Source organism: Pipistrellus kuhlii, unplaced genomic scaffold (assembly GCF_014108245.1).
Source record: "Pipistrellus kuhlii isolate mPipKuh1 unplaced genomic scaffold, mPipKuh1.p scaffold_m20_p_17, whole genome shotgun sequence".
In the NCBI taxonomy this organism is placed as follows: Eukaryota; Metazoa; Chordata; class Mammalia; order Chiroptera; family Vespertilionidae; genus Pipistrellus; species Pipistrellus kuhlii.
In genome coordinates this window covers 26,027,657-26,167,787 of record NW_023425482.1, presented here as the reverse complement: position 1 = coordinate 26,167,787, position 140,131 = coordinate 26,027,657, and the positions used below count along the sequence as shown (strand labels likewise).

General features: G+C 51.7%; 5 protein-coding genes and 1 non-coding gene across 14 annotated transcripts; 2 read left to right on the top strand and 4 right to left on the bottom strand.

Moving 5' to 3' along the window:
- Positions 1-22,503: 22,503 nt before the first annotated feature.
- Positions 22,504-36,190, bottom strand: CFAP20 (cilia and flagella associated protein 20). The gene is made up of 6 exons (XM_036440487.2): positions 35,848-36,190; positions 25,796-25,875; positions 24,784-24,895; positions 23,918-24,106; positions 23,551-23,661; positions 22,504-22,891 (listed from the first exon to the last, which is right to left on the bottom strand). Exons 1-6 carry the CDS (start codon positions 35,929-35,931, stop codon positions 22,886-22,888), a joined length of 582 nt encoding a protein of 193 aa, XP_036296380.1. The 5' UTR covers positions 35,932-36,190; the 3' UTR covers positions 22,504-22,885.
- Positions 36,191-42,496: 6,306 nt separating this feature from the next.
- On the bottom strand, positions 42,497-77,811 carry CSNK2A2 (casein kinase 2 alpha 2). 9 transcript variants are annotated; one of them, XM_036440477.2, is made up of 13 exons: positions 77,652-77,811; positions 76,898-77,009; positions 66,099-66,200; positions 63,871-63,921; positions 58,035-58,094; positions 53,319-53,321; positions 53,116-53,199; positions 52,018-52,128; positions 51,231-51,332; positions 50,898-50,998; positions 49,983-50,131; positions 48,356-48,449; positions 42,497-42,755 (listed from the first exon to the last, which is right to left on the bottom strand). In XM_036440477.2, the coding sequence occupies exons 1-12, from the start codon at positions 77,753-77,755 to the stop codon at positions 48,373-48,375; spliced, it is 1,056 nt and encodes a 351-aa protein (XP_036296370.1). In that variant the 5' UTR covers positions 77,756-77,811; the 3' UTR covers positions 42,497-42,755; positions 48,356-48,372. The 9 variants fall into 9 exon arrangements, with proteins under 9 accessions (XP_036296370.1, XP_036296376.1, XP_036296372.1 ...); XM_045582831.1 differs by having other exon boundaries at positions 42,718-43,552; XM_036440478.2 differs by lacking the exon at positions 42,497-42,755 and adding an exon at positions 46,697-47,544.
- Positions 54,813-54,958, bottom strand: LOC118721031. Its single transcript, XR_004988603.1, has one exon. It is a non-coding gene; the product is annotated as a small nucleolar RNA SNORA57 (small nucleolar RNA).
- Positions 77,812-95,699: 17,888 nt separating the features above from the next.
- On the top strand, positions 95,700-113,474 carry CCDC113 (coiled-coil domain containing 113). The gene is made up of 9 exons (XM_036441098.2): positions 95,700-95,849; positions 98,107-98,233; positions 99,858-100,019; positions 101,873-102,028; positions 104,032-104,112; positions 105,955-106,110; positions 109,696-109,803; positions 111,863-112,018; positions 113,320-113,474. Exons 1-9 carry the CDS (start codon positions 95,755-95,757, stop codon positions 113,449-113,451), a joined length of 1,173 nt encoding a protein of 390 aa, XP_036296991.1. The 5' UTR covers positions 95,700-95,754; the 3' UTR covers positions 113,452-113,474.
- A 992-nt stretch (positions 113,475-114,466) lies between these two features.
- PRSS54 (serine protease 54) lies at positions 114,467-130,090 on the bottom strand. Its single transcript, XM_036441097.2, has 7 exons — positions 130,040-130,090; positions 121,726-121,866; positions 121,425-121,524; positions 120,759-120,930; positions 118,063-118,321; positions 116,623-116,754; positions 114,467-115,003 (listed from the first exon to the last, which is right to left on the bottom strand). Exons 3-7 carry the CDS (start codon positions 121,483-121,485, stop codon positions 114,479-114,481), a joined length of 1,149 nt encoding a protein of 382 aa, XP_036296990.1. The 5' UTR covers positions 121,486-121,524; positions 121,726-121,866; positions 130,040-130,090; the 3' UTR covers positions 114,467-114,478.
- A 169-nt stretch (positions 130,091-130,259) lies between these two features.
- GINS3 (GINS complex subunit 3) lies at positions 130,260-134,626 on the top strand. The gene is made up of 3 exons (XM_036441000.2): positions 130,260-130,445; positions 131,194-131,427; positions 133,101-134,626. Exons 1-3 carry the CDS (start codon positions 130,260-130,262, stop codon positions 133,329-133,331), a joined length of 651 nt encoding a protein of 216 aa, XP_036296893.1. The 3' UTR covers positions 133,332-134,626.
- The last annotated feature ends 5,505 nt before the right edge of the window (positions 134,627-140,131 follow it).

Sequence of the window (140,131 nt, the reverse complement as noted above, 5' to 3'; positions counted from 1 at the left end):
CTTAAGCCAACGTGAGTTGGTTTTGGTGATTTTAAAACGTTTATCCCAGCTGATGCCCAGGGTACCCAGGTGTGTGTTTAGGTTAACGCATTATTCTTGCCAATCAAGGACTGTTCTCCGGACACAGCCCAATCCCAGGACCACCATCTCTTCAATCCTTGGATGTTCACTAATACTCTGGGGTCCTGACACAAACCCCAGCTGCCTACAGCAATGCAGGACACTCGATCTCCTCCAGAGGCCCGGGAAGCAAGGAGCCAGATGGTGGCAGGAGGGGCCCAGGGCGCCGTTAACTGTCACGTGAGCTTTTGCAGATTGCAAACGGTAACGCATGGGGGCCAACGGGGAAAGCCAATGACTCCAAACGTGCCGGCAATCCCTACCCTCTCTTCTGCTCCACCTTAGCGTGTTATTGTACCTCCCACAGGCTTTCCCTTACGAGTATGTATTCATATATTCTATTTGTTAAACGTGAGTTCATTGCAGCCATGCCTTTTTCATTTAATATAGCATGAGACCTGGATGAGAAACGCGAAGGATCAGAGGCTTTTTCTTTATTTGCTGCCTGAATTAGGATGAGCATGCGTCCCGTTCCCAGGATGGTGAAAGGCGTGACTACTCAATGTATCTTTTTAATATATATATATATATACATATATATACATATATATATATGTATATGTATGTGTATATATATACATATATATATTTTTAATTTATTTCAGAGAGGAAGGGAGAAGGAGGGAGAGAGACAGAAACATCAGTGATGAGAGATAATCGTGGATCGGCTGCCTCCTGCACGCCCCCCACTGGGGATCGAGCCCACCACCCGGGCATGTGCCCTGAGTGGGAATCGAACCATGACCTCCTGGTTCATAAGTCGATACTCAACCCCTGAGCCACGCCGGCCCCCTTTCGTGTCCACATCCTATTGGTGGATTCATGCTGAGATGCTACGGAGGGGCTTCCCCAGCCCATAGCAGGACAATCACAGGAGCTCTCTGTGCACCAGATCTGATACGGTTCACAGTCTAAATCCCGATAAGAACCCCATGGGGCAGGTCTTCTGTTCGCACCCCCCACTGGAGGAGCCCGGGGCTCAGAGAGGTGGAGGAACTTGCTCAAGGTCACACAGCGAATCAGTGAACTCAAGCCCACCCCTTCTCCTGACCCCAAAGCTCATGCTCTTAGCTGTTCTTGTACTCGGTGAACATCTGTGGATGTCAGGGGTCAGGCGAGGATCCAGTCGTGAGCCGTACAGGGACCCTCTCCCTCCTGGGGCTTCTCTGTAAGGGGATGAGCATCCGGACAGAAGGAGCAGCCAGTGCAAAGGTCCTGAGGCTGGGCCAGGTCTGAGGAGCAGAAAGGAGACAGCAGGGTGCCAAAGGGGGTGAGAGGAGAGAGAGAAAGCACGGGCGCAGGCCCAGGCCATCGGGTCCGGAGCTGGATGTGTTCTAAGCCTGACAAGAAACTGTCGGAGCATATTAAGGGGCAGGGGAGAAGGTGGCATGAGCTATGACTTTAAGAATATTTCTCTGGCTGCCCTAACCGGTTTGGCTCAGCGGATAGAGTGTCTGCAGACTGAAGGGTCCCAGGTTCAATTCCGATCAAGGGTATGTACCTTGGTTGTGGGCACATCCCCAATGGGGGGTGTGCAGGAGGCAGCTGATGAATGTTTCTCTGTCATTGATGTTTCCAATTCTCTCTCCCTCTCCCTTCCTCTGTGTAAAAAAAAAAAATCAATAAAATACATTAAAAATATATATTTATCCAGCTACTGCATGGCTTGCTAAGCCACCTTTGCAAATCTCTGTGATTCTGGCCTTCAGAGGGAGCCCTGGGAGGGGCACCGAAGTGGGGTCACCGCCCACAACACACTAAGGCTGTGATCACAGGAGGAATCGCCCTCCAGAAGGCAGCTCCCGCTTCTCCTCCCCCACATGGCGGAGTGCCCGCCCCCCCCCCCCCCCCCACCAGGCCCGAGGTCATCCTTATCGGGGAAAGTCATGCTGCTTGTTGGTTTTACTTGCAAGGCCTTTGGTTGCTGCTGAGTTTAAACTTTCTCCCTTGTCAATTGTTACCTATTGGGGGATTTTTTTATTTTATTTTTTTATGGGAGGGAGGATTGCCGCTCATTGCCTAGTTTTTTCTCTTGGGGTGTCTCATCGTATTGATCGGCTGCCTCCTGCATATCCTCATCTGGGGACCGAGCCTGCAACCCGGGCCTGTGCCCCGAGCGGGAATCGAACCGTGACCTCCTGGTGCATGGGTTGGTGTTCAACCGCTGAGCCACACCGGCCCAGCTGAATTGTCTACTTCCATACGTGCTCCCAAATGGCCCTTCCAGGTCCCAGGAGAGCGTGCCTGACCAGACCGCTGGGCAGCCCTGCAGAGCGTTGGGGACGGGGTGGGACGCTGGGGGGCTGGGAGGGAAGTCTGCATGGGGCTGGGGGGCTGGCTCCTGCGGTGCAACTTCGGGCCCTGGAGCCCGTGTCCTGGCTGATCGGCAGTGGCACCAGGGCACCTGGGGCCGCCTCTGGCTGGGTGCGCGCCCAGGAGCACGTGAGGGGCCCAGGCCCTGCCAGCCTCTGACAGCTCCTGCCAACCGACACCCGCCAGGGGCACCTTCCCCTGCCCTGCTCGGAGGCAGGATAAAAACCTGCCGGGCGTGTTTTCACCAGGCTGAGAGTTTCGGGGCCTCTCTGGGACTGTTTGTGTTTCGGGTCACGCTCCTGGCGGCCCCCACCCCTTCTTCCCTCTGCCAAGGTGACGATGCCGAGGCTGCCAGGCCTCCAAGACGCTGGCCGTGCCTGCCCTGAGCTGCCCAGCGGGAACCTCCTTGTCCTCTTCCAGGCCCTTCGTACCCTCTGTTACATTTCTTTTTCTTTTTCTTTTTTCTATATGTTTTATTGATTTTTTACAGAGAGAGAGTTAGAAACATCGATGAGAGAGAAACATGGACCAGCTGCCTCCTGCACACCTCCCACTGGGGATGTGCCTACAACCAAGGTACATGCCCTTGACCAGAATCGAACCTGGGACCCTTGAGTCCACTGGCCAATGCTCTGTCCACTGAGCCACACTGGTCAGGGCTCTCTGTTACTCTTCATTCCCTCCCGGAGTCCTGTAAAGGGAGGGGGCTGCCTCCCTCCTACGGGGGGGCTGGCAGCTGGCCCAAGCTCACACAGCCAGTCAGAGGCTGGGGTACCGGGAAAACTGACCCCCAGCCCCTGTCCACCCCACACACCCAAACCAAACCTCCAGACAGGGAGTCGGCCTGGCAGCAACCCCCTCCGATCCATTCATTCATTCAACAAAGACTGAAACTCACAGGCATCCATGCGGAGGGCTGGCCCCCTACCAAGCTCTGCCACCGGCTGTTTTGGTAAACAAAGAGGGGCACAGCCACGCCCACCATCTGGCGCTGCGGTGACACCGTGTGTGTGTGTGTGTGTGTGTGTGTGTGTGTGTGTGTGTGTGTTTCCAGGGCAGAGTTCGCTCCTGGCAGAGGCCACTGGCCCACGCCTGACACATCTACCAATGGCCCTTCGCAGGGATCGTCTGCCCAGCCGTGTTATGACTTCCTTTTGCCCTTTCGTGAAGCTCTTCCTTATAGGAAAAAAAATTAGATGTACATTATATAGCTTATATTTTATTTAATATAATGTATGCAAGGTAATTATAATCATATAACCTAAATATGTAATATAAAATATAAGTATCTATCATATTTAATACAATACAGATTATATATGACTAGGTGGGGGTGAGGCCAGATTCCCTCTGCCCAGCCTGCACCCTCTCCAATCTGGGACGCCTCAGAGGATGTCCAACTGCTGGTTTAAGCCCCATCCTACCCTCAGGGATCAGGCCTAAACGGGCAGCCGACATCCCACTTGAAATACGGGAATACTGGCTCCTAACCACTCACGTGCCTGCCTGCCTTTTCACGCCTAACCACTTTGCCTGCCTGCCTGATTGCCCCTAACTGCTCTCCCCTGTTGGCCTGATTGCCCCTAACTGCACTCCCCTGCCGGCCTGATCACTCGTAACTGTTCTCACCTGCCAGCTGATCGCCCTTAACCGCCTTTGCCTCACCCCTCCACCGTGACTTTGTGAGGAAGGACATCCAGAAGATGTCCAGTCTATCCGGTCTGATTAGCATATTACCCTTTTATGAGTATAGATTTTATTTTGTGACTGTTGGTATAAAGACAAGTACACCAGGTAATCCGGGCTGGGTTGTATTCTGTCTTGTTTTTTGTTTTTTCCTGCTGTTTTTAATTAATTCAAATATTCCCACGAGCCATAGGACTACTGTGGGCCCACGCACTGCCCCTCCCCCAAGGCTGGTGGAGAAGTGCTCACGTGGGGCCCACACGGCCGAGAGGAGCGCCCCCCGGAGGAGACTCTGTGCTCAGCCCTCACTCCCCGTGGACCTCACCCAGACAGTCCTGGGGCAGGGAGAGGCTTAATGGCTCTGAAGGGAACCGCCCTGGGCTCAGACAAAGTGACTGCACACATTTCCTAGGATGAAGATGTTTATTCCCTTTCAAATTCCTTTATTTCGTATTTTTCAGACTTTTCATTGGCTTTTGTTTTTGGAATAAATAATAGATGCACTGCCCGGCCCGGCGTGGCTCAGTGGTTGAGTGTCGACCTATGAACCAGGAGGTCACGGTTTGATTTCCGGTCGGGGCATATGCCTGGGTTGCAGGCTCGATCCCCAGTGTGGGGCGTGCAGGAGGCAGCCAATCGATGATTTTTCTCTCATCAATGATGTTTCTATCTCTCTCTCCCTCTCCCTTCCTCTCTGAAATCAATTTTAAAAAATTTTAAGAGAAAAAAAATAAGAGATGCACATGGCTTAAGAACATGTTGAATGCCCCAAATGATTTGTAAAGGGATATAACCCTCCCTCCCATCTCTGCACCCCGCCACCCACACTGGTCTGAGTCCCTGCAAGCAGAGATATGCAAACGTGGTTTACCACATTCCTACAAGGAATATGAATATGTTCTTGTGCACAAATGCATCTTCTCTCTGTCGGATGGCTCTTGCAGGGGTCCTCAAACTTCTTAAAGTGGGGGCCAGATCACGGTCCCTCAGAGAGCTGGAGGGCCGGACTATATGAACTACTAATTCCTACTGTAACATCTCGGCTGCGCTCACGGCCCAAAAAACCTGGCGGGCTGGATCAGGCTCCTCTGCGGGCCGCATGTGGCCCGCGGGCCGTAGTTTGAAGACGCCTGCTTTAGGATCCCGTTGAATGAAGAGAACACAATTATGGCGCCTGCAATATTTCCAGCGCCCTTCCATTGCAACCGTGGAGTAGAGACTGCTCTCTCATTACCTGGTGCTTTCCGATTCCTTTATTTGAAACAAGGATGTGCTATTTACGGAAGACACGATAGCCTGAGACGACCTCAGCGAATTCTAATTTGGGACGTTTATGGCCGACACCCAACAGAACTGGCCGGAGTGGGATGGGAAGGAGGCAGACATATAACACCGATTTAGTAATTTTTCCCGGGGATATGACTTCACAATTGCAAGTGTTACATAAACGGTAAACAAATCCTTCCAAAGGTCACTTGACAAAGCAGGGCTCTCCGACTAAGAACATCTATCTATTCCCCAGGCGCCGTTAGGAGAATGGAAAGGAGGCTGCCGAGCGGGAGAAGGCCGTGCCATCTGGTGTCCAACAGGAGACTTGTCTCCATCCTATAAAAGGAGCGCCTACGGAACAATAAGAAAAGAAGCAGCTGAAACTGGTGTGGCTCAGTGGATAGAGCGTCGGCCTGCTGACTGAAGGGTCCCAGGTTCGGTTCTGGTCAAGGACACGTACCTTGGTTGCAGGCTCCTCCCCAGCCTGGGCCCAGGCTCTGGTTGGTGTGTGTGCAGAAGGCAACCGATCCAGCGGTTCTTTACCATCCCACCTCTGTAAGTGAGGAATACAGCAGAGAACAAAATACAACAGGCAGGCAGACAAAAACCCGTCTTTAGGGAGCTTCCAGGCGAATGGGGGAGAAGACAATAAAAATCAGTAAGTCAGTAAACGGCACATGACGTGCCTGAGAGTAAGTACCAGAGAGAAAGACCAAGCAGAAAAGGAGGGAGGGTTAGGGGATCTGGAGTGGGGTGTGTGCGTGTGCGTGCGTGTGTGTGTGTGTGTGTGTGTGTGTGTGTGTGTGTGTACATGCACATTTTTAAAGAGTGTGGCCAGAGAAAGCTTTTCTGAGGAGGTAACACTTGAGCAAAGGTCTGAAGGAGATTAAGAAGCATAGCAGAGCCCTAGCCGGTTTGGCTCAGTGGATAGAACTTTGGCCTGTGGACTGAATAGTCCCAGGTTCAAATCTGGCCTAGGGCACATGCCCAAGTTGTAGGCTTGATCCCCAATAAGGGGCGAACAGGAAGCAGCCGATCAATGATTCTCTTTCACCCTTGATGTTTCTATCTCTCTTTCCCCCCCTCCCTTCCTCTCTGAAATCAATAAAGAAATATACTTAATAATAATAATAACAACAACAATAAAAAGTGTAAGTCTAGTCCAGCTGGCATGACTCAGTGGTGGAGCATCCACCTATGAACCAGGAGGTCACGGTTCGATTCCCAGTCAGGGCACAGGCCCTGGTTGCCGGCTGGGACATACAGGAGGCAGCCAATCAGTGATCCTCTCTCATCATTGATGTCTCCATCTCTCTCTCTCCCTCACCTTCCCTCTCTCTGAAGTCCATATTAAAGAAAACACACCTATTAAAGAGGTGTAGTAGATTCAATGGTGGACCACAAGAGATATGTCCCCATCCCCATCCTCAGAACTTGTGAGTGGAACCTTCCTTATTTGGAAAAAGCGTTTTCGCAGAAATTCTGTTGTTCAGCAACCAAAGTTGTGGTGACTTGCTCCGGCAGCCCCAGGAAACTAATACAGGAAGTAAAACCCTGTGGAAATCGGGGGAGAATGTCCCAGGAAGAGAGAAGCTCAAGGTCAAAGGCTCTGAAGCAGAGATCTCACTTGGTTTCTGCCGTGGCGGCTGGAGCCAATGGGAGGAGGAGGAGGGAGTAGCGGGAGAGAGGTCAGAGGTCTAAGGCCGTGGTTGGCAAACTGCAGCTCGTGAGCCACATGTGGCTCTTTGGCCCCTTGAGTGTGGCTCTTCCACAAAATACCACAGCCTGGGCAAGTGTACTTGGAAGAAGTGGCATTAGAAGAAGTTTAAGGTTTGTTTTTGTTTGTTTGTTTGTTTTTTGTTTTGTTTTGTTTTTTAATATATTTTATTGATTTTTTTAGAGAGAGGAAGGGAGAGGAATAGAAAGCCAGAAACATCGATGAGAGAGAGACATCCATCAGCTGCCTCCTGAACACCCCCCACTGGGGATGTGCCTGCAGCCAATGTACATGCCCTTGACCGGAATCGAACCCGGGACCTTTCAGTCCGCAGGCCGACGCTCTATCCACTGAGCCAAACCGGTTTCGGCAGAAGAAGTTTAAGTTTAAAAAAAATGGCTCTCAAAAGAAACTTCAGTCGTTGTCCTGTTAATATTGGGCTCTGTTGACTAATGAGTTTGCCGACCACGGCTCTAGGGGACCAGACCAGGTGAGATTGTGTGCCCCTGTTGGCTTTGACCCTGAGTGAGGTGGAGCCAGGAGCAGAGAAGTGGCGTGATCTGACTTCATCGTTTAAATAAACTGTCCACCTTCAACATCAAACAGCCAGTTATTTTGCCAGCAACATGGGTTCCTTCAGCAACAGCGACTCCGGACAACCCAGCTGCAGCAAAACCCGCAGGCTCCTCCCACAAGCCAGGAGAGGAGCGTTACTTTGTGGAGAAGAGGAGGAAGCTGGGAGGGGCCGTTTTGAAGGAAAGTCCTTTGGAGGAAAGTGAGGGTTCAGGGCGGTGACGGTTTCTCATTGGCTCATTGGTCTATGGGCTGAGCAGGGAGGGGGGTCTGCCTTCTTCCTGCAGGAGAGGGAGGTCAAGTCCCTGGCAGGGATGAGTTCCCGTGGGGGTCTGCAACTGACACCTTCCTTTTGGGATCTGTCATTGTCGCCAAGAGGGAGTGCGTGAGGGCTCCCCCTGCTGGCCTCCTGACTCCATCTTTTTTTTTTTTTTTAATAAATCTTTATTGTTCATATTATTAGAAATGTTCCTCACTTTTTTTCCCCTCCGTTGCTCCCCTCCACCAGGTTCCCACCCCACCCTCTGCCCTTTTCCCACCCTCCATTGTCCTGACTCCCTCTTAAAGGAGGTTTCCCTTGATTGATCTTCACAAAACAAATGACTCAAGGAACGCCTAGCAGACACCACAGCACAGCACATCCCAATCTCCTCTGTCTATGCTGCTAAGCCAGGAGCAACTTAGGGGCAGGGACTATGTCTTAAATTCTTCTTCTCCTCAAGGTCCAGTCCTATCGAAAGAGTGCCTACAGATCAATAATAAAGACGGGACTTGGGGGGTAAGGGAAGAGGCTCATGGGTCAGAGATGTGTGAATAACGAGACTCTGCCTCCCACCCATTGCACCGAATCACACCGAGACTCCAACTTTCCCGCACCGCATTTGCCAAAACCGTTGAGGACCTATGGTACCCAGAGTGAGCGAGGGAGTAGGGGCGTGCGTATGCTGTGGGTGGACGGGATGCTGGCGGTGCCCCTGCCAAGGCCATCGGCCCAGCCACCCTGCGAGCTTCCTTCCCATCCCGTTCCTGCCCCGAGCCTCTCGCCCCTGCTTGGATGTATACAGGGTCGTATCCTGTTCCCCCCTCGGCGCTGGAGTCTCCGCATTTCCCGATTGAAAAACTCTTTGTGCACGTGGTACTTAAGAGAGAGCAGGCACCGCGGGGTTTGGGCTGGTTTTGTGGTGAGTGCAAAGTTCACTGTGGAAAACTGAGAATGAACTGACCAGAACAAAGAGGAGAGTGAAAATCCCCCAAAACCTACCACTTTGACATTCTGTGGGCCCTCCTTGGGCTCCCCTGTGCATGAGTGCTGAGGTGTGTGTGCCTTTTAACAAAACCGGGATGCTAGATAAAGAGCTTCACCAATAAGAAAAAGCTAAAGGAGTTCACCACCACCAAACCAGTATTATATGAAATGCTGAAAGGTATTCTTTTTTTAAAAATATATATTTTATTGATTTTTTTTTTTTTTACAGAGAGGAAGAGAGAGGGATAGAGAGTTAGAAACATCAATGAGAGAGAAACATCGATGAGCTGCCTCTTGAACACCCCCCACTGGGATATGCCTGCAACCCAAGGTACATGCCCTTGACCGGAATCAAACCTGGGACCCTTCAGTCCGCAGGCCGACGCTCTATCCACTGAGCCAAACCGGTTAGAGCCTGCTAGGTATTCTTTAAGAAGAGAAAGAAGAAAAAGATAAAGATAAAAATTATGAACAACAAATACATATCTATCAGCAAGTGAATCTAAAAACCAAGGGAATAAAAAAATCTGAAGAACCGAATGGACTGGTGAATATAATATTGTAGAATCAGGGGCCTAGGAAGGGAGTCAACTGACAATTCTGGGGGGAAAAGGGATGTGGGGGTGCGGGAAGAGACTGGACAAAAAGTGTGCACCTATGGATGAGGACAGTGGCGGGGGGGGGGGGGGGAGCGGGTACGGGCAGAGGGTGGGGTAGGAACCTGGTGGAGGGCAGCTATGGGGGGAAAGAGGAATAATTGTAATAATCTGAACAATAAAGATTTATTAAATTTAAAAAAAAATAAACCTGGAATGCTATCAGACCTTGTGTGGGTTTTTTTTTGTTTGTTTGTTTGTTTTTTAAATATATTTTATTGATTTTGTACAGAGAGGAAGGGAGAGAGATAGAGAGCTAGAAACATCGATGAGAGAGAGTCATCGACCAGCTGCCTCTTGCACACCCCTTACTGGGGATGTGCCCACAACCAAGGTACATGCCCTTGACTGGAATTGAACCCGGGACCTTTCAGTCCCCAAGCCGACGCTCTATCCATTGAGCCAAACCCGTTTCGGCAGACCTTGTGTTTTGTTCCTTGCTTTTCTTAATAAACAAAATTCTTCTGAGCTGGGGTTTATGGCTTCCTGGTTCTCTCATGAGGAACCACCTTATTCTCCATTCTCAAGGTCGGGATGGGGTCAGCCTGGTGCTGGCGAGGCCCTTGGGGAGCCCAGGGCAGGGACAGGCCCAGCGATGCAGACATCAGAGGGGTGCAGGCTCCTGGGGTCGGAGGGCTTGTCAAAAACGCCCCTGATCTGGGGCAGGAGTGGGGAGCAGGGTCCCAGGCCGGAGCCCCAACCTGGCTGTCCCCGAGGCTCACGCCGCCATCGCCGTCCCCTCGGAGTTCCGCTGCCTGTCCGGGCCCATCCTGGCCTGTCCTGAGCTGCCCTGGGGGGAGGGAAGGGGGTAAGACTAGGCCCTGAGGCCCCTGAGGATTGTGGGAATGGCCGGCGTGTGGGGCCAGCCGCCAGGGCGGTTTGCCTCCGTCAGGCTTTTGGCCCGCGAAGCCTCCTTGGTCCGGCCCTGGGCCTGGAGGAAACCCCTGCGCCCAGCCTCATTGTGCTCGCAGGATGTCCTGCTTCCTGGCCGCCTAACCTATTTATGGGCCACAATGGCCGCTTCCCCAGGGGCCCCTACTGTACTCGGGCCGTCCTCCGCAGCCTCTGGACAGGGCCCAGCCCGGCCTGCCCGGAGCGGGACTGCAGGGCGTGCCCTCACAGGCTAAGTCAGCGGGTGCTTGGAGTGCCGGGCACAGGGTGAGGGCCGGGCACAGGGTGAGGGCGGGGCACAGGGTGAGGGCGGGGCACAGGGTGAGGGCCGGGCACAGGGTGAGGGCGGGGCACAGGGTGAGGGCCGGGCACAGGGTGAGGGCGGGGCACAGGGTGAGGGCCGGGCACAGGGCGAAGCAGGAGGCTCAGCAAGAAAGAGTGAACAGTCCGCCAACCTCGGCCACTGTGCGATGGTGCGTGACGTGAGCTTACGGCGTGGACCGTTCTGGCCCCAATTTCCTTTCTTATTTCACCTCCTCCCCCCTCCCCCCTTGCCTGGCCTTCCCTTGAGCCACAGGCTCACTCTCTCTCTGGAACGGCCCTGCCTCAGGATCTTTGCTGTTCAGCTGGCTCTTCTGGCCCCTTCTGTCCGTCCCCCGTCCTCAGCAGGTGAATCAGGCAAGATTTAGCCACTGGAGCCCCGTTCAGCTCAGTAACTCCTGCTCAACCTGCAAGGCCCCACCTCCAATGCCCACTTCTGGGAGGCTTTCTGTCCAACACTGGGTCCCTCCCAGGAAATGGTGGGTCCTGAGGGGTGTCCAGAACCCTCAAGCATTCCTACCCCCGGGAATCCTATGTGGGGAGGACAGGGCGTGGAGGCGAGAGGGAAGGGGCATGTGTCTGTGTCACTAGCCCCTCCGGGAACAGTCAGTGCTTGGAGGGACGACCTCAGAGGCCCCCGGAGTCAGGAAGGGCCAGGCCTGCAGGAGGGGACCTGCAGCGCGGCCTGGGGGGCGGCGCCTCGGAGCCCCCAGGGAGGGAGAGGCCAGGAGGCCCTGGGTCGCTGACCCGGTGGTGGGCCGTCCCCATCCCTGAGCCTCAGGCTCCTCCCTGGGAAGCTGTGAGGGCAGCCTGAACCTGGGTGGGGCAGGGGGTGAGGGGGGACGCAGGACACACTCCTGCCCTCCCCGCTTGGCCTTCGGTGCCTCTGGCCCAGCTCTGTTAGGGAAATGGGCCACGGGCACACCCATTTCTCAGATGCCAAAACTGAGGCCCCAGGGGGCCGGCTCAGGCTTGCATCCCCTGCCTCTCCCACCCCCATGGCTACAGGCGATGGCGGCCAGATAGCATGGTGAGTGCACACCCACAGGCGCATACACACACACAGGCACACATACACACACACACACAGAGGGACACACACACAGGCACATACACACAGAGGGACACACACACACTCACATACACGCGTACAGGCACATACATGCACACACATACACCACACACACACTCACACACCCTCTGCAGGGCCACCCTGGGCTCGGGCAGGGCTGAGGGTGGGAGGTGGGAGCAGAGCAGGGTTTTTCCAGCTGCTGGGCTCCTTCTGCCAGAGAGTGAGGGGAAGGCGTGGCGGAGGCAGCAGGGGAGGCTGGGGGAGGGGGAGGGGCCGCACCAGCCCCTGAACGTGTTCCACGGAAGCATCACTTTTTCCCTGGAAACACTCAGCGGACTCGGCCCCCCTCCCCCGCTGTCTTTTCCTGGCGCAGTGGCGATGGGGGGACAGGGCGGAGAGAGGGCCCCAGGCCCGCCGAGGGGGACACTGTGGCTCCTCACCCTGACCCCCACCCACAACTCCACCTACAGGGAGACCGAGGCAGGCGGTGGGAAAACCTTTCTCCCCGCTGGGTCCCCTCGGAGGGGTGCCCGGGACAGGCCGCTCCCTGTGGGTCTGGGGGAACCACGGGGTCGGCCGTCCCCTCCTCCAGGGGCGGAGAACAGACTCGCCCCTCCCTCCAGGGGCCAAGGGCACGGGGAGGTCAAGGCCGGTGAGCACAGGGAAGGAGTTCTCTGGCTTCTCACTCTCTGCTTCCTACTCCCCCAGCTCCAGCTCAGACCTCTCTCTTCTCTTCCTCCTCCTCCCCTCTCCCGCTTCTCTCCTCTCTCCCTCTGAGTCATTTCTCTCTTGTTCCCTCTCATTCTCTCTCTTTCTAGCTCCTCTCTTTAAGATTTTATATATATATATACATTTCAGAGAGGAAGGAAGAGGGAGCAAGAGGGAGAAACATGAATGAGGAGAGAGAACCGTGGAGCGGCTGCCTCCTGCACGCCCCACACTGGGGATCAAGCCCGCACCCCGGGCCTGGGCCCTGACGGGGAATCGAGTCTGGACCTCCTGGTTCATAGGTTGATGCTCAGCCACGGAGCCACGCCGGCCGGGCCGGGCCCCTCTCCTTTCGGGGGGCCGCTCACTTTCATTTTCCTTGGCTTCTCCATCCCGAAAGCTCCCCCCCCCCTCTCACCCCTCTCCAGCACCCCTGCACCCAGTCAGCTGTCCTGTGAGCACATCCCCAACTTGTTCCACCAGCTCCTGGGCCTGCGCCCGCCCCCACCCCAGGGCTCCCAGCCCCAATGGGCACCCCAGCTTCCCGCTGCCCGGGCCAGAACCCAGGGCACTGTCCTGTGGGTCCCATTTATCAACCTTTGGGCCTCACCTGGGGCTAGGCCACCCACTCCTCACAGCCCGGGTGCCCACTGGCCCACCCCTGGCTTCCCCTGCGTCCCCCTCCTACAGGCGCACCCCTCCCCCAGGCACCCCTCCTCCAGGAGCACCCCTCCCCCAGGCACCCCTCCTCCAGGAGCACCCCTCCTCCAGGCACCCCTCCTCCAGGAACCCCTCCTCCAGGCACCCCTCCTCCAGGAGCACCCCTCCTCCAGGAGCACCCCTCCCCCAGGCACCCCTCCCCCAGGCACCCCTCCTCCAGGCACCCCTCCCCCAGGCACCCCTCCCCCAGGCACCCCTCCTCAAGGCACCCCTCCTCCAGGAGCACCCCGCCTCCAGGCACCCCTCCTCCAGGCACCCCTCCCCCAGGCACCCCTCCTCCAGGCACCCCTCCTCCAGGCACCCCTCCTCCAGGGGCACCCCTCCTCCAGGGGCACCCCTCCTCCAGGCACCCCTCCCCCAGGCACCCCTCCTCCAGGGGCACCCCTCCTCCAGGCACCCCTCCTCCAGGGGCACCCCTCCTCCAGGGGCATCCCTCCTCCAGGCACCCCTCCTCCAGGGGCACCCCTCCTCCAGGCACCCCTCCTCCAGGCACCCCTCCTCCAGGGGCACCCCTCCTCCAGGGGCACCCCTCCTCCAGGAACCCCTCCTCCAGGCACACCCCTCCTCCAGGCACCTCTCCTCCAGGAGCACCCCTCCTCCAGGCACACCCTTCCTCCAGGGGCACCCCTCCTCCAGGCACACCCCTCCTCCAGGCACCCCTCCTCCAGGAGCACCCCTCCTCCAGGCACCCCTCCTCCAGGCATCCCTCCTCCGGGCACCCCTCCTCCAGGAGCACCCCTCCTCCAGGCACCCCTCCTCTAGGCACCCCTCCTCCAGGGGCACCCCTCCTCCAGGTACCCCTCCTCCAGGTACCCCTCCTCCAGGCACCCCTCCTCCAGGAGCACCCCTCCTCCAGGCACCCCTCCTCCAGGAGCACCCCTCCTCCAGGCACCCCTCCTCCAGGCACCCCTCCTCCAGGAGCACCCCTCCCCCAGGCACCCCTCCTCCAGGAGCACCCCTCCCCCAGGCACCCCTCCTCCAGGGGCACCCCTCCTCCAGGCACCCCTCCTCCAGGAGCACCCCTCCTCCAGGCACCCCTCCTCCAGGCACCCCTCCTCCAGGGGCACCCCTCCTCCAGGGGCACCCCTCCTCCAGGCACCCCTCCTCCAGGAGCACCCCTCCTCCAGGCACCCCTCCTCCAGGCACCCCTCCTCGGGCCTCTGTGGCGGACCTGGTGGGGGAGGGGGAGAGGGTGTCCCTGAAATTCCCAGCCCAACCCCCTCACTTTACAGGCAGTCAGGCCCCCACCGCGGGGCCGAGGGGCACCCCACACCCATGGTCCAGGGCTCTTGGCGGGCGGGCTGCCTGCAAGCGGGAGGGGCTCCTGGCTGGTCGGTGGCCGGCAGGCAGCCCGGCGGCCTGTAAATCACCACATTGTCTCCTGGGCCTTTAGAAGGAGGGCCAGAATCTGCCAGCACCCAGCCTCCGCCCGCCAGGCCAGGGGGCTGGCACAGCCGGAGAGAAAGGGGGTCTTTATGCCCACGGGCAGGAGGGCACCGCGGCCCCTCCTGGGCCCCGACAATGCCCCCTGGTGAAAGGGGTCTTTGTGACGCTCGCAGACTGGCCGGGGGGGGGGACCCAGGGGCCTCCCCAGTGGGAGGCGGTGGCAGGAGGCTCTGAGGGGCCGGGGGAGGGGGGCACGGGGAGGAGGGAGATGGCGAGGGGGTCACAGGCCACAGCGGGCGGCCTCTGGGCCCCAGGACCGGAGGAAGGACCATGTGATGGCGGAAGGAGCGAGGACACACTCCCGGCGCAGCACAAGGAAGTGGCTTCAGAGGCGCTGTGTCCTGTGTCCCCGGGCCCTGACCTCCCCCAGCTGTGTGTGTGGGGGGGGGCAGCTTCCTGCGCCGGCCAGGGTCACAGCGGAGGGCGGTCCCCACCTGCGGACCCATCCTCGCTGCTGCCCTCACCCATCGCAGTCACTGCTTCTTCAATCACGGGGCACAGCCCCCCCCACCCCCCCACCCCCGCCCAGCTCTTCCCCGAGCGTCTGCCCACCCGCCTTCTCCCAGGCGCCCACCCGGACGCTGGACGGCCCCCGGCCACGGGGTGGGTTCCTCCACAGCTCACACCCTGTCCGCCCTCTGCCCGTCCCCTGCCGGCGAAGCCCTGCCATTCAGGGAGCCAGGGACGTGCCCAGCGAGGCCTGGAGAGGCCCCCCAGCTCCCTGTGCAGCACCCTCCCTCCAGCCCCTGCCCGGCGGGACCCCAGGGAGAGAAGGGCTAGGTCCTTAGGGAGTTGTAGGGCAGCTCCATCCCTCCCCGGCAGGACGGACAGGGGCGGGGCAGGTCCTGGGGCAGAGCCCCCTCCCCACTCCTCACCCCTGCCCCCTGCCCGTCTGACACCTCTCCCCCCCCCCCCAGCTGTGGGCCATCAGGCAGGGCTCCTACTCCCTTAGAGTGGGGCCGTCACACAGGAGAGACTGTGGAGACCCCCCCTTGCCAGAGGCTGAGCCAGGAGCTGCCAGCCTGTGAGTCAGCATCCCCAGAAGCCAGGCAGCCCCGGGCCTGGCGGGGAGGGCAGGGCTGGGTCCCTCTGTGGGTGTGGGGGGTGGTCTCCCCAGGGAAGAGCAGAGCTACCCAGGCCGGAGCCATGTGGGAGCCGTGTCTCCAGAGCCGAGGCAAGGACCCGGGTGATGCTGGCCGCCCCTGCAGACTGTGGTCTCTGGGAAAGGGTGTCCTTGCAGAGAGGGAGCTTGGGGCCGCCTGCCCCCCCCCCCCAGGCTGCTTGCCCTCCCCAGCTGCCTTTCTATCCCACCCCCACCAGCCCACACCCCCTGCTCGCTGACCACGGACAGGTGTTAGGGCACAGCCAGCTGACCCTCTGCCGTGCAGATGGGCACTGGGTCCAGGGAGGAGCTCCTCTCGCCTCCTCACATTTCTGAGAGTCTCCAGCTTCCTCCCTGCAAAGCTTCCTTTGTCCCCCTGTCCTCCCCACACAGCCCCTCCTGGTCCCTCCATGCGGCCCACGGACAACCACCGTCACCATGACACCCTGGGAGTGCCGGGTCCCGCCTCAGCTCGTTCATCATTCTCTCAGGGAACCCCAGGAGGCCCTGTGAGGTGCGTGTGCCTGTTGTGATTCCCGCTCCTGCACAAGGGGAGCTGGGCCAGCTGGTCTGGCATCCTGAGGTCTCAGGCTGGCAGGCAGGCCCGCGGGCTCCAGGCCCACGCTGGCCCAGCCTGAGAGACGGGCTTAGCCACTGGCCACTTGACTTCCCAGAACCGATGGTCACGGCCATTCAGCTCGTTGTCCTACAGTGACCCCCGCGGCTGGAAGGGCAGAAGCCACCAGAGGGCAAGGTCGCCACCAAACTTGCTCCCTGCTGAGCGGGAGGGGCGGGGAGGGTCTGGAGGAGGCTGCACTGTGGCCACCAGCTGCCGGCCAGCCAGGCCCCGTGGCAGCTCATTCCGTGAGACACCCCCTTCTTTTCCAAAGCCCCCCGCCACTGCCACGGACCTCCTTTCCTCCCTCTGTTGCCAGTGGCCAATGTGGGGGTGCTGGGTCCACCTCCCCCAAATCCTCCTGCAGATCGGACTTCGCTCAGGACACCGGCATCCGGGCCCTCAAGCCTGTTCTGTCCTCGGCCCATCCCTGCCTCCTACAGCCCCCACCTCAGTGAGGACCCGTCCTGCGCCCTCCCGCCAACAGGCCCCCACACGGCCATCACGGCTCCCGGTCAGAAGCCAGTGGCCAACTCAAAATAACTATTTCCCTTCCCTCCGCACAACTGTCCCTCCTGGGGAGGGACAACAGCTGCGAGGGATCAAAGGGGGGGAACGGAACCAGAGAACCCCCACCCACAGCCACACCCAGGCCCAGACCCACAGAACTGGAGGCTGGGGCGTCGAACATGGGGTGAGGAGCCGGCCCTGCCAGAGCCGTCTCTCCTGGGAATGGGAGCGGGGAGGGGCACCAGGGGGGGCAGAGTCTCGCCTGGCCCAGCACCTGGCCTGGCCCACCTGTGGCTGGACTGGGCTTGCCTCCAAGCCTGGGATGTGAGAAATGGGCCTGGCTGGGGTGGCTCAGTGCTTGAGCGTCGTCGACCTCTGAACCAGGAGGTCACTATTCGATTCCTGGTCAGGGCACCTGCCCAGGTTGTGAGCTCGGTCCCCAGTGTGGGGGGCGTGCAGGAGGCAGCCGATCCATGATTCTCTCTCATCATTGAAGTATCTTTCTCTCTCTCCCGCGCTCTCTCTCTCTCTCCCTTCTCCTTTCCCCTCTGAAATTAATCCAAAGAAGTGTATATAAATGTATTTTAAAACTGAAATAGCCACAAGTGGCTAGTGGTTACCATTATTAGCACCATATTGAAACTGTTTTTTTAAATATATTTTATTGATTTTGTACAGAGAGGAAGAGAGAGAGAGAGTTAGAAACATCAATGAGAGAGAGTCATCGATCAGCTGCCTCTTGCACACCCCCTACTGGGGATATGCCCGCAACCAAGGTACATGCCCTTGACCGGAATCGAACCCGGGACCCTTCAGTCCCCAAGCCGACGCTCTATCCATTGAGCCTAACCGGTCTCGGCTTGAAACTGTTTTTTTTTAAAGGGCCACCAACATCTGTATTGCAGCCTGGCCCCCTTTTCCGAGGGAGATTGCATAGGCCCGCACGCACGCCTTACTGGGTGATGGCGTGATCTAAGGAGAAATCCGTATGTTGGTCTCCGGCCCGCTCCTGACCAGAGCCCTTAAAACCTTTGTGACTTTCTGAGCAGTAAAAGGGACTAGACGCAGGGGTCCTCAAACTTTTTAAAGTGGGGGCCAGATCACGGTCCCTCAGAGAGCTGGAGGGCCGGACTATATGAACTACTAATTCCTACTGTAACACCTCGGCTGCGCTCACTGCCCAAAAAACCTGGCGGGCCGGATCAGACTCCTCTGCGGGCCGCATGTGGCCGTAGTTTGAAGACGCCTGGACTAGAGCCTCTTTGGGCCTGGGGCTTTGCCACAGAGCTCCTAATCCTCTGGAATGTCCGGGTGATAGGAGAGCCTTTTGTTCTCAGCAGTGACTCCCCCCTCCCCGCCCGGGGTGGCCTCTGGATGGGGGCTGGTCACCAGAAGGACCGAGCTGTGCTGAGAAGCCTGGAATTTTCGGCCACACGCCTCCTCCTCCGGGGAGGGGAGAGGCTGGAGCGGAGTTAATCATTGACCCTGCCTGTGTGACAGGGCCCCTGAAAGGCCCTCCAGTGCCAGGGTGGGAGAGCTTCCGGGTTGATAAACACCCACGTGCCTGGGCCCAGGCACACCCCCACTCCGTGGGGACAGAAGCTCCGCCCTCGGGACTCGCCTGGACTGTACCCTACTGCTCTCCTCAGCCGGTTGCTGTCTGGATCCTCTCCTCTCCTCTGCCATGTCATAAACTGGGGGCCGTGTTCCCCAGCTGTGTGGGCCAAGCAGCAAGTGATCGGCCTTACAGAGGGTCTGGAAATGCCCAAACCAACGTGGACTCGCACCTGATGTCTGGAGACGGAGGTGCAGGGAGACGGAGGTGCAGGGAGACGGGGGAAGGGGCAGTCTGTTGGGCCCTTTAACCCTCCAGGTGGTTGGTGTCAGAATTGGGTTGTAGGACAGTCCCCCAGCGGGTGTTAGAGGATCAGTCCCTGAGGGAAAAGCCGCGTCTGCTGTCTCGGAAGAAAGGGCGCTGGTCGGGTTTGAACTTGTGGCTGAGATTCGCTCTCGTAGTCCACTCCCAGGCAACCGGCTGGGAGGGGGACAGTGACCGCTCTCGCCTACGCTCCCCGAGGGTGGCAGACGCCTGAGAGTCACCTGGTGGCTCGGGCCAGTTTCCAACACCAAGAAAAGAGGTCGCAGGCCCTGGCTGGTGTGGCTCAGCCGATAGAGCATCGGGCTGCGGCCTGAAGGGTCCCAGGTTCGATTCTGGCCAAGGGCACATGCCCGGTTTGCGGGCTCACACACCGATCGATGATTCCCTCTCATCAGTGATGTTTCTTCCTCTCCCTCTTCCTTCCTCTCTGAAATCAATTTAAAAAAAAATTTTTTTTTTTTTAAAAGAGGTCCCAAGCTTGGGAGGGTGAACACGAGGGCAGTCGAGGCGGCTTTGGAGGGCGACTCGGACCCCAAAGGCTGGAGTGCGTGGATCTGTTCTCTTTCCTGTATCCCCGCCCCGCCTCCCCAAACACCAGGGTTCATGATGGAGACCTCACGGAAGAGCGGCTGGGGAAGTCCAAGGATGACAGAGGCCTCAGAGCCATGAGCCCCGTGCATGCAGTAACATCCTGACCCTTCCAGCCTTCTCTGGCTGCTGCAAGCCCCACCTTTGGTCCCGTGCGTCGCCTCAGGCTGGCCCGCCTCCTCCGGGCCAGAGCAATTTGGTGGCTTCGCCCTGCCATGCACACGCATGCATCCTCCTGAACGGTAATGACAGCATGAGGGTGTCACGGCCGTTAGCAATATTAGCTCTTTATTACGTAGGATAACACACTTGATCTACCGGCAGGCTAATTTTGTTGGTGAGGCGGCTCCCGTAGCGGCCTCCACCCTACAGTGAGGGTCTGTGCAGAGCGTGTCCACACCGCCCCCTTCTCCCCCACCGCCCTGCAGCGCTTTTATTTTTTTGCTTGGCTTCAGACACCATGGATACCAAGAGGCACACTTTTTCCAAGGCTCACGCTCCGCCCAGATGGCTGGTGCCTCGTGGGTTTACAACCAGGAGCGCCGGGCGGTTTGCATTTCGGGAAAGGGTGTAGAGACGCCACTTACCAGGAGGATTCTGCAGGAAGGGAGCGGCAGGGGCCTGGGGAGGGGCCGGGGCCGCTGTGTGCCTCCTTCCCTCCCAGCATCCTGCCCTTGGAAGCTGTCCTGGCGGTCCTCGCTCCCTCCAGTTTGGAGCAGCTTCCCAAGTGCCGGAGACATCCCCAGTCCTCGGGGGAAGCCGTGACACATGTAGATTTCTGGGCCGGATTTAGATCTCCTGCAGGAGAATCTGCATGTTAATGAGCTGGGCCCCCGAGCCTGTGTGGTAACAGGCCGGGGCGCAGGCACCTCAGTGGGAGTGTATGAACGGGAGGAGCGTGATGGGAGGAATAGCTTGGTGTTTGTAACTGGCGCACGCACACACACACACACACACACACCCCGGGTGTGACAGGACCCGGGTAGGAAATGAAGCCCCGTGTCCCGGGAGCCCCCTGAAGGGCCTCTTGGGTCCCTGGTGACCCCCACCCCCACCACTAGGTGAAGCTTGGAGACATGTCCCCTGCCCGTCACTCGAGGCTGTCGCTTATAAATGCATCCTAGAATATAGCCTTTTGCCTATTTAAAAATGGTGTGGAACGTTGACCTATGAACCAGGAGGTCATGGTTTGATTCCCAGTCAGGGCACGTGCCCAGGTTGCAGGCTCAGTGATGGAGCCGCCAGTGCGAGGGGGCTCAGAGGAGAGATCCAAGGCCTTTCCCGGTGAGTTCCGACCCCGAGGCTTTGGCTTCAGCTGCCGAGGGGCCAGGGAAACCCGCTCGGGCTCTCTGGTGCTCACTTGTCTCCTCCAGATGCCCAGGCAGGGGCTGGCCTGGCTGCAGGGAGGCAGCCCAGGGGCCAGTGGCAAAAAGAAGCCCAGTTGGGAGTGGCTGTGCACCTGTCACTCTCGCTGGGAAGGTGGTTCCTCTGAAGCGCCATGACTGTTGGGAGCTGGATATGGCACCTGCCCCTCCAGCTTCCAGTCTGAGGTCCCTCTGGCCCCAGCCTGTCCTTCCCTCCCCCTCCTGTGGCCTCACCAGCCATCTTCCTGGTGAGCTGGGAGGCGAGGGCCAGGGGCCGGGCAGCCGCCGGGGCCAGCTTAGATAATTCATGGCATCGCCCTGACGCCCCCTCACTTCCTCTCGGGAGGCTGAGAAGCATCTGCTCCGTCCCCCGGAGGGCGGTGAGGTAATGGCCATACATAGCCTGGCAGCGCGGTGAAGGGGCTGTGTGGAGAGCGCCTTCCTGTCTCTCCCGGGCTCCGGGGCACTTCGCGGACACCCGGCACCAAAGGAGAGTTAACCCGCTCTCTGCTCCACAAAGGCACCCTTCATCCCAGAACGGGCCCCAGATGGGAAGACCCCGCGCCACGTGGCCAGGGACAAGCGGATCTGTGAAATCCCAGACCACCCCCCCACCACAAAAAAAAAAAAAAAAAAAAATCCAGAAAGTTCCGGAGACACGCGGAGTCTAAGGGAGGAATGGAGGACGGGGAATCGGACCACAGTCAGACGTGATGGGGCTGGCCCTGAAAGTGGCTCCCAGGACAGGCGGCCCGGGGCAGGGGCTTCAGCAGGAGACAAAGGACGAGTAGTATAAGCCGAGCCCACCTACATGCCAGGCAGCGGACGACGGAGGGGAATGGAACTGAGTCATGAGGGAGAGAGGGGCACCTTTGCCCACCCTCCCCTCCCGCAGCCCTGCCTCCTTGGGGACACGGCCATGCTGCCCGGAGCGGACTCAGAGGAGGATCGGGAGCAGGTGCCTCACCATTTAACTTCTCCGAAGGCAGTGCTCAATGCCGCCTGGCACTGCACACGCTTTCACTTCACCCCCAGCCTCTCCTGTGGGAGGGAGAACGGTACCTAGGATGGCCCTTGGTTCCTTAGACTTCCAGGTTTCTATTCCGTAAATGTCACCTTTCCAAAAACATTCTTCAGCCTACAACCAAGCATCCGTGCCATCCCATAGCCCTCTCTCCAGATGCAATCACTGCGCTAGCTGTGTGTCCTTCAAGGTCCTCTAGGCACACCTACAGGTGCTCCTGTCTGCGCCCAACTGCTTCCCAGACATGGCCCACAGGCAGAGCCGCAGCCGAAGGGTTACCTGCCTGAGGAGCGTGCCCCGGAGTGAGTGTGAGTGGGCAAGTGGTGGGAGGTTTCAGTTCTCACGTGATTTGTGCTTAAAGCAGCCACTCTCCCTAAGTCAGGCGGGCCCTTCCTGTGGGACCTGAGCAGGGAGGCGGTACAGAGGCTAGGGGGCTCGATGTGCTCGGTCCTCAGTGACTCAGGGCCCGAGCCCAAGAAGACGCCTCTTGGGCCTGCACCGTCCCTGGGGTTTTCCACTTGCTCATCTTCCAAGTTGTTCCAAGTCAGTATCTACACATCGGCGTCGCTCTGAGCGCTCACTGCCAGCTACCGCACAGCACGAATGCTGGGCCGGTCTTTGAAAAGAGCTCTACTTTCACACCACAAAGAAAAATGTCACCATTCCAAACTAAGAACAGATGTACAAACCAAGAATATAACATTTTATTCATTTCCAGATTATGTATTACAAGCATATACATATATGCAGGTCATATATAAAACGAAGAACAAACCGTAGAGAGGTTTTGGTCTGAAGGGACACCTTTAATTCTGAGCTCGTGGTCAGGAATCTCCCCCGCGCTGGTGGCAGCGGGATCAGAGCCAGGAGCCCCTCTTCCCCACTGTACTTACGAGGCGTTACGTACGGCAGTCACTGTGTCCGCGACGGGACACCAGGAGCAGACAAAAGAACCACAGCACAGTGAACTAATAGAAATATTTGTTTTTCTGCATTGTCCTCCAGATAGTCTCCTTTAAAACTAAGAGTCGGGTCCAGGGTCTATCCCTTGAGTTGCACTCCAGTTATTGCTGAGGGGGAAAGAGAGGCATCAGTTGGAGTTATCAGACAGAGATGGTCCACGCCCGGTCCCCTAGCTCCGGCACGGAGGGCTGAGCTGCGCGAAGTGCACACGATAGCAGCAGCAGGCAGGGAGCGCTGCCATCGTGTCAGAGGAGAGCGCCACGGGCTGAGAAAGAGTTCAATGGGCCCTGGCCAGTTTCCTCAGTGGTTAGTGTTGGCCTGGGCATCAAAGGGTCAAGGGTTCGATTCCCAGTCAAGAGCACATACCTCAGTTGCAGTTTGATGCCCAGCACTGGTCGGGCATGTGCAGGAGGCAACCAATTGAGGTGGCTCTCTCACATCGATGACTCTGCCCCCTCCCCGCTCCCTTCTCCCTTCCTTTCACTCTAAAGCATATCCTCCGGTGAGCGTTGTTTAAATAGAGATTTGATGGGGTGCCTGTGACTCCCTGCACCCCGAACCCCAGGAGGGCAGGATCACCTGTGGAGGGAGGAGCACAGCAGAAGCCTTCCCAGGCTCATGCCTGACTCTGTGCTGACGGAGGGGAAGACTTAGGTCTTGGGATGGAAAGGCGCCCCGTTCTCCATGTCAACGCAGAGGCCGTGCAGCTGCCCCAGGACGTGGCCTCCGACCCACCGCCGGGCCCTCCTGGGGCCTCGGTGCTTACCTTCCCCTTGTTCTGCACCGGGAGGTAGAGCTTGAACTCCGCTGGCAGCTCGTCTTCTGAGTACAGCCTGTCTGAGAAGTAAACCCGGCGGATGCGGCAGTTGGCGTGGATCTGTGGGCGCCAGGCTTATTTGAGAAACTCAACGGGACCGTCCTTCCTCATCTCCCGGTCCTCCTAGAGCTCCCACCCGCGGGGCTGCCGCGCGGCATCCCCCGGCGTGTCCCGCTTGGCCTGGGGCGGGTTCGGACAAGAGGGGGTTTGCTCGCCACAGTCTCCGCTATCTCTATCAGAACCCCTGCGCTTGGGGGCCTGATCCAGGGACAGAGCACCCCGTCCCACGGGGCTCCATCCGGAAAGGGCCTGGCACCTGCACTCGCAGCGTCTCGATGTAGTTGGTGCCGTACGCCCGCCGTGTGAAGTCGGACAGGTTGAACTGGATCTGGTTCCAGCCGTCATCCAGCCGCATGGGCATGGTGCAGATGAAGGGCTTGACCCGCGTGGTGCTCTGGTAGTTACTTGCCCGAAATCGCCGGCGCACATTTTTGTCATCGAGGACCTGTGAGATGGAGACAGGAGTCACGCCCCCTCCGCCCTGGAAGAAGCTGGCAATCTGTAAGGCAAGGCCCTGAACGTCCACCGCCCTGGTGCCCGGGGCTGAGGCCCACGGAGGACGAACAGGCCGGACATAGGTCACTCTGGATGCAGACGGTCTGGAAGGAGCAAGTGTATCTCATTTGTTGCCAGGACAACACCAGCTGCTTATGACAAATGGCACCCCCACCCAGCAGGCTCTCAGGCCATAGAATGACTTCATAAACATTCTTCCCTTGGGAAATAAAAATATAGAAACAGCATGGCCGGTGTGGCTTAGTGGTTGAGCGTGGACCCATGAACCACAGGAGGTCCTGGTTCAATTCCCAGTCAGGACACATGCCCGGTTACAGGCTTGATCCCCCATAGGGGCGTGCAGGAGGCAGCCACTAGGATAGAGACCAACAATAACCCAGTATTTAAATGGGTACTCCCCAAATGAACACTGTTCTAACTCACAAGTTTTGAAATCTTATTGCTATGGTTAAATTTACCGTTTCTTTAAAAACTCGGCATTAAATTATGATTACTAATACCAGATATATTTACGGCTCAGGCAGAAAAGGAGGCACTGCCCTACAGGCTGATGGGACACCTCTCTGGCACAGCCACAAGTATGTACGTTCACGTGCACACACTCACCTGTACTTCAAAAGTAAAATATTTCTTCAGGTTTTTAATAATCATGACGAGGAATGGAAGTTTAATTCCCAACGTCTTCTTCGGGTCTGCAGGACACGTGATGTACGTGGTGCTGAGGAGAAGGAAATGCCAATGAACACACTGCTGGCCTTTCCCTCTGTGTATGCACAGCAGCAACCCGCAGCCGAAGAGGTGAAGCGAAAGGCAGATCCACAAGTTCCAGATTCACCCGCCAATGAAGCCCTCGCCCCTTAGTCAGCTAATGCTTTAAGAAAAAGCTGGGCTCTGGCCCTGGCCAGGTGGCTCAGCTGGTTAGAGCATTATCCCTCCTGAACACCTAAGGACTGAGGGTTTGATTTCTGGGTAGGAATCTTGGGTTGCAGGTTCGATTCCCAGTCGGAGCGTATACAGGAAGCAACTGATTGATGGTTCTTTCTCTCTCTCTCCCCCCCCCCCTTCCTCTCTCTCTAAAAATCAGTAAGAACATATTCTTGAGTAATTAAAAAAAAAAATGCTGGACTCTGAAACAAAAGCTCAATAGGACTAGACACCAACAATAAAATACCTGAGAAGCAAAACCAGACGTGGATCTGAGGCAGTGCTTCCAATAAGAGCTCTACTTCTGGTCCAAGAGAACCAAAAAAATGATGGAAAGCCAAAACTAAGACCATTTTGGCACCAAAGCCCACAGTGGCCACCCCCAACACACACACACCTTGGTTAAATATTAATAATATCTAATACTTGCACAGCGCTTAACACGTGCTAAGCAGATTCTAAGTGTTTTATCCACATTTACTCATTTAATCTGCACAAAGATATACTGCTGTTATCCCCATTTCACAGATGAGGAAACAAAGGCCAAGGAGACGGAGTAACTTGCCAAGGTAAACTCTAAGTAGCAGAGCTGGACTCCCACCAGGTGGCCCGACCAGGCAGCCTATGCCTTCACCTCCATGAGGTACGGCCTCCTTGGGGTCCAGTGTCTCTAGGAAAATGGAGTCCCACCTACCTGACATTTGTTCCTTCAATCTCCAGCACCAGGGACTGGATGTCGTTATCAGTGATTCTTTTGATGTGACCATTCCGCACCTATAAGGGAGAAAATTAAACTGGTTAGGACTGAAATATTTGGCAACAACTTTAAGATTTTGAAGGGTGAATGGGATCACTTACAAAAAACCACAGTGGCCCAGGGTGAATAACACGGAAGTCTGTGACATGCTATGTTGACGCTTGTGTGTAAGTAAACCATGTTATTACTGCTATACAGGGTCCCTTCGACCACCACAGGAGTCACAGGGAACTCAGCAACCTATAAATCAGGATAAATGTCTTCCCAAAGAAATCAACCCCATTCACTCAGCTGACATTTAATGAGCTCCTGCTATGCGTTAGAACATTCCAGTTCATTCTCTCACTTAATCCTTCCCACAGCAAAAAAAAACACAAGCAGGTGGCATTGTGTCCTCTTTGCCATGCGGACATCGACACCCAGGAGTGCAGATGGTCGCTCCTAGGTCAGAGGTCAGGATGCCCACCGGGCCGGCCACTGCCCACGCTGCAGAAAGGCGGGGTTGAGCGTCCGTCCCTGAGGTGGGGCAACCGGAACCTGAGAGCGCTACTCCCCCAGGTTTACTCCTGCTTCCTTATCTTCTCTTCCCTTAGTTCCTACTTTTTCAAGCACGAAAGCAAGTCCCTCGATGGCCCACACAGATGCTTCATCGGCGTTTCCAGCCCACGCTGACCTCTCTGACTTGTTTTCCTGGCTCAGAGAGGCCACACTACACAATTCAGCTCTTCATCCTACGTTGTTTTGTACTGTTTGCTGCATATATAGGAGGTATATGAGGGGAAGGAATCAATATTCCATACAGGTGCCTCCTCTCAAAATATTTAGGAAAGAAGAATTACCTTCAAGCAATCAACTCTTAAGCACCGAGTATGGACAGAGCAGAGATGTGCAAAGATATCTCAGAGACAGGGCTGGACGGCTAGGGCTGAATATGTTACCACATGAAAAAGACCAGGACTCATCAGAAAGACAAAGGCGGTCTTTCCTAGGGACAGCGACGATGGGCTGTTTGTCGAATTCACCGATTGTTCATTTGCTTCCCAGTGGATTCACACAAGGGAGAGAACACAGTGTCCAGTCTGTCTGATAGTTGTGTTTTTCTCTTTCTTTTTTGTTAATCCTCACTTAAGGATATTTTTTTCCCCATTGATTTTAAGAGAGAGTGGAATGAAGGAGGAGAGAGACAGAGAGAGACAGAGAGAGAGTGAGAGAGACACATTGATCAGTTGCCTCCAGTAAGCACCCCAACCAGACCTGGGCAAAGAACCTGCAACCAAGGTGCATGCCCTTGTCCAGAATTGAACCGCTGACCCTTCAGTCCACGGGCCAACGATCTAACCACCGAACCGAACCAGCCAGGGATAATAGTTGTCTTTTTCAACATAGGTTATTAATAATACGCCATCCTATTTTTAAACACCAGTCTCTGAGCTCTGTTACTGTGAACTTGATCCACTCATGGTTGCTTGGCATTCCTCAGGTGACATCTGATATCACTGGCCATCTTTTTCTACAAATTGCAACTGAGCCTTATCTTCTCAAAAACGTGTAAACTCAGGGGTAGGGACCAAGCATTAAGCATCATTTGTATCTTCCACAATGCTCAGTACTGTGCTGGGCATACAGTAAGTGCTGACTTCTGGACTGTGTCACTCCGAGAGCTGGCACATGTGAATAGTTTCAAGAAGGATTTTAAAACATTCCTGGATAACATACCCACACGGCCTATGACAGGAAGCCAGAGATCCCGGGTGCATCACACCACGGAGCCCAGGAGGCTGCCAGCGGAACGCTTCCCCACAAATCACCTCTTAGTGCCCACGTCAGAGACAGACTGCTGGGTGGACAGCCCCAGATCTCTGCCAATGTGGCATTTCTTGGTTCTCAAGACACAAATGCCACATTGAAGTGCTTCTCAAACAAAACCGCTGACATCCAGGGCCCTCCTGCTTCGGATTCTAGGCCGTTTTCCAAGGGAGATTAAGAGCACCAAGGCCTGGATCTGTGTAGCATGTGCCAGCACTGCCCACCTCATTCCCCGCAGGAACCCTAGCTGCTGGCCCAGGCTGCAGGGGAAAAGCAGGCAGTGTCGGAGGACTACGTTAGGACATTTCTAATCAGGTGATCATGGCTGGCAGTATTCCAACAAGATGCAAACACCAATTCTGTAGCATACTGCTAATTACTCCCTGTGATCTAGCTTCATTCTTACCTTAAAAGATACGTACTAAGGCAACATTCAAACAGATGATTAAGTTGAAAGGATTAAGTATTTACTGCCGCTGGGCTACTACGGCTGGAGTGAAAATTGTTGCAATTTATCCAACATTGTTTGAGAGCGCTGGCCTCAGATCTCACCTCCCCCAGGCCTTCAGCTCCAGACAGCCTTCACAGGGGGAGCCCAGGGCGGGAGCACTGGGCAGGAGCAGTGGGGAAGCTGCCTCTATCCATCTCCTTTCCAGCAGGCGACTTCCCTGGAGCAAAGCTGACCGTTCGGTTTCCACAGAGGAAAACAATGCCTCACACTGCGAGCAGAACCGCAGGCCGGAAGCCCAGCAGACTCTGCATGGGCACCTGTACGGGCATCCTCTGCTGCTGCCAGCACAGCTTTTAGGGCGACTTTCAATGTCTTCCTAGAGAGAACTTCCTTTCAGCCACAGCAACAACCACATCGCAAACTTACTTCTTACAAAATTAATTAATGTGGCCCCCAAACAAGAGAACTCGGAGGAACCAAGGCAGCTTTTGTGAAGGAATGCCTATCGGTCTGAGAGTTTTAGCCTGGCTGGTGGTGAGACAAGCTAAGAAGAGTTTTGCCCAAGGAGCAAGCTCAGGCCTCAAAGAAGAAAAACAAGCTGCCAGCGCTACGAAATCAAATTGTGTTGATCTGTTAGTGAATTATGATTCCCCTCTTATTTAAGTTCAGGGCTGCAAATACAAACTCATGTGAACAAAACAGGGGAGGGTGACGGAGGCGCAATTAATCAGAGAGAGAGATGAGCTCTTAGAAGTTGCCAAGCCTCTTCTCTAGGCTCGGAAACGTGGATGGGAAGGGGAATGAGTGAGGGGCAAGCTCCTAGCCCCCTGGCAATCTGGTTCCTGGATACTGCGAGGTCTTCCAGGAAGCAACCCCTCCCCAGTCCCGCTTCTGACAAACACCGATAACAGGACGTCAACTTCCTTTTCTTAGGCTTCCAGGGCAGAGGTCGCCAGGCAGACGGGCTTTGAAATGAAGATAAGATGAACCGTCAGCATTTACTGCTCCTGGTGGAAGCGGGTTTTCTTTTCCTTCCCTCTCTAAATCAGAAAGTGCCCATTATCTGTGACATGAATTCTTTTTTATTTTATAACACATCCCCACTATCCAACTGCGGCCTACACGTGTTTTATTCCCTCCAAAATAAATAACTAGATAAATAAAGCCAGTCTCACATTGGCTACAAGTTCCTGAGCTCCCCTCGCTGAGCTGGAGGCACTTCCGGAGCCTCGGAACCCAGGCTACTGACAGCGGCCACCGGGAAGGCACCATCAGGCCCTTCTTGCAATCACTCTCCCAGCTTTCCATCGTTGCTGGGGCAACTAATAAGCAACACTGACTTAAGCCCCAGGGAGGGGGGTCAGGCTGAGGGGGAAATACTACGGGAGGAAGCTGGCAGACGTTCTGTATTTCTACAGGTGCGTTAAAAATACCACGGGAGTGGTTTCCATTTCCTACCCCCACCCGTTTCTTCTCTCTCTTTTTTCCCCTGGTTCCACCCACTTATCCTGGCAGACAGCTGAGCCCCCAGCCATCTGCTATCCTAGTCTTAACGACACAGGTTCCAATTTACAGTAAGCCATTAGCGCCGGCCGTTTCGGCAGAGCCAGCTGCTCGGGGAAAGCGGACGGAGGGAGACCTCTGTGGGGCGAGCTGGGCATAGCTCCGACGCACGGCCTCGGCTTCCCAGACCCCCGTGGGTCACTTCGCAGGGTAATCAGACAGCAGCCAGGCAACTCAGAGCGCCCACAACAAACCCTTAGCTAAGGAAGGGCAGCGGTGTGCACTGTGAGCCAGTAGCTTTGTAACGGCGCCCCCACAGGGCAGGTGTAACTAAAACCAGGTCTTCGCCAATTTCAGGAAAGCTGTTACTCAGGACCATGAAGAACACCATCACACCCACCCAGGGAGAGTCTGAAAAGTTTCCCTACCTTCATGTCCAAATGCTGTCAATCCCACTACTGGAAATTGCATCAGTTTAATGTCGACCAACAAGATTCACTCCTTACAAGCTGGGGCGTGGGAGTTTTTCTGGAGATTCATTCACTTTTTTACTTAGGAACAGGAATGGGAACCTAATCCCTTCCAGCTGAGAGAGCCAGGTGAGAGGAGAGAGACGGAGAAGCCTATGGATTAACACTCCTACCTACCAGGCTTTTAGGATATCACCAGGAAGGACTGGGAATGAGGTTTTACACACACAGTATGTGGGAACAAACCTCCTGGTATTTTCTTTACAAACCAAAGTAAAGTTTCCAGTACACACAGGAGTCCTTTAGACAATGCAACACTTACAAGGCCCAGAAATTAAGGAAACCTTAAGAAACCCCTAATTTCTCCTAAACTCTTGGATTGAAAAACTGCAAAGCTTATTAGAAAGCTTCCAGTCTAGCCAGGAATACAGATCTTGAGAAGCTAATTTCCAGTGTGACTGAGGGCTCTGGCCGGTAGCTCAGTTGGTTAGAGCATCATCCCAATACACCAGGATTCTGGGGTCGATCTCCAGTCAGGCACATGCGAGAAGCAATGGAAGTGCCCTAGCTGGTTTGGCTCAGAGTATTGGCATGTGGACTGAGGGGTCCCAGGTTCAGTTCCAGTCTAGGGCATGTGTTAGATTGTGGGCTTGATCTCCAGTGAGGAGCATTCGATCAATGATTCTCTCTCATCATTGATGTTTCTCTCTCTCCCCCTTCTTCTCTGAAATCAATAAAAGTATATATTTTTAAAAAGCAATGGAAGAATGCATAAGTAAGTGGAACAACAAATCGATATTTCTCCCTCAAAACATTAAAAATTAAAAAGAAAAATCAAGCGTGATTGAGTATGAAGAAAAGGAAGAAGGGGATGGAGATGAACCCCAGGGGGTGCTGGTAAGCTGTGACCGAGAGACTGAAGAAGAGGTGGAGGCACAGGTCCCAGCAGAGGGACCAGCAAACACAAAGGCTTGAATGAAGGTGTGAGAGAACAGGGCTCTTTCAGTTCAGCAGGTTCAGTAGGCGGGAGCCAGGGCCGGTGAGCCCAGGACAGGTGAGCCTGGAGAACAGGTAAGCAGGCACTAGCCCAGTGGTCAGCAAACTCATTAGTCAACAGAGCCAAATATCAACAGGACAACGATTGGAATTTCTTTTGAGAGTCAAATTTGTTAAACTTAAACTATATAGGTAGGTGCATTGCTATTAACTTAATTAGGGTACTCCTAAGCTGGCCTTTGCTAAAAACTCAAGGGGCCAAAGAGCTGCCTGTGACTCAAGAGCCGCAGTTTGCCGACCACGGGGATTAAATTACCATATTTTTCGGACCATAAGACGCTCCGGACCATAAGACGCACCAGTTTTTAGAGAAGGGAAATGAAGAAAAAAAGATTCTGAAACAAATAGTGTCCTAAAATATTTTATGTGCATTAAAACCCAACATCACAGTCATAAACACATGTAATCAACCCTGTAAAGTAAACAGCAGCATTTAGAACCATTTTAGAGCCGGGCAAGCACACAGAGACCACACAGAGCCGGGCAAGTAAAAAAACTTTTTTTTTAAAGTATATGTGTAGGCTATATTTGGACCATAAGACGCAGGGACTTTCCCCCCCCCCTTCTGGGGGGGGAAAAAGTGCGTCTTATGGTCCGAAAAATACGGTATGTATTCTAATTTCAGAAACCTGGGCTTCCTCTTCCTCAGCATCTGAATATTGAGCTCCAATATAAACCTTTTTACTCCTGTGGAAACCCCTTAGCTTCCTGCCCTATTTAATACTGTATGCCGTAACTGTTGCTAAGCATTTCATATGCATCTTCCTTTAATCTCCATAACCACGAGAGCGGTGGCATTGCTGTGAGATGAGAAAACTGAGTAGTTAAGCACTTGCCCAAGGTCACAGAGCAGAGGACCTGAGACAGAGCCAGGCCACAAATCCAAGGTGCCTGACCACACTCAGCACTGGGGTTCAAGGTCAGAGACTATTTCTCCCTTTAGGAACTGGTAGTCTGGAGGGAGATACCCCACATCTGCTCTCAATGAAATAATGTTAAAGTTCAGATTTGAAGGATGAGAAGGGAGAGGGATACAAATGTAACCACACCCACAAACGTGGAGTTTGCGAATTCGCGGGGATTTTGAATGACATTCACTCCTCACATTCGTAAGGAGACACAGAGCCTAAACAAAAACAAACCTAATTTTTCCAAGATGATTCTTCTTTGTATATATGTATATATTTATTGATTTCAGAGAGGAAGGAGATGGAGAGAGATGTAGAAACATCAACGATGAGAAACATCCATCGTCTGCCTCCTGCACGCCCCCTACTGGAGATCAAGCCTACAACCTGGGCATGTGCCCTTCACCAGAATCGAACCAGGGACCCTCCAGTCCACAGACCGACACTCTATCCACGGAACCAAACTGGCCAGGGAATATTCTTGGCAGAAAACAAATCACAGGAATTCTCTCTCCATAAACTAGGGAAGGAAAATAGTAAAATTTTGTAAAATAAAAATAATAATTGAAAATATGCACTGAGAGCCAATATGATGTACCTATTGGCAAAGGTTGGGATCATTTTGTTGTTGTTAATCTTCTCCCAGGGTATTTTTTCCATTGATTTTTAGAGGAAGGGAGGGGAAGAGACACAAGAGAAAAATATCAATGTAAGAGAAACATTGATTTGTTGCCCCCACACACATATCAACCCGGAACCAGAGCTGGAACCTACAACCGAGGTATGTGCTGGAATCGAACCAGAGACCCTCCAGTCGAGGACAACGCTCTAACCACGGACCCAAATGGCGAGGGCCTGGTCATTTCTTGATCAATGTGAACAGTCCTTTCTTTTCTCCATCAAGTTTGCCCTCATCCCCAGCAGGGAAAATACTTAATTCTGTATCTCCTCAAATCTACACAATGCCTGTCACCTGGCTGTTGTTCAATAAATCTTTGATAAGTTTTATTTATTTTTATAAATAGTTGAAAGGTTCTTTCAATTCCCAGGGTTCTCTGGACCAAACTGGATTCCCAACACGTGCGGAGGACTTTATAGGATAGCTAAGAGAAGGCACACATATAACAAAGCCTGTGAGTCTCCAAAATTCTCTTTTTCTCCCTTTCCTTCCCTTGCCCCAGGGAAGAATCTTGCTTAAAATGAGTGTTCTTCTAGTTTTCTTTGCCAAAATTGACTCCATGTACTCTACCAGTCGATCTACCAATGTTTTCACATGTGTTTATGTCATCAGGGTACCATCGACCTCTAGTGGCGTTGTTAAGGGACAGGTGCGCCATGGTTACTTTGCTTCTGTTTCACATGTAAACATGTTGACTAGTAAAAAGCTGCATTAGAAAAATGACTACCGAAGATCAAGCTCAGAAGGGTTAAAATGGGCAACTCTAACCCAAGTTTCACCTCACAGAGCAGCTGAGGTCCCGAGCACTGAATTCTCTCAGTATAAGCTCTGACCTGTCCTGAAAACCTCTCCTCCTCCATCATGTCCCACTTTCTATCTCCGCTGCCTGATACCGGCACTTGGTTACAATCCCAAGTTCAACAGGCACACAAGGCCACTCCCCGTAACTAAGTCCAGTCACAGCGGAGAAGCCCTACAAAGTTCCCCCCGTTTCCTGGTACCCTCACTGCGGGTTCTCTTCACAGTGTGTGTGTGTGTGTGTGTGTGTGTGTGTGTATGTGTGTGTGTGTGTGTATTAATATATATTTTATTGATTTTTTTAGAGAGAAAGGGAGAGATATAGAGAATTAGAGACATCAATGAGAGAGAAACGTCAATCAGCTGCCTCCTGCACACCTCCTGCTGGAAATGTGCCCACAACCAAGGTACTTGCCCTTGACGGGAATCGAACCTGGGACGCTCTATCCTCTGAGCCAAACCGGTTTCGGCCAGAGCGAATATTTTATTCCAAAGTGAACAAAAGCACGCACTGAAAACCTTAGTGACTTGGGAACAGGGTATGGAACTGCTTTCCTGAGCCACACATCAGCTCTCGACTGTGGAGCCATCATGTGGAAGGGCAGCGCTGGTCCGATTCCCCTTTACGCACAAGGCCCCAAACTCCTTCTATCCCCGCCTTTCAGCACCGTATGAAAAGGACAGTGGGAGCCGCCACCTGGAGGCTGCTTGCAGAACGCAGGACTCCCATGGCAACAGGCAGAAGGCGGTCCAGTTCCCTCCCCCCCTCTATGCGGCCCGAAAAGCTCACCAAAAGGTCGTTCTGAGATGAGCCCCAAAGTTCTTGGCTTCATCACCAATAAACTTCTTGCTCAGATTATTCCAATTCATTCTCCCCTGAGGAGAGCGGCACTGGTAGATCCTAAGTGACCAGCCTTCCCGCCCATAGTAGAGTGCCAACCTGAACTTCTTTAAATATTTTAATTTTTACAGAGGAAGAGAGAGGGTTAGAGAGTTAGAAACATCGATGAGAGACAAACATCGATCAGCTGCCTCCTGCACCCCCTCCCCCCCACTGGAGATGTGCCTGCAACCAAGGTACATGCCCTTGACCGGAATGGAACCTGGGACCCTTCAGTCTGCAGGCCGACACTCTATCCACTGAGCCAAGCCGGGTAGGGCCAATGTTAACTTCTAGAAAAGGACACAGCCCTGGCTGGCTTGGCTCGGTGAGAGAGTGTCAGCCTATGGACTGAGAAGTCCTGGGTTCGATCCCGGTCAGGGGCGCCTGCTAGGATTGCAGGTTCGATCCCCAGTGTGGGGCATTCGGGAGGCAGCCGATCGGTGATTCTCTCTCATCATTGATGTTCCTACCTCTCTCCCTCTCCTTCTCCCTCTGTCTTCCTCTCTGAAATCAATAAAAACATTAAAAGAAAAAAAGAAGAAAAGGGTTCAGCTAGCTGACTGTTAGGGAACTTGCATGAGACATGAAATATCAAGGTAACAAAATGCAGACCAACTCTCAGGCTGCCAGACACACACGCCCTACGCCACCATCTCCAAAGAGTGGACGGGGCCATTGCCGCCTGGGGTCGGGGTCAGGGCCAGGGCCGTCCTGTAGACGCCTGGAGAAGGACCACCAGGCTGGGACGGGGCTGTGAGCTCATGCATGCAGACACGACTGGATCACCACTCTGCCATTTCCCGCCGGAGAAGCCAGGCACCCAGGGGAGGCAGGGCACCCCCCCCCCCCAGGCCCTCCGTTTGGAGCAGGTGCCACAGTCCCACATGCTTGGCATCAGCAGAAGGGAGAGCAGGAGGGGGAACAAGCGAGTGAAGCCCAAACAGAGCTGGTTCTGGAACAAAGGCTCCGTGTCTGGCGCCCAGCTCACCGCCTGGCACCAGGCAGGGTGTCAGCATATATCTGATAAAAATCCGTCAACAGCAGCTGCTTTCATCTGTGCGTTTCCAACAAGTGTGTCCGCCTTTCGTGCCCTGAGAGCCACTGTCGACCCCGCCGTGTATAGATGGGGGCACCCAGGCGCCGAGGAATGGACCGACCGAGGCAAGACTGCGGCGCGGAACCACCGACCTAACCACACACCTCGGCCCCCGGGACACCCGGGCCCCGGACCCTCCCATCCATATGGACCCCCGGCTTACACGACGCCCCACCCTACCATCCCTCAACCCCCGGCCTGGCCTCCCCCAGGCCCCAACCCGACACCACTCCCCGCCCCCTGCAGCCCGCCCCGCCGCCCCTTACCTTCTTTTTAATTCATTTTTATTATTGATTGATTTATTGATTATTGATTGATTATTGATTGATCGCCCCTCACCTTCTTGTCCCAGATCTGCAGCGGCTTGCTGCCGATGCTGTAGAGGATGGAGAGGAAGCCGCTCTGGAACGTGTTCTTGAACATCTCGCAGGCGGCCTTCTCCGCGGCCGCGCCGGGGCGCCCGGGACGCGGGCCCCAAAGCGGCGCCGGTGACGCAGGGGGGCCGGCCCCGGCTCGGACAAGGGGCGCCGAGGGACTGACCTCGAGGGGTCCGCAGCCACCTACACACCTGGACTCGAGGCGCCGCGTCCGTCCGGGAGCGTCTGCTCTGCCCAGAACGAAGCCGGCCCGGGGCGGAAACCACAGCAACTGCCGCCCGCGCCGCGCTCCGCGCCTTAAATGGAGGCGACGCGCCGCCCGGCGCTCGGCGTGGATTCCTCCGCCCGCGTGAGCCCGCCCCCGCGGAGCGCGGGGCCAATCCCGTGGCGGGATCGAGGACTTCCGGTTCCTTCCGCCCTGAAGCCCCGCCCTAGACCCGCCTCCTCGCGAGGAGAACGCCTTTTGCCAAGGGACTATTTTCCCCCCCCCATCATCTCAGAGCCTCTGGAGAGCGTAAGGAGACGTGACGATAGAATGTGTTTCCGACACTTGCGCGCTGTCATGGGAACCTGGAGGGGGTGGGGTCAGAGGGCGTGAGGACAAGGCGCGCCCCCTGAGCAGAGAGGAGGTGGTACAAGCGCCGAAGAGAAGTGGGATGAGTGCTCACCTGGAACCCTGGGATGCCAAGTAAGCTTGTTGGCTGAGCACAAGCTGAGGGTAAAGCAGCTAACCTGTGCTGAGCAGTAACTCCATTGCTTCATTGCTTTGTTAGCAGGGGTGCTATGAGTACATGCCACATATACATGGATATGGGGGATGCAGTCAAAGCAGTGCTCTGAGGAAAATATATTGCCTTAAATGCACCATCATCATCATCATCATCATCATCATCATCATTAGCAAACAAGAAAACCTGAACATTCAGATAAAAGCAGAACTTAATCAGAATGAAACAAAATAAAATCGAGTTGGTTGCGTTGAATAACAGCTGATGTTTTTGTTTTTAAAAAAAATCAATACTGCCGAAACCGGTTTGGCTCGGATAGAGCATCAGCCTGCTGACTGAAGGGTCCCAGATTCGATTCCAGTCAAGGGCATGTACCTTGGTTGCGGGCACATCCCCAGTAGGAGGTGTGCAGGAGGCAGCTGGTCAATGTTTCTAGCTCTCTATCCTTCTCCCCTTCCTCTCTGTAAAAAAATCAATAAAATATATATTTTTAAAAATCAATACTCAGCACAGTTTTTTGTTTTTTTTTTTAAGACATAAAATAAGCTATAGTATTTTGTGTGGGGAAGATATCTGAAATGGTGGAGATCACCCACTAAGCATCGACTTAAAATATTATACTCCATGCCCAGGACTGTGCTAGGTATTGCGGCTGACAGGGAGTTTGCAGCTAACTTCATCCTCATAACAGCTAATAATAGCTAACATCAACTGAGTATTTGTTATGTGCCGGGCACTATACTAAGCGCCTCAGCCTTTAATCATTTAATCCTCACAGCAACCCTGTGAACAACTGAGCCAGAATTTCCAGACATTGGGGGTGGGGGGGGGTGGGGAGAGACATGGATTGTATTACAGTAAAACATCAAAACATTTTATATGAAACTGTTATTTTTTAATTATTTCTGGGGACTCTGTATACTTTAGGCCAGTGAACAATTTGTCCCTTGATGGTTATTTAATGTCTCAAAATATCCTAGGAGGAAAGGGGCTTAAGTGCCCTGAACAGATAGCTCCGTCCATGAACAGGCTGATGGGGGAAATGGAAGTGCCTGCTTCTCCTAACGACTCCTCCTCAGTGAGTGTCCGCACGCGCTGTGTTCAGTTCTTCCTTCTGTTAGGGTTCACAGTTTATTAGAGATCACAAGCCTTGGCTGCAGTAAAGATTATTTGGTGAAAGGGTTGGAGAACACGAGTTTGTGTTCAGTGAACATGTTTTGCTCCTATTGTAGACTTTTAAAAATATATATATTTTATTGATTTTTGTACAGAGAGGAAGGGAGAGAGATAGAAACATCGATGAGAGAGAATCATTGATCAGCTGCCTCTTGCACACCCCCTACTGGGGATATGCCTGCAACCAAGGTAGTACATGTCCTTGACCGGAATCAAACCCTGGACCTTTCAGTCCCCAAGGCGACGCTCTATCCATTGAGCCAAACTGGTTTTGGCATCCTATTGTAGACTTGATCTTGGCATGCTTCTTCCAGGTGCAGCACCACCATCATGGCAGGCACACCAGAAATGAATGAATGAACGAACGAACGAACAAACTAGAGCCGAATGTGCATTTATCTTCATTTCTGAAGTAACGTTGACTGAAATAACCTAAAACTAGACATCACGCAAAAAAACACATGAAACACTACACCCTCAAGATCTTTTTCTTCATCAACATGAAGACGCATAAGGGCAACACACAAGAAAAATCTTGCTAATAAGTTGCTTCCTGCAATAATTATACAAGCCAGTTTTTAAAAGTAATAAATGAAAAAAAAGCAGAATCGAATGAGGCAGCAAAATTGCAATCTGGGCAGTCGGTAACAGAAGCTTCAACTGAAACATGTCAGGCCATTAAAAGTTGCAGAAAAGGTCCTTAACCAGTTTGACTCAGTGGATAAAGCATCAGCCTGCAGACTGAGGGGTCCCAGGTTCGATTCCGGGCAAGGGCATGTACCTGGTTTGTGGACACATCCCCAGTTGGAGGTGTGCAGGAGGCAGCTGATCGATGTTTCTAACTCTATTTCTCTCCCTTCCTCTCTGTAAAAAAAACAATAAAATATATATTTAAAAGTTGCAGAAAAGGTAAATTGCAGGAAGTGCAAGATGACTACAAGAAGGGGTTTAGTTCGTTAGCCTGAAGATGGAGTCAAGCCATCATGATGTAGCATCCAGTCCTGTGACCAGCCCACAATCCCTGACCGTGAACAAATCACAGTCCTGTGTTTGGATGGAATATGACATCTTGGGGTGTCAAAATACACCAAGAGATTACAGCAAGTAAATCAAACCCGTATCAGTAATCCATGTCAAATGAGGGCAAGTTTTTTATTATTGTGATATTTTGTTATTAAAGATACTTGAAATATTTAAAATAACTTCAAGTATTAGAGGATCTGATACTTCCAACTTAATATGAAATGCTTCAAGGAATTTGAAATTGGTTCTGTGGTTTTTCATTTAAAACATGTCAAAGAAAATGTAATTAAAATTGTAAACAATGAATGTGTAAACTTTTTTGGTTTAGTGTTTGAATGCTTAGGAAGAAAGACTGCACCTGAATTTTGGTCTTTTGTGTTAGCTACTGGAAGTGTGTGTGCAAATCAAACAGATTGAATGTGGGGGTGACTTTGAAATGTCTAAGGAAACTAGATCATGTGGGGAGAGATGTTTATGGTTTAACTCATTACATTTTTTGTTTTTTTAAATATATTTTATTGATTTCTTACAGAGAAGAAGGGAGAGGGATAGAGAGCTAGAAACGTCGACCAGCTGCTTCCTGCACACCCCTTACTGGGAATGTACCTGCAACTAAGGTACATGCCCTTGACCGGAATCGAACCTGGGACCTTTCAGTTCCACAGGCCGACGCTCTATCCACTGAGCCAAACTGCATGCTTCCTTTTGGAGGCTTCTGCACAGCATTTCAAACACATTAAAAGACAGCCATTTCCCAGATTCAAGATGACCCTTTCCTGTAACCTTGAAAAGATCTTGAGAATGTGCTTTTGAAATTATTTGATTTTGTGATCATCAGACTCTTCACTAGTTCTCATGAGAGAAATATGTTTTAAGCAAATATTGAATCTAACCATTAATGAAGCTCACAGGAAAGACATTGAATCACGTTTATTTTTATTTTGCAACTTTCTTATGTTAGAGCCAACACCGCTTTTTGGGGGTCGAAAACATTTCTGTAGGCCCCTCCCTAGGAGGCCTCAGGCCCTGGGCTCCATGCCCCACGTCTGACAGAACCCCACAAAGATTCCTCGACTGAAGGCATCCCGGGTGCAACCCACACCAGTGAGAGAAAGGATGGAAGACTGCCTTCTCTGAGTCATAACAATGCCCTTCCTTAAAAAAAAAAAAAAAAAAAAAATCATATGGCACAGTAGTTCAAGTTTTTGAAGAATGTATCTCACAAACATACATACTGTGTAAAAAAAAAATGTGCAAGTGTGTTCATCACAGCAATACTGACTGGTCCCAGTACCAATAAGAGTATCAGCCGAAACCGGTTTGGCTCAGTGATAGAGCGTCGGTCTGCGGACTGAAAGGTCCCGGGTTCGATTCCGGTCAAGGGCATGTACATTGGTTGCGGGCACATCCCCAGTAGGGAGGTGTGCAGGAGGCAGCTGGTCGATGTTTCTCTCTCATCGACGTTTCTAGCTCTCTATTTCTCTCCCTTCCTGTCTGTAAAAAATCAATAAAATATATTAAAAAAAAAAAAAAAAGAGTATCAATAAGGGTGGCTTCCACGCTGGTACACCACATAACGGGGCAGCATGCAGGCACAACCAGGGATGCGGTAGGTCTAGGTGTGCTCACGGTAGGAATGCCATAATTAAGTAAAATCTTGAGTTGCAGAAAAACAATGGAGAGACTGATCACATTTCTGTAAAAGTAAAAGTCATCGTAGCTTCGAGATGTTAGGAAACGCAGAGGAACACAAACCAGAAGGTTTTATACCGAACTTCACCACGGTTACCGCCCCGCGTCCGTATGCCTGTGCACTCTGGTGGGGAGAGGCTTCCGGTGGGTGCTTTGCTGTAACGTGACGTTGCTATCTTAAGCGTATATCACTTTTTTATCAAGAAAATTCAGTGTTAAACCACTCAGACACAAGCAGGACGACCGGGAGACGTGACTTGATGTTTCGAATTTCTGAGCCACATTATGGATGAGCAGTAGACTGCTCTTGAGTTAGCAGGTTCCTTGTTCCTTTTTTCCAAGGCCAAAACCATAAAAAAAAACAAACACCCCAAAACAACCAAAAACCTCTTCTTTCCTTCTTTCTACAACCGCTTTCCCTTGGAGCACATCCACAAAAAGCAAGATTCTCTTGGTTGAGGAATTTCTGGAACACAAGATGTTCACACCGAGGAGGGAAAGTGGAGGACGAAGCTTGAGTTCAAGTTCAGTGTGGCATCTAATTAACTCCCAAGCCAGCGGCCGTGCATCTGCTCCACAGAGACCCTTCCTCCGGCTGCAGGCCCTGCGACACCGCGGTCGGCACGGCGAGAACATGCTATGTAGAGAAACACGCACATGCGAAGCACCACGTCCACAGGCGTTTCGGGGACACGCTCACTGCCATGAGGTATCGAGATGCTGCCCCAGAGATCTGGGAGACCAACCGAAATTTGCAGAACTGCAAGTCCTAAAGGCCCCCAGGCCGGTGATGGAGCTGGAGAGTCCTAAGTCCATCCATTCGGGGCCCCGTTGGCTCCCAGTCCGCGGGCGGTGGGCCTGCGGGCCTCACTCGCTGGTGTCCAGGGGCACGCACGGTCTTGAGCTTGCACACCCGGGGAATGTGTGGATACGACAGAGGCTGGCTCAGGGGACACCGTGATGGTGACGGCAAAAGGGCGTCTTTGCGTCCCTCCCCAATAATCGCTTCAAAAACAGTGTCCACACCTGGAGTGCCAGTCACCTGTTCCCAACAAGCAGCAGAGACAGAGGACGTTGTGCGGACCAGGTAGCTTTTGTGGAGAACGGGGTTGGGGGGTGGGGGGAGCATCCAGCCACCTGGGCGTTGGGGTCTATAGGCAGTGGGAGGGCACAGGCCTCCGCCAGCCCCCAGGCTGGGACACAGCTGTCCTAGGAGGGGAGGACTGAGGGAACCAGGGCAGGCTCATTTGGAAAAAAAAGACGTTGAGTTTGTTCCCTTGATAAATACGGCCAGTGCGTTCGGCACTGTCCTATGGATTCGACCAGAACCAGCCCTGGGAAGGGGACCCAAGAGCCCGGCCCGGCCCTGCCTCAGGACAGCAGCCCTCACCCCCGAGGTGAGACGCCGTTTCAGAAGGGGGCTTGGGGAGAGGGAACAGGACTGGGGGGGGGGGGGGTGGAATCAATGTGGAGACAGGAGCAAAGGGGATGCCACGGGCTAAGGCGCCTTCCTGACTTCCCCGGAGCGGCACCCCTACAGTGGGCCTCCCCTGCTTTGCAAGGACCCGTCGGGGAGGCCAAATGCATGTTTGAGGCACAGTCTGGGCTCACACGTCTCCTTGCACCAGCTGCCTCTGTCCCAGGGGGAGCTCAGCATCCCTCCCGGGCTGCTCATCCCTGCAGGGAGCACCCAAAGCACCTGCCTCTCCGCCTCTGAGACCGCCCCTGTCCTCTGGCCAGACCCGCCACCACGGCCCTCTGTCCCTCAGCCGCCCGGGTCTCGGTGAATGGCCCCGTCCACACTGAAAACTCTCCATGCGTTTCTTTTAAAACCTTTTATTCAATAATATATACTTTTTAAAATTATAATATGTAACTGCCCATCATGCCACGTCAGCCCCCACGCTGAGAACCGGGCGGCTCCGGTGTCCAGGGGCGCGGCTGGGGAGGGGGGGGGGGGGGGGGGAAGCAACAGGAACCAACAACCATTCCGCATACCCTTCACATTTCCCATGCTTTCTGGGCCAGGAGGAAGCCAACCGGAAGCCAAAGGCGTGGGAACCTTCTACATTCGGAAGTGAGGTTTGATCTACGGAGGCGGGCTGCCTGCCCTTCAGCTCGTCTAGTTCGTGCTCGCCAAGCCCGCCACTGTGTGTGTCTGCTCACGGCACGTGATCCCTCTACACACGTTAAAGGCGTTTGATTTGGTTCTCGTTCTGCTTATGGAAAAGTGAGAGGAACCGCAACAGACCTGGGGAGAGACGGGAGGAGGGGAAAGACGCGTTAATCGATCTGGCCGGGCCTCCCTGGCCCGTGGCTCCCTCCCGGAGCGGGCTGGGGAGCGTGAGCAAGCTGGCCTGTCCACACCTCCTCCTCTGATGCCCATCGAGAGGCAGTCTCTGCTCGGCCTCCTGTGAGAGCGAGGGGGAAGGTCTGGACCCCACGGGGGTGACCAAGTCTCTTCCCCTCCTCGCAGGTCCGGGACGCTGACCGTCCTGTGGGATCTAGCTACAAGGTGTGCAGGCGGCTGGCGCCCCATCAGGCCTGATCCAAGCTACTGAAGTCAGCGTGGGGCTGAGCTAGAGGACTGGCTTTCTCTGAATGACAGAGGAGGGGCCACATCCACTAAAAAAGGGAACTGGCTCACACAGGGGTGAGCCAAGGAGGGTGACAGCTGTTCGTGTGGAAAGACATGCAGGTTAGGGTTCCTAGGAGAGCTTTTACCAACTCCAAAGGAGGGCACAATGGCAGAGTGCTCACAACTGCAAACCTGCATGTGCCCGCCCTGTGTCCTTAACTCTCCCCTGGAATCGTGGCCTGAAAACTGCTCCTCCTCCATGTCCAGAGCAGTGGGGAGGGAGGGAGATGCCAGCAGAACCTCGGAGACTCAGGATGGTACCTCAGCCCGAGGGGAAGGCCTGCGCCCCCGGGCGGCGGTCACGGGAACACGGGTCCCTGGGCCCGGGGCACAGAGCTCTGCTGCCCAGAATGAGAGGCCGCGTGGCGCACACGGGGAAGAGATTCGTTTGCCTTTCAGCGCTCCAGAAACTGATTTCCGAGCATCCAACTCCACAGAGGGCCCAGGCGGGGAGAGAAAGAACATTCATTCAAGACACCACCACCTGCCAAACAGCAAGAACGGGCTGGGGAGGCGTTTGAAACGCAGAGCACTGCCGTGACGGCTCAGGTTGTGGAAGGGAACAGGTCAGCCCCAAGAAGCGGGGTCTGGGGGATGCAGCTCAGAAGCGGGAATCGAGAACCAGCAGTATGTCCCCTCGCCGACACGCCTCCTGCCGTCTCTGCAACCACCACACACATCCCTGCCGTTCCAAGTTGACCCCTTCTCTCCCCGGAGTCAGGAAAACACGGAAGGTCAGGAAGGCGGGTGACCGGCGTTTTTATTTAGGCAAAACGGGATCTCACAGCACAGAATTCGTACGCCAGCCAGCCAGGGACACACCAAGTGGCCACCCCTGGTCTGAGGTGGTCCTGTGTAAGGATCGCCGGCCAGGCAGCGCTGCTTTTTGGCCAACGGAAGGCGGGTCGGCTCCAGGGTTCTCGGTTCACCCAAGCTTTACGCGGGGCGCCAAGGTCTCTGTCCCAACCTTTTTAGTCACCATTCACAGCAAGAAAAGCCAGCGAGTGAAAAACGGTCAATTTATTGAGTCCATGAAAGTTGGGTCTTTAAAAACAATCCTCAGTACATGGGAGTTGGGGAGGTAAGGATCACATTGGTAGCACATGGTTGTCTCTACACAGAAGTACGCCGCCTGCATAGCCCATCGCCTCGGCTCACGGCCTGCGTGGGGCCGTGTCCACCAACACATCCATGTAGCTCAGAGCACTTGTCACCACTGGTTTTCTTAGCTGGTGCCTCCCCACCCCCTGCCCTCCCCGCTCCCACCCTGAAGGCAGCACGCTCCGTTCACTGACAAACTTTGGCTTCCTGTGTGTTCACGGGGACCCAGCTTTTACATTCAAAAGGGGTTTCTACCTCCATGGCTTGCCAGGTAACTACACACGCCTGCTCAGGGACAGGAGGGAAGTCTGCCCTCCCCGTGGGTGCCCACGCAGTAATGCAAGTTTCTAAGCAAACCATTTCCTCCGACCCGGCGTTAAAGGAAACTGTTAACTGAGCTCTGGATCCACATCAGTGCACGTACAAAAACTCCTCCTGCTGCTGCTCGTGTCCCAAAGTGATTCTGCTCCCGTCCTCAGCCACGCAGCACCTGGGGAGCCTGCCACTTCCCTGAGTAGCCCAGGCCGAGGCCCCGCCATCTGCCTGGGAGCGCGCCTTGTGGTCCCACTGGCACCCATCCAGGGGGCGGTGCCCGCCTCAGGGCACACCCGGAACATGACTTTTGTGCCCCTAGGTTCTCTCCCCTCAGAAGTCACATTCCCTCGAGATCGACCTTTAGACTTGTTATAGGTTCAGCTTCTCCTTTGCCAGCCCGCTGGCCCGGCCTCACCCAGCCCCCAAGGATCCCAAGCCCTGCCTTCTCCTCTAATGAATCCATCGGAGCACCTTCCCCTTTGCAAGGGAAAACACTGGCTTTGAGCCTCGTGAGTACAGATGTGCTAGAGCGTCTGTCGGGAGACCCAGCCGAGTGAGTGGCGTTTAAGTGCCCGCAGAGCTGGCATGGGCACGCGCCTCCCTGTAAGAAGGCCCACGGAGGCTTGGTCTGCACTGTGCGTGTGACGGCTGCTCCCGCCCAGCCTCCCGCCACGGGGACGGGAGGGGACCGGGCAGGCCAGCTGCTATGACCCAGGGCAGCGTGACCTGCAAGTAAACACAGGTGAAAAGATGGGCGGCTCTGCCCTCCCGGCGGCCGCCCCAGCTGGAGGAATCCCGCAGCCACGCTGGCGGTGGCGCGGCTAACACACTGCCTGCCCGTGGCCAGGTCTGTGCTCTTACACACGGGCGGTACCTGAGATGACAGTGACGCTACCCTGTCCCCACATTTTTTTTGCTTTTCTTTAAGAAATAACAAGTCCTTATCATAGGCACTTTTAACCTGTTATAAGGTAATGAAGCAAACAAAATAGCAAATGAAAATTACCGAGATGAATTAAGAAATATGCTCACTGAAAAGGACAGAGGGTGGGTAATCTACCACAGCTTAGTCTAAATAGCAGACATTCTCTCTCTCTCTCTCTCTCTCTCTCTCTCTCTCTCACACACACACACACACACACACACACACACACACACACACACCCTTTCGGGACTCTCCAGGGAAATGCCTCAGACATCAGCGGAGCCAGGTCCCAGCGGACACACCATGCTTTGGGCACAGGTTAAGAGAAAAGGTCTGGGCTGGACTCACTCGGGTTTGGGGAAGAAAACCACCTCCAGCAGCTGGTCAAGGCCAGACGAGAAAGGAGTGGGCGTTTCAAACTCCGTTCTGCAGCATGTCTAAGGCATGAAGACAGGCCAAGGACAGGTGGCAGCAAAGGAGACTGTGCATAAAGCATCGCTGCTGCCGAAACCGGTTTGGCTCAGTGGTAGAGCGTCGGTCTGCGGACTGAAAGGTCCCAGGTTCGATTCCGGTCAGGGGCATGTACCCGAGTTGCGGGCACATCCCCAGTAGGGGGTGTGCAAGAGGCAGCTGGTCGATGTTTCTCTCTCATCGACGTTTCTAGCTCTCTATATCTCTCTCTTCTCTGTAAAAAATCAATAAGATATATTTAATTAAAAAAAAAAAAGCATCGCTGCTGTCAAAGCGGCGGCCGCAGAGCCCGGGCAGGCAGGTGAGCGCCTGCACCTCCCAAGCCTCGAGCCAAGGAGAGGACAGGGAGCCGCCGGCTCTGCTCGATGCTCTCCTGCCTCGGGTGGCGCCCCACAGGTCACTACCTCGCCAAGCCCTCCTCTCGGTCCCGGCCTGGTCCACAGGCACCGTAAAGGGGAGGGAGGAGAGCATGGGGACACGGGGGCGGGGCACATCTCCCTGACAGTAAACAACAGTCCCGTGTTGCCTCAGAGGGCACGCAAGAAGCTTCTGACAACCCCAGACAGAGTTTTACTGCCCGACACGGTGATCTAGGCCCAGCCAAGAGCGCGTGCCTTGTCTTTCCTTTTCAGGCAGAGCAGACGCAGACATTAACATACAGAATGTGCAACGCAGGCAGGTAGTGGATGTACGAGAACCTTGGCGGAATTCATTTCCTGGCTTTGGGATCTTAATTCTTTTCATCTGTAAGCTCAACTCTATCAATAAGAGTTTTATTTGTATTTCAAGTTCCCGCCCACCAAATGACAAAAATAGAATCTACATTTAGAGATAGGACCTGCTACCAATACCAATATGATTTTATTGGAATATGGAATGTAAACAGATGCTTCCAAACAAACAATCTATCCTTATAAAAAGTATGGCATTATTAAATAGTTAATAAAGAAATCCTAACGTGACGTGGCGACAGACCCCTCCAGCTCCAGCCTGGCTGTGCGAGTCCCCGTGGCCGTGCGTGGCTCTGCAGCTGGGGTGAGGGGACCGCTTGCAGATCATGTTAACGTCAAGTCCCCCAAACGAAATCAGCGCTATTTTTACTTCTTAAAACAAAATCTAGCTTCCTTTGCTAACGTGAAGGCTGACACAGGGGCCCCAGGCTCTGCTCCCCACTCCGGGAACCCCACTTCCTCCCCCAAGGCCCTCGCCGCTTGGGCTGTGGGGGGCCCTGCCATGTACCTCCAGACCCTGCAGGCGAGACAGACTTGTCATTGCCACCACATTCACATACTGCCCATCAGAGCTTAGAGGTGCAGAGTACCCTGATTACAGCGGGGAATTACTTCTTGTGGGGATAGAAAGAGGCAAAAAGGGGGTGGGGATGGGGAGATATATTTTTCTCTTTGCCCAATAGGTCATTCCTGAATACATTCTCATAGAACCCTTTTCCTCCTTCTCCCTCCCTGACCTAAGACCGACCTCCCAGCTTTAGTTATGGTCGTGAACAAAGCATCTTTGTTTCAGAGAGATGCGTTAAAATCGGTGCACACACAGGGATGTGCTGGGAAATGGTGAGGCTTCCTTACAAGGCTGCAGACAAAAAAGAAAAAAAGAAAAAAAGGAAAAGAAAAAAAGATACACCCAAAAAAAAATAGCAACAAGATTTTATGGTTAGGCAAATCAACAAAGGTTACAGTGAGCTCCAAGTTATGCACTTAGCATCTAACTTCTGAAGACGGATGGACCTGTTCGTGGCATCACAGGGTTTAAAGTGACGTCTGCCGACACCCGAGAGGACTCATGAGAGGACTGCAGTTTGCTCCCAAATTAATACGCTTAGAGGAAACTGCAGGGCTGAGGTACATTTCCTAGAGAGCTCATGTCATAAAAAAATACATAAAACATGGATTTGTAAAAGAGTTAAAAAAAAATACTGTCGCTGTTTTAATATCTCCTGTTCGTGAGTGAGGCTGGTGTGTCAGTACAGGCTGCTGACGGGCAGCTAAACTGGAGCCTGAATCTCACCCGAGGAAACCAGACCACAGTGGAATAGACAGGAAGTCAGATAGTCAGAGCTGGTTGACCGAACGAGTTAATTCAACAGTGGTCCCCTGTGAGACACAGGTGAGCGTACAACTCCGAGTCTCCCGTCTCCCGTGCATTCCACAGGGAGAGGCCCCTCAGATCCTCAACTAGGTGCGGCGTCTCGCTCGCTGCCGGAGCGTCAGCGCCCTGGAGACTAGGACTGGGGAGTTTCTTTCTTTTTGACAGACTTTTAGGTCTTTACTCTTCTTTGCGTTTAGAAGGAATGACTAGAATTTCTTTGTATCACACTGGAGTTTTCCTTCAAGGTTTGTGTTGGGTTGGTCGGTTTTATTGGCAAGCATCAATGCCGCATTACCCGTCGCTTTCCAGTCTTCATCGGGCCGCCGTGAGACCACTGGAAAGTACAGCGTTGTCCGCGCTGGGCTGGGACTGCTCCTTCACCACGGGGTCTGCAAGGCAAAGGGCCAGGTCAGCGAGGCTGGGCGGCGAGGGAGGGAACATCACACCGAGCCCGCCTTCCACCGTGAGCCAGAGGACACGCGGCGGGAAAGGCAGGACCAGGCGGGCGAGGGAAATGGCAGCATATGGTTATAGAAGAACGAGGTAATGAAAAACCATCAGGGTGAGCACTCTTACTTCCTCAGAGTCAAGTTCAATGACTCAGACTCACGAAGAGTGGCACAGACTCATCTCCCACTGCTCAAATGTCTCATTTTCTTATGTGCTATTTTCCTCGAATACTAACATCATACCCAACTCCCAATTTCTTCAATGCATGCACAATAACAAGCACTTCAGAGAAAAGGGTGAATAAAAAGAGCTATTAGACCTAATCATTTTGCTCGGTCTGTATGGCTCAGTGGGTAAGTGTCGACCTATGAACCAGGAGGTCATCATTCGATTCCCAGTCGGGGCACATGCCCAGGCTGCGGGCTGGATCCCCAGCGTGGGGTGTGCAGGAGGCAGCCGATCAATGATTCTCTCTCATCACTGATGTTTCTGTCTCTCCCCATCTCCGTTCCTCTCTGAAATCAAATTACACATTGTAAACATCTAAATTCAGTGCTCTGAATTCCGCCAACTCAAAGGGTATAGATAGATTTCTGTGGCCTGGACCACTGAAGGGCGAGACCTTTCAAATTCACTGTCTACTGATGCTTATGGGCCAATAGGTTCCAAGACCACAGAGTGATGTCAACTCCAGGCAAGTTTCAGTTAATTGCAGAGGGAAAAAGAAGGAAAGATGGCATATTAGTCAAGCAACAGTTAGGCTGAAAGTGTTGGTCGATTCACACAGTGAACTGACACAGGTCACTTAACCCCCGTTATTCTCGGTCTCCTCTGACTAGCTTAAACCAGCCCACACTGCTGAGAATAAAGTATGACATGTGCCTTATCAGTGCGGCTGCACGCGTGCAGAACAAGCAGCTACGTAAATGGAATTTATGCACATCCTCTGATGTTAATAATTCAGATAGAATTTTAGTGAGGTCTTTTCATACCTGCTTTCCTTTCCGCAAATTTTAAACTTATTTCCTTCTTTAAAAATGTACTAAGTTACATTATTTTCAACTCATTACTCGTTTTTCTGTGTGTGCTGGTAGAGGGGGGTAGGGGGGTAATATCTTTTATTAGTTTTCAAGAAAAAAGTATATATTTTATAATCTACCAACTCAGTCACGGGGAATGCTCTAACACAGCGGTCGACCACCTTTCTGACCTCATGGATCACTAGTCCGAGGACCACCGACTGGCGACTGCTGGTCTAACAGACCAGACTCGAGGGAGCTCCGAGCAAATACCTCCGGGACCAAGCAGCAGACCGGCCAAGTTGTCTCAATGGTTTAGAGCTAAGGAGGCCAAATTCCAACGGCATTGATTCAAATACCTAGAATTCCCTTGACCGGCCTCAAAGATAAAGGGTGCAAGGACTTTTCCTTTAAAAAAAAAAATGAGGCCCCTGCAAAGCGCGGGAGACTCACAGAAGTACGGGTGCTCCATGGCCTCTTTGGCAGTCAGTCTCTGCTGATGGTCGTATCGCAGAAGCTTGTCGAGAAGGTCTAGGGCCTCGGGGCTGACGAGGTGTCTGTTCTCACTATGTATAAAGTTTTCCCAGCGTTTCCGTGAATGTCTGAGAAGAAAGGGGAGTATTAGCATTCTGAAACGAGGTTCAGGAAGATGCTTGTGTAGTGGGGCCAAAATCAGAGAGGACGGCACTAGTTACAAACTCCTCAAATCTCATTCTGGCCGTCTGCCCCACCCCTATAGCCCCGATCCCAGCCAGTGCACTTGCTAACATCCGTGTGATCCTCAAGCAAAACGGCGCTCCATGACTGATGCGTGAGTTAAAGACATTTACATCTGATTCGGATGTAAAAGATTTAGATGGCTTTGGTGAATTCTGGGCGAGGCACAGAGGTGACTGGGTAGTTGTTATCACTTCGTCATTATATTTAGAGCTGCGGGCCTTAGGAACATGGGTCTCATAAAATACCATTGGAAAAATGTCAACACATTTACTTTTCAAAACTATGTGAAAACAGGCTTTAAAATTACCTTATAAATAACCCATTACAGAGAACAAAAGAAATGGTTTCTTATTCCAAGAATCACAGCTTCCTAAGATTTTTTCCATTAAAATAAGCTTATGCTAAGCCAAAAAAAACTTCTTTTCCGTAACAGTTTTCTATTGATAAGCGGACTGTCTTTTAGAAAAGTAAATTAGAAGACACATGTAAACAGTGTCCAAATATTTCAAAGTAAGAAATGCACGGGGTGGGGTGAGGAGAAGGCTACTTGACTTTGATACAATTAGAAAGGGCAGGAGAGTGATTGTGCCAACCATTCCACTTCCACAGGGGGGTGAGTTAACGCCCGCCCCTCCTCCCCTGACTTACTGTCCCAGGATATCGTTGAAGTGCGGGTCTAGGTCTATGTGATACTTCTTCAGATACCCGTACAGCTCATCGGTACCCAGGACCTTGGCAATGCGAACAAGCTGCAACACAAACAAACTGACCCAATCACCACGCACAGAACTCCCTGTGCGCCCAGGAGGACGCTGGGACAGGGAGCCAAAGACTTCCCCAGGGAACAGGCGCAGACCCACGCTGGGGAGGACTGGGGACACCGAGAGAGAGCCAGGGGCTCAAGGACAGCACCCCATGAAGGATGCTGCTTTCCTGGCATCTGCCCCCCAAATGGATATGAGCCAGATGGTGTTCGCTCACCTGGTCATAGTTGTCCTGTCCATGGAAGAAGGGTTCCTTCCGAAAGATCATGCTCGCTAACATACAGCCCAAACTCCACATGTCCAAGCTATAATCATACATCTGAGGAAATAAGGACAAGCAGTCAGTCACGGGTGCTCCATTTTCCTGAGCCAAAAAAAAAAAAAGAGGTAGCCACAGAAAATCAGCAATGATCGTTCTGGGATGGAACAAAGACCAGGCTTTGAATGTATCCAAATTGACTCAGTAAAAACCAAGAAGCCCGGCCGGGTGGTTCAGTGGTTGAGCATTGACCTATGAACCAGGAGGTCACGGTTTGATTCCCTGTCAAGGCACATGCCTGGGTTGCAGGCTCAATTCCCAATAGCAGACATGCAGGAGGCAGCCGATCAATGACTCTCTGTCATCATTGATACTTCTCTCTCTCTCTCTCTCTCTCTTTCCCCCCACCCCCTTCCTCTCTGAAATCAATTAAAATATGTTTTAAACAACAGGAGCCAAAACCAGTTTGGCTCAATGGATATAGCATTGGTCTGTGGACTGACGGGTCCCAGGTTCGATTCCGGTCAAGAGCATGTACATTGGTTGTGGGCACACCCCCAGTAGGTGGTGTGCAGAAAGCAGCTGGTGGATGTTTCTCATCGATGTTTCTAGCTCTCTATCCCTCTCCCTTCCTCTCTGTAAAAAATCAATAAATTAAAAAAACAACAGAACAAAAAACACCACCACAAAAAAACAGAGAAAAGGAGAAGCCCCAAGGAAACGCACAGCCCGGCCGGTCACGTACCTGGTAGTCCACGAGGAGCTCCGGGCCCTTGAAGTACCTGGAGGCCACGCGGACGTTGTACTCCTGAGCGGGATGGTAGAACTCGGCCAGGCCCCAGTCTATCAGTCGCAGCTACACACACACACACACACACACACACACAAACAGGAAGAAAACAGGTGAACGGAGTGTTCCTAGATGCCTGTGCCTTAGACCCGGGCCACACCTCGCCTAACGGTAATTATTTGGCCTTATAAAAAATGTTAGCAAGTGCACTGGCAAAAAAACCTGTGCTTTCACTAACTGTGGAAAAGGCCATTTCTGAGCACAGCACTCAGAATCGTATTTGCTTTTTCTTTTTTTTTAATTTAAATTATCCTGGTTTTTTCTCTTGAGGTCAATAGAGCTTAAGCTTCTCTCTGACTCCATATAACCCGTATGTGCAACACATGCCCCATCATCAACAGCTTTCGTTATAAGCTGTAGTCATAACAGAAAGGAGCGGGGTACGTGCCCCATTCCACTCTCGCTTCTCATTAATCTACTAGGCCCGTGGTCAGCAAACTGCGGCTCACGAGCCACATGCGGCTCTTTGGCCCCTTGAGTGTGGCTCTTCCACAAAATTCCACAGCCTGGGCGAGTCTATTTTGAAGAAGTGGCATTAGAGGAAGTTTAAGTTTAAAAATGTGGCTCTCAAAAAAAATTTCAATCCTTGTGCTGTTGATATTTGGCACTGTTGACTAATGAGTTTGCCGACCACTGTATTAGGTGATTCATTTACTCACCAATTAGGGACAACCAGAATTGGGCATTGAAAATAAGAGGGATCAATGGTATTTTTAAGGCCAGGCAGATTGGTCTGAGGGGTCCTTAGGCAGTAGAAACCATCAGCTGAGCCCCCCAGAAAACCATGACCACAATAAACAAGGGAGTACAGCTGCTCTCCTTGTGACCACACTTATGCTAAGTAGGAACCCTCACTGGGAGACTGGGAAATAACAGCATCACCCACCAGTCTGCCCAAGAGAGCAGCACGGGTCTCCAGAAACCACCTCAGTACTGGCCAGGGGTGGTGTACACCTTCCGATGGAAGGCCGTGGCCGCCTAGCTGGTATGTACCTTTTTCTGTTGGTGATCTATCATGACATTGTGAGGTTTCACGTCCCTGTGCATGATTCCCTTGCTGTGGCAGTAATCCAGGGCCTATGAGGTAAGAAAGCAGAGAGAAAGGTAAGCAAACCCGCTACCGCACCCACATTGCAATCATATCGGCATTTGCTTGTGACAGCTCGACTGGGATCGTCTCCCCGGGGTCGGCTTACTGTCTGTAACAAAAGAGAAAAGACCGGCCTCAGGGGCAGCCTGCTCTCCGCACACCGCTGGCCACGGGCTAAGAGGCGACATCAAGGCTTTGATGGCGGTTTCTCAAAATGGGGGCGATGAGCCATGGCTGGTTTGACTCAACTGTAAGAGTATCAACCTGTGCATTGAAGGGTCAAGGGTTCAATTCCTGCATGTACCTGGGTTGCAGGTTCCATGTTTCTCTCTCTCCCTCTCCACCCCGTCCCTCCCCACCACACTAAAAATCATTTGGGAAAAAAAAACCTTGGGGGATGATTAACAACAAACATTTAAAAAGGCTGGGGAGGGGAGGAATGTGGAACGGTATCTCCTTTCAGCCCTCCTCTCCTGCTTGCACTGGCCACCTGGGTTTAGAAACCATACACTCAACTGTTCTGACTTTATGTTTAAAATCAGACCTGGGAACCTCATTGGAGTCACCTCTCATAGTGGTTCAACGACACACAAGAGTCCACGTGGACATGAAGCATGACATCCAAATACATATTTCAGTGTGGCTTGTTTTTTAGAAAGTGTCTTATGGGGTTTTCTAGATTAACCCACATTCTAGTATTAATATTACCCTGAAAAGCAATCCCTGAGCCAGCTGGTCTTTAAGAATTATGATTATAGCCCGGCAGGTGTTGCTCAGTGGTTGAGCGTTAACCTATGAATCAGGAGGTCATGGTTTGTATCCTAGTCAAGACACATGTCCAAGTTGCGGGGACAATCCCCAGTGGGGGTGTGCAGGAGGCAGCTGATCAATGATCTCTCACATTGATGTTTCCCTTCCTCTCAAGCTTGCCTTCCCTCAACCCCCACTCCCCTCTGCCCTCTACTCCTCCTCTCTTCCTCTGCTCCCAACCACCAATCTGCTATCTGTTGCTATCATTGCCTTTTAGACATTCATAAGATAATACAATAGACAGTACTCCATCTTCACTCACTCAGATGCTGCTGAGATTTACCCATACTGCTTTTTTCTTGCTGGGTAGTATTCCACTATGTGATCGTACCAGCTGGTGGACAGTTGGGTGGTTTCCAGTTTTTGGCTCTTATGAATGAGCTACTCATGTTCATGTACATGTCTCTGAGGTGACACATGCTTTCATTTCTCTTGGGTGGATTCCAAAAGGTGGAAGTACTGGATTGCATGTACGTTTTGCATTAAGTGTTCAAACATTTGTTTCGCAGAGTAGCTGCACCATCTTACATTCCCATCAGCGTGTGAGGGTTCCAGTTCTCCACGCCCTCCGCACACCTGTCGTTGCCCACTTTTTATTATGGCCGTTCGGTGGGTCTGCAGCAGAATCTCACTGCAGTTTTGATTTGTATTTCCCTAATGAGCGGTCAAGTTGAATGTCTTTCCTTGTGCTTATTTGTCAGCCTTTATCTTTGTTGGACAAATGTTGACTCAAATCTTTCATCCACTTTTTATTTGGGTTGTTCTTGTTTTATTCATTTGTTTAGTTTCCCCGTGTCCCAGGGCTTGAGGATAGAACCGGCGGACTGGAAACCACCGGCACCGAAGACTTGCCGCCAGGGGGCGGGCGCCCCTAACCCTCTGCTCCACATATAACGGAGCCTGGGACCGCACACAGACCCCGCCAAGACGAGGAGGGTTGTTTTGTTTTAAATTTTAAAAAAAAGTTTTTGCTCCCGAATCTCCCTTTTCTTCTGCAATATAACTATTTTCATGAAATTCAATAGTAGGCCCTTTGGCTTGTCTTAAAAGCACTTGAAGCCTGCCTGAGTCCCGTCATATCCTCCTTGAGTGATAATGACAGCAGCCCAGAGTCTCAGAGGGCCTACTATGTGCCTGGCTCTGAGGGCTCCTGGTGGAGTTTTCCCTGGGAGAGGATGAGGGTTTCTCAGCTTTGGTGCTGTGGGCATTTGGACAGGAATTCTTTGTTGCGGGGAGCTGCCCTGCAAACTGTAGGTGGTCAGTCAGGCAGGATTCCCACTACATACCTGATCACAAAACGCTCTCCAACTGTGAAAACCAAAGACCGTGCCAGACTGCCAGGTGACCTGGAGTCTGAAGCGGACTCGACTGAGAACCACTGGCCTAGACTAGCAAGGGCACTATCCCAGGCACCCCTGTGTGGGAGGGAAGCCAGAGGCCAGGGAATGGTCCCTAGCACCAGCATTCCAGGTATAAGCCAATTTTCCTTTCCCTAGACACAAAGAGAATACAGTGTCCGGTGCTTTTTATATTAGGTCAAAAACAGGCAAAACTAAACTGTGGTGACTGCCCTGGCCAGGTAGCTCAGTTGGTTAGAGCATCATCCCAATACAGCAAGGTTGTGGGTTCCATCCCCAGTCAGGGCACACACACAAGACTCAATCAATGAATGCATAAATAGGTGGAACAACAAAAATCGATTTTACCGTCCCGCTGCCCCTCCCCCCCTCAAAAAATAACTAAAAATACCAACTACAGTGGTAGAGGTCAGACTATAATTTTCAGAGGGGGATACTGAATACAAGGGGGACAAGAGAGCCTTAATGGGTTTTCATACCATTCCCCACCAGCCCTGTCCACCAGAACTTCCTGCGATGGAGAAACACTCCATCTCCGCACTGTCCAATACGGTCCAAAACGGTAACCATAGCCACAGGAGGCCCCTGGGTGTTTGGAATGTGAATAACAAAGCCAAGGAGTTTACTTAATTTAAATACCCATCTGCGGGCTGAATCTACTATTCTGGACAGCATAGTTCTGGGCAGGTTTGGGTAAAGGTTTCACTTAGGTAAAATCCAAAAAAAATGTACACTTAAGATTTAGTCACTTTGTTTATGTAGCTCTACTTCAATTAGATTTTCTTTTTTGTTTTGTTTTACAGCAGAGCTGTAGCAAGACTCCCGTGGCCGTGGCTGTGGCCGAGATGGACCAGGCTCCTGAGGACAGACCTCCCTCAAGTCTGAATCAGACCGACTCTGCGCAACTCGCGAGTCATGAGCAATCATGGCGGCCTTCAGCCTGTTTCTACATTTCCCAAGTTTAAACGTTGCCTCTCTCTTCTCCCTCCCTGGCCCGCCTCTCCCAGAGAGAGCATCTAGCGAGTGCTGATTCTGTTATCTTGCCTAGTCTTTGCCCAGATGAATTAGAAGCACACCTGGGCTGTGAGAATCGTCTGATGAAAGAAAACTTACGAAGGGGATTAATTCTTTTGCCAAGTTTACTGGTCAGACTCCCTGGGGAGCTACTGGCATACTTTTAAATTCCTTGGGAAATTCTTTCAGTTTTAAAATCTGGTCATTTCTGACCGCTAAGCACGAAAGAGGTTTTCCAAATGTCACCTGGGGTACTACGCCTCATCAGCAGGAAGTACCTACTGCCTAGAAAATTTCAGTCTTGGGACTGGGATGAGTAAGTCTCCCACCTGCTGCCTCTGGAAAAGAGAGGACACCACACACCGGTGCCGCCTGGATGAGCAGCGGTGTGACCTGCGTCCCTGGATGTTTGACCTGGTCTACAGGCCCCGGTGCCAGGCTTCAGTCTTACCTTCGGGGTGCTGGCCTGCCTCAAACTGTTGGTATTGTGTTTAAGCAACTATTCACAATTCCATCGAAACTCCATCTTGGCATTTTTTCAGTAAAGCTAAAACCTCCCTCACTTCTACGTTCTTCCAGGGGTTCTTAATTTGAGATCACACCCATCCTAAAACTTGAAGTAACACTGTGTACTTCACAGCACTTGTGGAGTGACCTCACTGTTTCCATCAGACTCTTAGTGCTCCACTAAAAAACTTAGGAAACATCGGCCTACTCCACTTTATAAACCTTTTTAGAATTCTTTACCTAAATGTTTACCTACCCGAACTACAGTAAGAGAGATGACTTCTCCATCCATCAGTAATGGTTGAAAATTTGTCTTGGGATTAGTAAGTCTCCCAGAAGGTCCACCCATCACTCCTCCTGCCTGTCAAAGCTAACAGCCAGGGCTAGAGGCTGGGTTGTCTCATGTAAGAAGGGGATTGTAAGAGACACAAGAAAGAGATGGCCAGGGGTGCCTGCAATCCTGGTGTGCACGTCTTCACAACGTGACCTCAATGCCCTGCCCATCGAGAGGTAGAGTCTACTTCCCACTCTTGGTCTAGGCTTAGCCACGTGACTTGTTCTGGTCAACAACTGGAAACATGACACAGAAGCGTGCTTACATGTCACTTACTCGCTTGCTGCTAGACCAGCACGGGAAGGGCCCAGACTGGTCTCCCAGGGGACGAGGCCTCCGCTGCTCCAGCTGCCCTCCAGACATGTGAACGAGAATATCCTGGACCACCCTAGACCATCCTGACCAACGGGCCCAGTTAAGCTTTCCCAGACCAAGACTCACCCAGCCAGCCCACAGAATTATGAGAAATAAGAAACTATCTGTGAAGTTGATTTGTTAGGCAGTAAAGTCAATAGCAGATATTGATTAAGCAGTGGAAGGAAAACCCCAGGGGCAGCAAGAGCTCCGAAGAGGGAGACTCTGCTCTCTGCTATGATGCCCCTGGACTTGGCCATCTCCGTCTGTTCCCCTGGAGGTCCCATGATGGAGGCCTCAAGGAAAGATACACCCCAAACAAACAAACAAAACCTCTACGTCCTCTGGGTATCAAGCAGCATCCTGCTCATTCTCTGTTCTCTCAAACACTTCCCCCTTAATGACTAATCCTGAACAGGATTCACTGTTCACGGGTGCCACTTACTTTAAGTAGTTCATACATATAAAACCGGATATCAAAGTCTGTCAGGATCTGGTAAAGTTGCTGAAACAGATTTCAGAAAACAAAGTTACGTTAGTGTCATTCCATCTTGTCATCCATATGTTGGTCATTATTCTCTGTAAACTTTAAGCAGGAGTGGCTGAGGAGGCCTAGAACTTTTTACTCCCTGACCGGCAACCAATGGGGACACAGGCTACAGAGGGTATAATGCTTCAGCCTTCCACAGGATCCCAGGGAAGAAAACCGTTTATTCCAACTGGGATCCTTTAAAAACGTGTTTTTGGTTTGGTTTGGTTTTTTAATATATATTTCTTTATTGATTTCAAAGAGGAAGGGAGAGAGAGAGACAGAAACATCAATGGTGAGTGAGAATCATTGATTGGCTGCCTCCTGCATGCTCCGCACTGGGGATTGAGCCCGCAACCCAGCCATGCGCCCCTGGCTGGAATTGAACCTGGGACCCTTTAGTCTGCAGGCCGATGCTCTATCCACTGAGCCACACCGGCTAGGGTAAAAAAACGTGTTTAATGCTCCCCGATTTCAAACCCCACAGTCACACTGCCACAGAGATGAAGACACAGGTGTCCAACTGCACTTCTATAAACCCGCCCCGTGGCTGCACGTTTGCTTAGAGCAAGAGCAGCCGCTGACCACCGTTGGGACCACTGGCTGGTGACCGCTGCAGGCACAAGACCCAGCTCTGGGGACAGGAGACCCTGAAAAACTGCACCAGCCCCCTGGGAAAACAGTGGCAAGACAGCCTGTTCGTGAAAGGAACACGAGGAAAACCAACTGCTACAGCATTTGGAAATGGCCAGACTTAAAAAATCTATACCCTCCACTCCCCCAAACCAGTTCCAGGCTGTAAAGAGAACACTTCACAGGCAATAGTGATGGGAACTAACTAAATCAATATTTTAGGGAGAAGCAAAAAGGAGAGCGGAGTGAAATGTTAAACAATGGATTCACAAATGAACATCTTCATATTAATAATCCAAAGACTGGGAGATTTTTGAAAATTTTCCATCTCTAAAAGGCAGAGTAGCATTTATGAATCCAGGTTCATTAAAACACAAACCCTTGTTGAAACTCTATTATTACTTTTGATCATCAATTCCAACATCAATTCCAAGTAGGTCTCTTTCCCCAGCAGTCCAAGCAGCACTTCTGATGGAAGTAATCAGCACACCTTTATGAAATATGTTTCGTTTCTCCTTTATTGGGAGACTTAAGCAATATAGAGAAAAGCTCTCTAGGAACAGAGAACAATGTCTGTGTAATAAAGGGGGAAGGGGGATAAAACTACATAATCGTACTTGCTTGTATCTGTAAGGATGATGAGACTAATAAAAAGTGGTTTTATGAATATGGGGGGGTGGGGAAGGATGGACATTGGGGCACAGGGGAATAAAGGAGACTTTTCCCACATACCAGTTCATAGTTTAGATATAGGCAAATACATTACCTGTTCAAAATAATTATTTTTTTATTTGCTAAAAATCTAATTTAACAACTTCTTTTTCAAATGTCCCCTTTTAAATCAGAGTGACTCTCCCTCCAGCCTAGTAAGGCTATCTGATTTCACCAAGCCCAGGCAGCAGCCAGCTCAGGCACCAGAGGGAATGAAACCATAGGTTAGAGCCCACACACCTACAGTCCACACGCCTACAGTCCACACGCCTACAGTCCACACGCCTACAGTCCACGTATCGGTGGTCCCCACTGGAGGCTGGCTGGGGATGGTCCCTACTGCACTCAGGCACAAACACCTTTGCACTATTTCTCGCGAGATTCAACTGCATAGCAGCCCAACACTCAAGTGTTTTGTTCTCCCCAGCACACCCCCAACCGGTACGTACAGAACTAGGGAAAGATACCATCTCTTTGCGTGTCAGGTCAGCTTCTCCTGTGCGAGTTAAGGAGATCACTCCCAGAGATGATGCCAAGTTGAACCTCAAGTCAATAAACAGGCCATGACAGGGAAAACAGCACTTACTACCCCTCAGAGCCTGGGATAGATTATTTCCAGAAGTGAATATGGACTATTTTAACAGCTGGGTTTTATCTGTGGAAGGTATCATGTGGTATTTATACCAAGCATCTGTGTAAATGAATGTCCTTGGTCCGCCAACATAGCATTTCCAACTACTCCAACCAATATCGATTTTATATAGTACAAAAAACACCAGTTGAATACAGTGCTTAGGCCTAACACATTCTAAGTATTGCCCTGTATCTTTTATTATGGCTTTGATACACATGAAGTGTTATACCTGATGATTTCCAGGAGAAATCAGCCAAAACAGTGCCTCTACCATAAAATGAAACACAAGGGAAAGAGTGAGGAAGGTCCTAAAGATCTGAATGAAATTACCAAACTTGATACAAAAACTGACCAGGTACTGAAGTCACAAGCATCAATCATCAACCAATTCCAAATAATAAATGTTATATGGATCAGGTTCTCTGGACACAGCACAATCAAATTAGGAATCAATAATAGAAGAATTTTTTTTTTTAAGTGGGTTCTGGATCAGATATTCACAACCATACAGCTAAAAAGGACATTCCCAGGACAGCAATCATTGGGACACCTTTGAATATGGACTCCATACTGTCTCTATCAGGTGGCATGACTGCATAAAGATTAAATTCCTTAAGTGCACGGGTCATGTAGGAAAATATCCTCCGTCCAGTGCTAGCATATTTAGGAGTGAAATAATACAATGCCTGCAACTTTCTTTAAGATGACTTCAGCAAAAAGATAGAGATAAAGAGGGGAGTGTGGAGGATGGAGAGAAATAACTGCAAATGTGGCAAAATATTAACTGGTAAATCTAGGCGAGTGAGTAACATAAGGGTACTGACTGCTACTTTTCAATTTTCAGTAGGCCTAAAAAAATTTTTTTTAAATGTTTTTATTGATTGTTTAGAGGAGGGGTGTCAAACTCAATCAGAGAAGGGGCCAAAATCTAAAATCCAGCCTAAATCACGGGCCGAATGGTTTACTGAACAGTCATAAACTGTCATTGTGATGGAAACACAGCGGAGTGCAGTGATGACAGCGCGGTGCGGGCCACATTGCAAGGCCTGGCGGGACGGATTTGGCCCGCGGGCCTTGTGTTTGACACATGTGGTTTAGAGAGAGGAAGGTTGAAAGATAGAGAGTTAGAAACATTGATGAGAGAGACATCGATCGGCTGCCTCCTGCACATCCCCTACTGGGGATGTGCCCCCAACCAAGGTACATGCCCCTGACCGGAATCGAACCTGGGGCCCTTCAGTCCACAAGCCGACGCTCTATCCACTGAGCCAAAACAGTTAGGGCAGGTCTAAAACTTGTCAAAGTAAAGTTTGGGGAGAAAAGCCCTAATCCTCAAGACGTGAATTTTTATTTCTGCTTTGAAAATGATACAGAAGTGAGTTCCACAACCATGAAATGTAGTGAAAATAGTGGTTGGGGTTTATAGACTTCAGGAAAGATAGGGCCCGACCGGCATGGCTTAATGGTTGAGCATTGATCCATGAACCAAGAGGTCACCATGAACCACATGCCCTGGTTATGGGCTCCATCCCCAGCAGGAGGCAGCTGATCAAGGTTGATGTATCTCTCTACATTGATGTTTCTGTCTCTCACTTTCACTTCCCCTCTTTCTAAAATCAATAAAAGCATATTAAAACACACACACACACACACACACACACACACACACTAAAACTCCAGATAAATGTAAGAGCATAGAAACTCACCAAAAAAGGAATTTGAAAGAAAATCAGAGAAAAGGCATGAAGAATAAAACATAACAAGGGGGGGGGGGGGGAACACACATTTTCTCAGTGAGAAGACAGAAGATATTACATAAAACATAAAAGAACAGGATGATATTTAAAAAGGCTCAGAGAACAAAACAGAGATCTACAATAGGAAGTCTAACATCCGAATGAGTTTGAGAAAGTGAGAACAAAGAAGGGAAGAAAATCAAAGACATTAAAAATACTTTTCTGAAACAGACGGACACAAGTTTCAAGATTGAAAACGCCCAGGAAGTATCCAGAAGGAAGGATGAAAGCGCCCCATATGAAAGCGTGTCACGGGGCAGCTTCAGAGCCTGGGCAGGAAGAGCAGACCCCGCAGGCTTCCATAGAAAAACAAAGACAATCTCATAAGATGAAACCACAATGGCTTCAGTGGTCAGAGCAGCACAATCGCTTCAAAAACCTGAGGAAATTATTAATTATGACCTAGAATTCTACACTATGGAATATATGTTAGTGGGGAGGATAAAATAAGGATGTTTTCAGATATGCAAGCCTCTAAAAACGTTACAATCCCACGATCCTTTTTAAAAAAGCTCCTAGACAATGTAGGCCATCCAAACATCCCCTTTGTAAGAAGGCAGGTTTCTCTAGGGAATTAAACACTGACTTTCTGCCAGTTGTCAGATCCACCTGGCAGTTCACGAACACAAATGCTGAAGTGAAATTTTACATGTGGCTGGACAGCTGTTAAGAACTCATTAGGAAGCAGAGGCATTTAAGACGAAGGGACTTTAACATGAAGCTCCATGAAGAATGGTTTTGAAATGTTTGCGTTAGAAAGATGTTTGGCTTCGTGGAAGCCTGTTTAGTTTTTCAGAAACGTGCACACATATGCACCTTGATTAACCCGGGTCACCCACAGAAAATTAATGAAAAAAATGTATACCTCACTTTTTAGAGTTCACTATTGGAGTCACAAGGAAACCTGTTACATACGGGGAATGCAACACTGTGTATAAAACTTGCTTATTGTTTGTAAGTGCTTACTGTTCACTGATTAACCTTAGAGCCACTGTAGAGTGATTACCTAAGAAAAATTAAGTGTGAGGATAAGGTTCTTTTCTCTTCACCCAAAAGCATCACTCCTGATACAGCATATTTCAACTGCTGGTTTGACTTTGTCCCTAACTTCCATCCCAACAAAATCACAAGCCCTGTATTCACTGGCAGAGTTGTAGTCACCTACAAATCTCTAGATACCCCGAAAATCAACACCGCTTTGATTTTTTAAAAAACTTTCTCTTCTCATATTGGTTTCCATATTGTGCTCTACCATGTCCAGCATGCCTGGCCCCCAAACCTTGACATGAGTTAAGGTTTTGGTGTTTGAAAAACACAAATTCATGAAAAACGGGCTTAATGTTCTGCTTTTGAAGAACAGATATTTTCAAATTGATACAAACATAAGAACTATATGAGGCTGCCTGGCACAGATGCCCCGAGGGCCCCCGAGGTGCCTGGGAGCACCCGGACCTGAATGGACCCAGGGGGTAGGGGCTGTGGGCCCCCCCCACCCCGAGGTAAAGGCTGGGGCTTTAGCATTTCCTGCTGGTGAGCTGGGCGCTCAGGTCCAGGAGGGAAAATGTCTACAGAGGGTGCGTGTTCTCTCCAGAGATGCTTCTAGTTGCTTTTCACGAGCCCTGCATCGCTCATCACTTCCTATCAGCAATGTAAGCAAGATTCCTGAGAAAATCAAAGGTAACATCTACCTAACGCTGTCATCTAAAACAGGAGTGGTAGAGAGGAGGCATTGGCTTAGACCCAGCTCAGCAGCTCTCCCCAGAGTAAGTGAGGCAAAGGCTGTTGAGTAACTACACCAAATGCGAGAGCCCCGACCACTTTCTGCCTCCTGGAGTCATGCCGGAAGGAACCCAATGTGTTATTTCCTCCTCTCACCGGTGACCTTTCTGCCCTCCTTGTGTTCTAGAGTCTCAGCAGTATTCATTGCCACCACTCACTCCCAAAACCCCCAGGGCAGAAAGAAAAAGTACATACGTACCTTAAAATCTGTATTATTGATATATTCAAATACCAAAGCTGGTGTCTTTGACTGCAAGAAAAAAAATATATGATTATTAAGTATTCAAACAATAAGTATAATTTCTTCTGTGTACCTGCCCATTCTCAAATCCCACTTAGATGAAAAAGATTCACTCCTCAGGGAGAGACTAGCAAGAAAGTATCCTCTTGAAATGCTATGCCTGGAACTTGCTTCAAAATAACAGGATGGTGGGCACTGGAGGTGGGGAAATGGGTGGGGGGTAAGGATGGAACAGAGTTGGCCAGGAGCTGACTTAGTGCTAAAACTGAGTGCTGTATGCAGGCAGGTTCATGCGATTACTCACTTTACTTTTGTAAATGGTCAGAATTTTTCATAAGAAAGCTGTTTGTTTCGTTTGTTTGTTCTCTGACCAACCTGTCCACTGGGCCTGGCACATTATTCGAAGATTTATTCTCTTGAGGGTTTCGGTTTGCCAGCTGTGAAAGGAGTGACATGTTTTCATCTTGGTCTAGCGAGCCAGACGCGTTTTATAGAATTATCATAGGTCTTGGGCCTCTAGCACAGGTCTTTTCAGGATCCGAAAGGAAATTATGTATAATTATCAGAAAGCCACAATGTGAAATTACTTCCTCGAGTATTTTGAAAGCACTATAATCTTCGATGCAATGGGTACAAAATAGTCAATATTTCCTTGTTGTAAACAGATCTTCAAATGTCCAGTTTACTTCAGTGAGGTGAAATAATGTGAATGGGCAGTAATAAGCTTTCGGAATTGGGAGAAAGGCAGGGGCTTAAAAGCATGATGGGAAGAAACCACCATCCTAGAAATCCTTCCAGCCGGGAAGTTTTGCCGAAGGAAGCAGATGGAAGTTACCTAGGAGACGGGCCACAGAGCACCCACATGGGCCTGTGCCAGGATGAGCAGCGGTCCCGGCAAAGGGTCCTCACCAGCCCACGCTGAGAGGGTCTCACCACCACACCTCTCTGCCGGTGGGGGCGGGGGGTTCCCCGATTGTTTCGTGCACTTCGATTTACTGGTTACATATGTGTAACACACACACACACACTCTCACACACTTTAACTGATTACAAAAACGATGAGACAGCTATCACCAAACTCCGTGTCAATCCGAGCTGATCAGACGGAGATATATTTGTGCCAATTAGATGGGATCTAGAATAGGACCATCCTTCTCAGTCTTCCCAGGGACCAAAGTAAAAAGCTTTCCTTAGTCTTCAGTTCAACAGCCCTGTGTGATGTTGGGCAAATTATTTCACTTCTATAGACTTATCTTATCTGCAGTGTGACAATGCAGACAACAACAGTACCTATCCCCCCCACCCCCCACCCCCTCCGACTGCTGTGAGGATTACATGATGAGATAGTGAGACACTCAGAACAGTGCTGGCACACGCATGGCCGCTACCACAGTGTTACGAGGATGTCTTCAGCAGAGAGAGCGAAGACAATAACTCAAGCTATCCTGGGAGAACTGGAATATTGCGGTCCAGCAGGTGGAGAGCAGAAATGGGGTGGGGAGCGATACCAAAAAAGCCTTAGTTAATAATAAACACTTAAGGCTTAGTCACTCCCAGGAAGAAACCAAAAAAGTAAACAGCACCACCAAAATGGCTCAGAATTAAGCATTTTAACAAAAATGTCTCCGATGTTTCTGGAATACAATGTGCCCCTCACAGGGGATGCTGAATTAAAGCAGCATGAGAACCAGCAAGCTCGCCCCCTCGAAGGTCAGTGGGCCCGGGACAGGCTCAGCGCTCTACGCCAGGCGTCCACGTGGAGATTCTCAGTACTTCCCTCTGACCCCAGGTTTTCCATGGGAGGCAAAATAATGCGGATTGGTAGGATTAGGGAGAAAAACAGGGTCTTAAAGGAGATAGTCGGCAAACATTTGTAAACTGAATCAGGACAACGAGGTAATCAGGTCCCATTTCCTTAATATCTAGGATCTGAAATCAGCAGGGATTTGCCTATCTGGCAGACAGTTAGGGTCTATGGAAGTGGCCACTAGGGCCACTCTGGGCCACCAGGATTATTTTTTCTGGTTTTCAAAATCATCCTCACTACATAATATTTCTCTGTATTTTAGGTTCTCTCTCTCTCTCTCTCTCTCTCTCTCTCTCTCTCTCTCTCTCTCACACACACACACACACACACACATACACACACACACACACTCCCTCTCCCCGCACCAGCAGGCACCTACCACAGGGTCCTTCACGGTGTCAATCAGCTTAATGATATTTGTTCCACCACGAAGGTTCTCCAGAATCTTCACTTCTCGTTTTATCTTCTTTTTCTTCACTGGCTTAAATACACAAGAGTAATCAGAAGTAAGACTCCCTTGAAAATTATTAAAACTTTAAAACGACGTTAGCGAATCAAATGGATAGGGCACTGTCTTGTACACTGGGTATGTGAAAGAGCACGTCTAAATTAGAGAGAGAAAAACATGGAGATAGAATGGATCTGCCCATAAGAACTTACAGGAGTAAGTTAAACAATTTACAGACTTACAGCTTATGGCAAATCTTTAAGTAGGGCACTTAAAATTTTTGAGCACCATGTCATACTTTAAAAATAAAAAGCTTACTGGGTTAACTGCCAAGTGGAAAATGTTATAGCTCCGAACAGCTGTATATCATGCACCCGCAAATGGAAAAACTTAAAACAAAATGGTGAGACACCTGCTCTTCCAATGAGTTACATGTAATTTTGTCTTCCAGGAGCAAAGACCAGTTCCCTGACATCAAGTTACAAACTTGTTTCCCAGCTGCTGGCTCCCATTTCCTGTCGCCACTCCCATTTCCTTAATATCTAGGATCTGAAATCAGCACAGAGCCAGCAACAATTCCCTGCACATCCCATTCCCAAAGAAAGATGATGGATCGGCAATAGTGATTGAAAACCTCTGCTACTGCTTATCTTTCAATCTGCCAGACAGGAAAGTTTCAAGACTTTAATCAGAAATACTGGCATTACATGTTACTTCTCTTTTTCTTTTTAATATATAAATATATATATATATATATATATATATATATATATATATGTATATATATATATATATATTTTTTTTTTTTTTTTTTTTTAATTGATTTCAGAGAGGAAGGGAGAGATAGAAACAGCAATGATGAGAGAGAATCATAGACTGGCTGCCTCCTGCATGCCCCCTCCTGGGGAGGATCGAGCTTGCAACCCGGACATGTGCCCCTAGCCGGAATCAAACCTGGTACCCCTCAGTCAGCAGGCCAACGCTCTATCCACTGAGCAACACAGGCTAGGGCACACATGTTGCTTCTTATCTTGAGTGGGCTAAAGAGTTTGAAGAAGGAAAATAAGCATATCGCAATCAACAAGTTTTATAAAGCACTTGGCACAGCACTGGCACATAGTACACACCCAATAAATGCCAGCTTTATTATTTTCAATCTTGTAGTTAGTAATATTTCATCTTCACAAAACTCCCATGTAGTAGATCCAGCCACGCTGAGCTATCTGCCCAAGGGTCACACGGCTCAGAGTAAAGAGTGAGGGCAGGAATCACACCCAGACAGTCTGACTGCAGGTCTCACTGGCAGCCACTGTGCTTCCATTTCCCCAGTGTGGCTGCATAACTAGCATAACTTAGGAAAAGGGGCATTCCATCACCGAGACACTGTTACAACAGCCCGGGCAGAGGGGCCAGTGGATTGGCCATGAAACAAGATATTAAAAGCCTGTGTGTGTGTGTGTGTGTGTGTGTGTTGGTGGTGGTAGTGGTGGTGGAGGGGGAGGATATAATACACGTATCAGAGAAACCTCCATCTATTGTTGGTCACTAAGCTACAGCTCTGAACCAAACAGAGAGGGAGATTATGAAACACGGAGCATGTGCAGCACCTACAAACGCGGTGTGAGAGACTGGATCTCGCCGCATCCTTCCATGGCAGCTGCCAGCAATCGTGCCCATCCACTCTGCCAGGATTCCCAGCAGACTGGCCACGGTGTCCCTTCCCCACCTCCACTGAGCCATCTTCTTCCTCATTCCCAGTTTCATCATTAGGGGCTCAACTCTGGGAAAATGAAGCTTTCAAACCTGAAGCCACAGAAGGACCTTCTACAGAGTAAGTAGTCTGAACAACTGTTCCCGACTAAAAAGATAAGACAACTGAATGCAACACATGATCTGGGATTTTCTTTTATATAAAGAACATATAAGAACAACTGATAATTGTGAATGGGGACAAAGTTAGCTAACAGCATCATACCAATGCTAATTTCTGATTTTTGATTCTGGCACTGTGGGTTATGTAAGAAGTTGTCCTTGATTTTAGAAACACACACAAAAGGAAGGATGATGGCAATTTACTCTCAAGCACTTTTAAAAAATAAGTAAAATAAGTATAAATACACACACAGAGATGTGTGTGTGTTTGCGCACGCATGTATGAAAGAGAAGAATAAAGCAAATGTTAACATTTGAGAAATGTGGGTGAAAAATATATAAGAATTCTTGCAACTCTTCTGCAGGTCTGAAATTACGTCAAAAAGTTTAAAGAAAAACAAAGGCTAGTTATCATCATCTATAAATTCTGCCAATGCTACCAGTACAGTCAATGTAAGAAAATTCTAGTTTTGTCATCCACTTGAGGAAAGCAATCGCAGATCTGTGGGAGTGGTAACAAGAAACAAGACAGACAAAACCACGACAGGCCTGGCTGGGTGGCTCAGTGGGTTGGGGTGTTGTGCCGTACACAAAAGGTTGCGGGTTCAATTCCTGGTCAGGGCACATGTGGGAGGCAACCGATCAATACTTCTCTCTCACATTGAGATTCCTCTCTTTCTAATATCAATAACAACATATCCCCAGAAGAGGACTAAAAATAACAACTCTGAAAAAATCGGCCACAGCCAGAAGCCTGTATACACCAAAGCCCTCCTTCCTACCGGTGAGCTGTGCAGGGTGACCATTAATGAGCTTTTATCCTGGTGCCACATGCAGAGCTTTGCTTGGCTCTCCTATTATTCAGCAACAGGTCAGACAGGCACCTTGTTCCTGGGCAAGATGGAGATCTCTCTCATTCTGTCTAAAGGTAACTTACAGAGCACGCGAACATAGTTTGCGGCTCACATGTCACCTGTCTAACAGCTTCTCAAACAGGAGGCTGGGGACGGCAGGGCGGAGTCACACAGCAGCTGGAGGCCTAGCCTACTGAGAGAACCAGGGGATTGTGAAAAGCAAAGTGACCTCCAGCCCAGGGCATGCCCTCCACAGGAACCGGACACAGGTGACACCCTCCAGCCTCAGCACAGTCCCCGGAACCTGGGAGACGCTGCAGAAGCTACAGAACCAACGTGCTCTGAGGGAGGGAAAGCGGTCACTTCAATTCTACAAATAGAACTGGAGAGAGACAGAGGGGATTGGTGAGGGGGCACCCTGGCACCCTAAGGAAAGCAGATCATGAGTTTTACAGGAATGAGGATGCTCTGCCTCTCTAGCCCAGTGTTCGCACTCATTCACCGTCAGTAACAGCCCGGGGAGAAAATACATCCATTTCCCATGACAATCTCATCATTTCATCTCGCAGGCTAGAAAGTCTCTCCCAACTAAGGTTCATTTATTACAAGACCAAGATTATGAGTTTAAAAGACTCTAACTGATTTGTAATATTTTAAACAATAAAAAAGAAAGAAAAAAGATTCTAACTGAATCAGCTTAGCTATTTTCCAAACAACAAAAATTTGGTTTTTTACTCAAAGTCTAGTAGAGAAAATGACACATAGCTTTCAAAAAGAAATACAGTATTAACTTAAAGCTTCAAAATAAATGAATTTTGGCACACACCTAGAGAGAATATTTAACGGGAAAACTAATGTAAAATTTTCTGTACATAAGCTCTGAAAATGAAGGAAGGAAGGAAGGAAAGAAGGAAAGGGGGGGAGGGAAGGAAGGAAGGGCCTTTTCAGGTTTCTGCCCACACGGTGAAGAGTCCCAGCTATTTAGAACCTTGTTTGATGTAATCCAAGACTAAGGTACTTTTTCTCTATCCCTATGTACCAACACTACCAAATTTTAAAACAAAAGACACGTTTAGTAACAGCATACTTGGAAACACAAAAGTTGACAGTAATCTCTCCTATTTCGTTACTCAGAGCTACTTTTTAAAAAGCCAGGCCCTAGCTGGTTTGGTTCAGTGGTTAGAGCATTGGCCTTTGGACTGAAGGGTCCTGGGTTCGATTCCAGTCAAGGGTATGTATAATATTTTGGTTGTGGGCTCAATCCCCAGAAGGGGGCATGCAGGAGGCAGCGGATGGATTCTCTCTCATCATTGATGTTTCTATCTCTTCCGACCTCTCTGAAATAAATAAAAATATTTTTTTTTAAAAAAGCCAGATTTGAGCCGAAACCGGTTTGGCTCAGTGGTGGAGAGTCGGTCTGTGGACTGAAAAGTCCCGGGTTCGATTCCGGTCAGGGGCATGTACCTTGGTTGCGGGCACATCCCCAGTAGGGTGTGTGCAAGAGGCAGCTGATCGATGATTCTCTCTCATCGATGTTTCAAACTCTCTGTCCCTCTCTCTTCCTCTCTGTAAAAAATCAATAAAATATATTAAAAAAAAAAAAAAAAAGCCAGATTTGAGAATGATTTCAATTATTAGCATTTAATTATGATTGAACTAGAGGCCCGCTGCACAAAATCTGTGCATGGGGGCAGGGGGGAGTGGGTACAGGCCTGCCCCTCAGCCCAGTCAGCCTGCACCCTCTCGCAGTCTGGAGGCCCTCAGGGATGTCCAACTGATGGCTTAGGCCTGCTCCCCGAGGCAGCTGGACATCCTTAGAGCTGTTGCGGAGGCAGGAGAGGCACCCGCCACCTCCGCAGCACTTGCTAGCCCTGAGCTCGGCTTCTGGCTGAGTGGCTCTCCCCCTGTGGAAGCACACTGACCCCGGGGGGTAGCTCCTGCGTCCAGTGTCTGCCCCCTGGTGGTCAGTGTGCATCATAGCAACCAGTGGTTCTGCCATTCAGTCAATTTGCATATTAGCCTTTTATTATATAGGGTATGTACACTAACATCTACCATCAAAGGTATAAGAACAAATCCCAGCAAATACTAATAGGTAAAGTTCCATTTTAACGTCTTCACATTTCAAATTAATTGATAAATTCAAGACAGACAGGACTCCAGCTCAGAACCTCCAAATCTGGATTTACTTTTTTATTCCATTACCAAAGCAATGATTGCCCCACCAAGTTACGAATTTCATCATCTGCAATAAGAAATTATGAAGAACACTGGCTGCCAGGAATGCAGGATGAAGGAAGGAAGGAAGTGCAGCCTGGATGGTGGCATTTACTTCATCCTGGTAGCATCTCTAAAATCTACTAAACTGACCTAAATGTGAACACTATCTGAGCTACATGTCATTTCTTCATAGCAATTTCCCCCCCAATCTTTCAAGTCTCATCTTCCCAATTACATTACCAGCTTCTTGAGGGTAACTATTCTCAGGATTTAATTTTTTAATTTTATTTAAAAAGAGGATACATACAGCAGGCCTTTTGAATCTCATCATGAGAATTGTAATCCCTTCTACTATTGGTTCTGTCCCCTAAAACCATTCACTGGCCCCAAGTGGCGTAGTGCTATTATTTGTATTGCTTTCTAAGTGCCAGGCACTGTTTTAAGCACATTTTAATCAACATTTAATAGAACTGCCCTAGCCAGTTTGGTTCAGTGGATAGAGCGTCGGCATGCAGACTGAAGGGTCCTGAATTCGATTCCAGTCAAGGACACATACCTCGGTTGCAGGCTTCTGGCCCTTTTTGGGGGCATTCGGGAGTCAATCACCTGATATGTCTCTCTGTCTCTCCCTTCTACTTTTTCTAAAAATCAATGGAAAAAATATCCTAGGGTGAGGATATAAAAAAACAACCACCTTTAATAGTACTCTGAAAAGAGTATTTTTAACCCAGAGGCACCGAGTATAAGTAACTGCTCAAGAACACAGAGCTTCTAAGTTTTGGCATTAACATCATAATCCAGGCAGTTTGTTTCCCGAGATTCTCTCCGTCAGGAAAGAAAACGACTTTGTAGATTACTAGCACACCATCCTCTCTCTCTACCTTCCCGTTTATCTATATCTCATCTGCTTCTCCCAACAGTACTGAGTTAAACCAGAAAGGCATACCCATTTTACAGATGAGAAAAAAGTCCAAGGAGTATAAATCAAGCTGCTTCTAGAACCCGTCTTCTGCTCTCCATTTAAGCACTTCTCACACTATCCCACCCTGATTTTGAGGCAGCAGATCTTAAAGTGGGCTCTAGAGCAGGCGTCCTCAAACTTTTTAAAGTGAGGGCCAGATCACGGTCCCTCAGAGAGCTGGAGGGCCGGACTATATGAACTACTAATTCCTACTGTAACACCTCGGCTGCGCTCACTGCCCAAAAAACCTGGCGGGCCGGATCAGACTCCTCTGCGGGCCACATGTGGCCCGCGGGCCGTAGTTTGAAGACGCCTGCTAGAGATTAGGCATCTGGAGCCATGCTCTACATATAAAAATGGGTATCAAGACATTATTTTCACACATGGTTTAACTCTCTAAAAAAAATCTAATATATTAAAGGAGTAAACCATCAACTTAAAAATGGCAAGTGATCATGAGACTTGGAGGAACTGTATGGATTTAAAAATGTAAAAACACTGGTCTGAGGATTCAAACCTAGAAAGTAAAGGAACATTTCACTGTGCATTAAACGTGCTGCTGAGGATATAAATCAGACCCCATCTGTACCCAATTTCACTCAGCAGCCACCAAAGTATTTCCTTTCAGAAGAGTACTCCCAAATCACCAGCGACAAGTGCGCTGACTTCTGGTGAGTGTGCGTCCATCCTCCCAGTACATCAAGAAGGCAAGTATCCTGCAAACGTCCTAACTGTGCTCCTCCTGGCTCCCAGGAGAGGAGTCCTAACCTCGCTGCTTCCCCGCCTGGTCGCCTGACCCTAAGCACGCAGCATGCTCTCTCGGGGTCTTGCTTTTAAAAACATGGCACAGCTCCTAACTCCTAATTAGGAAATCGTTCAACTTAAAGGGTCCCAAGGACCCTGAGAAGGGCTAACATGCACGCACAGTGGTGTTCACAAAATGCTAAAAGTTGTCCAAAATGGACAAATGCTTTTATCTTTCCTAAGCAGCACCTCAAAAGAAGTGAAAAATGGGTTTTTCAGAATCAGAAGATGGAATTTGAGGCACTGAAGCGGCTTTCTGCCCTGCTATGTGAACCTTACCATCTCCCACCCCCATTTCTCCTCCAAACAATTTCTGCCACAAAAGACATAACCAGCCCTGGCCGGGTAGCTGAGTTGGTTAGAGCATCATCCTGACACACCAAGGTTGTGGATTCTATCCCCAGTCAGAGCACATACAAGAAGCAACCAATGAGTGCATACACAAATCAATGATTCTCTCTTCCTAAAAAAAAAAAAAATATATATATATATATATATATATATATATATAATATATAATATATAACATATGTTTTATATATGTGTGTGTGTGTATAAATATATATATATATATATATATATATATATATATATTATACATATATACTATATACACCCCCATAGACGGAAAGTTTTTAAGATTTTGGCCTCAGAATTTCACTTCAGGATAGACGATAAAATTACTCTCACCAATTTTTTTTTTTTTTGAGAGTGAGGAAGGGGAGGAGAGAGAAACATCTAAGTGAGAGTAAGACGCTGATGGACTGGGATCTGAATCAGTAACCCTTTGGTGCCCAGGACGACGCCCCACCAACTGAGCCACAATGGCAAGGCTGCTCCCCAATCTCTAAGTTCCTAAAGCCTCTTAGTAACCAATTTGTTTAGATCAATAAAACGCTTAGAAATCTACTGCTGATTCGAATTAAACGATACAAAACTCCTGTGGTCATTCATCACCCACACATTCTCATATCCTGCAGCTAAAATATACTAGGCCTACAGCAAGAGGAAGCTTTTTCTAGATTTCTCCCAATTGTGAGCAGCTGGTACTCTGTTAAGGACCTAATTCCCTAAAACCAAACACAATAGTAGTTAGTAGTCAAAATTTCAACTTCTTGCCCTAGCCCAGTGGTCGGCAAACTGTGGCTCTGTTGACTAATGAGTGTGCCGACCACTGCCCTAGCCGGTTTAGTCCAGTGGATAGAGTGTCAGCCTGAAGATCGAAGGGTCCCAGGTTCGATTCCGGTTAAGGGCACATACGTCGGATGCATGCCCCTTCCCAGCCCATGCCCTGGTTGGGTGTATACAGGAGGCAATCAAGCGATGTGTTTCTCTCACACTGATATTTCTCTCTTTCCCTCTCTCTTCCACGCTCTCTGAAAATCAATGGGGAAATATCCTCGGGTGAGGATTAAAAAATTTTTTTCAACTTTTCTGAGTAGAGCACAACTTTGGATAAATAAATGCACTACTCTTAAAAAATAATCTTTTTTAAAATCTACTTTAATCCAGCCTGTCAGAACAATGAGAAAACCACTATAATACCATCAGCAGCCTCTTACCCTTATCCTTCACATAAAAATCTGGATAGAAATGTCACAGCGCTTTGAAAAACATTAAAGTGAACGAAGTTTTCACCAGAGGAAGCAGGGTGGTCCATGCCGCACCCCGAAAAGAACGTGCATCGTGTCGAGAAGAAACCAGAAACAATGCCTCATTACCCAGAGCTCCACGGGGCCTCCCCAGTCTTATTCCAGAACCTGGGGCTTAGCCTGCTCTTCGTTACAACGCTAAAACGAGCAGTAAGCAGCAGGAAGAGATAGGAAACAAGAGTTCTGGCTAAGGCTCAGTTCAACATAGTGATCTTAGAGTTCTTTTTTGTGCTTCGGTTTCTCTCCGTAAAAATAACCTTCGGCTTCCATATTGGATTCCCTAAACAAAGTATAGTGCAAATCTTCTCAACAGGGACAACTATCAGCAAGGGACCCTATAAAGTCCTCTACAAGGATGACTAATGAGCATTGTGATGCTCTCCTAAAGAATGTACTGTTATTTATGCGTACATCTGAATGCTGTTCCTTTAAAACAAACAAAACAAGACAAAACAAAGGAAGCTGCACTCATTTGAAAAATGCTGCCATCACTCAAAAGTTTCAACTTTGCTGGGCTGGAGTGGCTCCGTGGTTGAGCGTCAACCTATGAATCAGGATTCCTGGTCAGGGCACAGGCCCAGGTGGTGGGCTCGATCCCCAGGCGGGGGCGTGCAAGAGGCAGCCGATCCATGATTCTCTCCCATCACTGATGTTTCTCTCGCCCCCTCTGAAATTAATAAAAACTATATTTTAAAAAAAGTTTTTCCGGATTTGCTTTTGAGTAAGCAGCTCATCTTTCTGAATGCACAGCAGTGAAATAGGGATATCGCTAATTTCAATGTATGTCTTGCTTACTTCCTAGAAAGAATTTCTGTAGCTTACATTCACATTTACCCTCATTATAGAGCAGGAAGCTGTATGCTTCCCCAGCTGACCTCTGGGGAAGGAACCTTTCTTTAAATATTTGTACTTGTGAAAAAAAAAAAAAAAAGGGCCATGTGACTTTGTAGGTGCAATTCCCATTTAGGGAGGAGGGGAGTCAAACGCCACATCTTCAAACATCAACTCTCCTCTCCCTCTCCCCGCATCGGAAACTGCTCGTCTCTGTCCACCGCCTCCTCATTAGCCAGGGTGGCACTGGGCGTCCATCCCTTTTCTGAAAGGGGATTTTCTGAGTGTAAGCCTGACCCTCACACTAAACAAGGACACAGGTGCCCTACTCTGTCCTTCAGACACAAAACCAGCTCCTCGGCCCCACATTCTCACTCAGCGCCTCTGCCGACTGTCCACACCGGAGGCCGTGCACCTGTGAAAGCGCTCAGACGATCACTTTCGTCTTCTCCAAATTTCACCGAATTCCAAGCGCGCACACCAGGCGATCTGGCAGTAAGGACCCCTCGCCCATTCTAAGAATGACTTTTTAGTACATTCTAGAAAACAGCGTGAGAGCGACACAACCAGCTACCGAGAGGAGAATGGAGCCAACTCCTCACGCTCACGAAGAACACAACGCGTCTTCATCCGAGAGATGGCAGAAGGTCAAACTCGGCTGCTACGCCGTGCCCAGACTCTGCTGCTCCGATGATTACTTTAGCGATTGTGAGTGTACTCATCTACTGCTCCCCATTTCACTTTACTGGCTGATTAAAAAAAAAACAACCACCACCACCACTAACTCTTCCAGGGCAGCTGGCTCGCTCCATCCACCCCACCTGGAACTTTTATCCCCAAAGGAGAAAGGAGCCGTCCTCCTGGGAGGCACTTCCCTCTATTCGGGCTGCGAACCTCATCCTGGAAGCTGCCGCCAGTTTTCCCAACTTTCCTTCGGGAATAACTCAGAGCCACCGAGAGGCAGGACCAGCCACTGGGCCCTTGGAATGGCGGGACCTCCCTCATCAGGCTTCTCTTGCTTCTGAATACCTGTTCATTTTGTATCAAAAGCCCCTTTGGGACTTTCGCTTTCGGGGGGCTGGAATTACATTTCAAAACAAGGATGCTCCTGACCGATCACGCTGAGCTTTCAAACAGGCCTGCGTCTTTTCTCTCAAGAAAATGGCGTAGGAGGAGGAACTGGGGGGACATCGGACCCCCGCGATGGGACAGTGAGGGCTGGGACTGCTCCCTCTAGGATAGGGGTGTCGAACTCAATCAGAGAAGGGGCCAAAATCTAAAATCCAGCCTAAATCGCGGGCCGAATGGTTTACTGAACAGTCATAAACTGTCACTGTGATGGAAACGCAGCGCAGTGCAGTGATGACAGCGCGGTGCGGGCCACATTGCAAGGCCTGGCGGGACGGATTTGGCCCGCGGGCCTTGTGTTTGACACATGTGCTCTAGGATGTCCCCTTTTGACCTGTGGGGGGGGGGGGGGATAAAGTGGGGGGCAGAGAGGACAGGGGTCGCAATGCCACTTCATAAGACACTCACCTTGAGGATTTTGACCACCACTCTCTCATTGTTGGTGATGTTGATGGCCTCAAACACTTCGCTATACTTCCCCCGACCAAGTTTCCGAACCAGCTGGTAATCATCTTGATTACTGTGAAAGGCAAAGAGGGACACATCAGTGCCAGGACTTGGGGTTCACCACCAAGCACGGGGCCCCCACGGCCATGCTTCCAGCCCTTGGAAGTGCCTGTCCCGCCGGCCACCACTCCCTCCGCATCCCAAGGCCCCGGCCGGCAGCAGGCACCCCGGGTCGGGCGGGCTCCCTCCTAAGCCGAGAGGAGGGAGAAAGGCCCTGCTCTGAGCCCATCGGGATCGGGATCGGGATGGGGATGGGGGAGCGGGGCGCCCCGCACCTGCCCCGCACCTCACCCCCGCCCTCCACGCCTCGCGCCTGCCTGGCTCCGGGAACCGGGGCGTCTTTTTTTTTTTAAAAAACGTGGCCCCATCCAGACTCACTTCAAAAGAGCTAGAGACCAGGCAGGGGATGGTGAGGGCTCCGGGGGCACAGCTGTGGCCTCCCCACCCCGCCCCGCCGAGCCCAACGTGGGCGAAGGGGCCGCTCCCGCCCTCCCGCCAGGCCGGGCCCGGACCCCACGCTTCCCCCGCACCCGGGGCGCCCCTCGGGGGGCAGGGGGGCCGGGGGGAGAGGGCGCCGGGGCCGGTCTGCCCCCACCCCCTCCGGGCCGGGGGGCCGGGGCCGGGGCCGGGGCGGGGGCCGGGGCGGCGGCTTTACCCCCAGCTCGGGACGTGAGCCTCGTAGTCCCAGTAGTCGCGGCTCCTCAGGCTGTTCACCTCGGCGTAGACCCGGGCCCTGCTGCCCGCGGCCGGGCCGGGCATGGCGGGCGGGACCGGGGGGCGCCGCGGGGCGCCGGGGGCGGCGGGGCGCGGGGCGCGGGGCGGCGGGCGGCGGGCCGCGGGCCGGAGCAGCAGGCGGAGCGCGGCGCCGGGCGGCCACGCCAGGCCGGGCCGCGGGGCCGCGGGGCGGGGGCGCGGGGGGCGCCGGCCGGGCGGCCGGGCGGCCGGGCCCGGGGGCGGCGGGCGGCGGGCGGGCGGCTCTCGCGCGGCGCGGCGGCCTCTGCTCGGCTCGCGGCCCGAGGCGGCGGCGACGGCGGCACCAGCAGCGGCGGCCGCCGGCCGGGAAAGGGGCAGCCGCGGCGAGGAAGGAGGAGGAGGAGGAGGAGGAGGAGAAAGAGGAGGAGGAGGAGGAGGAGGGAACCCGGAAAAGGGGCCGCTCTCTCCAGGAGCGGCCGCCGCCCGGCCCGGCGCCGCCCGGCCCACAGCGCCCCCTGCCGCGCGGGAGGACCGGCGCCCCGCCCCAGGCGCCCCGCCCAGACCCGCTGCCGAGCTCACGCCTCTCCCTGGCTGATGGGCTCCCAGAGGGCCCCCACCCCTCCACCCCCCCCAGATCTGCTGCTCACCCCTTGCGTACCCTTGTCGGGATCCCTACGGCAACCCTCCACCCTCTATTCATCCGGAGTTGACCCACCCCACCTCCTACAAGGACCCTAATTCGGACCTCCTGCACCCCAACCTGTTCCCATCAAGTCCTCTCCAATGAGCCGCTCTTAGGGCTCCCCACCTCGAGATGTGTGCATCCCTCCCCCGGACACCCCTCTTCCGCATGGAGCCTGCCCTGTCCCTATCGAAACTCGTCTATCCCGAGACTTTCCCTGCCCCCTGCGTCCAGAGCCTTCCTCCCAAACCCCGCTCTTCCTCCCCACCCTTGCCCAAGCGCCCTCTGAGCGTTCACATCGGCCCCTTGCTTAAGCTGGAGGGCGGGTGAGGGTGCGGAGGTGCTCACTGTGAAGTTCCTGTTTTCCCCTTTGTCATGAAAAAGCAATGTGCGGGGGGGGGGGGGGGGGGGGGGGGGGGGAGAAGAGGGGGTGGTCCTGATAAATATAAGGTGACTGGAGGAGAAGATTTGGCTTTGGGTGGTGGACACAGGGTGCAATTATACAGGGTTTGTAACATAGAAGCCCACACCTGACACCGATACGTTCATGTTGACCCATGGCACCCCCAATCAATTTAATAAATATATTTTTTAAAGCGATTGGGGGTGGGAGGGAGATAAATAAAATAAAAAAATAAAAGCAAATTTGTGGTCCTAAGTGGTTTGGCTCAGTGGATAGAGCATCGGCCTGTGGACTCAAGGGTCCCAGGTTCAATTCTGGTCAAGGACATGTACCTTGGTTGCGGGCATATCCCCAGTGGGGGGTGTGCAGGAGGCAGCTGATTGAGTTTCTCTCCCTCTCCCTTCCTCTCTGTGGAAAATCAATAAAATATATTAAAAATAATAATAATGATGGCACCTACTACATAGGTCAATGGGGAGCATCAGGCAAAGTAAACCATGTAAGACGCTTAGAACACTGTCCAGCAGCCATATTTTGCAATTTTTTATTTGTTTCCTAACTTATCGTCTGCCTCCTTGACTGCAAAAAAAAAAAATAGCATGAGAGGAAGGACTGGGTCTGTCTGCTCATCCCTGACTCACCCAGCACTTGCCCTCAGTCGGAGGCTTTCAGTGAACCCAGTGTAACCCCACAGCTCACTCACTAATTCCAAAGGGGAACCCAGAGTTCATCGCTTTAACCATGAATCAAACTGATCTTCAACCAGGGACCACCCGGCCCTCTAGCATGATGCACCAAGAAGGCACATGGCATCTGCCCAAAATGCTCAACTTGAATCTCATCACAAGGACACAATCAGACAAATTCAAACCGGGCGGGGGGGTGGGGGGGCGGTTGGGCACGCTATACAACAGCTAGCCTGACTCTTCAAAAATGTCAATGTCACACACCGGCCGGTTTGGCTCAGTGGTTGGAGCATCAGCCCCCTATGCTGAAGGGTCTTGGGTTCAATTTCCCGGTCAAGGGCATGTATCTCGGTCTCAGGCTCAATCCCCAGCCCCAGGGTGCGTATGCAGGAGGAGGCAACCAATCAATGTGTCTCTCTCTCATCAATGTCTTTCTCTCCCCACCCCCCACCCCCTTCCCTCCCTTCTGCTCTGTCTGAAAAATCCATGGGACACGTAGCCTGGGGTGAGGATTAAAAAAAAAAATTTTTTTTCAATATGACAAAAGAAAACAAAAGTCAGCAGTAGTGTCCTTGATGAAAGGAGCCTGAGAGATTTGTATCTATGTGTCTGGATTGGGTCCTGGATAGAAAAGGCGGGAAGGAAAGGAGGGGGGAAGGAAAAAGCACACAGCTAAAGGAATGCTCCTGGGACTGCTGGGGAAATCTGAATAGGGGAGAGGGGGATATACGTTACATAACCGTCCAGTTCCAGGTCGTGCGGGTGAGGATACACTGGTTTCGCAGGAGAATGTCTCGATCTGAGAAGGCACCTGCCGGGTGTTTAGGGAAGGAGTGCCATCGGATCTACAGCTCACCCTCCGATGGTTCTGCGGAAACACGTGGGCTCCTGGAGAACTCGGTTGGGCCGCAGGAGCTTGTGATGTTTTGGCAGAGTTGACCATTTTGAAAATAAAACCTGGAAGAAAATGAAGCATTCGTGAACTAAGTGGACTTAGGAATTTAATTCCCAAACCTGCACACAGGAAAACACAAACACTCTCAATCTCTTTTTTAAAATATTTATTTACTTATTTTGAGAGAGAGAGAGAGAGAGAGAGAGAGAGAGAGAGAGAGAGAGGAGATCCATTTGGTATTTCACCCATCTATGCATTCATTGGTTGGTCCTTGAGCCCTGACCAGGGATGGTATCTTCGGTGTATCAGGACGTTGGATGCTAATGGTTAGAGTCTAATGAACTGAGCTGCCCGGCCAGAACCCTTCTCAATCTCTTAACACAGCCTTAGGATTTCTTCCTGACAAGTTTTTGCAAACTAGTCAAGACCAGTTCTTCTTTTTTTAATCTTTACTGTTGAAAGTATTACATATGTCCCCTTCCCCACCCCCCCAATCCCCACCATTGACCCCTTCCAGCCCACCTCCGCCCCAACCCAATGTCTCCACCTATGGTCTGTGTCCATGGGTTATGCCTCCTACCTACCCTCCCCCACCTTCCTTTTGAGGCTCAAAAGTCTTTAAACTGGAATCCTTGTATGAACTTTCCGGGTTCCAGAAACCCCCAACACTGTGTGTAAAATGTGTGTGTGTGTGTGTGTGTGTGTGTGTACGCATGCACACATGTATCCTTTCCTTAGCATCCATGAGATTCTCAAAGGAGCCATGACCTAAAAATGGTTGCAAACCACTGGTCTAACCACCAGGTCCACCTCCAATTGGGGCCGCATTCCTTGCCTCCACCCTCGCCCACCTCTGACTCCATCCACCCTCCCTGCGCCCTCCTCTGATCCTCACCACTGAGCCCACACTCCACACCCATCTAACGTAACCTGCTCCACACCTGCAGCCCTGCCGGAGGGCTCACCCACACACGGCTCTGGCGCAGCGCGCTCTGGGATGCGGCTGACGCTTCCGACCTCAGCCCTGGAACCTGCAGCCAGTCCTCCCGCGGCCGCATGGAGCATGTTCGCGTGGTCTGTGGGTGGGTAGCATGGCCACCTCATGGAACTGGTGGAGACGCACCACCTCTCCTTACCAGCCCTCCGTCGGTGTGCGTGGTGCGGATTAAGATGGGCAATTAGCCCAGCTGGCGTGGCTCAGTGGTTGAGCATCAACCTATGAACCAGGAGATAATGGTTCGATTCCCAGTCAGGGCAAAATGCCCGGGGTGCTGGCTCCATCCCCAGTAAGGGGTGTGCAGGAGGCAGCTGATGAATGATTCTCTCATCATTGATGTTTCTGTCTTTCTCTCCCTCTCCTTCCTCTCTGAAATAAAGATATATATAAAATTTTTTAAAAAATGGGCAACCTTCACTGAAGACATAAATTTCAAGGTGGCTCTGCAGGTGTGTGTGTGTGTGTGTGTGTGTGTGTGTGTGTGTGAGGACAGTGTTCTTCATTGAACCAGAATCAACTATCAACTTCCCCTAATTACACCGTGTGTGTGAGTTTGAGGGTGAGCATCATTCAGGTGATATAGGAGAGAGTGAAAGAGGCATCATGAGTCAAATAACCCAACAATTTCATACCAACTTCTCCTATGACTCCAAATTCTATCCAAACACCCCTCTAGAAAAACCAAACCAAAACCAAGACGAACAACGATGTTAAATCCTCAGAAGAACACCTCCTCTCTCCACAAGGCCTAGTTCCCCAAATTTAAGAGGTTTCAAGATCATAGTCTAAGAAAATAATGCCAACTGTGATTCAAAAAAATGATTAATAGTAGTGACAAGTTACATATATGTTCAATATCATTGAGTGGTGCAAAAATCCTGAGGCTAAAAACCATTACATTGAAATGAATGAATTGTATGGTATATGAATTATATCTCAAGAAAACTGTAAAAGAAAAATCGACAAGATTGTGTGTGTGGTAATATTTTATTGATTTTTTACAGAGAGGAAGAGAGAGGGATAGAGAGCTAGAAACATCGATGAGAGAATCATCGATCAGCTGCCACTTGCACACCCGCTACTGGGGATGTGCCCGCAACCAGTGTACATGCCCTTGACTGGAATCGAACCCGGGACCTGTCAGTCCACAGGCCGACACTCTATCCACTGAGCCAAACCAGTTTCGTCTGGATCTTGGTCTCAGTTGGTTTTACCTTTATAGCCCAGAAAAAGTAAGCAAGGTTCGCAGGCTGTGGACTAGCCCCCAACCATGGTCAGCAGGAGGGTCTTGGGTTGTCTCTGTAACCCCAGGAGTCTACCGGAACGCCGGACCCTCCCTCTGGGTGTCTCTACTGCCCCCGGCAGGTTAACCAAGTGTGTCCATGGGAGCCCCACCGGCTGCACTGCCCCTGGGGGCATTTGCATACAACTTGTGTAGGGAAATCACTTACTGATTTCCCCCCAAATCATCCTCACCGTGTGACCCCATTCTGCCCTTCGCCCAGAAATGCCCTGGAGTGGGGAGCGGACAGGAGGGGACGGGGCCCAGCCTGTCCAAGCAATAGAAACATATGTTTTCCGAGTGGGTCCCCTTTTCTTTTTTAGCCTTGTCTGCCTGGGAGAAGTTTGAGTTCACTGAGCTTCTGGGAAGAGGTGGGGGCAGGGCATGGCGGGGAGTGGGGGAGAGACTACTCTCTGGGAAAGATGGATCAACTCATTCAAACCGAAATGTAAATGAGAGCTCTTTACAAGAGATTTGCATTTTTGAGGGGCAGGAGCCGGAATGCAGGATGGATCCTAAATCCTGGGGCTGGGAGTGCTGAGACGGTGGAGGGGTGTTGGGGAGGGCGGGCAGGCCTGCTTCCTGGGGGCCAGGCCCACTCGGAAGTTCCCGGGGGCGTTGGGAGGGGAGTGGCTGGAATCTACGGGAGCAGGCACCACGCCCCCGGGCACAGCCATGGCACTCTGCCCACAGCCACCCTCTCCCTGCCGATCGGCTCTCCCCAATTGTTCAGCATCACCACCCACGCCCACGGCCCCGCCAGCACCAAGTCCGTCTGGCTCTCTCTCCAGATGGCAGCTCGCTGCCACCCTTCTGTCTTGATGCCCAGCGCTCTCGCGCTGAGACCAGCCCGCATGGTCTCCTAGGACACGGACTGTCTGTGGGTCCTTCCTGCAGGGATGTCTGTGCTGCCAGGAGCTCACCCAGGGGTCCTTCACCCTGGTTGGTTAAAACTCAGCGCCTTCATAAACTCGGATGAAAAAGATTATATCTTTTTTTCAACAACCTTTATTTTTTTATTTTTATTTTTTTGGTTAGTCCTCACTCAAGGTTATTTTTTCCATTGGTTTCCATTTCTTTTCTTTTTAATATATATTTTATTACTTCAGAGAGGAAGGGAGAGGGAGAGAGAGATGGAAACATCCATGATCAGAGAGAATCATTCATCGGCTGCCTCCAGAATGCTCCCTACTGGGGACTGGGCCCTCAACCTAGCCAGACATGTGCCCTTGACTGGAATCGAACCCGGGACCCTCCAGTCCACAGGCCAATGCTCTATCTTTTGAGGCAAACCAGCTAGGGCTCCATTGGTTTTTAGAGTGGAAGGGAGGGGGAGAGACAGAGAGAGAGAAACATCGATGTGAGAGACACACATCTATTGGTTGCCTCCCACACGCACCCCGGCCCAGAATTGAACCCTCGACCCTCCCATCCGTGGGCCGATGCTCTCACCACTGAGAAACCAGCGAGGGCTTCACTAACTGCTAAGTAAAAGGCAGCGTTTCCTTCCATTTACAATGTAGACAAGAGACAACAGCAAAGCCCGTAAGTGTGTCACCAGGAGAAATCACAGGTATTCGCTTGTCATTGTACTGTTGGTGCTATTTTTTTAAAATATATTTTATTGATTTTTTACAGAGAGGAAGGGGAAGGGATAGAAAATTAGAAACATCGGTGAGAGAGAACCATCGACCATCTGCCTCCTGCACACCCCCCACTAGGGATGTGCCCGCAACCAAGGTACATGCCCTTGACTGGAATCGAACCTGGGACCCTTCAGTCCGCAGACCTACGCTCTATCCACTGAGCCAAACCGGTTTCTGCAGTTGGTACTATTTTAAGGCAGGAACTTTCTCTTCAGAAGGACCAGCTGCTGTGATTGTCGGGGGCAAATGAATATGCCTGTGCCCTCTGTGCTCAGCCCCACTCTTCCTCCCTTAGGACATGTGTATAGAAGACTCTAGAAGACTCTGAAACAGAGATTTGAGAGCTTTTAAAATGGAGATAGAGCCCTAGTTGGTTTGGCTCAGTGGATAGCGTATCAGCCTGTGGACTGAAGGGTCCCAGGTTCGATTCTGGTCAAGGGCATGTACCTTGGTTGCAGGCACATCCCCAGTAGGAGGTGTGCAGGAGGCAACTGATCGGTGTTTCTCTTTCATTGATGTTTCTAGCTCTCTATCCCTCTCCCTTCCTCTCTGTAAAAAAAAAAAAAAAAAAAAAAAAAAAAAAAAAAAAAAAATCAATAAAAAATATATATTTTTAAATGGAGATATGATTGACATTATATTACCTTCAAGTGTACAACGAGATATGTATCTATTGGAAACGGTCGCCACATTAAGTCTAGGTAACATCCATCAACACAGAGTTAAGGTTGTCCTGTTCCTTTAATTTCTCTGGGTTTAGACTGGAATAGCTCCTCCGTTGCTTTTCAAAGATCAGAGGCCGGTGGCTCTGCAGCCCGTTCCTTCGTCTGCGGTTATCTGATGTTTCTTCATGGTCTGATCCAGATTATGTAATTCCGGCAGAAATATTACAGAAATCTGCCGTGTTCCCCTCCGGTGACCGGGAGCATGCAATCTCTATTCGTCCCATTTTACCTGCGGTCTGAGCTCCAGTCACTGCGGCCATCAAGGTGGCATCTGCCAGATTTCTCCGCCATGAAGTTACTTTCTCCCCGCCCCCCCTTTAAAGAAATATATATATATGTATCTTATGGGGGTATTTTGGAAATTGTGTAATTATCCCGGTCTTGCTCAAACTTTCTGTTTATTTATTGACATTGGTGTGGACTTGTGGATTCTTATTTTATTCAGTGAGCTATATATAATCAGTTATTGTCATTGGTTATTTTTTAAAATATATTTTTATTGATTTCAGAGTGGAAGGGAGAGGAGAGAGAGACAGAAACACCAACGGTGAGAGAGAACCATTGATCAGCTGCCTCCTGCACACCTCCTACTGGGGATCGCACACCCCTTATGGGGGATCAGGCCAGCATCTCCGCATGTGTCCCCAACTGGAATTGAACCCACAACTCTTCAGTCTCCAGGCTGACCTCTGAGCCAAGCCGGCTGGGGCGTCACTGGCCATTTTGATGATCAGTTAGCTGTTGAGATGTCTGGCTCTTCTTGCTGGTTCCTGTGTCCCTTCGATGTGCTCCGTCATCCTTTGGCACCTTCTTACTTTTTGGTACAGAAGGTGCTCCAGGCCCATCTTGTACTTTCCCTGCCCCAGGCCTGAATCAACCGGTTCCCCAAGGGGGGAATGGGCGAGGCTGCCCCCTTCAGGGGAGGATGGAGGATAGGATTTTGAAGCCAAGAGCTGGACACAAGGTAAGCTCACTGTGCTTGGACTGTTATCGCTGCTCCCAGGCCTTCTCCAGGCGGCTGAGCTGGAGCAACACGTACACACACACACACACACACACACACACTGCCATCTGTAATCCTGTCTATATATATATCTGTGTCTATTGGAAACCGTGAGTTCACTCTACATCCCCAATTCCAACCTAACACCAGAGAACCCAAGCTGGTTTCCCCTTCCTGTATTTATTCTCTTTTTAAAGTCTATATTTTTATTGATTTCAGAGAGGAAGGACAGAGGGAGAAAGAGAGAGAAATATCAATGATGAGAGAGAATCATGGATCGGCTGCCTCCTGCACGCCCCCCAGTGGGGATCGAGCCCACAACCTGGGCATGTGTCCTGACTAGGAATCAAACAATGACCTCCTGGTTCACAGGTCGATGCCCAACCACTGAGCCACACTGGCCAGGCCCCTTCCTATATCTGTAAGCGTCTTTTCTGAGAGGGAGCGATCCAGCACACGCAGGACCCTTTCAGGTGGAGGGTGGGGTGTGAAGAAAGACCTCTGCGAGGAGGTGACATTGAAGCTGAGACTTGAAGGAAGTGAGGGGATAAGCCAGACAGGTTCTGGGAGAAGAACGTTCTGGGCAGAACACTGCGGCCCACGCGGACCCTGAGCTCACACGCTGGTGTGTGTGAGGAACAGACCCGCAGGCATCCTGCGGCTGAGCCAGAGGGCAGATGATGTCAGCCAGGGAAGGGGAGAGCTCAGGCAGCAGCTTGTAGGCCGTTGCTAAGACTTGAGTTTTCCCAGCGACAAAGGCAGAGAGCCACCGGGGTATGTCCCATGCAGAGGACTGCTGAGACTCCAAGTACGGAAGCAGTAAGCCAGGGAGGGGCATGGCTGGGCAGGAGGTGAGAGATGGTCCAATAAATTTTTCTAAAAATATATTTATTTATTTATTTATTTATTTTTTGGACAGAGAGGAAGAGAGAGGGATAGTTAGAAACATCGATGAGAGAGAATCATCAATCGGCTGCTTCTTGCACACCCCTCACTGGGGATGTGCCCACAACCAAGGTACGTGCCCCCTACCGGAATCGAACCCGAGACCCTTCAGTCCGCAGGCTGACGCTCTATCCACTGAGCCAAACCGTTTTTCGGCTATCTGTGATCAGTTTGGTGTGGCTGGAGAGTGTGAGAGATAGGTAGTGGTATGTGGTGTTACCTATGTGTTCGTTAAACCAATAAAATAGTAAAACATCGGCCGGGCTGAGGTGGCTCAGTGGCTGAGCATAGACCTATGAACCAGAAGGTCACAGTTTGACTCCCTGTCAAGGCTCAGTCCCCAGTAGTGGACATGCAGGAGACAGCCAATCAATGATTCTCTCTCATTATTGATGTTTCTCTCTCTCTCCCCCTCTTCCTTTCTTTTTGAAATCAATAAAAAATATGTATGTATTTTAACATTTTTATGCAAAACACTTAGCACAGCAGGTGACATAGTAAACTGATCAGCCGATGAATGAAGGTGAAAACTCTCCCGGGCAGCATCCTGTTCCCCTCCTATTAACCTGGCCCTCCTGGCATCCGGGAACAATGCCCCTTGGGCAGCTCTACCCCCCTTTCCAGCCAGACTCCCTCCCACCCCCGGCCCGCCCCTCCCGATGAGTCAAAACTCCCACTGTCCCCGCAGCCCTGTCCCTGCGGGGTGTGGGGCGGCATCCGATAAGTTCGTCACCGATAAGTTTGTCACCGTATTAATGACTTCTTGCAAGAGGCCTGCCCCTCCCAGAGGGAGCCACATTGTTTAAAAGGCGGCACCTTACGTCCCCGGGAACGTGGTAGGATCTCAGGCAGCGGGGCAGTGTGGTGGAGAAGGTCATTGATTCTGGGCAGCACGCAAATGACACCTTCCAGTCCACATTCCTCCTCCAACTGCAATCCGGGCATTTCCTGTCTCTACTCACCCCAGAACGTGATCCACGTTCAGTCAGAAGATCACACACATCCCAGATGCTTTCCCCAAGGTGGGCAGGGCGTGGTGTGGCCACCCTGCACCTCTTCTTTTTTATTAATAAAAAAGAAGAGGTTGATTGATTTTTTTACAGAGAGGGATAGAGAGTTAAAAACCTCAATGAGAGAGAATCATCAATCAGCTGCCTCTTGCACACCTCCTACTGGGGATGTGCCTGCAACCAAGGTACATGCCCTTGCCGGAATCGAACCCGGGACCCTTCAGTCCGCAGACTGACACTCTATCCACCGAGCCAAACCGGTTTCGGCCACCCTGCACCTCTGAAGGGAGCCCCGGCTCAGCCAGCAGCCTCCACCCCCTGACAGACTTGTAACCTTGAAGCCAGGGCACTCAGGCCTCGGCGGAGTGCAGAACTGGTTTCTGGGCCGGACGGGTTTCAGCCGCACGGCCTGCTACAGCACAATGGGTGCCCCTTCACACCCGGCTGGCCGGGCGGCGACACCGAAAAGGGCCCATCGTGACAAGTGGTGACAGGTGATGACAGGCGCCTGGGGAAACTGAAACCTTCCTACAGGCCGGTGGGAGGTCACATGCAGCCGCTTTGGAAAACAGCTGGGCGAGTCCTGAGAGGGTTGGCCACAAAGTCACCATGGGACCCAGAAATGCCACTCTCCAGGACATAGCCAGGAGACATGGAAACATCCATACACACACACACACACACACACACACACGCACACAGCGTGTAACTCATGTTTATAGCGGCGTTTTTCATAGCAGCCAAAACAGTGGAGACAGCTGACTAAAACGTGGCACAGCCAGTCGATGGGGTCTTCTTTAGCCATAAAAAGGAATGAAATACCGGCATATGGGGCAACCTGGAGGGACCCTGAAGACATTACCCTAAATGAAAGAAGCCAAATGCAAAAGGTCTGTATCTTCTGAGATTGCGCTTATAGAAAATGCCGAAACCAGTTTGGCTCAGTGGATAGAGCATCAGCCTGTGGACTCAAGGGTCCCAGGTTCGATCCCAGTCAAGAGCATGTACCTTGGTTGCAGGCACATCCCCAGCGGGAGGTGTGCAGGAGGCAGCTAGTTGATGATTCTCTCTCATCGGTGTTTCTAACTCTCTATCCCTCTCCCTTCCTCTCTGTAAAAAAATCAATAAAATATTGAAAAAAGAAAAAAGAAAAAAATGGTGACTGCTGTGGTCACCGGAGCCTGCTCTTGCTGGGACCCCAGGAGACAGTACAGGACAGCCTGGGCAGTATCCTCACCAGTGCTCGGGGAAGTGACCTTCAGCACTTCCAGTGTGTCCTACACCTAAGCCGCCAATGCCACTTGGAAGGACACAGCCCCTGGGCAAGGCTCTGCAGATATTTGCAGTAACAGCCCTGGGCGGCAAGCAGGCAGGGGTGAATGCCAAGGGCTAGTGCCAACAGCGGCTGCTACAAGAGGCAATCAGAAACAGGAGTCTTGTCAATTAAAAAAAAAAAAAAAGAGTAAATAAAAAAAGTAAATAAATGTGAGAGCAGAAATAAAACATTCAAGGAGCCCTGGCCGGTTTGGCTCAGTGGATAGAGCGTCGGCCTGCGGACTCAAGGGTCCCAGGTTCGATTCCGGTCAAGTGCATGTACCTTGGTTGCGGGCACATCCCCAGTAGAGGGTGTGCAGGAGGCAGCTGGTCGATGTTTCTCTCTCATCGGTGTTTCTAACTCTCTGTCCCTCTCCTTTCCTCTCTGTAAAAAACTAATAAAATATATTTTAAAAAAGAAGAAGCAACCTGATTTTGAAAAGGGTCAAACCTGAACAGCACCTCACCAAAGAAAAATAGCAAAGAAGATGTGAAAATACGGGAAATGCAAAATAATGCAACAGCGAGATAGCACCCCGGGCCTAGCCGAACGGCCGGAATCCTGAGCACCGGCCGCACCTGCTGGCGGAGCTGGGGCGGCGGACTCGCACTCACTCGCTGCTGCCAGGAATGCGAGCAGTACCGACACTTGGCAGTTTCTTGCAAAACTAAACGTATTACTCTTACCATAAACGCCCAGGTCCACACCAAAACCCGCACCTGGATGTCAATAGCAGCATTACTCACAGCTGCCGAAACGTGTAAGCAAACACGATATCCTTCAGCTGGTGAACAGATAAATAAACTGTGAGAGCCCTGGCTGGGGGCTCAGATGGATGGAGCGCTGTCCTGTACACCAAAAAGGAAGGCAACCAATCAATGTTTCTCTCTCTCTCTCTCTCTCTCTCTCTCTCTCTCTCTCTCTCTCTCTAAAAAATCAATAAACATATCCTCAGGTGAGGATTAAAAATAATTAAGAATAATAAAATAAACCGTGATACTTCCAGGCCGTGTGGAGTATTACTCAGCACCAAAAAGAGATGAGCTATAAGGCCACGAAAAGATAGGAAGGAGCCTTAAGCTGCATTTTACTGGGTGAAAGAAGCCGATCTGGAAAGGCCACAGACTGTCTGATTCCAACCAGAAGACGTTCAGAAACAGGCAAAGCTATGGAGACAGGAAAAAGATCTGGGGTTGCCGGGGGTTGCTGGGGGTTGCCAGGGGTTGCCGGGGGTTGCTGGGGGTTGCCAGGGGACTGGCAGAGCACAGAGGAGGCTTCGGCAGGGACAGTAGATGTGGTAATTGTGAACACATGTCATTATACATGTAATCTAAACCTTAGGATGTGCAACACCCAGAGTAAAGCATAAGCAACCTTTGGACTCTGGGTGATAAGCATGTGCCGGTGATAACAGGCTCATCGGCTGTGAGCAATGTGCACTCTAGGGGGGAGGTGGGGGATGGGGGAGGCTGTGAGGGGGGGGGTATATAAGGAAACCTTTGTACCCTCCCCGCAATGTTGCTGTAAACCTAACATTGCTCTATAAACACCCTAATACAGAAAATCGAATATGCATTGCACAGAGTCCCACACGGAGCTGCTAGACACGGTTTCCCCTGGGGGGGGGGGTGGACTGAGACCCGAAGGTAAGAGGGAGGGAGGGAGAGAGAGCTGTCTTCTTCCTCTGTGCCATGTGGTCATCTCTGTCCTGCGAAGACTGTGATAGTCCGAGCAGCTGTGCAGCAGAATGGGGTTCCCGGCATTTCCTGCCTTTGACAAGGGAGGAGGGAGGAGGCCCTGGCTTGGCAGGGCCGTGGCCGCCTCCAGAGGGTCTGGCAGAGCCAGCTGTGGCATCGGGAGGGGATGCTGACGGAGTGACTCAGCTCCCAGGAGGTGGAGACAGCGCCCGCCCCGCCTTCCAGGTGAGCGGCCAGGGGCGCCTGCTCCCCAAGGAGAAGTCCGTTCCCAGATCCACAGAAGCGAGGGGCCCTGGCACAAAGCTCTCCCCGAGCCCGCCCAGGGTGGGAGTGGGGGCTGGGGATCCGGGGACCCTGGGGCCCTGCGGGGAGAGGTTGGAGTTGGGGGTAGTGAAAGGTTTTCATCATCCTTTTGTTTGCAGGGAATCAATACACAAGGGGAGGCCCAGGAGCCAGGGAGAGGGGGAGACCACGGCCACAGTCATGGTCAGTTGGAGGGCAAGGGAGCAGGGCAGCCACTGGGGCCCAGGGGCTGGGCCACCTGCGGAAGCTGGAAGTGGGACAGGCCTGTCCGTGGGACCCGGAGCCACGGAGAAGAGTCAGCCACAACCAGAGGCATTGCCAAGGCAGAGAGAGGGCACACCTCCCTCCCCTCTCCTCCACGCTTCTCCATCCTCCTGCCCTCCAGCTGATCCAGGAGCCAGGAAACCTACCCTAATGGGCTCCCTGCCACCCCTCCCGAGGCACAGCGAGGAGAGGAATCCATCTCAGGGCACGTGGGGCCAGGACTGGCCCGTGGCCTTCCCACCTTGGCATTCTGACAGCTCATCCAGTGCCCGACACAGCTCCAGGCTCCATCAACACGTGTGAGCCAGTGACCCACCGCTGGGGAGGGGGCACAGTGCCACCCGGCACTGATGGTTTAGAAGGCGGAAGCCGGGCCCTGGCCGGGCGGCTCCGTTGGTTGGAGAATCCTCCTGCGTACAGGAGGCAATTAATTAAAGTTTCTCTCACACATCAATGTTCCTCTCTCTCTTCCCCCCCTCTCAGATACCACCTTCAGGCAAGGCTTATTTTATTATTTTTTTAAGTGAGAGCCTGGTATCAGAACTGCTGAACAGCATCTACGGGCCAAGAACATACTCTGACCTCACGTGATCCATGACCCCTTGAAATCTGGACACGCTGTCTTCCTCTCCGATAGCACCTACCTCACTGCCATTCTCCAGGTCAGACTGGAGCTCCCTGTGAGCTAGCTGCTCACTGCTGCCTCCCTAGGCCACACACATAGCAGGTGCTGGTATATTTATGGACAGAGAAGCAGAAAGTGCGCTTTTCTATAGCATCCAAATAGTCACTGCCCATAAGCCACACGAAGAAGAAGGCATTGAACCAGGAGACATCGATTCCAGGTCAGGGCACATGCCCAGGTTGTGGGCTGGATTCCTAGTAGGGGGCATGCAGGAGGCAGCCAATCAATGATTCTCTCTCATCATGGATGTTTCTATCTCTCTCTCTCTTTCTCCCTCTCTTTCTAAAAATCAATAAAAACATTTTAGAAGAAGAAGAAGAAGAAGAAGAAGAAGAAGAAGAAGAAGAAGAAGAAGGAGGAGGAGGGAGGAGGAGGAAGAGAAAAGAGAGGAGGAGGAGGAGGAGGAGAGGGAGGAGGAAAAGGAGAAGGCAGAGGAGGAGGGGGGGGGAAGAGGAGGAGAAGGAGGAGAAGGAGGCCACATGAACATGGAGTGATAGGGTTAAAAGTCAAGAAATGACAAGGATTGCCAGAAGCCACAGGATTCTTTCCCAGAGCCTTCGGAGGGAGTGTGGCTGCCCACACCTTGAAGCTGGACTTCCGGTCTCCAGAACTGTGAGACAATACCTTTCTGTGGTCTTCAGCCACCCCTTTGTGGCTGTTACAGCAGCTTTGGGTAACTAATACCAGTGCAACCTCTGGTTTCTGTCCGCTAGATGACAAACCCCCCTCGGTTATAACACACAACAATGTCTCCAGATAGTCCCTTCCCTATGCCCTACCCCCAGCCACTGCCCTCACAGGGTGGACAGGACGAGAAGACAGAGCAGAGGGGGATGAACCTGGGCCTGAATTCCAGCCCCGCCCGGAATAGCTACGTGACCTTGAGAACGTTGCTCAACTTGTCTGTCTCCTCCCGAGTAAAACGGGGGCTGAGAAGGTACCCGCATCTCCTGCAGCCATCCGGCCGATGCAGCGAGATAAGGTGTGGGACGTGCTCGGCACAGCGTCTGGCACGCAGGTGGCAGCACTCAATAAGTAGAATCTGAAACAATAATTGTTATGAGTGTTTTTATTGAGCAACAGTATTACCTAAGTGGCAATAAATAGGTTAGGAAATAACAATGGCAGTTGTCAGTGTTTTTCTTCAAAGCGTGCAAGCTGAGTCAGTTGTTTTTTAAAACATATATATATATATATATTGATTTCAGAGAGTAAGACAGAGGGAAAGAGAGATAGAAACATCCATGATGAGAGAGAATCATTGATTGGCTGCCTCCTGCACATCCCCCACTGAGGATCAAGTCTGCAACCCAGGCATGAGCCCTTGGCCGGAATCGAACCTGGGACCTTCTGTCCGCAGGCTGACACTTTATCCACTGAGCCACACCAGCCAGGGCTGAGTCAGTTTTTCACGTGGTCATCTGCTATGAACGGCTGCCAAACTGACGGGCCAGGAGCTGCTTCTCAAAAGGCGTGACATTTCCTGCTGTGGACCGCATGGTCTTTGTCCACAGCAGCAGGCAGTGCACCGTGATTCCCCCGGGTCTTCCTTAAAGCTGCACGCCACATCTTTCCCACCGCCCATACCTCCGCCAGCGCTGGGTCCGCTGTATCACGCAGCCCAATGGCTGACACCTCTGCAGGGCCCCTTCGCTCTCCGGGCCCTCTTGGGACTGGCATCCATTTGTATGGATGGTAAGTATTTCTTTTAAAAATTTTAAAAATATATATTTTATTGATTTTAGAGAGGAAGGGAGAAGGAGAGAGAGAGAGAAACATCAACGATGAGAGAGAACCATTGATTGGCTGCCTCCTGCACTCCCCCTACTGGGGATGGAGCCCACAACCCGGGCATGTGCCCTTGGCTGGAATCAAACCTGGGACCCTTCCGTCCGTCCGCAGGCCAATGCGCTATGCACTGAGCCAAACTGGATAGGGCTTGATGCCACTCTTGTGTGTCCATGGGTAACCGACTCCATCCCTCAGTTTCTTGATCTGTAAGATGAAGACAATAATACCAACTTCTTGAGACTTTTGAGGCTCAGAGGAGACGATAACTATGAAACGGTGTGAGGCTTAACCTCTCGGGTGGCGACGAGCTGATTTAGGAACTGTTTCCATCACTTCACTGGAAACTCCTTGAGGCTGAGTGTGGTGGGTGCTCCAGGAGGTCCCCAAGCTGCTCGGGACACATCCGGTGCCTAGTTAAGGGTCTCTTGAATGTATGTATATTCATTTCATAATCAGACAGGTTTTTTTTTTTTCTTCCTTTCAGAAATGCAGGATACTGGTACCTAAGAGAAAGTGCTAGAAGCACCAGGTGGTGAGCAGAGGAGAAACCTCCCAGGGAGGCAGAGGAAGGAAAACACGCCAGCAAACGGATTTCACTTCCTGTGTCCGTTTCCTCGTTCGGAGAATAAAGAGAGTGATGGCTATCATCACAAGGCCACTGCCAAGGTGGCAAGGGCATAGGAATAGGGGTGTCGAACTCAATCAGAGAAGGGGCCAAAATCTAAAATCCAGCCTAAATCGCGGGCCGAATGGTTTACTGAACAGTCATAAACTGTCATTGTGATGGAAACGCAGCGGAGTGCAGTGATGACAGCGCGGTGCGGGCCACATTGCAAGGCCTGGCGGGACGGATTTGGCCCGCGGGCCTTGTGTTTGACACATGTGGCATAGGAAGTGCTGGAGAACCAGTCGTTACTATTATTATCGTTTTAAAAATTATTGTTGTGGCCTAGCCGGTGTGGCTCAGTGGATAGAGCGTCGGCCTGCAGACTGAAAGGTCCCAGGTTTTTTGCTGGTCAGGGGCATGGACCTTGGTTGCGGGCACATCCCCAGTGGGAGGCGTGCAGGAGGCAGCGGATGGATGTTTCTCTCTCATCGATGTTTCTAACTCTCTATCCCTCTCTTCCTCTCTGTGAAAAAAACAATAAAATATATTTAAAAACAAACAAACAAACAAACAAACAAACAATTATTGTTGAAGAAGTAAAAGCAAACGCGCTTAGGTGCCTGGTCTAGGACAAAGACCGCTACCCGGCGTGAAGCTTTTCTCCTAAATCTTATTCACGTGCCTGGGCTGTGAGTTATGGAGCTACAGCGAATGAAAAACCATGTATTCCAAGTGATGTGGGGAAAATATATAGAACTCTTCTGTATATTTCTTTTTAGAACATTGATTTTAAATGTTTGTTTTTTTATAAGTTATATATTTTATAATACATTAGTGTATATACTATATACAATATATATATATATGTATTTCTTCAAAATTAGGGTGTTCATGCTAAAACAATGCCAATAAAATTCACATTAAAACTAAAATAAAAAAAAGGACAGCGTGGAGAGGGGCGGGAGGCGGGGCGGGGCCTCTGGAAGCCACGCCCCTCCATGCCCGCGTCCCCGTCGCCAGGCAACGCGCTGCCTGGCTGCAGCCGGAGCGACGCGCACCAGCCAGCACCGGGCTCTCTGGCTTGGCCACACCTGGCGCTGGCAAGGGCGAGGGCCGCTTCGTGAGCGCGATGGCTGACGATGACACCGAGACGAGCACCAGCGAGTTCGGGGAGGAAAACCATCTGCCTATCATCCAGCTGTTCAGCCTGGTCGAAGAGCTCAGGTATGGGGGCTCCCCGCCGCTGGCTCCCGGGGCGGCCCCTCCTCACCGTGTGGCCTTGGGCCCCGGGGGACGGTCAAGGCCGCCTGGAGCGCTGAGACAGTGAGACCCCCCACAACGGGGAGAAATACTCGCCTTTGCCTCTCAGTGCTGCGTGTCCGCCGCCACCGACCTCACAAGCCATGGATGGAGCCAGAACCACGTGGAGGTGTGAGGGTGCGGGGCCGGTGGAGCCAGAGCCTCAGCCTGGGGGTCAAAATGCATGCTCAGCCCAGCCTCTGCTCGGCGGGGGCAGGCTGGACCAGGCGGCCTCCAAGCACCTTGCCAATGCTAGGGATCTGTGGTAAAAAGGGAAGCGGCAGCTGATATCGTTAGTCTGACTCAAGTTATGCCTGGATCCATCCTATAAGCATGGAGATGAACAACAAAGAGTGACTGGCCCTGTATTCCGTATTTTTAAAAATATATATTTTATTGATTTTTTTTTTTTTTCCAGAGAGGAAAGGAGAGGGATAGAGAGTCAGAAACATCGATGAGAGAGAATCATCAATCAGCTGCCTCTTGCACCGCCCCCCACTGGGGATGTGCCCGCAACCAAGGTAAATGCCCTTGATCGGAATCCAACCTGGGACCTTTCAGTCCTCAAGCCGACGCTCTATCCATTGAGCCAAACCGATTTCGGCAGTATTCTGTATTTTTAGCAGTGTGTTTTATACCTACTATAAAAGGTAAACTGGATAGCAAGATTCCACAGTGCAGTAGAAGTAATTGTACAACTTATTGGTTGCATACAGAACATCCTGGGTCTGGCCACACAAGTGTTCTGCCCTGCATCTATAACCAGTTTAGGTTTGCACTGAGGTATGACTACTAATAGCTCTTTTTATTATTTTTTAAAAATATATTTGATTGATTTTTTTACAGAGAGGAAGAGAGAGGGATAGAGAGTTAGAAACATCGATGAGAGAGAATCATCGATCAGCTGCCTCTTGCACACCCCCTACTGGGGATGTGCCCGCAACCAAGGTACATGCCCTTGACAGGAATCAAACCCGGGACCTTTCAGTCCGCAGGATGATGTTCTATCCACTGAGCCAAACCGGTTTTGGCTCTTTTTATTTTTTTATTAATATATTTTTTGTTGATTTCAGAGAGGGAGAGGCATCAATGATGAGAGAGAATCATTGATAGGCTGCCTCCTGCAGGCCCCCTACTGAGAATGGAGCCTGCAACCTGGGCATGTGCCCTTGACCCTTCAGCCCCTAGGCAGAGGCTCTCTCCACTGAGCCAAACCTGCTAAGGCACTAATAGCTCTTATTTTTTCAGTGCCTATTCCGTGCCAAGTAATTTGCATATATGACCTTATAGAATAATGGTGCAGTAACTCCCGAGGTGGGTGAGGAAGCAAAGACAGAGGGTAAGCCACTTTCCAAAGGCCACACAGCTGGTCCGTGGTCGCGCTGGGATTTGTGCACCCTGCAGTGGGAATGTGACACAGGCTAAAAAAGAAAGACACTTTGATTTATCGGGTTTTCATTGAGCCGTTTCCACTAATCTTAAAATTCAGCCAAACAGAAATGAACTCAATAACATAGGAAAATATCAAAGCTGTTCTCTCTCTGATGTAAACATGGGCATACACGTGTGTTATATGTATGTATGCTACGTATATGTATCTATGAAGTGAAGAAGCAAAGAGTCATACTCCTGGCTTAAACAGGATAAACCAGGTTTGTCCTCTCTAGTTGTTTAAAGCTTCTCCTTCATTTATGTTGCATTTCCAGTGGTTATTTCATCTGTTGGTTGCTGGAAAGGAAAGAAAAGAAAAAAAAAACCCTGAAAAATTAAATCAAAGGAAACATCCGAAGATTCTGGAATGTGACTTCCAGAATGAATGAATTCAGAAGGAATTTCACAAATGGGATAGAAGATGCTTGGAGATGAAACTTGTAGCTTCATCTCCGCCACAATCTTCAATGTATTATAATATGATTGATTTGAATTTTGTGGTTCCTTGACGTGTTAAAAACATGTCAACTACATAAATAGGCCTTATTATGTACCAGGCTTTACATTCAATTGGCTTTACCTTCCTTACTGCAACCTAAGAGGTAGGTTCTGTTGTTATTCCCATTTTACAGGTGAGGAAACGGAGGCATTACGAGGTTAAGTATCTTGTAGAAGGTAAGTGTTAAATACTATTTATTTGGTGTTGACCTACCTACTAACAGAACTCACTCAGGTGCACTCTGTCTTGCAGCTATGGAAACTCTGCTCTCAAAACTGAGACAGAGATGTTTCAGAAATATTTAAATAAACTGGAATCCAAGGAACAGCGAATGCTGCGGTTGTCTGAAATTAAAATGTCAGGATCGGAGTTCGCACAGGTACACAGCTGAAGAGTTGTTTCGTTCAGTTTGTCCCCTTAGATGCAAGCGGTATCAGCGCACCTGCCTTTGGCCAAGTGACATATGACTTTGTTCCTGTTGTTTGATTCTTTCTTCCTTCTCAGGGTTTCTCTTTCAAGTCAGTGTGAAGAGAATCAGGTTTAATTAATAGTGGATTGACTCTCCCAGAATCTTTTTTCCCCCCAAACTCTTTTTAAAAAAAATATATTTTATTGATTTTTATAGAGAGAAAGGGAGAGGGATAGAGAGTTAGAAATATCTATGAGAGAGCCAAAACCGGTTTGGCTCAGTGGATAGAGCGTCAGCCTGTGGACTGAAAGGTCCTGGGTTCAATTCTGGTCAACTGCATGTACGTTGGTTGCGGGTACATCTCCAGAAGGGGGTGTGCAGGAGGTGACTGATGGATGTTTCTCTCTCATCGATGTTTCTAGCTCTCTCTTCCTCTCTGTAAAAAAAATCAATAAAAATATATTTAAAAGAAAAAAAAGAAAGAAACATCCATGAGAGAGAAACATGGATCAGCTGCCTCCTGCACACCTCCCACTGGGGATGTGCCCGCAACCAACGTACATGCCCTTGACTGGAATCGAACCTGGGACCCTTCAGTCCACAGGCCGACGCTCTATCCACTGAGCCAAACCGGTTGGGGCTCTCAGAACATCTTATTTTGTTTGAAATAGTTCCCTCAGGAGATTCAAAATGTTTACAAGGCCCTGCCAGGCACTGAAAGGGGTGAGGTGGGCCTGTGTGGGTACTGGAAAATTCCTTCCTCGTCTGCGAGGCCCAGCCAGGTGGCCTGGGGTTGTCAAGAGTAGCTGATTTTTCCTGAGAAGCTGGAAATCTGAATTATTTTGGTAGTTTCCTGATTTTTCAAGTGTCGGTAATTATTATTTTTTTAATATTTTTTTTATTGATTTAAGAGAGCAAGGGAGAGAGAGAAGAACACATTAATGATGAGAGAGCATCATTGATCATCTGTCTCCTGCACACCCCACACTGGGATCGAGCCTGCAACCCAGGCATGCGCCCTTGACTGGGGATTGAACCGTGACCTCCTGGTTCATAGGTCAATGCTCAACCACTGAGCCATGTTGGCTGGGCTATTTAATTTTTTTTTTTTAACTAAAAATTGTGGGTAAGCCTATCCTTTGAGAGCCAAACAATCCCATCTATTCCTGGGCCACCTGCATGTGAACCTTGGCTCAAATGCATAGGAGACCCAACATTTTTGTCCCTTTGTGTGTTTTTGCTGACTACTGTGTCCCGTTCCCCCTTTCCCCCCCAGTCAAATTTCTCTTCTGTGTTCAGCTTAGGAAGCTCTGAGCTCCGGGCTTCCCCTGGCACGGACTTGAATATCAGTCCAGGGCAGGTTCACCGTCCCTCGATCCCGGAGACACTCGCCCTGCTTTACTTTCAGTTCATGGTCAAGCTTAGGCCTCGGGTTGGCTGGGGACATAGGGGTTCCCTCCGGCCTAATAGCCAGAACCCTCTCGCTTTGAGTTTGCTCTCTCTGGCCGGTCTGAGAGGTCACGTCGATGCCCGCCCGAAGCTGCCCTGTGGCCCGTGCCTTCCTGACAGCGGCTTTGTCTTCCTGGGGGTGTAGCTGCGGAGCAGGCGGAAGTCCAAGTCCCGCTCGGGCACGGACCGGCTGACCACCCTCAGCGTGGACCAGAAGTGCGACCTGGTGCGGAAGGAGCTGGAAGACACCAAGGAGGAGATAAGGCACCTGCGGGCCAACGCCGAGCGGGACCTGCAGCACCACGAGGTAACCTTCCTCCCAGTGGGGGGCCCCCCCACCTGGGTCCGTCCGTCTGTCCGTCCGTCCGACTTACAGGAAGGACCTATGGGACGTTCCAGTGAGTGTTTGCACTTTGAAAGAAATACAAGCAGATTGAGACAATGGAGGGCCCAACTTTGTTTTTTTCTTTTGTCTATGGACATGATGGATTAGGTTAACTAATATTTTATTTTGTAAAAATGCTTTTACTGACCTAACTGGTTTAGCTCAGTGGATAGTGTCAGCCTGAAGACTGAAGGGTCCCAGGTTCAATTCCGGTCAAGGGCATGTACCTTGGTTGTGGGCACATCCCCAGTGGTGGGTGTGCAGGAGGCAGCTGATCATGTTTCTCTCTCATCGATGTTTCTAACTCTTTATCCCTCTCGCTTCCTCTCTGTAAAAAAAAAAAAAAATCAATAAAATATATTTTAAAAAATAAAATAAACAACCATAATAGTCACAAATACCCTTAAAAATGTACACTCATTTCTTTTTTTTAAATATATATTTTATTGTTTTATTACAGAGAGGAAGCGAGAGGAATAGAGAGCTAGAAACCTCGATGAGAGAGAAACATCAACCAGCTGCCTCCTGCACCCCCCCACAGGGGATGAGCCCACAACCAAGGTACATGGCCTTGACCGGAATTGAACCTGGGACTCTTCAGTCCGCAGGCCAACGCTCTATCCACTGAGCCAAACCAGTTTCGGCTATACTCATTTCTTAATAATACAAGGGGGTTGAAGTTTAAGTCAGTGAGTTGGTTGAAAAATCCCTGTCTCCCTCCTTATGCAACATGCATGACTGTGGTTCGTGTCTTGTTGGAGACCAACAAGGCCAGTTTTCCTCCAGAGAAGATTATAGATATATATTTTATAGATATGAAAATATATATCTACAAAGGCTCTGTTGTTGTTTGCCGCCTTATTATGTTTCCTATTCACTTTTTTATTTTTATTTATTTATTTATTTAATATATTTTATTGATTTTTTACAGAGAGGAAGGGAGAGAGATAGAGAGCTAGAAACGTCAATGAGAGAGAAACATTGATCAGCTGCCTCCTGCACATCCCCCACTGGGGATGTGCTCACAACCAACGTACACGCCCTTGACCGGAATCGAACCCGGGACCCTTCAGTCGGCAGACCAACGCTCTACCGCTGAGCCAAACCGGTTTTGGCCTATTCACTTTTAAAAAATATATACATTTTATTGAATTTTTACAGAGAGAAAGGGAGGGATAGAGAGTTAGAAACATCGATGAGAGAGAAACATCAACCAGCTGCCTCCTGCACACCTCCCACTGGGGATGTGCCCGCAACCAAGGTATATGCCCTTGACCGGAATCGAACTGGGGACCTTTCAGTCCGCAGGCCGATGCTCTATCCACTGAGCCAAACCGGTTTTAGCCCTATTCACTTTTTGAGGCATGCTTTTACATACCATATTTTCCGGCATATAAGACGACTTTTGAAACGAAAAAAAGTCAACCGAAAATCGGGGGCAAAAGACCAAAATTGCACAAAAATTACCTGCAGATCTTGACAGCAAAGTAAGCCTTTTCTTTGAAGTGGGGGGTAGTCTTATACAGCGAATATAGGTCTAAACCTATATGTTTTAACTGTAAAATTAGGGGCCGTCTTCTACGCCAGAAAACACGGGTAATAGCATTCACGCAGTCACATCTGCCTCTTAAGGGTATTGTTCTAAGCCTAAAGGAACTCAGTATATCGGGCACAAAGAGGCCTGCGGAGGTGGTTTCCTCAGAGGGAGACATCCTTGGGAACTTTTGGAAACTCTGTCCTCTCTCTGTGCTAACCAACCCCCACCCCACCCCCAGGCCATCATTGAGGAAGCTGAGATTCGGATGGATGAAGTACAGAAAGCCATGCAAGAGTTTGAAAAGGATATTCTGAAAACCATATCCAAGAAGAAAGGGAGTATTCTGGCCACTCAGAAAATGCTGAAGTACATCGAGGACGCGAACCGCCGGCGGGTGAGTGGGCGGGAGGTGCCTGGTGCTCAGAAAGGGAGAAGAGAGTCATTGAATGAGGATGTGAAAAGGAGGGGCGGGGGCAGGCCCCCTGCACGTGGTCCCCCATCAGCGCTGCTACATGTGAGGGTTTTTTAAAAAAAATATTATGTCCTTTTTCTTTCTTTTTTCTTTTTTTTAAAAATATATTTTATTGATTTTTTACAGAGAGGAAGAGAGAGGGATAGAGAGTTAGGAATATCGATGAGAGAGAGTCATTGATCAGCTGCCTCTTGCACACTCCCTACTGGGGATGTGCTCGCAACCAAGGTACATGCCCTTAACTGGAATCGAACCTGGGACCTTTTAGTCTACAGGCCGATGATGCTCTATCCACTGAGCCAAACCGGTTCCAGCCTTGTGTGTGTTTTAGAATGCAGATTTACACAGGCTGTATCCATCAGGCAGGGCGAATATCAATAGTTTCTCAGATGGATGACTTATTTTTACTGTTGCTATTTGTTTCAAGATCTGATATGTTTCCTCCCTCCCTCCCCCTCTTCCTTCCTTCCATCACCACCCGAGGACATGCACTGAAGTTAGAGAGAGAGGAAGGGAGGGAGAAACATTGATGTGAGTGAGAAACATTGATTGGTTGCCTCCTGTATGTGCCTCAACCAGGGATCGAACCCAGAACCCGTATGTGCCCTGACCGGGAATTAAAGACCAAGAAACCTTCGGGTGTACAGGACAATGCTCCAACCAACGGAGCCACAGCTCCCGGGACTGTTTTCTGGAGAAAAGTGTGAGCCTATCTATTCAAGTGTCTGTGTGGAGTGAGACGGGTACATCTCAAGCTCGTGGCGTTCCATTATTATAAGAATGAGTCCAGCCGAAACCGGCTTGGCTCAGTGGATAGAGCGTCGGCCTGCGGACTGAAAGATCCCAGGTTCGATTCCGGTCAATGGCATGTACCTTGGTTGCAGGCACATCCCCAGTGGGGAGTGTGTAAGCGGTAGCTGATTGAAGATTCTCTCTCATCGATGTTTCTAACTCTCTATCCCTCTCTCTTCCTCTCTGTAAAATCAATAAAATATATATATATAAATAAATAAATAAATAAATAAATAAATAAAATGAATCCAGATCTTGAGGCTCAGTGGATGAGCATCGGCCCATGAACCAGGAGGTCACGGTTCGATTCCCAGTCAGGGCACATGCCCGGGTTGTGGGCTCCATCCCCAGTGGGAGGTATGCAGAGGCAGCCGATCCATGTACCCATGTTTCTCTCCCATCGATGTTTCTGTTTCTCTATCCCTCTCCCTTCCTCTCTCTAAAATTTATTTTTTTTAAAATTTGTTTTTAAAAGAGTTAAAATGCTCCTTCATTTTCAAAGCTTTTGCAGTGTATCAGCTTTGGGTCCTGAAGATGGGTTGGCTTACTAATCCTAATCAGTTATAAATAATAAAAGTTATGTGAACCAGGAGAACTAAAGACCAAAGAATCGTAAGGTCATTTTGTCTGGAAAGGCTCCTCTCCCCAAATGATCCTGAATTTAAAAGCAATAGAAAAGTTGCAGAGGGCCAAAACCGGTTTGGCTCAGCAGTAGAGCGTGGGTCTGCGGACTGAAAGGTCCCAGGTTCGATTCCAGTCAAGGGCATGTACGTTGGTTATGGGCACATCCCCGGTAGGGGGTGTGCAAGAGGCAGCTGGTCGATGTTTCTCTCTCATCGATGTTTCTAGCTCTCTATCTCTCTCCCTTCCTCTCTGTAAAAAATCAATAAAATATATTAAAAAAAAGAAAAAAGGAAAAGAAAAGTTGCAGAGGGCAGACCCAGCTCCCTCTCCTTCTCGGTGATGAAGGAAATGCTATAGCAACACCAGCTCTCGTAGATGTCCCAGGACCTTAAAATAAGTGACTGATTGTTAGGGCTCAAGGTTTGGTGTGTTGCCTCAGACTTACTAACGTTTCAAACCAACAGGGAAGAGGAAGAGACGTGGGTTAAAATTCGCTTTTATTTTTCCAGGATAATATAAAGGACAAATTACGCTTGAAAAATGTTTCTCTCAAAGTCATGAGGAAAAAGCTGCTGTTACAGCTGAGGCAGGTACGTGGCTGCTTCTGTTTTTTCAGTGACTGTGGTTTGTGTCCTAATTCCCGGAATTGGCAGATGTGATGGAAGTCGAGGATCTCGAGATGGAGAGATAATCTTGGGTTGTCTGAGAAGGTTCCATGCAATCACATGCGTCCAAGTGAGGAAGAGAGAAGATGTGATAACAGAAGCAGAGGTCAGAGTGATGTGCTTTTTGAATTTTTATTTTATTTTATTTTACTGACTTCAGAGAGGAAAAGAGAGGGAGAACGAGAGAAACATCAATGGTGTGGGAATCATGGATCGGCTGCCTCCTGCACGCCCCCCACTGGGGATTGAGCCCGCAACCCAAGCATGTGCCCTTGACCGGGAATTGAACCGGTGACGTCTTGGTTCATAGGTCATTGCTCAACCACGGAGCCAGGTAAGCCGGGCTGATGTATTTTAAAGAGGAAAAAAAAAAAATTATTGATTTTTAGAGGGGAAGGAGGAAACAAGGGGTGGTCAGTTTGTTGGTCCACTTATTTTTGCATTCATTGCTTGATTTGTGTATGTGCCCTGACCGGGGATCAATCCCCACAACCATGGCATATCAGGACGACGCTCTAAGACAGAGCTCTGAAGGCAGAGGGAGGCGTCCTGAGCGAAGGCAGGCAGGCAGGCGCGCCTCGCAGCTGGCAACAGCGAGGGAGCAGTCTCCCCAGGGGCCTCCGGAAGGAATGAGGCCCTGCCCACACCTTGATTCCGGCCCAGAGAACTGTCTCGGGCTCTGACCTCCTGAGCTGTGAGGTGGCGGATTTGTGTTGTTTGATAGGCCGCTGAGTCTGTGGTTACTTGTTACAGCAGCCACGGGGAACTAATGCAGCTGGTAACTCTGTAGACAGAGTTGGCTTGAATCTAAAAGGCCCAGCGTCGTACTTGTTGTTTTTTTTGTTTTTAAAAAAAATATATTTTATTGAGTTTTTACAGAGAGGAAGAGAGAGGGATAGAAACCTAGAAACATCGATGAGCGAGAGACATCGATCAGCTGCCTCTTGCACACCCCCTACTGGGGATGTGCCCACAACCAAGGTACATGCCCTTGACCGGAATCGAACCCGGGACCCCTCAGTCCGCAGGCCGACGCTCTATCCACTGAGCCAAACCGGTCTTGGCCAGCGTCATACTTGTGGCTGCTTTTGGGGGATATGGCCCGGGTGGCAGGGTGGTTGTGTTCCTTGGTGAGTCCTGGGGCGGCTGACCTAACGGCAGGAAGGCGGACGTGCAGAGGGTCCCCGGGCGTGATGACAGGGCTGCGTCCTCCCCTCGCTCCATTATTAGCTTGGACACGGGCACCGAAGGCACGCAGGTCAGAGGTGGCCCCAGACAGGGACACAGCATCGGGCAGCAGAATTAACACGTCCAGGGACTAGTGCTTGACGGACTTGGGATCTGGGACGGCACAGAGTGACTGAGGACACATGCAAGCTCCTCTCCGTCGATCCCCAACATTTCTGCACAGTGTCCCCCCCCCCCCCCCCAGGAAAGGATCACGTGAAGAATCGTTCTCATGATCTATCTCGCCCGAGTCTGGCCTTCGTAGTCGGACCCGGAGCCCTGTGCCTCCACACCGCCCCTGTCCGTGAACCCTCACCCAGGATGCATGCGCTCCATGAGGCCAGGAGGTGGCCCAATACACTCAGATCTCTGTCCCCAGGGCCCAGGGCCCCGCCCGGCCCCATGCAGACCCGCAGGCAGTGTTGGTTGAATGACCGGAAGATGCCCGGCTTCCAGAATCTCACCCGGAGTTGCGGGGTGTGGGCCACACGCTCGGAAGTCCCTCCCTCAGGTCCCTCCTCCCTCTCCTCCGGCCTGCAGAAGGAAGAGGTGGGCGAGGCCCTCCATGACGTGGATTTCCAGCAGCTGAAGATCGAGAACGCCCAGTTCCTAGAGACGATCGAGGCCAGGAACCAGGAGCTGATCCGGCTGAAGATGGCGTCCGGGACCACCCTGCAGATCCTCAACTCGTACAAAGTAGGTCCACCCCGGTGCCCAGGCCCCTGCCACAGGGCGGCCCCGGGCTCCATGGCCGCTTCTCGCGGGGACGGGTGGCCTTCGGCCTCCCTCTGCTCCCCGGCTTCTCCTGCAGCACCCCGATGTTCTCACAGCCCTGGCTGTGCATTCGACCACCCCAGGAGCTTCTACTTTAAATTAAAAAAAGTTTTTTATTGATTGGAGAGAGAGGAAGGGAGAGGGAAAGAGGGATGGAAACGTCAATGATGAGAGAGAATCAGTGATCGGCTGCCTCCTGCACGCCCCACACCGGGCATACAGCCCCCAACCTGGGAAAGCGCCCTGACAGAGTTTGAACCATGACCTCCTGGTTCATAGGTCAACGCTCAACCACTGAGCCACACCAGCCCGGCGCTTCTACTTTTTATAAAAGGTATAAGGACACCCTAGTCTCACCCCGACCAATTGAGTTAGGGGGCGAGGGCCATGCATCTTTATTATTATTATTTTTAATGCCCCAGATGATTTTATGCACAGTGCGTTCTGAGAGCTAACCACACTGAGGGCCCTGTTTTGCTTAGGCATATAAAAAGCATTCCCTGCTTATAAACCCTGCGAAGGAAAACCATATATATTTTTTTAATATATATTTTATTGATTTTACGCAGAGAGGAATTGAGAGGGACAGAGAGTTAGAAACATCGATGAGAGAGAAACATCGACCAGCTGCCTCTTGCACACCCCCAACTGGGGATGTGCCCGCAACCAAGGTACATGCCCTTGACCGGAATCGAACCTGGGACCTTTCAGTCCGCAGGCCGACGCTCTACCCACTGAGCCAAACCAGTCCCGGCAGGAAAACCATCTTAGCTATAAATCAGAACGCTGCTAAGTAAGTCCGCACCCACACCGCGAACCCTTTTCGGAGAAAAGGAGGCGCTATTAATAACTAAGCAGGGCCGTAGGCGTGAGCTGGGCCTGTCCCCAGCAGGCTGGGCTGGGGTCACCCCGCTAGCAGCCGGCCGAGGCGGCGGTCAGCCAACCGTGGGCCCGAGGGCCCGGCCCGCGAGCCGCTGAGCCAGGAATGGCTGTCACGGAACATGTGCAGTCTGTTTGGTAAGAACACCGCCTTTGGAACCCGATGAGGCAAAACCAGCTTCTCCCCGAGAGACGCCATTCCTCCCGTTAGTGGACCTGCAGTCCAAACGATTGTACTTCATTCCGACACTGGAAGTCTTATCGATAAAACATTTGTGGAGAATTGGTGTCCCCCCCACTCTTATTCATATAAGTAACAATATAGCATCCTCAGTGTTGCCTCTGGGCCTGCAAAACTTAAAATATTTCCTGTCTGTCTGGGCCCAGGTAGTAGCTGTGGCTACGGGTTCTGGTAGCTCACATACGGGCATCATGTGGCCCACACGTATGTGAATTGGGCCCGGCCAGCGTAACTCAGTGGTTGAGTGTCGACCTATGAATCAGGAGGTCACAGTTGGATCCCTGGCCAGGGCACATGCCTGGGTTGTGGACTCAATCCCCAGTGGGGGTGGGTGGGTGCAGGAGGTAGCCAGCCAATCAATGATGCTCTCTCATCATTGATGTTTCTATGTCTCTCTCCCTTCCTTTCTGAAATCAATAAAAATATACACCGAGTGGCCAGATTATTATGAGCTCTGAACGCATAATAATCTGGCCACAAAGTGTGTATTCTATATAATAAAAGGCTAATATGCAAATTGTCCCTTCGACCAGGAGTTCGATCAGCAGGCAGGCCGGCCACACCACCCATGTCGCTTCCCCTTGGCCAGGCTGGCCAGACCCCAGCCATACACGAATTCATGCACCAGGCCTCATATATATAATATATATATATAATATATATAATGTTTTATTGTTATTATTATTATATTATTATCATTATTATTATTAGGCTTTTAGAGATCATAATAACCTGGCCACTCAGTGTGTATTTTTTAAAAAGTGTGTTGGAATGTGTTCAGACTAGGCTGATGCTCGTCCAGGATTTTCCTTTCTCGGATGAAAAACCAGAGGCCCAGGGAGGCAGGGTAATTGCCAGATTCAGACAGCACGTCTGCGGCCCTCTGTGACTCCCGGCCCAGCGCCTGAACCACCTGAACACGCGTCTTCCCCCAGCCCCGAGGTGTGTAGGCAGCACGGGGCCAGCATTCTCAAACTCGGTCACCCAGGACGGTGTCGTAACCGTGGCTTGGACCTTATCTCGTCCACAGTTAGCTTATCTGATCCCTGCTGTTTGGAGCGGAGCCCTCCTCCGGACTCCCAGGCCCTGCTCCAGCTCACATCACGTCATCACGCCGGGCCTCGATCTTATCCTGCCCACCCAGCTGCACAGCACAGGGCCTGTCTGATCTCTGGTTTATAAGATGACCCTGGCCGCCCCTGGGGACGTGTCTAAATACACAGCGCGGGTGGTTGGCGTCTCAGAACCCCGGCAGCAGAGACAAGGGCTGCGGTGGCCAGAACAGGAGCCGTGTCAGTCCGAACCCCAGGGCCCACTTTCCTGGTGACAGATGATAGGCAGCAGATGACGGAGCCTCTCCCAGGAGCTCTGCAATGGGCACAGCGAGGGGCGGAGGAAGAAGCTGGCCCACTCCCTCCGAGGCCCTGAGCTTACCTCCTGGCAGGCAGGCAGCTGTGTGTGGTGAGAACTTCACGTCCTGGAGGTGGGTCTGTGTGCCTCGGGGCTACAGCTGGTCCGTGCTGTCCCCCCAGCACCAAGGGCACCCAGCACCGTGGCTCGAAGGGCGTCTACAGAGTGAGCGAGGTCCCTCCAGCAGGTGGGGGTCCCTCTGCTTGGACTGCAGGGATCAGGCCCAAACCAGCACTAGGACATCCCTCCGCAAAGTTGCGATCGGCACAGGGTGTGGAATGCAAATGCTCGTGTGCAGGAAACCAGATTCAGGGCTGACAGGGCCCCAGCAACCACCTAACCCACAGCCAAAGGTGGAATTACCAATCCCCCCCACCCCGGGCTCCCTCCTCTCTGGTTTCCGGTGTGTCACCCCAGAACCTCCGCTGCCAAGTCACTGCAGCTCGGCAGCTCCTGCGCTGAGCATCTGCCCCCTGGCGGTCAGTGTGGTCGGACGGGACACTTGTAAGCAGTGGGGTGGGAGTTGGGTCTCAGCAGCTCGGCCCCTGCAGGTGAGGATAAGACACCCAGGCTCTTGCCAAAACCGGTTTGGCTCAGTGGATAGAGCGTCAGCTTGGGGACTGAAAGGTCCCGGGTTCGATTCCGGTCAAGGGCATGTACCTTGGTTGCGGGCACATCCCCAGTAGGGGGTGTGCAAGAGGCAGCTGATTGATGACTCTCTCATTGTTGTTTCTAACTATCTCTCTCCCTTCCTTTCTGTGCAAAATCAATAAAATATATTTTTTTTAAAAAAAAGACACCCAGGCTCTCTCCTCCCCACCACCCAGACACCAGGATGCTGAAAACCTGGGCGTGTGGGAAGGGCAGGGCACGGTCCCAGGGCCCTGCTTCCCTCCGGCTCACAAAGAGCCGCCTGTCCTCGGTGGAGCTCCCCGGGGTGGGCTTTGCTCAGGGCGGGCCGCGCTGCTCTCTTTCAGACCAGGCTGCAACGAGCCATAGAGATGTCCATCAACCTGGTCAAGGAGACCCAGCAGAGACACGAGTTGCTTGAAAAAATTGAGAGAGAAACCCTGCAAGTAGAAGAGGTAAGAGCAGGCTCAGTGTGCCACGTCTGGTGTTTGCAAGGGCCTGAGTCATCATCCACCAGGATCCAAGCCACCCAGCCCTGACCGGTTTGGCTCAGTGGGCAGAGCGTCGGCCTGTGGACCGAAGGGTCCCAGGTTCGATCCCGGTCAAAACCATGTACCTTGGTTGCGAGCACATCCCCAGTAAGGGGTGTTCAGGAGGCAGCTGATGGATGTTTCTCTCTCATTGATGTTTCTATCCCTCTCCCTTTCTCTCTGTAAAAAATCAATAAAACATATATATATTTTTTTTGAAAAATATTTTATTGTTTTTTTACAGAGAGAAAGGGAGAGAGAGAGCGAGCTAGAAACGGCGATGAGAGAGAAACATGCCCTTGACCAGAATCGAACCCGGGACCTTTCAGTCCGCTCTACCACTGAGAAAAACCAGTTTCAGCAAAACATATATATTTTTTAAAAACCCAAGCCACTTAGATTTTTTTTTATTTTTAATCCTCACTAGAGGATATTTTTTCCATTGACTTCTAGAGAGAATAGAAGGAAGGGAGAGAGAGAGAGAGAAACACTGACGAGAGAGACATACACACATCGATTGGTTGCTTCCCACACGCGCCTGCCCCTACCAGGCCTGGGGAACCTGCAACAGAGGTACACGCCCTTGACGGGGAATTGAACCTGGGTCGACCCTTTGGTCCTCAGGCCGATGCTCCAACCACTGAGCCACACCAGCCAGGACAAGCCACCTTGAGTTTTGTCTAGAAAAGGTGACACCATAAAAAAATAAAACTATCCCTGGGCTGTCAAAGGAGAAAGTGGTACCTGGAGGTTTGCAGTCTAGCAGCGCGGCCTTCCGCTGCTGGCTTAGGGTCTAGAGCACATGTGTCAAACACAAGGCCCGCGGGCCAAATCCGTCCCGCCAGGCCTTGCAATGTGGCCCGCACCGCGCTGTCATCACTGCACTCCGCTGCGTTTCCATCACAATGACAGTTTATGACTGTTCAGTAAACAATTCGGCCCGCGATTTAGGCTGGATTTTAGATTTTGGCCCCTTCTCTGATTGAGTTCGACACCCCTAGTCTAGAGTCAGCTCACAAGGTAGAGATTGTGTAGAGTCCCAACATTCCTCAAGAATTCCTTAAATGCCCCATAAAGACAGACATTGAAAGTGTTGCATGTACAACCTTGCAAAAAAATATAACATGCCTGTAATGATGTAACTCGGCAAACTCATTTAGTCATCAGAGTTAGAAACATCGATACGAAAAGGACAATGATGGACATTCCTCTGGAGAGCCACATTTTTTAAACTTAGACTTCTTCTAACGCCACTTCTTCAACCTAGACTCGCCCGGGCCGTGGTGTTCTGTGGAAGAGCCACGCTCAAGGGGCCAAAGAGCCGCACGTGGCTCTCGAGCCGCTGTTTGCCGACCACGATGTAACTGATATGGAATAGAGCACACAGACACCAAGAGGCAGTGCCCCGGGGAAAGGAGAGGGAGCCGGTCAGGCACCTGACCCTCACTCAGCACAGTGGCTGCTTGGACGGCAGACCTGACCCGTCCTGGGCTCTCTCCCGGCCCTGCGGTCACTGAGAAGATGTGGCAGCATCCACATTGTGATTCAGCACGCTCTGTGTTTTGTGACTACACATACACACACACACACACACACACACACACACACACACTCCTTTGAAAATGTGAACATTGCCGAAACCGGTTTGGCTCAATGGATAGAGCGTCGGCTTGGGGACTGAAGGGACCCGGGTTCGATTCCGGTCAAGGGCATGTACCTTGGTTGCGGGCATATCCCCAGTGGGGGGTGTGCAAGCGGCAGCTGATCGATGACTCTCTCTCATCGATGTTTCTCTCTCTCTCTCTCCCTTCCTCTCTGTACAAAATCAATAAAATATATTCAAAAAAAAAGAAAAGAAAAGAAAAGAAAGAAAATGTGAACATTGTTTTCAGAACTGGTTGCAGCTGGGGAGAGATGGGGGGGCCAGCTAGTCCCCGGGGGCCGGAGGTGGCAGGGAGCCGGTGACCCGGTCCTTTCCCCCCAGGACCGGGCCAGGGCCGAGGCGGTGAACCAGAGGCTGCGGAAGCAGATGGCCGAGTTCCGGGCGCCGCCCGTGATGATGTACGTCCGGGAGAAGATCTTCAACGGGGAGCTGGAGAAGACCATCCGCGTGTGGGAGCGCAAAGTGGAGATCGCCGAGGTGGGGTCCCCCCCTCCCCCCCGCCCCCGAGAGGCCCCGGTGGGCGGACTGCCACGCCCTTCCCGTTTTGGGTCTGCGGCTTAGTTTTTGAGCTAACGATACAGATGCTTGGACACGTAACATCTGAGAGGAGTGTCTCCACAGCTTTTTGAGCCTTATATTGAAACAAAGGATGACTTTATTTTTTTTTTTAATAATTTTTTAAAAATATATTTTATTGATTTTGTACAGAGGGGAAGGGAGAGAGATAGTTAGAAACATCGATGAGAGAGAATCATCGATCAGCTGCCTCTTGCACACACCCCCTACTGGGGATATGCCTGCAACCAAGGTACATGCCCTTGACCGGAATCAAACCCGGGACCCTTCAGTCCCCAAGCCGACACTCTATCCATTGAGCCAAACCGGTTTCGGCTAAAAAAATAATTTTTATTATTTTATTGATTTCAGAGAGGAAGACAGAGGGAGAGAGAGAAACATCAACCATGAGAGAATCCTTGATCGGCTGCCTCCTGCACGCCCCTTCCTGGGCATGGAGCACGAAACCCAGGGGTGGGAATCCAGCCTGGGCCTTCTGGTTCCTCGATGACGCTCAGTCTGCAGCCTGGCCTGGGTCAGGCTGGGCTCCCTCAGGGGGCATGCAGGAGGCAGCCGCTCCCTGATTCTCTCATCCTCGATGTTTCTCTCTCTCTCCCTCTCCCTTCCTCTCTGAAATCAATAAAAACTTGATGGGGAAAAACAAAACAAAAAACCGTTTTCTAAAAGACATAGAGGGGCGCTTTCACACCCCACCCTGGCCCCGCTTCCCACCGCAGGAAATAAACTGGGATCCAGCCCCGGGCCCACCAGACCTGAAGCTGAGAAGTAGCAGAGGTTCCCAGTGGGAACCTGCAGCTTCTCACTTTGCCCACCAGAAACAAGCTCTTTAGAGCAGCGGTCACCAGCGGGTGGCCCTCGGAGGGAGAGGGAGAGGGAGAGGGAGAGGGGGGGAAAGAGGGGAGGGGGGAGGGGGAGGGGGGAGAGGGGGGGACAGAGGGGGAGAGGGAGGGGGAGAGGGGGGGAGAGGGAGGGGGAGAGGGAGGGGGAGAGGGAGGGGGAGAGGGAGAGGGAGAGGGAGAGGTAGAGCTCACTGGTGCTCCGTGAGGTCCGATTGGCGACCTTCGGACGACCCTCCCACGGCCCCTGGGTCGCCCCGCCCCGCCCCGCCCCGTGGACCCCGGGGCACCCTCCAGAGCCGTGCTCAGCCCGGTCATAGCCCGCATCTCCCGAGTGACCTCTCCCCTCTCCCGTTCCCCCCGCAGATGTCCTTGAAGGGCTACCGCAAGGACTGGAACAAGATGAAGGCCTCCAACGAGCAGCTGCAGCTCATCAGCCCCCCCGGGAAGGAGCCGGAGGGGGGCCGTGGGCTGTGGGACCAGAAAGCAATCCATTAAAAGCACCAGCTCCCTTCCCGTCACCGGGCTCCGCTCTGTTCCCGGGGCGGCCGGTGCCCCCGATCTCCAGCCAGGCCCACAGCCCCTCCCCGGCCTGGTCCCAGCCCGGCCCCTGGAAGCGCCCACACGGAAAGAACCACAGGGCACTCGGTTTGGCTCGGTAGCCCGCCTTTAGTTCAGAGCACAGGTGACGGTGCCGGGAGCAGGTGGCGGTGAGACGGGGGGGGCAGTAAGACAGGGAGATGGGCAGTGAGACGGGGAGATGGGCAGTGAGACGGGGGGGGGTGGGCAGTGAGACGGGGTGGGGTGGGCAGTGAGACGGGGGGGGCGGGCAGGGAGACGGGGGGGGCGGGCAGTGAGACGGGGGGGCGGGCAGTGAGATGGGGGGCAGTAAGATGGGGAGGTGGGCAGTGAGACGGGGGGGGCGGGCAGTGAGACGGGGAGGTGGGCAGTGAGATGGGGGGCAGTAAGACGGGGAGGTGGGCAGTGAGACGGGGGGGGGCAATAAGACGGGGAGGTGGGCAGTGAGACGGGGGGGGCGGGCAGTGAGACGGGGGGCAGTAAGACGGGGAGGTGGGCAGTGAGACGGGGGGGCGGGCAGTGAGATGGGGGGGCGGGCAGTGAGATGGGGGGCGGGCAGTGAGATGGGGGGCAGTAAGACGGGGAGGTGGGCAGTGAGATGGGGGGGCGGGCAGTGAGATGGGGGGTGGGCAGTGAGATGGGGGGCAGTAAGACGGGGAGGTGGGCAGTGAGATGGGGGGCGGGCAGTGAGACGGGGGGGCGGGCAGTGAGACGGGGGAGGCGGGCAGTGAGACGGGGGGCGAGCAGTCGGGGGAGGGGGGCGGGCAGTGAGACGGGGGGCGAGCAGTTAGGGGGGGCGGGTAGTCAGGGGGGAGGCAGGCTGCGGGCCGGGCCAGGGCAGCCGCGATCAGGCGATCAGGCACCCACAAGGCATGGCGGGGGGGGGGGGCCGGGCACTCAGCATTCTGAGTCTACTCTCCCGTAGCCAGGCGGTGGGGAGGGGGGGTTAGCTCCCAGCCTCTCTCCCGTTCCAAAGGAAAACCAGCGCAGAGCAAAGCAAGAGCGTTTCCCGGGGCCGGGGCCAGCCGACCTGGCCCGACATGGACGCGCGTTGGCCGGCCTCCGGCTCGCTGTAGTCGTCGTCGTCGTAGGCGGGCTGGGCCGCCTCGTCCCCCGGGGAGCTGCCCAGGTCCCTCATGCCCTTCCCCGGGGGCTCTGTGCCCCAGAAAGAGGTGTTTCCCGGCCACGGGGGCCCGCTCGCGGGCTCCGGGACCTGCGTCTCTGCGGCGGGCGCCCCGGGGCCCTCGGCCGGGGCCTCCTCCTCGCCCAGGCGGCGGCGGTACTGGTGGAACGTGGACAGGGGGAGCAGGCTGTCCGTCTGCGTCTTGGCCGTGATCCAGTCGCTGAAGTCGTCCACCTTCACGTACAGGAAGAGGCCCGGGCACTTCTCGCCGCCCTGCGTCAGGACCCCTCTCAGCACCCACAGGTCCAGCCCCTGCAGCTGGCACATGAGCGGGTTGCCCGGCTCCCCCTGTGGCAGAGGACGGAAGGCTTCAGGTCTCAAAGGACTTTTTCGTCTTTAGTTATTATTTTTTTTTAATACATTTTTATGGATTTCAGAGAGGAAAGGAGAGGGGGAGAGAGAGAGAGAGAGAGAGAGAAACATCAACAGCGAGAGAGAATCATGGATCGGCTGCCTCCTGCACGCCCCACACTGGGGATCGGGCCCACAACCTGGGCAAGTGCCCCGACCGGGAATCGAACCGTGACCTCCTGGTTCATAGGTCTACGCCACATGTGTCAAACACAAGGCCCGCGGGCCAAATGCGTCCCGCCAGGCCTTGCAATGTGGCCCGCACTGCGCTGTCATCACTGCACTCCACTGCGTTTCCATCACAATGACAGTTTATGACTGTTCAGTAAACCATTCGGCCCGCGATTTAGGCTGGATTTTAGATTTTGGCCCCTTCTCTGATTGAGTTCGACACCCCTAGTCTACGCTCAACCACTGAGCCACACCGGCCGGGCTAAGAGGACGCTTCATTGTTAACACATCCTTGTGCAATTTAAGGTTTGCTCCAGAAGTGCTTGACCCCGGTTCTCGCTGGAAATGGGGTGGATGATTGGGTGCTCTTTGCAATCTAGGCTGCCCCAGCCACCAATTTCAACAAGATGCCTTTTCCTTTCATGGTGCAAATTGTCGACTTCTGCACTTTGCCTGTAGCTTCCTGGTTCGCCTTTCATCGTCTTGCCTCTTTTCAGTCCTGGGACTAAATCCCTCTCCCACTTCCTCATGCCTCGAAAGTTGATATTCCTTTCCTTTCTGGCCCGGAATGGTCACCTTTTCCCCTCTCCTCTCTCTCTCTCTCTCGTTTCCATCCTCCATTGAAGCTGCTCGCTCGCACCCACAGTCCTGCCAGGGTCAGGGGCACGCTGGCCTAGGGTCACCCGGGCAGCCGGTCCCTGCGCCTGCTCCCGGCGTCCCCCGCCCCTGTGGGAGCGGCCCCGAGGCCACGGGAAGTCTGCCACACAGACCTCCCCCCCCAGCTGTGTGGGTGGGAGCTTGGACACGTGGCTGGCTAGGTGACCCTGGCCAGTTACCTAGGTTAGAAAGTGGAATTGCCTAACCGTGTTCCACTGACGTCGGCGACTGGGCGTCCACCCTGTGGGTGTTTTACTGAGCACTCGCTCTCTGCCTCGTGCCAGCCAACAGAGTCAGTCCCGACAGCCACGAGTCTCAAGTGACGGTCCCTGCCTCAGGAGTTCCCCATCTCTGGAAGTGACACTGCTTCCTCTTCCCATTGAGCTTCTACTCCATCACGTCCTTTTTTTCTTTGTCAACCCTCACCCCAGCATATTTCCCCATTGATTTTTAGAGAGAGTGGAAGGGAGGGAGAAGGAGGAGTGAGAGAGAGACGGAGAGAAAGAGACAGAGGGACAGAGAGTGAGAGAAACATCAATGTGAGAGAGTGAGAGAGAGAGAGACATCAATTGGTAGCTTCCCACACACGCCCTGACCTGGGCCGGGGATCAAGCCTGCAACTGAGGCACATACCCTTGACCGGGACTCGAACCCACTACCCTTCAGTCTGCCTGTCGGTGCTCTAACCATTGAGCTGACGGGCCAGGGCGAGCCCGTCATGTCCTTACCAAGCAGACGGTATCGGTCTCCTGCTCCACGTGGCTGCCACATCCCGTTTTCTGGAACTGGTTTAGGGGACACAGGTTGATGTCTTGCACGGAGATTTTCCTCAGGATGCTCATGGTCATCTGCTCTCCTGTCTGCACCACGTACAGAGAGCCCAGCGTTACCAGCCAGGAGACACTCCCGCAGCCCGCGCCACCGCCGCTCACACGTCCCGATGGGGGCGAGCAGACGCTGCACTGACACACCCTTTTCCTCCTGGACACCGGGCCTGGGGCCCAGACTTTACTGAAAGCGACTTTTGCTTTGAACTCGAAGATGACGATAGGCAGAGAGCATATTTATCCCTTTCCGACATCTACGGAGAACACATGTCCTTGGTCATTTCACCAAGAAAACCAGGATGGCTTAGCCAAGAGGACGGTTCACTCTCGTTTCAGGGAGTAATGTCCCTGGCCCCCCTGGAACTCGCCCTGATGTCGGGTTGCCAGGTGCCTGTGCACTTCCGGTTGTGGCCTATGTAGGACTAGGAGCAAAAAGGACCAAATGTTGGAATGGCCAGAGGAAGGGCACGCTCTGGGAATCCTGACTGATTAGCTGTGGGTGTCCGCCCAATTCTAGAATCTCTGAGCCACCTGCATTCTTAAGATAAGCCTAGCCTGGACTGCATGGCTCAGTGGTTGAGTGTTGACCTATGACCCACCAGGTCCTGGTTCAGTTCCCATCGGGGCACATACCAGGGTTGTGGGCTCGATCCTCAGTGTGGGACGTGCAGGAGGCAGCCAAACCACAATTCTCTCTCATCGCTGATGTTTCTATTTCTCCCTCTCCCTTCCTCCCTGAAATCAATAAAAGTATTTTTTATAAAAAATATATTTTATTGATTTTGTACAGAGAGGAAGGGAGAGAGATAGAGAGCTAGAAACATCGATGAGAGAGTCATCGACCAGCTGCCTCTTGCACACCCCCCACCGGGGGTATGCCCGCAACCAAGGTACATGCCCTTGACCGGAATCAAACCCGGGACCTTTCAGTCCCCAAGCCGACGCTCTATCCATTGAGCCAAACCGGTCTCGGCAATAAAAGTATTTTTTATTTAAAAAAAAAAAAGATAAGCCCGCCCTAACCGTTTTTGGCTTAGTGGATAGAGTGTCGGCCTGCCGATTGAAGGGTCTCGGGTTCCATTCTTGTCAAGGGCATGTACCTTGGTTGCGGGCACATCCCCAGTAGGGGGTGTGCAGGAGGCAGCTGATCAATGTTTCTCATCGATATATCTAACTCTCTATCCCTCTCCCTTCCTCTCTGTAAAAAAATCAATCAAATATATATATATATATATATATGTATTTTTTTAAATGCTCTAACCACTGAACAACCCGGCCAGGGCGAGTCCGTCCCCCTACTGCTAGCACACACAGCCTCCGCCTGGAGAAGGAAGGCGTAACTGCAAGCGTGGGGTTCCAGCCGGCCACCCAGCAGTTGCGCGAGGCCAGCGGCATGTACAGCTTCCGGCCCAGGAAGCAGATGGGCTGCACCAGGCCGCTGAACTGCATGGCCGTGTCTGTCTTCAGGAGGGCTAAGTTGTTGGCCAGCGTCTTGCTGTCAAAGTGCTCGTGGACGATGATGGTGTTGACCGGGAACTCTTCGTGAGAGACCTCCGAGGCGTTCATCCTCGCGATCCCCACAATGGCCACGGCGTCCTTCCTGGGGGGAGAGCGAGGGGGGTCCTGAGAAGCCCAGGCACCGAGAAAAGGCTGCATGCTTCCCCGTTTCCATGGTGACTGTCCTTTCCCGCTCATCTGCCCTGGGCTGAGTGTTACTCACCCTCTGCACCCAGGCCCAGGGCACCTGTCCCCCTTGTGGGCTCCATCCCCAGTAGGGGGCATGTAGGAGGCAGCCAATCAATGATTTTCTCTCATTATTGATGTTTCTGTCTCTCCCTCGCCCTTCCTCTCTGAAATCAATAAACATATATTTTTTAAAAAGCAAAGAAAAAGACAGATTTAGTCAACTCTAGAGCTGAATGGAGGAAATCCAGCAAAAGAACTGTCCATAAATGTGGAATCCATTATAATTTTTTACTAAATTAAAGACTTTTGAATATTTATATGTAAAAATGTAAACCTAGGCAATGATCAATGGTTTCACTTAAGCTGAAAAGAAAGAGGTTTTTAAATCAACTTCTGTAGAAGTCTAAACATATGATTTGTTTATAGCTAATCCTATAGAATGAAAGGCTAATATGCAAATTGACCTATTGCCAGAACAATGGTCGCTAGGACATACACTGGCCACCAGGGGGCAGATGCTCAGTGCGGGAGCTGCCTCCTAGCAGTCAATGTGCTCCCACAGGGGGAGTGCCGCTCAGCCAGAAGCCCTGAGCAGGGCTCACAGCTGGCGAGCACAGTGACAGCAGCAGAAGCCTCTTCCGCCTCCGGGGCAGCACTAAGGATGTTTGTTCCTCATGGAGAGTGGGCCTAAGCCATCAGTCGAACATCCCCCGAGTGCTCCCGGACTGTGAGAGGACACAGGCCAGGCTGAGGGAACGCCCCCAAGTGCACGAATTTTGTGCACCAGGCCTCTAGTAAATATATAAAAAACAGGATGCACAAATATGCATATGAATTGAGGGAAACATTAAAGCACATATGTAATCTATTAAAATTGGCCAATGGCCCTAGCTGGTTTGGCTCAGTGGATAGAGCATTGGCCTGTGGACTGAAGGGTCCTGGGTTTGATTTCGGACAAGGCGCTATATATATATATATATATATATATATATATATATATATATATATATATTTTATTTTTTTTAAAAATATATTTCATTGATTTTTCAGAGAGGAAGGGAGAGTGATAGAGAGAAACATCAATGAGAGAGAAACATTGACCAGCCGCCTCCCGCACACCCCCCACCGGGGATGTGTCCGCAACCAACGCACATGCCCCTGACCGGAATCGAACCCGGGACCCCTCAGTCCACAGGCTGACGCTCTATCCACTGAGCCGAACCAGTTTTGGCAAGGGTGCTATATTTTAAAATAATATTCACCTGGACCACAAGGACAGCCTCAACAAATTCCTAAACCACCCCACAGGAGAACTCAGAATGAAATGGTGCGGAAAGCAGAACAAAACACTTTCCCGCCTGGGTATTTTATAACTGACTTTCTGGGTCAAACAGAAAAGCAAGCCAAAATAGCAGACTAGACAGAAAGTAGCGACACCGGGAACTCCCAACACATAGCAGAAGTTCTGGAAAAGCAGCCACTGGGAATGTCTGACCACGTCTTTCCCTTCTCGGTCACTCAGGCTGCAAGATGCCCGCAAGTGAGGGGCCTGACGTGGGCACCGGTCCGCCTCCTGCCGCGTTCTGGGCGCTGGGGAAAAGCCGAAAACCATGCCAACGTCCATCCTGGGATGGTGGTGGTACAGCCCGTGGGATACTGTGCAGCTGGTGAAAAGAATGTTGCTCGGTGATTGAGCATCGACCTAGGAACCTGGAGGTCATGGTCCGTTTCCCGGTCAGGGCACAGGCCCGGGTTAGAGGCTTTATTTTCTGGCTTAAAAGAATGCACGTGAGCCGAAACCAGTTTGGCTCAGTGGGTAAGAGCGTCGGTCTGCGGACTGAAGGGTCCCGGATTCGATTCCAGTCAAGGGCATGTACCTTGGTTTTGGCACATCCCCAGTAGGGGGCGTGCAAGAGGCAGCTGATCAATGATTCTCTCTCATCGATGTTTCTAACTCTCTATCCCTCTCTCTTCCTCTCTGTAAAAAATCAATAAAATGTATTTTTTTTAAAAAAAAAGAATACACATTAAATGTAAACAATTAGGAAAACACAGAGCCGTTCAAAGACGCAAACAGCAATCAGGTCCCTGCACTTAAAGGCTCGCGTGTTTCCTGCGCGTGGTGAAGGCCCCAGGCGAGCTTGCAAACCAGGGCTCCTACCACCGTCAGTGCCTCTGCGTCCCCAGGGAAACCGACGGGAAGGAACGACCTTCCCGCAGAGGATGAGAGGCAGCAGCTGCTCCGAGGCTGGCGTCTGGGGACCGGGCACAGGCCTGTCACCCCGTCTCCAGGAGTCCGTCCCCCTGCCAGGCCCCCCCAGGGCGCCCTGAGGCCCGGGCAGGGTACTGGCCTGTGCTGGAAGGCGGACGCGATGCTGAGGATCCAGAACTCGCTGAGGATGCAGCCGAACGCCAGGTGGGCGTGGTGGGAGCTCTGCAGCGACACCACCCACGGGAACTCCCTCTCGCTGACCAGCCCCTCCTCGGAAGGTCCTATGTCGCTGGTTTCCTGGATGCCACAACCTGCTGAGGGGGGTGCGGGAGGCCTCACCGCTGGGGCAAGGCGGGAGGGGGCGCGGGGGGGGCGGGCTGTGGCCACCACCCCCACCCCTGACCGCAGGCCCCCCTCCTGCTGCCCCCCCACTCCGTCCGGCTCGCCGTGAGCTCTCCCACCCCCGTTTCTCTTCCTAGTTGGGGTCCTTCCCTATGAGAGAGAGAGGATGGTGCCCACACAGCGGGTCGTGCTCTGCCTGGCCGCCCCGTGTCCTCCCCTGCCGGTCCCTGTGTCCCCAGGGGCCCTCTCACCCCCACCCCTGCAGAGTGGGGTGCACACTCCACCCACCTGCTCACGGCCCCCACCCCCGCACCCCCGGGGGACAGGGCCTGGGCACGGGCATTTTTTTTAAAGCTCCCAGGCCCTGGCCCGTTTGGCTCAGCGGGCAGAGCATCCGCCCGGGGACGGAAGGGGCCTGCGGTCCAGGATGGGCTCCGCGGGGACAGGGAGGGCGGGCACTCACTGGCAGCGGCGTGGGAGGCGCAGAGCAGCAGCACCAAGAGCGCCCCGGTGGTCCCCGCCATCGCCAGGCGCGGCCGCGGCAGACACCATGGGCAGCTGCGGGAACAGCAGTGTTTCCTCCCCTCCCCGGGCGGTGCCTCCCCCAGCATCCCAGGCCCCGGTCCTGCCCCCCCTCCTCCCCCACCCCGCCAGATTCAGACGGGGGGAGGGACACACCTGTGTGGTCCCTGCGGCCTGGTCCCGCGCGGTCCGGAGGCCGGGACCAGGCGCCGGGCACCGGGACTCGGTGGGGACCCGTGAGCTGGCCCCAGGAGAGGAGGCCGCCCCTGCCCCTGCCTGTCGATCCAGCCAGGGTCCCCGCTTCCCGGACTCGGGGCTCAGGAAGGCGTTGGTGTTTGGCTCGTGGAATTCAACCCTTGCCTTAACGCTGCTGCTGTCAAATGCTGCCGGGAGGAAAAAGCAGGGGGTCGGTGTGGGTCCGCCCTGGTTTCGTCCCTCCTGCTGACCAGGCCCGGGTCCATGATGCTGGGTTTAACCAGGGACGGTGTGTGGTTTTACGTACGGAAGCCACAGGCCCGGCATTTGGCTCCGTTCGTTCACACCATAACCCTGTGATGCGGACACTGATTACCCCCGTTTCACAGATTCAGACACGGACCCCGGGAGGCACCGAGAAGCCCGCCCAGGGGCACGGGGAGGCTGGAACCCAAGCTCAGGTGAGCCTGCATCGCCGCCCCCGTGGCCCAGCTGGCGTAGCGCAGGGGTTGAGCGTTGGCCTGTGAACCAGGAGATCACGGTTCAATCCCCGATCAGGGCGCCTGGCTGTGTTGCAGGCTCCATCCCCGGTGCAGGGTGTGCAGGAAGCGGCCCATCCATGATTCTCTCTCATCATTGATGTTTCTCTCTCTCTCTCCCCCCACCCCCCTTCCTTCCTCTCTGACATAAATAAAAATAGATTTAGCCGAAACCGGTTTGGCTCAGTGGATAGAGCGTCGGCCTGCGGACTGAAGGGTCCCAGGTTCGATTCCGGTCAAGGGCATGTACCTTGGTTGTGGGCACATCCCCAGTGGGGGGGGGGGGGCGGCGTGCAGGAGGCAGCTGATCGATGTTTCTCTCTCATCCGCATTTCTAGCTCTCCATTCCTCTCTGTAAGAAAAACAATACAATATATTTTTTTAAGAATAGATTTGAGCCTCAGCCCATGCGTCCTGGCCACGCGCCCGCCTCACCTCCGGGCCTCCCCTTGCCTCAAACGACGCACAGGAGCCGGAGGAAGCCATGGGCGCCGTCCTCAGTCACCATGGCCCTCTCCCGGCAGCGGGTGTCTCTCCGACTGTTCTCAGAGTCCGTCTGTGACCTGCTCCCGCCGAAGGAGAAAGGAGCTCACTCGGACCTGCCCCAGCAGGAGCCCAGCACAGGATCCCTTCCGCTGCCTCGGGAAGAATGTTCCATTGTGGCCTCACGGTTCCCATGGCGCCAGGGGCGGACGTCTGGGCCTGGGCACTCAGGAGGAGCCAGGGGGGAAAGCTCGCCTGTTTCCTCCACTTGGCAGGGCTCGTCTGGGCGCCTGGCTGTCCCCGGGGCTGACAGAGAAGGACACCAGGGCACAGAGTCCCGTCCGGTCGCGGCCCTGGTCTGTCTGCCTCCTCGGCACCCGGGTTGGTGAGAACGGGCGGAGGAAGCCCGCGGCCAGGGTGGGGTGGCTTTTCCAGGCCCTGCCAGCATCCTCCTCCTACTCCCAGCATGGCTTCCTGGGAGGCTCAAACCTTTTTTTTTTTTTTTTTTTTTTTTTTTAATATAAAGTGAATTCTTTTTTAAAATATATTTATATATTTTAAAAACATATTTTATTGATTTTTTTTTTTTTACAGAGAGGAAAAGAGAGGGATAGAGTTAGAAGCATCGATGAGAGAGAATCATCCATCAGCTGCCTCTTGCACACCCCCTACTGGGGATGTGCCCGCCACCAAGGTACATGCCCTTGGCTGGGAATCCGAACCTGGGACCCTTCAGTGGGCAGGCCAACGCTCTATCCACTGAGCCAAACCGGTTGGGGCAATATATTTATATTTTTAATTGATTTCAGAGAGGAAGGGAGAGGGACAGAGAGAGAGAGAGAGAGAGAGAAACATCCATGATAAGAGAGGATCACGGATCGGCCTCCTCCCGCATGGCACACGGGGGACGGAGCCCACAACCCGGGCGTGTGCCCTGACGGGGAATGGAACCATGACCTCCTGGTTCACGGGTCGACACTCAGCCACGGAGCCGCGCCGGCCGGGCCTCAGCCCAGCTGTCTTCAGCGGCTTCAAACCAGGCTCCCCGAAGGCTCTGTCAAACCGTGGGGCCCGGGGTGGGGGGAGGAGCGGCCTCGGGTTCAGCACAAAAGCCAGGACGGAGGAAAGTGCTGAGAGAGAGAACCGGGCCGCCTCAGAGGAGGACAGAAGAGGCCGAGGCAGGCGTGCGTGCGCTCTGAAGATTTCTGAGGCAGGAGGGCCCTGGGCGGTTTGGATTCTACCTTCAAACGTTAGACAAGAGAGACCTCCCGGCCCAGGGTAGGGTCTCGGTGCAGCGTTCATCACAGCGGCCAAGAGGGAGAAGCAACTCAAGTGTCCACCCCAAGGTGAAGGGATTTAAAAAAAAAAAAAAGCGGTGTAGACACACAATGGAAGATTATTTGGCCTTCAAAAACCGAGGACATCTTGTCACATGCTACAACATCATCACACATCCCTCGTCCGGGAAGGTCCAGCCAGCCCTAGCTGGTGTGGCTCAGTGGATAGAGCGTCGGCCTGCAGACTGAAGGGTCCCGGGTTTGATTCCAGTCAAGGGCACATGCCTGGGTTTCGGATTCGATCCCCAGAGTGGGGCTTGCAGGAGGCAGCCGATGAATGATTCTCGCTCATCATTGATGTTTCTCTCTCTCCCTCCCTTCCTCTCTGAAATCAAGAAATTTTTTTTTTTTTTTTTTAAAAGAAAAGTCCAGCAAGTGAAAACTCGATTCCATACCAGCCGCAGGCCAAATGCCTCCCTGGTGTTGGTGTGCAACGATCATTTCTGCCACTGGGTGGCGCTCTTGCTGCGACAATCTACATTCATGGTTTCTCTAAGGGGCAGCCAGCTGGGGGCACTCAGGAAAATAAATGATAACGTGAAAAAGGGCCTCTACGCTCAAGATTCCTTGGCAGAGAATTTGCAAACAGCAAGAGAGAGAAAAAAAAAAAAAGGCTCAAAAGCAAACGTGTTTTCCCTGGTTCCTGATCACTGTTTTTAGAAAGAACTAGGTTTAGAAAAAAAAAAAAAAAAACCCTACCTGCCCTTGTTATCGCATTGAAAATGTTCAAACTTAAATTATAGGGCTGGTGTTTTCTCTTTACTTCGCTAGTGTCAGCTGGCTTCTTCATCGATCTCGTTTTCCAAGGCAGCTGGGCAGCTGGACTGTCCTTCAACGAACCCTCAAAGCAGAGGCTGCACAGCCTGACTGGCCCCTCAGGAAAGTGTCTGTCTGCGGGGTCACTGCCCTGGGTGACAGCCTTAGACCTGCGTCACTGAAACTTGGGGTTCCAGCTGCTCTTCGGTTTCCCTTGCAGCATCTTATTGGGGGGAAGGGGCGTGAACCCAGGAGACTCATTAGCCTGAGTGCCTGTTTCTGCCCAGGGCTCAAAGGTAAGATTCTATTTGATAGAAACTCTGTCGCTGTCAAAACAAAGACCCTCAAAACCCACTATTTCACAAAGACCCAGGGGCATCAAGTGGCTGTGGATTACACTTCAACGCTCTCTGTTTCTTAAAAATGTGGGTTTTTAAACTTGATTTAAGAGAGAGAGGAAGGGAGAAGGAGAGAGAGAAACTTCAATGTGTGAGACACTGGTCGGCTGCCTCCTGCACGCCCCCTACAGGAACTGACAGCCTTTTGGTGCATGGGACCACGCTCAACCAACCGAGCCACACCAGCCAGGACTCAGTCACATTTTAGAAGTTGGAGAGGAAAATCAAAATGACTTTTTTCTTTCTTCTTGATGTTGCAAGCTATCAGAGTTCGAGAAAAACAAGTGTAAGATATCCTTCATCTGTAGGTAGCAACGTTTCTACTATCAGCGCTATCTTTATGACCGGGAGATCATTAGGCATAATCTTTTTACAAAACATTTTTAGAATTTTTTTACTTTGTAATATTTCAAGCATTAGCCCATTAGCCCCTTCCTTTCCAGCTGAGTAATTCTGAAATAAATAAATAAATAAAACAAAATTAAAAAAAAAATCCAGACCATAAAAAAATTATAATAGAAAAATAAAGTTATGATACCTCCTGTAAAACACCCCCCAAAGAATTCTAGGAGCATCCATGGGGCCCTAAAAAATAAATAGGCAACTAAGAAACAAATAAAAAGCAGCTTCCTGTTTATGAAGATGAAAGACATTGAATGCCATATCCTACAGAACATGGTGTGGTAAACCGGTCTATCAAATGATGTAAGAGTGTTTAATTATATAGGCAGAGGGTGAGAAGGTGAAATAAACTGTGATGCCTTGTGTCTGAAGAAGAGAAGCTTTTAATTATTTTAAAAGCAATGATGAGCCCGGCCAGTGTGGCTCAGTGGCTGAGTGTCTGTCGACCTATGAACCAGGAGGTCAGGGTTCGATTCCCGGTCAGGACACATTCCCAGATTATGGGCTCCATCCCCAGTAGGGGACCTGCAGGAGGCAGCCCATCAATGATTCTCTCTCATCACTGATGTTTCTCTCTCTCTCTCTCCCTCTCTAAAATCAATAAAAATATATTTAAAAAAAAATTTTAAAGCAATGTTGCAATGACAGAAATGACAAACTAGGAAATGAGAGACAATATGACATGCACATAGTCTAGGGGCTGACAAAGTGAGAAGACCAAGTTAAAATTTTCGCGGAAATCGAACATATTAAGGGAATCCGAGTAAACGAAGGAATGGAAAACTACCCACTTGTGAGCACACAGCCCTGCCAGCTGCTGGCTCTAAAATTAGGAAGAGAGACACGAAATTTTCGGAGCAACACCAACACATCACGAAGGCTCACCCACCAGCACCTTTTAGGAGGGCTTTAACCCCTAAACCAACACAAAGCATACCCGGCCATTGCTAGGTAGGCCCCGGCGGCTGGCTGCTCACTTCCCCAAACCTCCATGCTCCCCGAGTCCAGGGCCATTTCTCTACAGGGGGCCGCCCTTCAACCACAGCTCAAATGAAAACCAAGGACAGACAACCCGGCCGCCATGGCTCCATGGCTGAGTGGTGACCTATGAACCAGGAGTGTCACCAGTTCGATTCCCAGTCAGAGCACATGCCCGGGTTTCAAGCTCAATCCCAATGGGGAGCGTGCAGGAGGCAGCCGATCAATGATTCTGTCGTCATTGAAGCTCTTCTCTCTCTCTCTCTCCCTCCCTCCCTCCTTCCCTCTCCCACTCTCCCTTCCTTTCTGAAATCAATAAAATATATTTATTACAAATAAAAACCAGGCAGTTTTTGTAAACCTGAGACTTGTTGCTTCCCTAGTGTTTTGTGCATTATTTCTAAATGTGCTAGCTGCCAAAGGTATCGATTTTCTCTCATATATATATATATATTCACGCTGCATTGCTTGCAGGAAACCCGAATGCTCAGTTTCTGGCACTGAACCCGTTTTTCTGGAACTGCTGTCAGCTCAGCCACGGAGGCTTCATGGCCGCCCTCGGCAGCAGGGCTTGTTGGGTGACAGACCCAGAACAGTGGGCGTGGGGGGTGTTGTGTTCTATTTGCAGCGGCTTCCCTGCAGCTGAGCGCTCACAGCTCTGAGCATCTCTCAGGCCTGGAATAGCTTAGATCTTTGGTGCGCTGGAGGAGGGGGAAGGAAAAAAGATTTTTTAAAAATAACGATAAATACTTGCCTGGCCAGGGTGGCTCAGCGGTTGAGCATCGACCTGTGAACCAGGAGGTCACAGTTTGATTTCCCAGTCAGGGCACAGGCCCAGGTTGTGTCGTCCTGTACACCAGAAGGCGGCAGAGGTTCGATTCCCAGTCCGGGCACATGCCTGGGTTGTGTGTTCAGTCCCTGATTAGGGCATGTAGGGAGGCAGTCGATCAATGTATCTCTCTCTCTCTCTCTCTCTCTCTCTCTCTCTCTCTCTCTCTCTCTCTCTCTCTCTCTCATCAATAAACAGATCCTCAGGTGAGGATAAAAAATTAGCTTAAATATGGTAAAAGCAGAAACTCTCATGTAACTGCCTCTCAATAGATGCCTCCTAACTTCCAGGCTGGTGTCTCCACGGGGCTGCCGACCCGCCTGCCCAGCGGCTCCTGGACTCCAAGAATGCCGAACTGAACGCCTCTTCTGCCTCACTCCGCCCCTATTCCGGTGCCCTGTGCACCTGTTACTAACACCTTCACCCACCTGCCAACCTGATTAAGCACTCGCGTCACCCTGGCCCCCTCTCGATCCTTCCCTTCTACATCCAATCCGCTGCCAGGTGCTGCCCACGGAGCAGCTTCACAGCCGTCTGCCCGCATCGTCTCTCCCTTCTCCGCACGGCCGGACTTCCCTTCCCCGAGCTCGGCCTCCGGTCAGTACCCGTCCCAACGCTCCACGCGTTTCCTTCCATTTCCCGCGGATCAGCCCCGCCGCCTCGGAGTGACAGCACCACGGCGCCCCCCGCTTTGGCCCTGGCTTCCCCAAGACCCTGTGGTGACGATCCCGGACTCCGATCATGGAGGTGACCTTCATTATGGAGGTGATGGCCATGGTCGTCCGAAGGAGACCGTGGCCCGGAACCCTTGGTGTGGTTTCTCGGGGAGGGAGCGGACGAGGCGGCGTAGGCAAGTGGGAGCAAGTGGAGGTCTGCACGGTTTAATAACGTTGGACTCTGGGTGGTCAAGGTGGTCTCTAATTGTCCAGCACTTGACCTTGGGGTGATTTAGGGCCAGGGAACCTTAAAGACTTAGATAAAGGAAGGGGTTTAGATATGGTAAGGTGACCAGACAGTCCCGATTTTTTTTTTAATATATTTTATTGATTTTATACAGAGAGGAAGGGAGAGAGAGAGAGAGTTAGAAACATCGATGAGAGAGAGTCATCGATCAGCTGCCTCTTGCACACCCCCCACCGGGGATATGCCCGCAACCAAGGCACATGCCCTTGACCGGAATCGAACCCGAGACCCTTCAGTCCCCAAGCTGATGCTCTATCCATTGAGCCAAACCGGTCCCGGCGGACAGTCCCGATTTTTAACCATTTGTCCTGTGTCTTTTTTAAAACACCGTGGGACACGGGACAAATGGTTAAAAATCGGGACTGTCCCACCAAAAGCGGGACATCTGGTCACCTTAGTATAGGGGTGTCGAACTCAATCAGAGAAGGAGCCAAAATCTAAAATCCAGCCTAAATCGCGGGCCGAATGGTTTACTGAACAGTCATAAACTGTCATTGTGATGGAAACGCAGCGGAGTGCAGTGATGACAGCGCGGTGCGGGCCACATTGCAAGGCCTAGCGGAACGGATTTGGCCCGCGGGCCTTGTGTTTGACACATGTGCCTTAGTAGACGGACTTCGGATTGGTGGGCTTGAATAGGAAAGGCAAATTTGCAGGCAAGGTGCTTGTGACTCTACCAATTAGCTCATCCGGGGAGGGGCAGTTCAGCCTGAGGGCCCCAAGACTCTGAGATGTCAGAGTACACAAGACAGAAAAAAAGTGTAAAAACATGAATACACATCTCTCTTCCCATGAACCCTTTGCTCACTCCTAGTGGCCCCAGCAAAATGGCCTTTCATGGGAAAACAGCTCTGCAGTGCCTCTCTCCACATGCTGCCACCCCATGTAGCCCTGACTGAGTAGCACCCCCAGGTCTGGGCCCACGACCCCTTCCCTGCCCGCACCAGACCAGCTGGTACCTGACACAGGTGCCCAATCTACAGGGTGGCTGGCGAGCCATGACCCTGGCGCTCTGCCTCCAAAAGAGGCACTGACCCAATCGGAGTCCCTCTTTTAAGGATTTACGTTAAGAGCCATACAAGGAGCCTGCCAGTTTCCTTCGCACAACAAGAGTCACGAAGATGCCCTAGCTCATGTGGCTCAGTGGACAGAGCGTTGGCCTGCAGACGGAAGGGTCCCAGGTTCGATTCCGACCAAGGGCACATGCCTGGGTTGCGGGCTCGACCCCCCCTGTAGGGGGTGTATAGGAGGCAGCCTATCAATGATTCTCATCATTGATGTTTCTATCTCTCTATCCCTCTCCCTTCCTCTCTGAAATCAATAAAGAAATATATTAAATAAATAAATAAATAAACAAACAAACAAACAAATAAATAAATAAAAAAGTCTTAGATGCACAGTGACAACACCGGTCAGCAGGTCTGATGGGGTCAGGCCTGGGATGGAGGGCTCCAGGCCGCCTTTCTTTAGGCTCCCAAACGCGTACAGGGTTCTTCATTTCATATACACATTGACAGGACCCCATAAACACAACCTATTCTAGTGCAACCGCATCCTGCAGCTTTCACAGGCATCCCCAGCTTCTGTTTCCTCTGGGCTACGCTCGCGAGAAAACTTGAGAGATCGGACCCTCTCCCAGCGCCCGCGCCCCCGCCCCGCCCCGCCCGGGACTAGACCCGATCGATTGCTTCTGCCTAGGCCGGCTCTCCGATCGACTGCTCCGGCCTGGCCCGCCCCGGGCGCGGGAAAACAGTTTCCCTCCGGCTGGGCGGCCGTAGCGATCCATTCAACCCGCACAATCCCGACCAGCCTCGGCTTATTTCTCCTTTGCGTCCCTGGCTCCCTGAGGTCTCCCGAGTCACACGCGTGGAAGCGAAGCAGCCCAAGCCCGCAGCCATGTCCGAGGCTTACTTCCGGGTGGAGTCGGGTGCGCTGGGGCACGAGGAGAACTTTCTTTCCCTGGACGACATCTTGATGTCCCACGAGAAGCTCCCGGTGCGCACGGAAATCCCCATTCCACGCCTCGGCCTTTTCTTCCCGGAGCGGAGCGGAGGGGCCGACACCGACAACACCATCCCTCAGGTAAGCCTCCCACCTGGCTCGGCCCTGCTCGGGAAGACTACAATTCCCAGGGGGCCTTGCGACCCTGGGGTTGCGCGTCTCTCCGGGCGCGCCGGCCTTCTGGGATTTGTAGTTTTAGGGACAGATAAGGGGGTCGTACTCGCCTAGCAGTCTGTCTGCGGTGGTCTCCTCCCCTAGCTCGGGCCACTTGTACGGAGACTAAATTTATCCCAGGTAGTCAGGCTCCCTCCAACACGGATTTCATTTTTTGAAACTACAAATTCAGCAGTGTTTTTTCTCTTTCCCTTACCCTCAACATGCCTTGGGATTGGCTCCTATACTGAAAAACAACAGCTTTGGGTTCTGGAAGAGCATGTCATGCGTCTGGGACCTACCCATTGCTAGATTCTTCCCTGCATCATGATGATGGTATCAGCAACCATTGCCTGAGGGCTTTGGTGCCAGCCTGGATGGGGTGGGGAGAGTGTATTTTTCTATGTATTAGCTCTTTAATTCCTCAAGAACCTTGTAACGAGGCATTATTACATGCAAGGAAACTGAAGCCCCGAGAAGTTTTGGAAGCTTGGCCAGGGTCCCGCTGTAGGTGGTGAGCTGGGATTCGAACCTGGGGCTATATGACTTCACATACACGTGTGTCCCAAAGAGAACAGGCAGTATTGCTCACGCAATGCACATTTTCCTTTTTTGACACACACACACACATTGACTTTGTCATCATTCTTCAAATCTCCCTTCCTGTCTGACGCAGGGCTCAAAGCTGGAGCTCCCGTTGTGGCTGGCCAAAGGACTTTTTGACAACAAGCGGCGGATCCTCTCTGTGGACCTTCCTAAGATCTACCGAGAGGGTTGGAGGACTGTGTTCAGTGCAGATGCCAACGTGGTGGACCTCCACAAAATGGGGCCCCACTTCTACGGGTTTGGCTCCCAGCTCCTGCATTTTGACAGCCCAGAGAACACAGACATCTCCCAGTCTCTCCTCCAGGCAAGTAATTGCTGTGGAAACCTGTGGCACCGCACATGCCTCAAGAGCCAGCTTTGGCTGCCACCAGACATCACTCTGACCCAGGGGAATTTATGGCATATACAATGGGTATGTTATTATTCTAGGCCAGCCAACAGTTAGACTCCATCTGCCAAACACACACACACACACACACACACACTTAAATAGGACTTGTCTACTGCTAAGAGTTGGGTGGTAGCAGAAAGTCCTGGAAATAAGAGGTGATGGTTGATTGCAGGCGTCAGGCACTTAAGTACACAGTCACAGCCCAGCCCTGGGCCGAAGGTCTGAAGGTTCCTGCCCGCAAATACATCTGGTATTTGGTTATTTGTTCCCTTTTCTTGCTCTGGGGTTAAGGCCTGGCTCTGCTCCAAACGGGACTTGGTCAAGCTATTTGACCTCTCTAGGCATCAATTCTTCACCTGTAAAAGGGGATGAAAATAGTGCCAAAGAGCCAAGACCGGTTTGGCTCAGTGGATAGAGCGTCAGCCTGCGGACTGAAGGGTCCCAGGTTCGATTCCGGTTAAGGGCATGTACCTTGGTTGCGGGCACATCCCCAGTAGGGGGTGTGCAGGAGGCGGCTGATTGATATTTCTCTCTCATCGATGTTTCTGGCTCCCTATTTCTTTCCCTTCCTCTCTGTAAAAAAAAAATCAATAAAATATATATTTTAAAAAAAAAATAGTGCCAAAGATGCAGAATCGTAGTGAGCGTATGTGGAGTCATTTAATAAATGGTAACTATTATCGTTATCAATGGACAAAACAGTGTTATCCATATGTTACCTCCTTTATGCTGGAATAACCTTACTTTAACTTCCGTGATTACTTTTTACGTCATTCTGTTAAAACTAGAAGAAACCACCCTCTCTACCTGTTGTTTTACTTCCTCGTTTCTGGCTTAATAAGAACACACTGTCACCTGGGCTGTGCTGACACCCTCCATGGGGCGTGAAGGTCTTTGGCCTGACATTTACCAGCGCTGTTTCTCATGTGATAGTTAAAAAAAAGAAAACAGCCCTAACCGGTTTGGCTCAGTGGATAGAGCATCGGCCTGCAGACTCAAGGGTCCCAGGTTCGATTCCGGTCAAGGGCACGTACCTTGGTTGCGGGCACATCCCCAGTGGGGAGTGTGCAGGAGGCAGCTGATCGATGTTTCTAACTCTCTATCCCTCTCCCCTCCTCTCTGTAAAAAAATCAATAAAATAAAGTTTTTGAGAAAAAGAAAATACAAAAAACTGTTGCCATCCTCTCAGAAAAAGAAGTCAATGCACAGACATAGACAGGTTGAGCTTTTTTTTTTTTTTTTTAATATATTTTTATTGATTTTTCACAGAGAAGAAGAGAGAGGGATGGAGAGTTAGAAACATCGATGCGAGAGAATCATCGATCAGCTGCCTCTTGCACACCCCCCGCTGGGGATGTACCCACAACCAAGGTACATGCCCTTGACCGGAATCGAACCCGGGACCTTTCGGTCCGCAGGTCGACACTCTATCCACTGAGCCAAACCGGTCCCGGCAGGTTGAGCTTTTGAAGCTTTTCTGAGCAGACCTCATTGGTGACTCTCTCTCCCTCTCCTCTCTCAAACCAATGAAAACATACACGTAGTTAAAAAGCGGCTCTGGTTTCTCTCGCTCCCTCCCCCTCCAGACATTTATCGGACGCTTTCGCCGCATCATGGACTCCTCCCAGAACGCGTACAACGAGGACACCTCGGCCCTGGTCGCCCGGCTGGACGAGATGGAGCGGGGCTTGTTCCAGGCGGGGCAGCGAGGCCTGAACGACTTCCAGTGCTGGGAGAAGGGGCAGGCTTCCCAGATCAGGGCGTCCAGCCTGGTCCAGAGCTACAAGAAGAGGAAGCTCACCGACACGGAGAACTGACGGCCTTGGCAATGGCTCCTTCCCTGCAGCCGCCTCTGGGGCGGCGCCATCGGGTTGGGCTGGGACATGCTGGGGGAGGCCCCTGGCCCTGGAAGCCTTCCGGGACGGTCCCTCCCTGCTGAGGAGCCACCAAGCCCTTGGCCCATAAAGACCGGAAGACCTGTGCTGCAGGAGAGTTGGCACTGGAGCCCTTGTGCCTGGAAGGGAGGGACCTGCCAGCCCGGGATGCCCACTACCCCTCGCTCAGAGCCATCCGGGTCTGTTCTCGGAATGTCCTCTTGTGCAGAATTCCTTCCTCTTCCTGGTTGTGCACCGCCAGGATGCTGGACGTGTACATATCGCTTGCCCCCTGCCTGTGGGGAGTTGCCCCAATTTCCACAAACAGCCCTGACGCCAGCCAGCGTAGCTCAGTGGTTGACCATTGACCTACGAACCAGGAGATCGCAGTTCGATGCCTGGTTCAGGGCTCAGGCTGGGGGTTTCAGGCTCCAGTCCCCAGGTGGGGGCGTGCAGGAGGCAGATAATCAGTGATTCTCTCTCATCATTGATCTTTCTCTTCCCGCCCCCGCCATCTCCCTCTCTGCAATCAATAAAAATATTTTTTTTTTTTAAAAGAGAGAGAATAAGGAAGGAAACGGGAAAGGCAGGCGAATGGTGTGGGTTTTACTAAAGAAGAGACGATGCCTCCTCCATGGTGACCAGGAATTCACGGAATTCTACCTCGAGGGGCAGTGGTTGCACGGAGATCCGTACAGCGTCTCAGTGATCCCATTCCCGCTCTGGAAAAGCTGTCAGTGGTCCAGTGGCAGCATAGTCCATAACCTGTGCTCACCAGCCCTTCCTCCGAGAAACCGGGACTTTGGGGGAGCTGGTCAGGAGGAGCCCCTGTTGGAGAGCGTATTTACAGGCCAAATGGCAGTGGGCATGAGGCTGTAGTTAGGTGTTTTCTTCAGTCCATTTTGCACACCTTGACACCGAGGCTTCCCGAGCGGCTCCTGAGAATCTAAGCAAAACTTGCCCTGGAGATCCAGGCGGGAGCCTCGGGCTGAGCAGGAGACGGCCATCCTGGGGCCCCCAGCCTGCTGGAAGGGCGGCGGTCCCCACCGCACCGCACCCCCACGACCGGGGAAACTGCCTTTGTCGCCGGACACGAGGAGGTCGGGCACCCAGACGGCAGACGTCTCCGTGCCAGCTTAGAATGGCAGGAGGGCTTTTAAAACGCCTGTTTTAGGACGGATCCCGTGTTTTTATCGTTTGATTTCGGTGCTAAATAAATGACCCGCTTTGCACGTGGATACAGTCTGTATGTGAGCTCTCTTTCCGTCACTCGAGTATTTCAGCTGATAAGGTAGACCCTCCCAGGCTTCTGTCTGTGATCGGATTTGACAAAAATGCCCGGAGAGAGTCATGTTTTAGCAACTGCTCTCTTGTTTGCACACGATTCATAAGTAGGGAAATGCTGTGTCCTACAGAGGTGGGGCTTGCATGGCGACCATGGCATTTTGTAAACGTGTTGATTGATTTTTAGATTGATTTTAGGCATTTTTAAACGTGTTGATTGGTTTTAGAGAGAAAAAGGAAAGGGGAGACAGGGAGAGAAGCATTGAGTTGTTCCCTGTCAACTAACCTCCCTCTAGGTCAGTGGCGCGACCCTTGAGTACAGTTCCTCGCGTTGTGGTGAACTCCCAACCATAAAATTTTCTTTGCTACTTCATCACTGTGATTCTTCTGCTGTTATGAATCATAACAGAAACATCTGATACGCAGGATGTCTTAGGGGACCCCTGTGAAAGGGTCGTTCGACCCCCACAGGCTGAGAACCGCTGCTCTAGTCGTGAGCATCCCTCCTGTCGCCGGGGACGGGGTCTGAAGGACGGTGCGGAGGAGGCCCCCCCAGAAGCCAGAGGTCAACGTCAAGTCAACTACAGGGAGCACCATTCCATTAAGCTTTATTTGAAGATAAGTCTGGATTTCTGGAACCGTTCGTGGTGAAGATAGCACAGGGCGTTCCCACATACCCCTCCCCGGCTCTCCCCATCACATCACACCCGGGCATCAAACGCTTCACCACGCCACAGGCTTCATTCGGACGTCACCAGATTTCACCCTCATGTCCGTTTCCTGTTCCAGAATCCAGTCCGGCGTTGCAGTTAGCGTGCTATCGTTTTTTGAAGCAAAGCAGAGCATCCGCCTTCCCTACGTTAACTCCAGATGTTAAGCTCATCGTTGCTGGCCTGGCTCAGCGGTTGAGCATCGACCTATGAACCAGGAGGTCACGGTTCGATTCCCAGTCAGGGCACATGCCCGGTTTGTGGACTCCATCCCCAATGGGGGGAAAGGGGCGCGTGCAGGAGGCAGCCAATCCATAATTCTCATCGATGTTTCTATCACTCTCTTCCTCTCTGAAATCAATAAAAATATATATATATTTTTTTAAAGATGAAGTTGAGCTTATCGGAAAGGATTCCCTGCCTAAGGGTGGGTGACTGGGGCCAACGAGGTGCCTCCCCAGGAGCAAGCTGCTGCTAAGCTGGAGGAGGGAAAGGATATTTGCATTCCCCTGACAATGAAACTGCCCCGTTACTTGCATCGGGCAGAGAAGGGCCTCTGATTTGCCTTAAACCTTTCAGCATTCTTCTCTCGGGAAGCAGGCCATGCCTTCCTCCCCTTTCCCACCTGGCACAGCCCAGCTGATTCTCTGGGTGTCTAGAGGAGTTTCACAGGAACACGGCTTTCCACGCCAACGTCACTAACCAGTGTCAGCGCAGCTCCGAAAATAGCGCCCGGTTACAGCTAACTGTTCCTAAGAAGCCGCGGCCGCAGAGAGAACACACAGAGCCAGAGAGCCCTTGCCCGCCTCCCGCCAATTCAAACAAAACCCCAAAAGCGCCCGGTTTTAGCTCTTGGTGATGTTTTCTGCTCCCTATCGCCCTGGAAGAAAGACGTTTATGTGGCTCCTACGTGATTCGCATGGCTCCCTTTTGGCAGATAAATTTCTTCGCTGGGTTTGTTTTGGATGCAGAAAAGCAAGAGAACAGCAAAGGAGTACAGATTCCACTGCAGCCGGGGAGAGAAGGGTGAGACTTAGTGAAGGAAAAGCGTGATGAGTCCAGCCAGTGTGCGTGGCTCAGTGGTTGAGCTTCGACCTGTGAGCCAGGAGGCCACGGTTCGATTCCCAGTCAGGGCACAGGCCCAGGTTGTGGGTCCATCCCCATGGAGGGGTGTGCGGGAGGCAGCCGATCCATGATGCTCTCTCACCATTGTTGTTTCTCTCTCTCCTTCCTTCCTCTCTGAGATATAAGCCGGTATTGAAGCCAACATATGGCCTCGTTTAGTCACTGCCAGAGTCGCAGGAGGGACAGAGACCACAGCCGTTCCCGGAGAGCGGCCTTATCTTAACGGGAACAAGAGGACTTGGCACTTGGCTGCCTCTTAGGTTCAGGAGTGAAACATTTTAATAACTTCTCAAAAGACACTGTCATTTTCTAACTTAGCATTTCCTGCCCACACACTCACTGCTTTAGCCAAGATTCCGGGTAAATATTAAGTAATGTGCTCCTTTTTTTTTTATGTGCATATTTTTTAATCTTTTGTTTGTTTGTTTTTAAAGCCCGGCCAGGGTGGCTCAGTGGTTGCGCATGGGTCCATGAACCATGAGGTCACAGTTTGATTTCCAATCAGGGCTCCGTCCCCAGCAGGGAGCCTGCAGGGGGCAGCTGTTCAGTGAGCCTCTCTCATCATTGATGTTTGTTTCTCTCTCTCTCTCCCTTCCTCTCTCTGAAATCAATAAAAACATTTAAAAATCGGAAGAGAAAGAAAAAGGGAGAGAGAAGAAGAGGGAGAAACATTCATCAGCTGCTTCCTGCACACATCCTGCCCGGGGATCAAACCCGAAACCTTTCGGTGCCCTGTGGAGGGCGCTCCAACCCACTGAGCCGCCCCGGCCAGGCACTGTGCTTATTTTCAAAGAACTTGACGAAACCGGTGTGGCTCAGTGGATAGAGCGTTGGCCTGTGGACTGAAAGGTCTGGGGTTCTATTCCTGTCAAGGGCATGTACCTTGGTTGCGGGCACATCGCCAGCAGGAGGTGTGCAGGAGGCAGCTGATCGATGTTTCTCTCTCATTGATGTTTCTAACTCTTTATTCCTCTCCCTTCCTCTCCGTAAAAAATCAATAAAATATATATTTTTAAAAAGGTGCCTCGGGTGAGCGTGCCCATCCGTGGAGAGCGTGTTGGGCTGAGGGACGCGAAGATGCTCAGGGACAGCTCAGGTCCCCGCCTCCGGGCCTCCTCACGCCGTGTGACCAGATCCCCGGGGACCCCATCGCCCCGAACAAATCTCCGGAAGGCGGTCCTGGCCTCAGGCCCCCGCGGTGCACATGGACTTGGAGCCAGAGCAAGAGAACCGAACTGGTTTGGGGGAGACTGCCTGCAGTATTCTCTGGGGACCCCATCCCTGAGTGATGGCACCTCTGTTTCCTTCTGGAAATGTATAATAGATGGCCCGTGTCTGTCTGACTCGGGCCAAAGCGCGGGAGGGCGCAGGCCGGTTCGCTCTCTGGGAGCTGGGAGCTGGCTCAGCTGCAACTACCCTCCCCCCCCATCTCTATACACACACACACACACACACACACACACACACACACCCTGGCCAAGCTTCCTCTTGTCCGGATCTCTCTGTGCCTCCCCTCACGCACACACACCCTCCCCCACCTCCCTCCCTCCCGGGTTGTGTGCCCAGACTGTTTGTAAGGACTCGCCTGCTCCTTCAGATTCTTCCCAAATAAGCAGATGACGGAGTTTCCTATCAGCGCTCCCTAAGCTGGGAGCCGCTGCGCAGTAGCTTAGAGCTGTGGTCGGCAAACGGCGGCTCGAGAGCCACGTGCGGCTCTTTGGCCCCTGGAGCGTGGCTCTTCCACAAAATACCACGGCCTGGGCGAGTCTATGTTGAAGAAGTGGCGTTAGAAGTTTAAGTTGAAAAAATGTGGCTCTCCAAAGACATGCCAATCGCTGTGCTGTTGATATTTGGCTCTGTGGACGAATGAGTTCGCTTAGAGCCAGTTTACAAAGCCCCTTTATCACGTTGTATGTAATCCACGTGAGAGAGTACGTGGAACACATGTTGAGATTATGACGTGTAATGATAGCATGAACGCCCATGAGCCCCCATTCGTTTAAGTTCAAGGACGCAAGCAATGCTTCTGTGTCGCTCCGGCCAGCCCCCCGCCTAGACTGTGTGTTTCTTTTCCCCTGCTCTGCCTACCTAATGTATATACTATTTGATTAGCTTTTGTGCATCTTTTTTAAAGTATAATTTTTATTTATTTCTGAGAGTAAGGGAGAGGGGGAGAGAGAGAGAAACATCAATGATGAGAGAGCATCATTGATTGGCTGCCTCCTGCATTGCCACCCCCAATCCTACCCCCCAGAATCAAGCCCAAAATAGGGCCCTGACTGGGAATAGAATCATGACCTCCAGGTCGAAGCTGAACCGCTGAACCACACCGGCCGGGCTGGGCTCCTTTGGCTGGGTTTTGGGTGGTGGCTTTCAGCAATGCTGCTGCTGTTTGTTTTTATTGCTGAAGGATATTCTCTGGTGGGAACGTGGCACAGTCTCTCTGAGCATTCTGATATCTGGACATTTGGTCAGTTTCCAGTCTTTTTATTTTATTTATTTATTTATTTTTTATTACACGAGATGGGACAAAAGTAGGGTATGCTTTTCACCACAACTCAGAACATTTTTTAAAATGTGAAGTGCTCTAGCTCTGTGCCAGGCCCCATGGTGCCGACTGCACAGGCACGACCTCACTCACTCTTCACAGCGACCCCAGGAGATCCATCCCATTTGCCTCCTTTTCCTGAGGAAGAGACAGGCCCGGTGACATGAAGTGACCGCTCCAGGTCGCCCACCCAGTGCTGAGCCCAGGGCTGGAGCCCAGGCCCCGCAGGTTCTGAAAGTTAGACTCTCTTAGCCGCTCTCCAGCGTAATCAGGGCATCCTGGTTGGCAGAACACGGTGCAGCCCTCAGGGCCTGATTAGATGGGTGTGATCTGTTCCAGGCACTCCCCTGCCTCCCTCCATCCCACTCCACCCCTGGCTCAACGCCAAGGGCGAGGAGGCTGCTGGGAAGGGAGGGCGGCAGGAAGCAGAGCCGTGGGGACAAGGTTGGCCGGGGGCCAGCCTCTCCCAGGGTGGGTTTCACTGAGAGAGAAGCCACAAGGTGCCCCGGGTAATAATGCAGATTTTTTTCAATAGATGCAGTTACACACATGTCGACATATATGGGATTTGTGCCGAAACCGGTGTGGCTCAGTGGATAGAGCATCAGCCTGCAGACTGAAGGGTCCCAGGTTCGATTACAGTCAAGGACATGTACCTTGGTCGCGGGCACATCCCCAGTAGGGGGTGTGATGGAGGCAGCTGATCGATGATTCTCTCTCATCGATGTTTCTAACTCTCTATCCCTCTCTCTTCCTCTCTGTAAAAACTCAATAAAATATATAGTTTTTTAAAAAGAGATATATGCGATTTGATATGTGTGCTATTTTGTTGTGTTGACAGCAAGCTTCAAAACTTCACATGTCACATTTGCTTAAGGTGTTAACATCATAGATATTTTTACGCTAAAAAATGTGGAATTTCATGCAAAATGTAGAGCATTTGCGGGAAGTTTTAATTCATTACTTGATTTGGAAGAAAAGTGCTGGGAAAGGTATTGTATACTTCAGGAAGTTTATGGTGAACATGCTCCATCTCATGATACTGTGAACGCTGGTTTAGACTAGAGGCTTTGAAA

What these genes read in the sequence shown, in the direction of transcription:
- CFAP20 (XM_036440487.2), bottom strand. Translation starts at nt 35,931, where the DNA reads ATGTTCAAGAACACGTTCCAGAGCGGCTTCCTCTCCATCCTCTACAGC. An exon ending in ATTTTACTTTTGAAGTACAG is followed by an intron (nt 24,107 to 24,783) that starts GTGAGTGTGTGC and finishes TCCATCTCACAG; the next exon opens with GTCCTCGATGACAAAAATGT. An exon ending in TCGAGACGCTGCGAGTGCAG is followed by an intron (nt 23,662 to 23,917) that starts GTGCCAGGCCCT and finishes TGGCGCCCACAG; the next exon opens with ATCCACGCCAACTGCCGCAT.
- CSNK2A2 (XM_036440477.2), bottom strand. Translation starts at nt 77,755, where the DNA reads ATGCCCGGCCCGGCCGCGGGCAGCAGGGCCCGGGTCTACGCCGAGGTG. An exon ending in TCAATAATACAGATTTTAAG is followed by an intron (nt 58,095 to 63,870) that starts GTACGTATGTAC and finishes AATCTGTTTCAG; the next exon opens with CAACTTTACCAGATCCTGAC. An exon ending in CATGGAGCACCCGTACTTCT is followed by an intron (nt 48,450 to 49,982) that starts GTGAGTCTCCCG and finishes TTTGCCTTGCAG; the next exon opens with ACCCCGTGGTGAAGGAGCAG.
- CCDC113 (XM_036441098.2), top strand. Translation starts at nt 95,755, where the DNA reads ATGGCTGACGATGACACCGAGACGAGCACCAGCGAGTTCGGGGAGGAA. An exon ending in CAGGATCGGAGTTCGCACAG is followed by an intron (nt 98,234 to 99,857) that starts GTACACAGCTGA and finishes CTGGGGGTGTAG; the next exon opens with CTGCGGAGCAGGCGGAAGTC. An exon ending in TGCTGTTACAGCTGAGGCAG is followed by an intron (nt 104,113 to 105,954) that starts GTACGTGGCTGC and finishes TCCGGCCTGCAG; the next exon opens with AAGGAAGAGGTGGGCGAGGC.
- PRSS54 (XM_036441097.2), bottom strand. Translation starts at nt 121,485, where the DNA reads ATGGCGGGGACCACCGGGGCGCTCTTGGTGCTGCTGCTCTGCGCCTCC. An exon ending in CGCCTCCCACGCCGCTGCCA is followed by an intron (nt 120,931 to 121,424) that starts GTGAGTGCCCGC and finishes CCCCCTCAGCAG; the next exon opens with GTTGTGGCATCCAGGAAACC. An exon ending in GCGTCCGCCTTCCAGCACAG is followed by an intron (nt 118,322 to 120,758) that starts GCCAGTACCCTG and finishes CTCTCCCCCCAG; the next exon opens with GAAGGACGCCGTGGCCATTG.
- GINS3 (XM_036441000.2), top strand. Translation starts at nt 130,260, where the DNA reads ATGTCCGAGGCTTACTTCCGGGTGGAGTCGGGTGCGCTGGGGCACGAG. An exon ending in CCGACAACACCATCCCTCAG is followed by an intron (nt 130,446 to 131,193) that starts GTAAGCCTCCCA and finishes TGTCTGACGCAG; the next exon opens with GGCTCAAAGCTGGAGCTCCC. An exon ending in TCTCCCAGTCTCTCCTCCAG is followed by an intron (nt 131,428 to 133,100) that starts GCAAGTAATTGC and finishes CTCCCCCTCCAG; the next exon opens with ACATTTATCGGACGCTTTCG.